The 126,079-nt window shown below is 37.8% G+C and overlaps 5 protein-coding genes across 11 annotated transcripts in view; 3 read left to right on the top strand and 2 right to left on the bottom strand.

Moving 5' to 3' along the window:
* Positions 1–3,290, bottom strand: part of LOC119785739 (cullin-5) — a 21,169-nt gene extending 17,879 nt beyond the window's left edge. The window contains exons 1-2 of one of the 2 annotated variants that reach the window (XM_038288503.1): positions 3,210–3,233; positions 533–678 (exon numbers count right to left, since the gene is read on the bottom strand). In XM_038288503.1, coding sequence (XP_038144431.1) covers positions 533–678; positions 3,210–3,233 — 170 coding nt within the window. Of the gene's footprint in view, positions 1–532; positions 679–3,209 lie in introns of both variants that reach the window. The other variant, XM_038288504.1, reaches the window with a different exon arrangement.
* A 5,509-nt stretch (positions 3,291–8,799) lies between these two features.
* Positions 8,800–18,422, top strand: LOC119785744 (solute carrier family 35 member F2-like). Of its 2 annotated transcripts, XM_038288516.1 has the most exons (9): positions 8,800–8,961; positions 10,642–10,817; positions 11,262–11,389; positions 12,751–12,910; positions 13,618–13,774; positions 13,857–13,909; positions 14,587–14,741; positions 17,268–17,582; positions 17,645–18,422. In XM_038288516.1, exons 1-8 carry the CDS (start codon positions 8,852–8,854, stop codon positions 17,568–17,570), a joined length of 1,242 nt encoding a protein of 413 aa, XP_038144444.1. In that variant the 5' UTR covers positions 8,800–8,851; the 3' UTR covers positions 17,571–17,582; positions 17,645–18,422. The 2 variants fall into 2 exon arrangements, with proteins under 2 accessions (XP_038144444.1, XP_038144443.1); XM_038288515.1 differs by lacking the exon at positions 17,645–18,422 and having other exon boundaries at positions 17,268–17,607.
* A 5,807-nt stretch (positions 18,423–24,229) lies between these two features.
* clns1a (chloride channel, nucleotide-sensitive, 1A) lies at positions 24,230–35,569 on the top strand. Of its 2 annotated transcripts, XM_038288517.1 has the most exons (8): positions 24,231–24,650; positions 27,587–27,723; positions 27,925–28,065; positions 31,174–31,284; positions 31,932–31,937; positions 33,571–33,744; positions 34,903–34,969; positions 35,198–35,569. In XM_038288517.1, coding segments are annotated over exons 1-8 (756 nt in total). In that variant the 5' UTR covers positions 24,231–24,531; the 3' UTR covers positions 35,199–35,569. The 2 variants fall into 2 exon arrangements, with proteins under 2 accessions (XP_038144447.1, XP_038144445.1); XM_038288519.1 differs by lacking the exon at positions 35,198–35,569 and having other exon boundaries at positions 24,230–24,650; positions 34,903–34,970.
* Positions 35,570–38,974: 3,405 nt separating this feature from the next.
* Positions 38,975–43,832, bottom strand: aqp11 (aquaporin 11). Its single transcript, XM_038288489.1, has 3 exons — positions 43,042–43,832; positions 41,188–41,304; positions 38,975–39,897 (listed from the first exon to the last, which is right to left on the bottom strand). The coding sequence occupies exons 1-3, from the start codon at positions 43,637–43,639 to the stop codon at positions 39,797–39,799; spliced, it is 816 nt and encodes a 271-aa protein (XP_038144417.1). The 5' UTR covers positions 43,640–43,832; the 3' UTR covers positions 38,975–39,796.
* Positions 43,833–46,498: 2,666 nt separating this feature from the next.
* pak1 (p21 protein (Cdc42/Rac)-activated kinase 1) lies at positions 46,499–120,812 on the top strand. 4 transcript variants are annotated; one of them, XM_038288484.1, is made up of 16 exons: positions 46,499–46,668; positions 63,753–63,804; positions 87,948–88,167; positions 93,144–93,238; positions 96,613–96,760; positions 96,992–97,029; positions 99,479–99,592; positions 106,405–106,642; positions 110,957–111,020; positions 115,168–115,216; positions 115,696–115,808; positions 117,178–117,295; positions 117,988–118,087; positions 118,721–118,917; positions 119,368–119,505; positions 120,328–120,812. In XM_038288484.1, exons 3-16 carry the CDS (start codon positions 87,975–87,977, stop codon positions 120,412–120,414), a joined length of 1,692 nt encoding a protein of 563 aa, XP_038144412.1. In that variant the 5' UTR covers positions 46,499–46,668; positions 63,753–63,804; positions 87,948–87,974; the 3' UTR covers positions 120,415–120,812. The 4 variants fall into 4 exon arrangements, with proteins under 4 accessions (XP_038144412.1, XP_038144413.1, XP_038144415.1 ...); XM_038288485.1 differs by lacking the exon at positions 63,753–63,804; XM_038288487.1 differs by lacking the exons at positions 46,499–46,668; positions 63,753–63,804 and adding an exon at positions 75,196–75,371.
* The last annotated feature ends 5,267 nt before the right edge of the window (positions 120,813–126,079 follow it).

A 126,079-nucleotide genomic window follows, 5' to 3' on the forward strand; every position in this document is an offset into this window, starting at 1 on the left:
TTCAATCGACTCCACCTGAAGGCACTTCCTCTATTTTACATAGCACCCCAGAGAAAGCTAACACAAAGCTTTTCCATTATTGCATGCACCTCCTTACTATTTACCCCAAACTCCAGCACACCAGCCTCCAAACACTTCCTCTGAAAACTGGTTGTGCTTTCCAGACCTCTCAGAAGAGATAACAGATCCTACCCAATATTTTTCTTCATCTCTTTCTCTTGAGAAACTTATTACACTGCCCAGGAATCTGAATCATAATACCATCATCAAGAAAATCTGAAAGATACTAGAGGAAATTCACACATTCTGAACAAAGATGGCAGACGGACTGAAACATGGAGGAAAACTCCTTCAGAACAGGTGGTGACTTCTGTCTTCACAGATTAGCCACCGTGGATGCATCCTTCTTATCTATCAGGACACAATCTAGTGGTTATTCAGGTCTTCAATGCAATGTCTCATCAGACCCCTCCCCCACCAGCTGTTTTTATTGAGAGAGTAGCTGTAATGCGACAGAGCAAACATTTCTTACGAGAATAAGTCGAACCACTGCTGCTTGGTGACGGCCTCTTGTCTTAGCAGCTTGAGAACGATGGGCCGCATCAGGTCCCACTTGTCCTCAAACTGCAGGGACCCCTTGTTCTGCCAGAAAGACATGTGGGAAGGGTGGAGGAAAATCTAATATTACAGCACAGAAATGAGAAAATACGGGCTGGGAGTGAGAAAAGGAGTTTGCAGAAGAGATGCACCGAACAGAGTTTTTTCTGGATGATATTGATTTAAAATCTTTAAGAGTCTGACCTGCAGATTTTTATTTTAATGCCTCTGCTGGCTTCTAACGACTACACAACAAAACAGAAGAAAAAAAGACTATAGATTAAGTACTAGAATAAAATAACATGATGAAATATTAATACATCAACAAAATTGTCCCTAAATTGGCCACCAGATTTTGTGAGTTGATGCATTTTTAGGCCAAAAATTAAGGAAACTCTTAGTTTTAATTGGAAAAATATCAGATCTTTCTGTATTTGACCCATTGTTGACCCTTGATCAGAGCCAATTGTGAAGTACTTATATTTCGGTTGGTGCATCTTTAGTTGGAACAAATGTCACACAGTAGAGAAATGCAGCAGAGCACTAAGCAGAAGTGGAACTAGGTCTTTAACATTAAATACTAAAGAAAAGCTTTTAAAACTCTGAAAATAACATTTTTCATTTAGATACTACCAATAGGCCTTTTGTGTACAAATCCTGAGCTTGACAGCTCACTGAGATAACTACTACTTAAAGATAAACTTAATAAAACACCACTAACATTTCTAGGGCATCAAACTCATCTGAAAACACAACAAAAAGCAAAAAATTCCTTTGTTTTTAGATGACAAAAAAAGGAAGCTCTACCACTTCCTTTAAATTTCTGAGTAATACTGGAAATCATGTTTCAACACTGCTTGATCATAAAATGCTGAAACTGTCAGGCATAAAATGTAAACATTTGCTAATATTGAAGGAACAGTAAGAGTAAAAGTAGGTGAAGTTAATTAATAAAACTATTTTTAGCACTAATTGCAGAAATGACCATTTCTTAATTCTAAGTGCAAAGAAATTATGGAGTAAGGTTATCTAAGCTGAGGATCATGTTGATATTTGAAATAAGTAAACAATACCTGTAAAAGGGGAAATTGTTTAGGCAGATTACAGCACATTACTCTAGCTTTTCAAGAGCAGTGTTTTTACAGTTTGAACTTTGAGAAAACATTTATAGTAGTGTCAGTATATGGAGGTTTTCAGATCATGAATTCTGCAGAAATCACAACATTAAATCAGGTAGCGCTCCATACATTGGCTGGGTCTTTTCAGCACCTTTACTTTCCCGTTTTACGGCCATTCTGTTGTGAAGTTGTTGCTGTATATGTGATCATCGTCCTGCTGAAGACCCAGAATGGCTGATCAGCATGTATTCATCAGGAAGACCGAATAACTACATAATGTACCCAGATGTGGAGATTGTGACTTCATACTGAGGATTTCAGCCTGCCGTGTAGAAAGTTTTGGGATTCCAGCTATCGAGGACTGAAGCTTAATGACTCTGCTGAGGGGATAAACTACTGATGCAGTTATAGTTTGTTTGTTTTTTTCTCCAAAAAGTAATTAGTAGCAAATAATTGAAGGGAAATTACCAATTGGTGTAAGTTCAGGGTGAGAGGGGGTCTGTGGAAATGTTAGTTTATTTCAGGACCCCAGACCTGTACATAAATGGAAGGAGGGAAAGAGGGATCTGCAAGTATATTAGCCACTTTAAAATTGTGACATTTTTATAACATTATAATGACAGACATCCAATCGTTTGGGTGCAGCCTTTTTAACATTTCCCAGACTGATGAAGAGCAAAGTTCATTGCATCCTCTTGTCCAGCAAACTGCCTTAATAGTTCTACATGTATTAAAATGCAGTTTTAAACTAGTTTATATTGGCATGAAGTTTTCAGTCACATCTAAGGATAACCAAGTTTAACTGGAAATGTTAAGATAATACCACAGTAGGGTCTAGATTGGGTTTGCTTCATCTCTACCTTGCATGTCAGCAGATATTTTGGGGGTTTAAAGTCCAGCTAGATGTGATCTGCGTAGCTTTCTCTGCAGATTAAAGTTTTGGATGAGGTGAGTAGTGTTTAGGAAGGCCTTTCAGGAAAAAGACGCTAAGTTTAGCAGCTCAGCCTTGAAAGATAAAGTCTAAACATCAGCCGTGGCTTCAGGGTTCTTCTGTGGGTGTGTTGGGTTTGTTGTGTTGGGATCTGGGTTCCTCTCTAACCGTGTTTCTCTCAGAGCTTCGGCTGAGAGCTGCTTCTGGTTCACCCCTCGGGCAGCCGGGTCCAAATAACTAACGGACATGGTTCCTTTTGCCGGTTCACAATATCAAGAAGAAGGCAAGGTTCATAATTTTAGAACAGGTTTGGTTAAATTTGAGCTAAAAGGGGACGAACGTGATCCGGGAAACAAACCCCGGTATAACACAAGACTTCACAAACGGTAGCGGCCACTTCACCCGCTCCTTTAGGAGCTTTTATTACATAAATGCTAACATTAGCGGAGATGCATGCAGGCGGAAGCCCCGAGAACATTAATCGGCAGTTAACCTATAAATATATCACAGCAAATGACCTAAATATGCACTGAAACAGTGAATGTAATTCAGCGGCTTCTTACCTTTAACAAATTAGGCGTCGCCATGTTTCTCCAACTTATCACCTCGCGGATTCTCGCGAGACAGGTATTCAGGATTAGGTAATGGTAACCCAGTTCACAGAAATAAACCCCTGCTTCTAAAAACAGATTTGTTACAAAATGTGTTAATCTCATCTCAACATGTAATGAAATATTCTTATTATACCAAAAATAAAAAAACACTTCTGTTTATTTATGGATGAAAAAAATACACTCAAAACACACCAAAGATCTTGCCATGGTTTTAAAACACATTTGATAATAAATGTCTGAATCCTTAAAATAATATATTCATGATCATTTCACCTAACCTCAACAGTTTCAGATTGTGTAGTAAAAGTGAATAAAGTCATACTTCATTTAATGAACGATAACAGGTTTACAAAGAATCCATAATGTGTTTTAGAACAAGCTGAGCAGTAGATTGTTCTTGATGCACCAGAGTCAGAAAGGTAAACTTATTTTGCCTCCAGGATAAACTGCTTTTAAACAAACTTAGTGTTTCTTAAAATATATACTTTAATGTCAAGAAATGTAGAAATATAGTTAAATGTTACATGCAAGGCTAGGTCAAAGATAAACTGAATAAAGATCCAAAGCAGAATTTAAATTGCAGGCCCATTAAAAGTACTCCATTAAAAAATGGATTTATGTATGATAATTTTGGATTCAACACAACATTTGCTTACAGCTGACATTTACTAAAAAAATATTGGGTTTTGCTTGACAATCATCAGTAGAGTTTATGCAAGTTATTAGAGTTAAAGTAACCTTTTGACTTATTTTATTCATTCTTTTACATTTAATTTATCCATGGTAATATCTTAAAGTTTAATAAACTCATTAGAAAGAATAAATCACTTATTTAAATGTAAAAATGATCAGACAGGGCAGATAACCTGAATTCTGAGAGCAACATACAATAACAATTATTCATCCCTTTCACATTATTTACTTCATGTGACAAAAATGGAACAATGTGGGTTCAAAAAAATGTGCTAACTAAAGCAAACTAAAGGGAAAAACTCACTTATTCAGGGGTTTCAATCGCTTCTATGTTGTTCACAGATGTATAATATCCAAACCTATTCTCTTCAACCTGTGGTTGTGAAGCTACAAGTGGCCCTTTGATTGTATTTTAAATACTTTAGATAAAAAATACAGAGGTAATTAGTGTTTTTTTAAATGTATAAATATCATAGGATTTCCTTTAATAACTGCTGAATCTTTGCATGAGAATAACACTTAAGGTACCAGTAACGTAGGTGTTGTAGTTTTAATAGGGGCATACTGATTACAGTTTCCTGCCTGATCACCGATCTTTAAAAACCCCGACATGCTGATTCTGATTTTGGTCAACACTGATTTTTTTTTATAAAGGCTTTTATGGGATCACAATACATCTTCAATGTTTTCGTCTTATTTTATTGAGGAAAACTGAACAATATCCATGATGTAATATACTTGTTTAACCTGCACAAGATAATGATCTGAAGTATAACTGAAACGTTTGGAGCAGGGGGGGGGGGGGGGGGGGGGGGGGGGGGGGGGGGGGGGGGTTAAATCTTTCAGAGCTTTGAAGAGGATAAGATCAGTTTCACATCTAAGTATCAGCTGATCTCCAATCTCCTAAATCAATGAAACCCAGAGCTGATCATTGGCTGGGTGATCGGTGCGTCTGTTTTTTTTTTTTTTCAGATCTATTGCTGCTGTCATTAGGTTGTAATGATAATAATAGTAATAATTGAACTTTATTAATCGCACACTAGAGGAATTCTTCCCTGCATTTGACCTATCCACTTAGGGAACAGTGAGTTGCCATTGTGCGGCACCCAGGGCACAGTGTGGGGTTAAGGGTCTTGCTCTGGGACCCAGAGCGGCAGTACGTGGGATAGGAGCTTGAAATCAGAACCTCTGGATTCCAAGCGTAATGCCCTAACCACTAGGCCACCTCTTCCCCATAAACGTAAACAATGTCCTTTGCTACACTATTTACAGAAGAATCAGCACGCTATAGAGAAAAAGTAATCCCTTCTGTACATTTTTTAAAAATAATTTTTTTTAACCTTTAAAAGTCAATGAAAATAAAGACAAATTGTCTTGTGTAGATATTTACCAACAATTATGTACATTCTCAGCAAACTTAATATTTGCAACTCAAAGTAAATTTGATTTTGCTGGACTGAGAGGAAAAATAGCTCTTTGGCTTGTGAAGGTTAAAACCCCTCTCTTAGACATACAAACTGCTTTTATAAATATTTATTTAAGAAGGAATCTCAGTAAATTTCTTGGGCTGTGCTATGACGCATTCCCCTTATGAGATAAGTCCTGTTGTGAAATGTCCTTTCTATTAAATAATACTCCAGCAACCTATTACAACAATGTCGAGGCTATTGCGAAAGTCAGCCTTCTATGGAGTTATTTCTTTGCTTTTATTAAACTCAAGGAAAAAAACTAACTGAGAGGGGGAAAATCATTTTGAAAATAAAATAATTATATTAGAGAAAAAAAATTCACACTGATAGCAAAAACAAATGTTATTTGAGACTGAAGAAAAAGTTTTGAGGATAAGGATTCAATCAGTGATAACAATCTACTCAGCCTATTGAAACAATCTCAGGCCTTTCTATGGGACTGATCATCCCTAATAACGACCATGTATTGCGATGATAACATCTGATACAGCTGCAAACAGCTGCTTAGTATTTCCTGTGTAATAGTAGACACAATCAACATGAGGATAATCTCCATGAGATGATGCACAGGTCCTATTAGAACAATGTTTTTAGACTTTATCTCCATCTGCTGCCAGATGATTTCTCCCAAACGGATACATTGATCCACTAGCATTCAAGAAGTAAAACCTTGATGTTATCGTGGTCACAACAGACTATGGCAAGCCGTTTTGATATGTATTAATTTTATTGAATATGTATTCCTGATATCTGAAGAAACATTTTTTCCTTGTCAAAATGACCATTTCAAACATAAGGATGCTCTTTGCATTTAGAATAAACATTCTGATGGTCTAGAAATGAACCATAGATCTCCATATTACTATTGTTACTGGTAGGCATTTGTATTGTTTTGAGTATGGAGAAAAGTATTTCAGATACCATAAATACATATTCAGACATGCTAATAAATGTTAAAAAAGGTTGCTTAAAATTTGTAAATATTTCTAGATATATAAAACTTAAATCTTAATAGTAAAATATTGCAGTTTTTTTTCAGTTTCTGCTGCAAAAAGAAAAGATGGGATTATGCTTCAGTTTAGGAATGTGATTTTGATCAGGAACAATCTTATTTTAGTTATCTAGCCTCCAGGGAAGTCCTATGCCAAGACATTGGAGAGGAGAGGCGATGGTCAAACCTTGACTGCAAGGGGGGTAGTGTGGATTTTGTCCTTGCCATGGAACAGTGGACTAGCTCTACACCCTTCACAGGGTGTTCAGCCAGTCCACACATGCTTTGTGGACCTGAAGGCATTCGACCAGGTCCCTCGTAGTGCCTTGTAGAGGTGTTTCAGGACTGAGGAATCTGGGGCCCTTTACTAGGGGCTGTCTGGGTTCTGTACAAGTGGAGCAGAAGCCTGGTCTGTGTTGCCAACGTTAAGTCGGACCTGTTCCCAGTGCATGTTGGATTCCGCCATAGCTGCCCTATGGGGCAGTTCGCAGCCGAGTGTGAAGCGGGAATTAGGTCCTCCAAGTCAGAGGCCATGGTTCTTGACCTCAAAAAGGTGGCTTGACCCCTTCAGGTGAGAAGTTGGAAGGTTGGAGTTTAGGTATCTTCGGGTCCTGTTCACCCGTGAGGGTAGGATGGAGCAGGAGATCAATACACGGATTGTTGCAGCTGCTGCTATAATGTGGATGCTGCATGAGTGAACTTAGTGAAAAGGAAAAGCTCTCGATTTACTGTTCAGTTTACGTTTCTACCCTCCCCTATGGTCATTAAATCTGGATCATGACCAAAAGAATTAAATCCCGGATACAAGCGGCCAAAACAAGCTTTCTCTGCATGGTCACTACAGGTGTCTATAGAGAGGGAAGTCTGTAAGCCTCTACTAAGACTGCTGGCTCCGTAACCCGGTCCGGGATAAAGCAGGAGATGAAAGCCACCCCTTCTTCTTAACCTGACAAATACAATCTTGAAATGTTTATTCTATTTATCATTGTTTGAGCTACTATCGATTTTCTGCTGTGAAATAATGAATAATATAAAAGGTACTAAATTGTTAAAACCACCTTTCAGTTCACTCAAGGAATCTCTATAATAAAAACGTACCAAACAACTCAAGACCATTAAGATAGTTTAAAACACTATTTAAGATATAAAGACAAAAATGCATTTTAGTTGCATCTGTATTTAAATAAAAGTACATAATCATGCACAGCTTGTCATGATCGGTACACTAATGTGACCCAATTATGCAGAACACCACGACACAGGAAACAGATGAAAAGTTAACAGAGTTTATTGAAGACAATCCAACGATAGTATGTTCTGGTTATGGTCCTGGGCAAACGGGTTCACCGGAGTCTGTGAGGAAGACAGTTAGTTAGCTGGGCTCTTAGCGGTTTGTCCTTTGATAGTCTCTGATTTGTACCTTGTGGGTCCTTGAATGGATCTTGGAGAGGAAGGTTGTTGGAACTGGAGAGAGTCTGATTAGCTGAGTCCGTTAGCTGCTTCAGCGTCTTGCTTCTGAAAGGTAGCTGACCTTGACTTAGGATCTCCAGCTCTTGGTCCAGAGCTGCAAGAGAATCCAGGGGAAGTCTTCAGGTTTGGCTCTGAGGGCAGGCTCGGTGGGTTAAGTTCTTCCAGAGTTTCACGAAGGAGGATCAGATTTTCCTGGAAAAACAGAGACAAGATTAGGATCCTGTCAGGATCTCAGAGCAAGCAAAGTTCTCAGAGGTTCAGGGCTTAGGTGCTAACCAACTGGCTCAACACTGCGGCGTTGAGGCAAGGTCTGAAGACAGCTTAAGTAGAGGGTCCTCCTGATGATGGTAACGAGCAGCAGCTGTGCAGAGGGCTCTGCTCAGGAGGATCCACGGCGGACTCTGCTGGAGAAGAGAGGTACTTCTCCAGCTTCCAACACAGCTAGGGAAATTAAAAAAGTTTTTTTAGTATCTTCATTCGTTCAGTTTACATCACTAAAAACAATTATAAATAATGTTACTATTAATATGTTTGTTAATGGTTTTTGTTGTTTCTGGTGCTTTTAACAGATGTGTTTATATACTTGTTAAAAAGTTGTGTGGCACATGTGAGATTGACCCATTTTATCTGAAATAAAGTTAAATAGATACCCCCTCCTGATCTCATCAGCAATTTTAACAAGAGGAAAACGTGATTAATTATGCAGATGGTTTTACATTTAGAAAAGTGAAAGTATATTACAATTACAATAGTTAAAGCCAAATCTTTCATCATGTATCTCTTATAAGCTCTTATCTTCCATGCTGCAGTGCTGATTGTCTTCTAACTGCATTTTAAAAATATAGATAAGTAAGGGAATGACCTTTGACCACTGAGATAGTTAATCATTCAGCTCCAAAACAATGAAAGGAAAGGATTTTAAAGAGCCTGAAACTCAGAGGACTCTTCAGCTGCGGTAGTGAGAGAGCATGGCTGCTAAACAATCCGAGGAGCCCGGCGAGGGAAATAACTCTGAGGGCCAATGTAATGGATTTCTGATGAAGCTCAGAGCGTTCAAACCATCGGAGGTTCTCACTTGGTGAGTGGATAAAATAACTTCTTCATTGGGGAAGTTTGTGGAAACCTCTGAGAAAAACAACTGAGAAATTGCTATTTAATTCAAACTTTGTATAGATATTAAATTTAAAGGACTTAAGCAACCGTATCTGTAATGGATAGATGATAACAGATATTTTGTAATTTTCCGCTTCCCGAATTGGACAAAGACAAATCCTCAGGTAATAAAAAAGAGTCCTGCAATTTATATATATATAAAAAAAACTTAAGCAAGAAGCTATCACTGACAAAAAAAAAAAGATCTTCTTTGTAACGCAATGGAATTTTATAAAATAAATTTAACATATGTTTTGTAACTTATACATACATGTACTGTCCTGTGCTGTAAGGTGCAGTGCATGTTGCCTAATGGATCCATATAAATTCCCTACATGCCTTTAAGTGACTGTTTTATTTTTTTATTTTTGTGTTGTTGAATTTAAACATGAATATTTTAAAGATCAGGGGCAGCTTAGACCTACATAAAATGAACAAATGGTTTACCTTATATATTTTATGTTTAGTCAGCTCATTTGGGTCCTTACAAGAGCAACAGTTTGTCCTCCAAAGCTACGTGTCTGAAGATAATCTTTTGTTTCAAAGTGATATCAAATGTTGGCTTATGTGTTACCAACAAGTGTCATGTTTTCAAATTAATCCAGTTTTATTTGGTTTATATTTAAAGCACCAATTAACAACAAAAGTTTCAAAGCACTTAAAAGAAAAGTTATATATATATATATATATATATATATATATATATATATATATTGTTTCCAATGATATGCATACCGGTGTTATGCTCAAAGTGGATGGTACCGAGCTGAGGTCTTCAACAGGGGGTCCATGACCTCTAGGGGGTCCATGGAGGTAGTGCATGGGGGTCGCGAACATTTTGGTTGATTAGACTTTTTTTTTATATTCCTCCCTGCAATTTTTCTACTAATTGAAATGTCTTTAAATCCACATAAACATGAATTCAACACACTGTAGTAAACAGATAAATGGAGGCAGAAGATGTCTTTCAGTCATCAATTCAAACATTCAGCGACATACAGGAGCTCTTTCAAGCCGGGCACCATTTCATTCACAACACCTGTCCCATCAATGAGGAATCCGAATCAGAAATACTTTAACAATCCCAGGGCCAAATTACTTTCGTTACATGACTCCATCTGTAATAGAGTGACTATAGGACCAGTTTGATAGAACACGATATATAAATATAATATATATAATAAGGGGTCCCTGCTCCATCTCGCAATCAGTTTGGGGGTCCTTGACCTGGAAAACTGAACACCATTGGTATTGAATAATTCAGAGGTGGGACCAAGTCATTACCATCCAAGTTAGAAGTTAGTCTAAATGTGTTACAGTCGAGTCTTAAGTCCTTTGGTTTAGATTTCACGTCATTGACAAGTCATATAGTTTAAACTACCTCAGTTATATACAATAAGGTAAAAAATTCGGATACATGACAAAAATGCGTTGCTTGCAGGTCTTGTAAGATGTATCAGTGTTGCCACCTACCCCTATTGTGAGCAAATTGTGAGCTTTCTCACCACTTTTATATTTCAAATTATTTTGTTTTATCTTTAAGATTTTAATATCCTCTAGGAAATGGACACATATTCATGTCTCTAACTGATATATACTTTTGCAGGCAGCTTGCTAAGACACTGGCCATGGGTCAGGGTCTGGCGGGTCTCATCTGTGGCACCGCCGTATCCTCTCAGTACCTGGCCACAGAGTTCCAGGTGAACACACCTATGCTGCAGAGCTTCCTGAACTACACACTGCTGTGTGCCACCTATACCACCATGCTGATCTGCAGGAGAGGTAGGACTACTAGCAGCAGGAAGGCCAACTTTATCTAAACGTTTATATTTAGTGGTACAGCTGATTGCTGTTTTCTTTTTCTTTTTTATCTGGAATGGCCTCAAAAATTCTGCTGGTAAACAACCTTTCAGACTTGATGAATAGCTCTCCATGAGTTTGAAGTTTAAGTTTTTCTGAAAAAAAACAAAAAACAACATAACAAAACAACGCTTTTTATTTTTATTTTTTTCACAAATTCCAGACAATTCTACACCTGGAAGCTTCACTGTTCTTCAGTTTTTCAGTTTAATAGATTTTCAGTGATGAGACGGATCATTTGCGTCATCATCTGCAGTATCATAAACTAATCAGATCAACTTATAGTCTGATTAACTGTCCTCATACTTGCTGGAAAAAAACACTTTTCATTACTGAAACTCAGGGGTGATCCCCTTTAAAATGCAGGGGATGGAAATATTTTACAGATTCTTAAGAGAAGATGGTGGAAGTACCTACTGCTGGGTCTGGTGGACGTGGAGGCCAACTACACCGTGGTTAAAGCCTATCAGTACACCACTCTCACCAGCGTGCAGGTGAGTACTGGATGTTTTCCTTCAGCTTACATGTCTTAATCTCAGACATCCCACCTGTTTGATCATGTGTGATGGTTTCATGTTAAGTTGCATTTGTCATTTCAGAGACTTTGTTTAGCCAATTAATAATCAGGTCATAGTTCAATGTTTTGGATTTGCTCTTCCTTCACTATAATTTAATTCTGCAGTAAAGTATAAAAAAGAAGCTACATTAATATCCTAGCTTTCATTTTTTCAGTACATTGCATGTAATACAAACAACCAAAATCAATGTATTATTTCTGCTTTCAATGGTTTTAAGGCAAGGCAAATTAATTTATATATTGTACTATAGTATTATACAGAGACAATTCAAAGTGTTTTACATGAAATAAACAATATAAAAGAAAAATAAAAGCAGAATAAAAGCCAGTAAAGATTAAAAACTATAAAAGCAGGTAGCTAATGAAACAGTTGAACCACAGCCCTAAACTAATAGTACATCAGTTAACAGTCTAACTTCAACTTAAAAGAACTCAGGCTTTCAGCACTTTTCAGTCATCTGGAGGTTTTTTCCACATAATTTGATCATAGAAATTAAGCCTATCTGTTTGGTTCAAACTATCTTTAACAGAACTATAATCCCAAACAGACGAAATCTATTAAAATGTCTGAAAAACGAAAGGACCAAGGTGTTGCATTGGCCCAGTTAAAGTCCAGCTCAAAGTGTGAAATTTAGAGCGGTGCAGAAGGAAAGATGACAAAACGGTGCATAATGTTGTGGGAGATGGTCTGCAGCACGGCACAGCTGGTGTCACTGTTACTTTGCAGGTTTTTCTCATTAGTCCAAACCCAGGACTCGTTCTCCAAGGGGTTTGATCTCATCCCCATGCATGAGTGGTTTGTCTCCAGGTGCTAAGGCTTCCTTCTGCTGCCTGAAAACAAAAACATGAATGTTAGGTTTACTGGTCCCCTTAGATTGGCCTAGTGAGTGTGAGCATGGCTGTAGCTCTGTTTTTATTGCTGTCCTGTGAGGGACTGGCGACCTGTCCAGGTTGTACCCCGCCTCTCGCCCTTGACCCCTCAGTAACAGTGCAAGGACAAGCAGGCGTAGAGATTGGACAGATGGGCGTGAGAGACTGATAAAATCAGAGAGAAAGTTATTGGTGCTGAAGGTTGTTCTACAGGTTGATGGACCATGGGGTGTACTTAGTTTTTTTATACACAGCTTTTTCATTTAATGTTTACTGTTTAATACATGCAAAATGTTTTTACCTAATATTTGATTTAAATAAATTTGTCAAGATTATTTCCATCATTTCCCATAAGCTGTGCTTTGTTTTTATTATGATTGAGTCAGGTTTGCTTGTTTTCTACTCCAGTTGCTGGACTGCTTTGTGATCCCGGTCCTGATGCTTCTGTCCTGGTGGATTCTGAAGACCCGCTATAAGCTGATCCATTATGTGGCCGTCTGCCTCTGTCTGCTGGGGGTGGGGGCCATGGTGGGGGCTGACCTGCTGGCTGGAAGAGACCAGGGCTCCTGTAAGAGAGAGAGGTTTCTAAATCAGAGTTATGGATTTACCTAACCCTTCTTTTTCTTTTTTAGACTCTTTTTTCCCCCCAGCATTTTGTTTTTGCTTCAATTCTGAAAAAAGTATTTTTTTAGGAGTGGGAGGATTTTCATCTTAGTTTATCCATTTGTGTCAGTAGTTTACTAGTACTGTTGCTCCTCTCTGTTCCCAGTTTAAACTCTTCATGTTCAAGTTCATCCATCATTAGATCTTCTCTCCTCATCCTAATCTGTACCCTCCTGAGTTATTACACCTCAAAAACTATCTGGAAATAAGTTAAAAACATTCTTAAATTAAGTGTATTTACCCATTTTTGAAAAGGTAAATAAGATGATTTGCCAATGCAATGAGTATTTTTACTCTTAAAATAAGACAATTAGTTAATATGAACTTGAAATAAGACAATTCAATTGTTTTTTTCTTATTTCAAATGTAAATTCCCTTGTTCCATTGGCAAAGTGTCTCACTTACCTCCCCAATTTAAAAAAGAAAACACTTATTTTAAGAAAAAATAGATAATTTTTTTGCTGTGTAAGGATTAGGAGCTCACTATGCTCCTACTGTCCCCACATCTGTATCTTGTCCCTTTAAAACCTGACAGTAAATTGTTTTATTAGGCCATAAGCTCTAATTGAAAGAAAGGTCTCCTACCTGAAGTTGCATCTACTCTCTGTGCAGCCTCCAACATCTTACTAGGCGACGGTTTGGTGCTGCTCAGTGCAGCTCTGTATGCTGTGTCTAATGTGTCTCAGGAGTACACAGTGAAGAATCTGAGTAGAGTGGAGTTCCTAGGAATGATTGGCCTGTTTGGGACCATCATCAGCACCGTCCAGATGTGAGCCGTCATCAGCGACCTGAATCGATTTTACATAGTTTTTTACCTGGAGTTAATTTTTTCCCCATTATCTTATATGCAGGGTGATCCTAGAGCGCAATGAGATTCCCGGCATCATCTGGAGCTGGCAAGTTGGTCAGTAATCAGCTTTGCTGTCATCTAATGGTGCAGCTTATTGAAACTGAAAGGTGTTTTATATGAAACCTTATTCTAAGAATTAAAACAGGAAATATGTTTGTTTTGTAATACCAGACACGTTCATTCTTTGTTTAATCAGAATTTTTTTACGCTTCTTAATTTTACCTACTGGGGTTAAAAATGGCAATTTGAAAAATGCCCCCAGTAGGAGAGCTTTTGTCTATTCTTCCAGGAATATTTGATCTTGACCTGCCAATACCTGCTTAATGATTAGTGCACATTTAATACTTGGTTTATCAAATGTTTCTCCGGTATTTCGAGGGTTTTCTTTAATCTGTTTTGATTCTGGGGTAGAAAGTGAATAAATTAGACAAAGTCAGGATCCAAAACTATTTCAGAAATTCTGAAGGATTTGTTTTTATATCAGCATCTCTTTGAAAGATTGCAAGAAAGTTTTCTTTAAGAAAATTATTAAATAAATGAGATTTGTTTGTGCAGTGATGTATCTCTTATTTTTTTTCAATTTTTATGGAAATTTTGCCCACACACACACCCACCTTTTTTGATAATAATAACGGGCTGCTTGCGTAGAAACAGCTACAGTCCTTAAATCACTTTATATACAGAAAAGATTCATTTTGTCTGATTTAAACACACTTCTTCTCTCTTCTCAGGGCTCCTGTTCTCTGCTTATGCTTTGTGCATGTATGCTTTGTACAGCTTCATGCCCATAGTGATGAAACTGAGCAGCGCCACCTCCGTCAACCTCTCCCTCCTAACCGCAGATCTCTTCAGCCTCTTCTTTGGGATCTTCCTCTTCCAGTACAATGTGAGCAACGTTATTTTAGCTGAAAAAAAAATATACAAAAATTATGTTTCGTAAAAAGGCGAAAAAATCTACATAGGTTCTCCTTCTGAACTCAACATAGAGTGAGGCGAGACCCACAAACTATACTTTTTGAGAGTTTTTTAGAGACTCACACAACCTATGAAAATATGTGGTTTATAAATATTTTCTTTAATTGAAAATCTAATTTCAAATGGATTTTTAAGTTCTCAGGATGTCACCTAGTGCCAAGTTAATGAACCATTAATTTGATTTAGATGTGTTGAGTCAGGAGAACATCTAAAATATGGGAGCAAATTCTCCAAGGACCAACTTTAGGTTGGAATCCACACTACTGGAACTAAGGTTGTATGTTTAGGGTTAACATCCCTCCTGCAGAAGGACATCTGTCGCAGGAGTTTTTATATTTAGCTCAACTCTGGCGAGCTTCCCTAATGCACAAAATAATCCAACAGCATTATGCTGCCACCACTTTGTTTTAAAGCTGGGACAGTTTATATTTGTCTGAGGGAGTTTAAATACTATGTGTAAAAATAGCTCAAAGGCTATGTATTATCTAAAGTTTAAGGAAACTTCAAGGCTTCCTTAAAAACTTCTGTAGGACCTTTCAACCCAACCATGTTTTAACTCTTTGCTCAATTCCCAGGTAAAAAATCCTAACGAGCCATAAAGATGATTCAGATGCATGCTCCTGCAGATGAATCTGAATGAATTACAAAAAACACAAAGAAAGATTTCATATAAAAATGACCTTGATATTTTAGAAATGTTCTGCTATATTAGAAGATGATGAGTAGTAACAGACATCCGTTTTTTTATCTATGTTCTTATGTTGTCTTATTCTGATCCAGATACGTTATCTTCAAGATTGTTATCACTGGAAACAAGCAAAAAACGTGACGCACAGCTTTAACCCTGAAGGCTGTACTGCTGTAAACTGACAGCGTGAGCCAGAGAACAGCAGGAGTTGGCGCCTTTTTCTGTGTTTTATTTTAAATTTTAATATTTACTAGAAGCAGATCCATCCAAAGTCAGTTTATGTTGCTTTAAGTGAGGTACTGTGCTCCACACTCCTCCCTGGGTCACAGTAACCTGGAGATTGTTATAAAGATTCTGGAGTGTTAATGAATAAATGTCTAAAGTTAACCTGCAGTCTCACTATCATCTGGATTCAGAAAGTACACTATCTAATCACGATGTTAGTAAAGGTGTGTGATGATCCCAATCAATAAAAGAGATATAACATTAAGAAAAGCTTTTCAGAAGTGGAGACAACATTAAATATTCCTGTGACAGCAGTTTCCCCCTATATAAATAGGCAACAGAATAAAGGAGAACAGCATAACTTTGACAGCATTGTATTTGGTTAAAAAGACTCCTGGAAAATTTTTATTTGGACAAATGAGAGATATTAAGATATTTGACCAAAGTGCACAGCATTAAAGAAGAGGAAGCCCAGCAGATCAGCACCTACACAATTATAATGCACGGTGGAGGAGGTGTGATTGCTTGGGTTTGTTTTGTTGCACAGGGTATGGGTTTCTTCAATTCATGAGTCAGAAATTATTAAAAATATATTATAACAAATTTAACTGAATTAAATTGAAATCAAGTCAATTCAGTTCAATTCAATTTAATTTACGTTGATTCATTAATTTAATTCAAAACAACTTTATTAATCACATAGGGAAGTTAAATAAAGTTCTCTGTATAACAAAGTATTTTAGATTCACAAAGAAGTCTTTTTAAAGGTTCAGTGATGCAAGCAGAAAATAATGGTCCAGTCAAAGTCCATAGATGGCCTGTAGGGGTGTTATAGGGGCGACAGTGGCGTCCGATGTGGGAGTTTGCCCTGAAATCGAAGGGTTGACGTTCAAGCTTCGGCTCTGGCTTTCAGTACTGTTGTGTTTTTGTGACACACGCAGCAGTTAGAGGGCCCAGTGTACTGCTGCCTTCTTTCTGTCAGTGAGCCCCAGGGAAGCTTTGGCTACCGTGTAACTTACCACCAGCAGTGTGTGAGTGAAAGGGTAAATGACTGAATGTAATGTGAGGCGCTTTGGTCAAGACTCCTGACTTATAAAAGCGCTAAACAAGTACAGGCGATTTTACCAAAGTGCATAGACTCTATTAAAAAGCTCTGCTGGGATCACCTGAGCAGAAACAAATGTCTGGAAACCTCAAAAGATTTAAGCAACACTAGAAAATGAGATAAGCTTCATAACCAAACAGAGAACAACAAGCTGTTGCTGCCAGAGGAAAGACAAGACAGTAAAGCAAAGGATTTACTTCTTTATTTGTTGTTCTGATGAGTAAAACATTAGAAAGAAAACAGGTTGTACTTCCTTTAACAATGAATGTTACTGTGTGACAATGGAAGCATTGCATTTTAGTGTCTGATCTTCACATTTTGTTCACCAATATGTTTCAGAATCAGCGTTTCCTTTCTACGTCTCCCCCTTTATTTATCAGTTTGTAGATTAAAACTCTTTACTCTCTGCATCACCTCAGTTCTCTGGACTCTACCTGGTCTCCCTCGTGGTCATCCTTGTTGGCTTCATCACCTTCAACGCTGTGCCAACACCCACCGTCTCCACAGACGCCAACACCTCTTCGTCTCCCTCTTCTATCTACGAGGAAAGCGTTTATGAGAATCCTGGGGCGACAGGGAATGAATTCGCCACTGAGGAAGCGGCTGTTAGCATCCCTGCAGAGCTTGAAGAGGAGGAGGATGTGAATAAGACGAGGGCTTCAGATTTATCAATGAGCCTTGGACAGGAAACATTTCAAGTTGGATTCAGCACTAAACTGTGAACAACTAAAGAGTGGAAAATAGAATGTGACTTTTTATTTTTTAATCCAATAGGACGGTGAATATAGAAATATTACAGAAAATCTGTGCAAATAGAAAATGTTTTCTTTGTTTTTCTTCTTCTTTTTGTAGCTTATAATGAGAGTTTATTTTCTGGTGTCAAAATCCTTCATTCCTGAGGAATGTTTGGCACCGTATCTTAAAGTTTTTGCTCCATGGGAGGTTAAATAATAGGAAATAAAGCATGAATGTACAGGCTTTGAGGGCAGCAGTGTAGACTCGTCCTTAGTCCTTACGGTCAGAAGGTGCTGGGTTTAAATCTCAGGGAGGTTGAGGCCTTTTTTAAGAAATGTATTCTTTGTCATATATATATAGTTTCTCACACAATTCAACAACATGCCAGCTGGTAGCTCGAAAATGCTCTTAAATACTGATATCCCAGAACCCTGAAAAGAATTGAGGTGCTACAGAAAAATCGAGTAGAAATAGATTTTATATTTAGATAGGAAATTCAGATTTGTCAGCAACAAAACAAAAAGGCAAATAATAGCATGAAGGTATAAAAACTAAGAAGAGACTATACAGCAAAGGAGAACGCTTAATGTGTGAAAAGAAACTATGCGCAGCTATAAGGTGCCATACATCAGATCAAATAGAAAAATAAACAGCAGCCCATGTAGAAAAGAGGGAGTAATCTGTGACCTGCAGCTCAGGAGTCTCATTTGTCGCTTTATTCAACCCAGAGTTACTGTCTTCTCCAACAGAGTGACCCTGATGGCAGTTATAAAACTTCATGGCTTTTAACTCATTTTACATAAACATGGAATTAAAGAAAATGTTTTCATCACGGTTTTGTGAAGGGTAGATTGTTTACCCTTTTTTATTGTTCTCAAATTTTATGGATTTCCTGCAGTAAGAAAAAATACACATACACATAGACATACACAGATCCAATGTAGAAAAATAAAGAACTTGTCAGATCCAGTGCACATGTGATGGTGATGATTTAGACTTCCACTCCACAAAATAAGGCGCCAAGCCAGTTAACAAGCAAAGGCTTCAAAAGTTTCCTCCAAAGAAGACAAACGGACATCGGGGGGTGATACACCTAATAAAGCAATGATAGCATAGGGTTCAATTCATTTCCTGGTCGTTTTAGATAAAGAATTAAGATGTGTCCCCAGTAAGAACTCAAGACAAGACATGACCAAAACACATGCGTTTGACTTGCATTAGCCAGACCACAGCGATCACAGACAGGATCCACATCCCTAAACATTATTGAGAGCCTAATCTTTGTCAGGTGGGCACAACAATGCAACACTTTGCACTGAATGAATGAATCTTTGGAGCAAATAGATAATTCATGAACTTTCAAAGGCATCCTCTTCCACATCCGTAAATTGTTCAGCCAACTCGTCTTGCCCGAGCATCTCATGAGACTTTAAGGGAGTTAGCCTTAAGGAATAAATCTGGACATAAATAAATGAGATCATTCCTTTCAGATCAGAGAAAGCGTTGAGAAACATGTCAAGGGGAGATGCAGGGGGTTGAGCAGGGAACTGAGAAAATCTACCAACAAACCCACAAATCTGTAGATATCTAAAAAAGAAATGTTGCCTAGGAAGAGAGAATTTTTTAGTTAGCTGCTCAAAAGAGGAAAAAACATGATCTATATACAAATTTTAAATTGGACAAAATATTAAAAGCACTATCTACATGGTTTTTTTGTAACTGGAGCGCACAGCGAATATGTCTGGAGTCCAAAGAAACATCTGAATTATTTCCATATCCTCAAGGATGTCTTAAAGCTACAGTGTGTAATTTTCAGCGACATCTAGCGGTCAGACTGCAGACTGCAGCAACATGAACGTCTCCCCCCCACCGCTTCTCCCCCCCAACAGTACGGCGAGCGTTACGGGACAAAATGTCTTCCACGACGTCCGCATCACCTACCTTCTCAAGTGATGAGGTTTGTTTACATAGATAATTTTACAGATAGTATTTCATTAGTCTGTGTAGGGTATAGATTTCATGTAGACTTAAGATAATAAATATACCCGTTATTTTTTCTACGTCGTTGTGACGTTTTGGTGAGCTGCTTTGCATGGTGATATAAACAGACGAAGTAATTGTAGTCATTAGTTTAACAGCGAGATTGTGTTCGCTGGAAGAATATATATTCCCCGTTTACAGAGTCCAAGTCTTGTTTGTGGCACGAGGGGTTACAAGGCAAGGAAGAGGGAAAGGAAGAGGGCAGAGAGGCCGGGGTGAGCGTGCAGCTGGGGCCAGGCGAGAGAGGGGAGCCAGCGGGGTGACTAGAGCAGAGGAGGAAAGGCTTGAAGATCTCCAAAGGAGCCGGAGAGAAGTAACCGAGGTATATATCCAGAAAATTATTTTACAGAAAATTACTGAATCATTACCTGTGAAACGTCAGGGACGTTGCTGAATAAGTATACTGGAGAGGAACAGCAACATCACTCCGCAGCATGTTATTGTTTTAGACAGGTCTGAGCATCCTGTACTCCAAAAACTGCAGTGATATTAGACAATTGTGTGTGTAGGATTAATTACCTGTCCAAGAGAAAACTGGCAACTTGAGCGTCACTTTGAAAACCTTTTTCCTCCATCAGTGACTTCCATCGTGTAAATGCCGTGCCAATGTTGATCCGTGTTTTTTGTCGTTTCTTGTCACTCTTGCGTTTATTCTCGTCGTGTTTCCGCTTCTTAGATGACGGGGGTTCGGTGTCCGCCGCTTTTCGTTGTGATACAGAGTAGGCATGATCCTCCATTCGTCTGATGTTTGGCCACACAGTGCCAAACAGTTTGCAAAGTCACTCACGCCTGCCGCCTTGTTTACCTTTCTTGTTACCGAGGCGCAGTATACCTGCTTCTTCTTCTTCTTTGGTTTCAGGCAGACTAAACGCTTCTCAGGCATAATACTGCCATCTACTGTTCAGTACCGTCTCAGTTCATCTCTCTCAACTTGCCGTAGTTATTTTCGAGCGTCATGGGAGATCTCGCAATCGCTAGTTTGTTGCCTCTGCGCTGCCGTAGCGCAAAGATGTCAGCCTCCATGGCTGCGAGACCCGCTCCTATGTAATTATAAATAACGAATTCTAAGGCAACGCAAATGTTATGGTTAAAAGGCTGAGCTCATAGGTGATGATAAATAACATAGTTATGTATAATATATTAAATTTCTGAATTTATATGCCTGTAATTATTACACACTGTAGCTTTACATTTTTTTCCTTTTTTTTTTTTTTAACCTGTACAGGTGCTGGTCATAAAATTAGAATATCATGAAAAAGTTGATTGATTTCAGTAATTCCATTTAAAAAGTGAAACTTGTATATTATATTCATACATTACATACAAACTCATATATTTCAGATGTTTATTTTGTTTAATTTTGATGATTACAAATGACAACAAATGAAAATCTCAAATTCATCATATCAGAAAATTAGAATATTACTGAAGACCAATAAAAACAAAGGATTTATAGAAATGTTGGCCAACTGAAAAGTATGAACATGAAAAGTATGAGCATGTACAGCACTCAGTATTTAGTTGGGCCTCCTTTGGCCTGTATTACTGCAGCAATGCGGCGTGGCATGGAGTCGATCAGTCTGTGGCACTGCTCAGGTGTTATGATAGCCCAGGTTGCTCTAATAGTGGCTTTTAGCTCTTCTGAATTGTTGGGTCTGGTGTATTGCATCTTCTTCTTCACAATACCCCATAGATTTTCTATGGGGTTAAGGTCAGGAGAGTTTGCTGGCCAATTAAGAACAGGGATACCATGGTCCTTCAACCAGGTACTGGTAGCTTTGGCACTGTGTGCAGGTGCCAAGTCCTGTTGGAAAATGAAATCTGCATCTCCAAAAAGTTGGTCAGCAGCAGGAAGCATGAAGTGCTCTAAAACTTCCTGGTATGTGGCTGCGTTGACCCTGGACCTCAGAAAACACAATGGACCAACACCAGCAGATGACATGGCACCCCAAACCATCACTGACTGTGGAAACTTTACACTGGACTTCAAGCAACGTGGATGAAGTGCCTCTCTTCTTTTCCTCCAGACTCTGGGACCTTGATTTCCAAAGGAAATGCAAAATTTACTTTCATCAGAGAACATGACTTTGGACCACTCACCAGCAGTCCAGTCCTGTTTCTCTTTAGACGCTTCTGACGCTGTCTGTGGTTCAAGAGTGGCTTGACACAAGGAATGGGACAGCAGAAACCCATGTCTTTCATACGTCTGTGTGTGGTGGTTCTTGAAGCACTCACTCCAGCTGCAGTCCACTCTTTGTGAATCTCCCACACATTTTTGAAGGGGTTTTGTTTCACAATCCTCTCCAGGGTGCGGTTATCTCTCTTGCTTGTACACTTTTTTCGACCACATCTTTTCCTTCCCTTCGCCTCTCTATTAATGTGCTTGGACACTGAGCTCTGTGAACAGCCAGCCTCTTTAGCGATGACCTTTTGTGTCTTGCCCTCCTTGTGCAAGGTGTCGATGGTCGTCTTTTGGACAACTGTCAAGTCAGCAGTCTTCCCCATGATTGTGTAGCCTATAGAACTAGACTGAAAGACCATTTAAAGGCTTTTGCAGGTGGTTTGAGTTAATTAGCTGATTAGAGTGTGGCACCAGGGGCCATCAATTTTGAACCTTTTCACAATATTCTAATTTTCTGATATGATGAATTTGAGATTTTCATTTGTTGTCATTTGTAATCATCAAAATTAAACAAAATAAACATCTGAAATATATGAGTTTGTATGTAATGTATGAATATAATATACAAGTTTCACTTTTTAAATGGAATTACTGAAATCAATCAACTTTTTCATGATATTCTAATTTTATGACCAGCACCTGTATAATCATAAAACAAATTACCTGGGTAGGGTATGTATCTATAAAAACTGCCATATAATAGCTACCTTTTTGGAAGTGCACTGGACAATTTGAACTAGTAGAACACAACATAAAAGTCTTTAGCAGTTTCACCTCCATCCAACTTCCACAGATGGTCTCTTCATTATTATAAGATGAGCTCCTGGTGTCTGAGTTCCAGTGAGACTCATTAACCATGGGAGTTTATACTCCCTAAAAGTGGTTATATATGGCAGAATGAAATCTTTGTAATTTTGATATACTAATTATTTTTCTGTTGTAGAATTTTCAATGTGTAGACCTAAAGTTTGCCTTTTTTTTTATGGGAATCACTCTTCAGACAGAAGGATTGTCTCTAAAGCCTTCAGATTTAACGCACATGTTATCTGACTTGTTTTGTTATCTGAACCTTTCAATGACAAAAAAGATTTTTACTCTCTGGTTACTTTTGCAGGGCATAAAAACAACCTGACCTCCAAAGATATGATGGATTTCACTACTTCACATCAGAGAGTTTGCTCAAAAACAATATTTGAGTAAATAAACAGCTGAGCCAACACTTCTGATGTTTCCTGTCTAATAAGGAAAAATTTAAGAAGTTCTTTAAGGAAACCCTAAACTTGGATGACCATCTAAATCCCTACTAAGCTTCAATAGTTAGATCTCTGGGGAAACTAGTTCTTGAACTCTGGCGCCCCCTAGGGCTACCCAAATATAATGACATACAGTTTGTAAAAGATCTTTTAAAATAAAACTGAGGAACTCTTTTTAAATTGGATATGTTTATAAGTAGAAAAAATGACTACTGTAATGTAAACATTATTTCCACCTTCATAGCCAATTGAAGGCTATCAATGTACAAAAATATAAATTTCTAAAACATCTTTTTTTTATTTATAAAAAAGAAACATCATCACATCTACATTATCGTATTGCAACTAACTTATCAAAGCACACACACATCTAAATAGAGCAGTTTTCAATGTATTCAGATGTGTGGACCTTTAAATTAATTATTTAATAATATTTAATTATGTATCCATTAATTAAAACTGACCCTCTAGTTGTACTTGAAATTCCAATAACAAGAAAGTTTTCCAAATTTTTCAACACTTTAGATGTTAACATTACTTAGTAGTAACGAGTTACTTTCACTGAGCAGTATCTATAACTAGTTACTTTATTTTTATAGATATGTTTATTAATTTTTGTTTAATAATAACAACATAACATAGAACACAAGCTAAGATAGGGAGCATACATATTTCCATCATTATAGAGTCCAAAATGTCACAAAGCTCGAACTCAACGCTATTTCTGACATTTTGAATTGAAAAAGCTTCTTGGATGGGAAGCGAAACGTCTGCAAACTTTGAAACAAAATCCAGCGGATTGTTTTTAATTTTCTTTTTTTTTTTTTTGGAATGTAATTTTCTAATTCTGTTTTTAGGAAGTATAAATCTTTATATAATCATAGAAATGCTTGTTATATATTGATCACAATAAACAGAATACGATATACTCTTTATCTAATGGGTTTTTATTACATATAAAAACATTTTATTAGGCTTATTTTTTAAATTATTTTTAATTTGATAGTTTAGTTTCACAGAATTCACCACTAGAGGGCACTGGAACTCTATTAAAATAAAATTGCCCAACTACGTAGAAACGTGTACGTGATTTCCAAAGTAACGTAGGGACGTTTTCGGCTCCAACCAATCATCTAGCTGGCGTTGGACACGTGACGTATTTTTGACGTACGGACCAAGCCGCGTTAATTCAGCTTGACGTTGACCGACGTCGTGGTGCAACAGGGATATCAGTTAGCTCACTACCAGCACAAGTTAGAAGATTTTATGCCAGTTCTCTAAACGCCGTGTTTACCCGAAAGGAAAAGCAAAGTGCGACTACGGCTTATCTTTCTTCCACTGTACACCAAGGGACCTACTTAGCAAGACGTTATCCCGGGATAAATTAGCCAGATTTGCTAGCAGAAGTAGGTCACTGAGCTCCTGGTTTGGCCTAGATTCGCTTTCGAGGAAAACTTCGCTGTTTTGCGGACCATGGTTGTTCTGAAAAACATCCATCCTCCCACTGAAGGGGTGCGACATGAGCAAGCCGACACCACGGCGGTGCTGGACGGCCAGAGGCTGGGCTGCGGCACGCTCTACGTCGCTGAAACGTGAGTGATGCACGTGGCGCTTGTTTTCATCCGGATGCAGCAGGTTGGGTTTTAACAAGCTATTCTATGGTGGGAAAGAGGTTCATATGATTGGATATACTTTTATAAGCAACAGGCTTTAGGTAAACCTTACCAAACCTTACCTTCCTATTGATAGATGTCCTTAAAAAAAACAGTAACTGTGTATTTACAAATATCTGCACCAGGATAAAAACAAACAAACCTCAAAATGATCTTTATTCTTAAGTTACTGTCCTTGTGGCTAATGGTCTCTTATAGATTATAAAAACGTTCCTCCTGGATTAATGGCATCAGGATCTCTTCATCTGAATAATCCAGTTTCTTCCTGTCTCCAACTGTCTGAAGCAAGGCTGTAACTTTGTGATGAAAGGTGGTGGGGGCACTCTAAGGGAGGGGGGCTGATGGACCTACACTTTCATTAGGTTTTTGTATTTTCCATAAATGAGCTCAAACATATTTATTGAACGCTTTCCCAAAAACATCAATGTATATAAAAAAAATGATGAATAACAACGGATTCCGATGCCAAAATCGATAAATCGTGCATCCCTAGCAGTACAATTTCAATTTCATACGCTGCATTTTAAATGTAGCATAATTTTTTGTAGACTTTCTGGTAAATTTGGAGATATATTTTATTGCATGTTGCGTATCACAGTAAATTTGTTTGACCTTTAAATCTGCAGCTCTCCCTACTTCTCTCTGAGCTCTGTTTAAAAATGATTTGTGAACCTATTTACTAATATGATGATGCCAGAAACAAAATTTCAATATGTGTAGAAGCTGAGCAGTCTGATTCTGTCTGCACTATAAGAAAACATGGGTTAATTTTAACCTGTAATTGACTCAAAATGCTCTGAACACAGATGGCTGCACCGAACTCTGTTAACTTTGGCTAAAGTACATAAGCAGAAAAGGGGGCGGGAAAGTGGAAAGTATTGGTGGGGACATGTCCACACCAGTCCTTCAGAAAGTTACGCCTGTGGTCTGAAGGTGGATTCTCACAAAACAATAACTTTGCCTCAGCTCCTGCTTCCTGCAGAAAGCTGATCCATCAGGTTTCAAATTGAGAATTCTTGGAGATGTTTGGCTTATGTGCTAAACTTCTTGATACCAGGCCAAAAGGCTCTGGTTTAGAGCTTCCACTTCCTCTGGTAGATGAGGAGAGCCCACCTGCCCCCACCCATCCTCACCACCTTCTTCAGAAGCACCATAGAGAGCGTTCTGACCAGCTGTTTCACTGTGTGGTGTGGAGGCTGCAGTGCCTCAGACTGGAAGAAGGTGAGAAGAACAGCATAGAGGATCATCGGGGCTCCTCTTCCCTCCTTAAATGACATTTCATCCCAGCGCTGCGTGTCCCGAGCCCATAACATCATAAATGACCCCGCACACCCCCACCATGGACTGTTCTCCGTGCTGCCCTCTGGGAAGAGGCTTTGCAGCATTCAATGCAGGTCCAACAGATTCTGCAACAGTTTCTTCCCCTTAGACAGTTGAACTGTGTGTGGGGGGGAAACATCTCTAAATCATGTCACAGACTGCATCACACTGATAACACCAAACCAAAAATACTGCATATTTGCACCAAATGTATATTAATGCTCTGAACTTCCATATCAGTACTTTTTTTGCACAATGGTTTTTCTCCCACACATTTACATTTGATTACTGCTGCATTTTATGGTAAGGAAATGTTCATTTACTTCCTGAAAAGTAGCTAAGGAAATTTCATTTTGTATATACTCTGTATACAAAATGACTTCAAAAGTTGTCTAAATTTAGTCTTCTCACTGATACACTCACAACTGCTAGATGCCAATTTATAGGAAGCTCCAAAATGTTCTTGATCCTACCAGAACATATCTCCCCTTTAGGTTCTGTATGTGTCCCTAAATGCCAGGCCTCTAAGGATCTGAGAATTCAGATCAGTTTGAGCAGGGATTAGGGTTGCATCTAACAACTCAATTTAATTGATTAATCTTTTGATTATTGTTTCTATTAATAATCTGATGAAGAAGATTTTATGCAGAATTTAAACCAGGGGAAGCTTAAAATGCTACTTCAGGGTTTCTGGATAGAACGCATTTTCCAGCGGAAAAGATTTTCTGTCTTAAGTGCTACATTTTTATGTAACTTTTAGTACAATTTTGGCGTAATTACTCCTCTGAATGGGATCCTCTTTAACCTAATGGCGAGTCTGTTTACTCTTATTAACATTGCTAAATTAGTTGACCATTTTATAAATAATCAGTTAATCCAATTATGTTTCAGCACCTGCAGGGATACATCTAATAGGGATACCGCTGCACAAAATTGCTATTGGCTTTTCATAAAAGGGAGAATTTTAAGGTAGCAAGAATTATACTTCCTGTTTTCTGCTGAAAGCATCCATCCCTCTCATTCTCGTACAGCCTAGTCCATTAGCTGGACCCAGCATCTGGGAAAACCTTCTTGCAACGTTTTGGCTTCTAATTCATTTTCAAACTGTTCTCGTGTTCTACAAAAATGTTGAGTTTTATTAATGAACATTTTCCTCACTAGACTGTTTCAAATTGTTTGCTTATGGTATGACGCATTCAATGTTTAGGGGGAAAAAAGGATTTCTGAATCCTTGACTGGTTAAGGCTGTTTATGCAGAAAATTAGATGTTTTGTTTTGTTTTTTTTTGTTTCCTTTTTAGGGACTTTCTTCATAGGACATAATTGCGTTGAGTAATAGTGCTCTTAGCGAAAGAGGGAAACAGATTTAAATACCGTAAACGTTTACATAAACTGAAAGAGCTTCCTCCAAAAGCAAATCTTCTCTTTTCATGCTCTTTCTTTCAACACAGTGTAAATATATGTTAGTGTTTGTTAACGTTCCTCCAAGTCTCAGGAGTCCTGCACCTCTAAGTCGTGGGTTTTTGTTTCTCTCAGGCGTTTGTCGTGGTTTGATGGATCGGGGTTGGGTTTCTCCCTGGAGTATCCCTCCATAGGCCTGCATGCCATCTCCAGGGATGTGAGTGCGTACCCCCAGGAACACCTGTATGTCATGGTGAACGGAAAGCTCAACGGTAAGACAGGAATCCTGCCTTCATTTTGATTAAGCAGTAAAGATCAACAGTCTGTTACAGTGTTCTGTTTGTAACTCCTCTTTTTATGGGAAGCTTCAGCTCTGCTCTCTCTGTTCATAATGCTTCCTAGCTGGTCTTTTAGCAGAGAGCTGTTTCTGTAGCCTGCTATGAAATGCATCAATGGCTTGATGTTTTTTGCAGAAGAGAATGAGGCAGAAATGGCTGAGAAAGCAGCTGGAGACGAGGAGGAGGACGACGGTGGCAGCAGCAGCGGAGGGGAAGATGACGATGATGAAGGGGTGATCTCAGAGATTCGGTTTGTGCCGACCGACAAGACGTCATGTGAGTGACCTCTTGTTAGCTGGTCTGAAACATACAGGTGTGTGGTAAAGCAGAGAAACAGACGCCTCAGAGAAGCAGCTGTTTCTGTCCCCCAGTCTGAGGAAGGATGAGGGGCAGTTCACTGTCTACAGTTAGAAACGGGAGCTTTAAAGGCTGCTACTGATTTTTGCTGGTGTGAACGTTTCATGGTCCGACTGCAGTTATCAGAGACATTTTTAGAAAATCCAGAAAGCTGGAAAGTCAAACTCCACAGCCCCCCTCCGCCTAAATCAGTTAGCGGAAACAGAATGAGCAAGCGTGGGTAGTTTAGGAGAAGATTACTTTAAAATAAATATTTAGTTCAAAAATAATTTATTTAGCCGACAATAAAGTTAAACAAATATATTGGGGGTATTTCACTCGTATTGGCATCATCTCATAAATGCATATTTTCTCTTTTATTAAGAGACGAGCATGTGTTGCCCCTCGCTCCTTTAGCTGCTTATTGGTCATGTTTGTCAATTTTATTTTATTTTATTTTTTCGTGTAACTTCTCTTATCTTTTTGTCATTCTTTTCATGTAAATTGAAGAAAAAGTAATATGGCTAAGATCTGGTCCTACAAAAGTCTGCAGCACATAGTTGCACATAGTTGCAAAAAAAAAAATCGTTATTGGTCTTAAAAAAATGTATTGGCTGGTTCAAATAAAAAATACTTTATTAAAGCTACAGTGTGTAATAATTACAGGGATATACAGTCAGAAATGTAATATATTACACATAACTATGTTATTTATCATCATCTACGAGCTCAGCCTCTTAACCTTAAAGGAATAGTACACCCAAAACATGATTAGCCTTCATTTTCTACTCACCCCCATGCTGAACAACACTCTGGAGTACTTTTTTGATATCTCAAATGCATCTGGAGATCTGGGAGGCTTCTTGCTGTCTGCTGACATTCAAATAATGGAGGTCCATGGCGCCCGAGACAGAAAGGTCCATAAAAGTCCACAAAAACGTGTCAATATTCCTCCATACTGCTCGTCCAATGTAATCCAAGTGTCCTGAGTGGGTAGCATCCAGAATTTACTCGAAACGAAGTCATTTAGAACGTTTTAGATTCTAAACAGTAGTGTATAGGATTTCCTAATAGCGCCCCCATGCGCGCTCACGATTCTACGGAAGCCGGCAGACCAAACCGGAAGAAAGTGCGCATTCAGCGTCTGCTCTGCCGATAATGCAAGCGTAGAAGAAGAAATGTGCTGTTTACCTGTGCAAAGAAAGAAACAACGAAAGAAAAATGTCTGAGGACTTCAGTGATGAGGAAGAGCATGAGTTCTTTGCCGAGCTGAATGCGCTGGTTTGGTCTGCCGGCTTCCGTAGAATCGTGAGCGCGCATGGGGGCGCTATTAGGAAATCCTATACACTACTGTTTAGGCTCTAAAACGTTCTAAATGACTTCGTTTCGAGTAAATTCTGGATGCTACCCACTCAGGACACTTGGATTACATTGGACGAGCAGTATGGAGAAATATTGACACGTTTTTTGTGGACTTTTATGGACCTTTCTGCCTCGGGCACCATAGACCTCCATTATTTGAATGTCAGCAGACAGCAAGAAGCCTCCCAGATCTCCAGATGCATTTGAGATATCAAAAAAGTACTCCAGAGTGTTGTTCAGCATGGGGGTGAGTAGAAAATGAAGGCTAATCATGTTTTGGGTGTACTATTCCTTTAATATTTGCGTTGCCTTAGAATTCGTTATTTATAATTACATAGGAGCGGGTCTTGCAGCCATGGAGGCAGACATCTTTGCGCTACGGCAGCGCAGAGCTAACAAACTAGCGATTGCGAGATCTCCCATTACGCTCGAAAGTAACTACGGCAAGTTGAGAGAGATGAACTTAGACGGTACTGAAATCTATACCCTACACAGACTAATGAAATACTATCTGTAAAATTATCTATGTAAACAAACCTCATCACTTGAGAAGGTAGGTGATGCGGACGTCGTGGAAGACATTTTGTCCCGTAACGCTCGCCGTACTGTTGGTGGGGAGATGCGGTGGGGGGGAGATGTTCATGTTGCTGCGGTCTGCAGTCTGGACGTTAGATGTCACTGAAAATTACACACTGTAGCTTTAATACCAAAGGGAAATAAATATTGCAGTAACTCAGGAGCACTTTTTCAATCAGGATGTTGTAAACAGAGATGCACGGATCCGATGCTTGGATTGGATATCGGCTCAGATTTTGACTAATTAGCCAGATCAGATATTGGTGATTTGATATTGGAGATACACTGCAATGCTTTTAACATGGTACCGTTATTTCTTTCATTTTGCTGCTTATTTGTTAATAATATAAAGTACATTTATATCTTTTTTTCATTTGTTACATATTTTTAATGATGTTTATGTTGAGGCTAGAATATATGGCGTGATTATATGGGTAAAGCAGTCAACAGATGAATCAGATCAGCCCAGGTATCGGATAGGAAACATTTGGATCGGTGCATCTCAGGTTATAGATGCTGATGGCTACAGGCAGGGAGGATCTTTTGTAGAGGCCTGTCTTGCATCAGATCTGGAGAAGCCTCTGACTGAAGCGACTCTGTATTTAGTATGGAGTTTGAAAGATAAAATATGTTGGTTAAACTCAAAGTTGGATCCCTTTAAAAGCAAAACTTAAAGAAAAATGGCTAAATGGACCAAATTCAATGAATGAATTTTTTAAGTAAAATTCTCTTTTGTTACTGAGAATAGACTCAGTAAATACTTTTAACCAACAAAACAGAAACTTTTGACTCAAATGGTTTTGAAGCTCTATGCTTTCCTTTTTTAATGGCAAAAATTAGGTAAAAGGACGATATAAATACACCAGACAAAGAAAAAAAACAGATGTGACAAAAAGCAAGAAGATCATCCATAATATGTACAGCATTTAAATAAAACTGCTACAGGATGTCATTTTATGAAGCGATACAAAGTTTATTTATGCTTTTTTTTTTTTTTCTCAGCTGATTTTGAAACATTTTTCTATATAAGTAAATGGCAGTATGTGGGGGCTGTGGTCACTCTGCCACACATAAAGCATCAGGTTTCTCTGTATTTGCTTTTACATGCAGTGGAGTCCATGTTCTCAGCCATGTGTGAATGCCAGGCCCTTCATCCCGACCCCGATGACTCCGACTCCGACAACGACTTTGAGGGAGAGGAATACGACGTGGAAGAAGCTGGTGAGGAGAAATCTATTGAGAGTTGATTTACAGAGCACAAAGCTGATGTCTTAAACGTGTTAGAAATCTCTACGTTTTCTACTTTCTCAATGTCTCTCAAAGTTAATATTTCGCCACTCATTTTGGTTTTCATTTGAATGCTTTACGAACAGAACTGCCGATACTATGTGGAAAAAAATCATAGATTAGCAATAGATGAAACCATAAGTAATAAATGCTACTACAGCTTCCTCCTCATCAGTTTCTAAGCTGCTGCTTTTTCTTTGACGTTTTCTTCGACTTCCGCCTGTAAAACCTTCATGATATGATGTCACATTGAAGCTGCGGTCATTGCTTTCTTCTTGAGTTGCTAACTTTCAACATTATCTCAGTACCTGGGAGCAAGAATGAAAAGATCAAGAACCTCTGAACTATCTAGAAAATAACTGATGGTTAAATTACATTTTCAGTGTTTTAGAAATTTGGTAATGTGTTTTTAATTAAAAATGTGCAGAAGAGCTTCTCTAAAGCTTCAAAGCTTATTTATTTATTGTTTCTAATGACTTGAACTGCTGTTTTCCTGTGTAATTCACTATATTTAGTGTTTCTAATAACTTCTCTTCCTTGTTTCTCTCCATTGACCTGCTGTCCAAACCTGACATTTGCAGAAGCAGGTGAGTTGTGCAAAACGCATCACTACAACGACGACTTTAAACCTTACAAATGACAGACACTACCTTCAAAAACTAGCTTTTATTCCAATCATCTCCTGTGGGAGGGGACAATGAAATTCCAGCTGTGAAAGATTTTTGCAAAACAATGTTATACAAGAAACAATGGAAATATATTAAAACTAAAGGTGATGAACTGATGTCACTCTGAGCTATGGAAGCGAACAAACCGCTTCATCAATGAATCGTCCAGCCTTAAATAAAGGCCTTGATAATGAGATGAATGGAAGCTTCAAGGTGAACAAGAACTTTAAGGTTAAGCTGCTCTACTAACAAAGGTTGCCTCCCAATCCTGTCAGCTTCCTTATGATCAACTCAGATGCTTTCACTCACAAGTTGATGATGGTACTATCTGAGCATTCAGCTAAAATTTTTCACCTTTAGTAATTAGTTGAAACTTGTGAAATCCTGGATTTAGTTTTTATAGTTTGATCAGCCCATCAGAAGCTCAATAATCATCTCTTTTCTACTCTGCAAACTCTTGTCCTTTTTTAAGAGCTTTATTTTCTGACCAACAGCTCTGAAGTTCAGGCTGCAGGATGGTGAGAGAGAGAAAGTTGTTCTATTTGATGGGCTGTCAACTTCTCTCCATCGTGGCTCATGTTTGGTCTGTAAACTTTGGCGGCCATGTAGAAATGTTCAAGTTAATGTAAGATATTTGAACATGCTCATGCTAGTTTTGCTATCCGTGATAATCACTAATAAATAGACGGTTTGAAATGTCAACTCTATTTATAAAAAAAAAATCAAAGATATGTGGAAAACACATCAGACGTCCATCAATTCATGGATCTGGAGAAAGTTCACATGGAAAAATCTGACACGATTTTTCATCACGCCTAAAGTCAAGAATAAATGTAAGTGTACAAACACGAGGTGTTGGCGGAATTGTAGATCAGTGAACGCCGACCACTCTCGCATGTTTTGGAACGGTCTTAAAATTGTTCAGTTTTGGAAAAATTTACATGAAACTGCGAAGAAGATTCTGGGATGTGATATTCCTATGAGTGTTGTGGTACTATATCTTTGCAATTTGAACAATATCAAAGCAAGGGTAAAGGACAGGTATCTGATTATGATGCCACAAAAAAAGCAATTACAAGGGGGCAGACCCCCCTTGTCAAGAACGATGAACTGGAATAATAGAAGAAATAAACATGGAAAAACTGACACATCGTCTAAGACTTCAACAAACTCAAATGGAAGAAAAATGGAGGAAATGGACAATATTCAGGACAAAAGACAGCGACAAACATAAAGAACTAGATAAACTAGACGGGTCAAATAGAGGAATAGCTTATGTTATATTAAGTTGAATGTGAATTGTTCATTTGCACTGTATATGTTAAAAAAAAGTGAAAAATACCAATAAAAAGTTAAAATATAAAAAAAAATATATATCTAAATCAGTGTGACGTCAACTCAGCTACATATATTATTCTTGAAGCTAAAATTATAGAGGCTGTTCATAGCTTTATTTAAAAAAACTAAAAATCAGAAATGCTCTTAAAACCCTTGATTGGTTCATCAGGACCCAGAGATGAACCTCTTTCTCCATGTTTCTCCATGCACTCAGAGCACGGCCACGCCGACATCCCAACCTTCTACACGTGTGACGAGGGTTTGTCGGCGCTGACGCAGGAGGGCCAGGCCACGCTGGAGAGGCTGGAAGGGATGCTGGCCCAGTCCGTCGCTCAGCAGTACAACATGGCTGGAGTGAGAACCGAAGAAACTAAACCAGAGTTTGATGGTATGAGTGAAGCCAATGGCACCTTTTGCTGTTCCTGACAGGCTGCCTGCATAACTTTGGTGTGAAGAAATTAAATGGATCTGAAACCTGTTTTAATTTGCAGCCGACTGTTAAAAATGTTCCATCGCATTTTTTATTGTTTCACGTTTCTAATCTTGTAGAAAGCAATAAATAAAAAAGGCTGCTATTTGCAAACTAACATTATCTGGCAGGGAGCGATTTTGCAGGACTTAAAAGGATTATTAAACCAGATAAATAATAAAATATGTTCTTTAAAGTTTACTTGGATCTAAATAACGGGGGTTATTATGAATAAAACCATCCAGGTGGGAGAGAAACAGGACCCTAACCGGTTTAAACAAGAGTTTTAAATTGTGAGCAAACAGAAATAGATCAGCTAAAGGAAAGTAAGCATGACTAGAAATAAAAAAATTAAATAAAAATTTGCATAAAAGCAAGCTTCTGGTCAGCAGCATTAGGAATTTAAAAAGTATTTAAACAACTGAGTTCAGGATTTTATTGTTGTTGTTTTTTTCCATTATAAAGATGCATCATTATGATTTGTATAAAGCCAGAGTGACTAGCCAGTGAATCCAGTAGATCTGTGTCATAACTTACATTTTTGTTGAAACTTCTAAATATTTGTCTGAGAAATTGTCAAATTTCAGGCTTTAATAGGAAACGTGCAGCAACTCCTCAATGTGTCAAAGGTTCGTCATGCTAGAATGAAATGTCTCAATCAGGTTCTGCTAATGACCCGGTCTAAAAGCTGAAAGAATCCTCCAAGACTGAGTTTGAAACTCCTGCTCTTTGAGGATTGATTTCATATTTCTCTTTAGTATTGTTTGAAAATTAGTGGCCTGTCTTAATGTTAATGTGATGGATTAAAAATATGACAGTTGGAACATTTGATTAATTTTTAAATATAAAGGAAAATCTTTTTCTACTTTTGATATTTCTTGATGATAAAGCAAAATTCTACAATTTACAGATAAAGTTTAGGAAGTCCTTTACTAATAAATTAAAAGCTCTTCTTCAAGACTTTGCTCTTTTAAAACTTGTTGGACCAAATTTCTTTTAGATGGAATCTTGGCTTCATTTTTAATATTTATATAAAACAGGATGGTATATGAAGATGATTTAAATGTGCTCTTACAGATGGGATGGAGGTGGATGCTGCAGCGATGGAGGCCGGTCAGTTTGAAGACGCGGACGTTGAACACTAGTAAGGACAGACCTTTGAATTAGTAGATGTATTTAGACAATTTAGTATTTGATTTTAGTATTTGTGATATATATTTATTCAGATTCCAGTTTGTTTAAAATAATTTTGTGCTAAACTCATACTCTAAACTGATTATTAAAAATCCTGCTGATTTTATTTTGTTTGGAAAATCTAAATCCAAACAAATGTTACAGGCCTTCTCATGCACATGTTTGGCTCCCCCTGCAGGAGGAAATCGTGTCTACATCCACACAAAGCACCAGTGGGATCAGAGAAGGAGACGGCAGCACTTATTTACGGCTTCCTGCTCTGACCCACACCCTCTTCCTGTTCTGGGAATTTTCTGTTCTCTCCTCTTGTGCTGAACCTCTTCCTAGTCTCCCCATATTTCTTGCGCTAAAGCTCACGTGTTGCAGTAGGACGATGTTTTTTTCGGTCAAATCTTGAAGATGCAGCGAGCTACCGATGAACTGGAAGGCTGCTGGAACATAAACAAACCCTGTTGACTGTATTAAAACATTTTGGGTTGTACATAATTTAACTGTTTCCCCTCCTTTGTCTTTGTAAGAAATGATCAATAAAATAATTTTGTAACTTTTACATTGTTTCTTTTTTCTCATATGATTTATTTGTAAATAAAAACAATCTCGTTCCTTCAGCATGATGCTGAAGTTGGGCATTAATATCAGCATCTACAGTACAGACCAAAAGTTTGGACACGTCTTCTCATTCAGAGAGTTTTCTTGAAAGAAAATTGTAGATTTACACTGAAGGCATCAAGACTATGAATCAACACGTGGAATTATATAGTTACCGGTAACAAAAAAGTGTGACAAAAACTGAAAATATGTCTCATATTCTAGGTTCTTTAAAGTAGCCACCTTTTGCTTTAATTACTGCTTTGCACAATCTTGGCATTCTCTTGATGAGCTTCCATAGGCAGTCACCTGAAATGGTCTTCCAACAGTCTTGGAGTTCCAGAGTTGCTTTGCACTTGTTAGTCCTTTTGCCTTCATTCTGTGGTCCAGTTCACCCCAAACCATCTGGATTGGGTTAACGTCCGGTGATTGTGGAGGCCAAGTCATCAGGCGCAGCACCCTATCACTCTCCTCCTTGGTCAATTAGTCCTTACACAGCCTGGAGTTATATTTGGGGTAATTGTCCTGTTAAAAAATAAATGCTGGTCCAACTAAATGCAAACCAATAGAATAGCATGCCTCTGCAAGATGCTGTGGTAGTCATTTTGGTTCAGTTTGCCTTCAATTTTGAATAAATCCCCGACAGTGTCACCAGCAAACCTCCCTTCGCACCATCACACCACCTCCTCCATGCTTCACGGTGGGAACCAGGCATGTAAATCTATCCGTTCACCTTTTCAAGACACGATGGTTAGAACCAAAGATCTCAAAGTTGGACTCATCAGACCAAAGCACAGATTTCCAATGGTCTAATGTCCATTCCTTTGTTTTTTTAGCCCAAGTAAGTATCTTCTGCTTGTTGCCTGTCCTTAGAAGTGGTTTCCTAGCAGATATTTTATCATTAAGTGTGGCATTGACCTGGTCTCTAATCTGAGCTGCTGTTAACCTGTGATTTCTGAGGATGGTGACTTGGATGAAGTTATCCTCAGCAGCAGAGGTGACTTGGTCTTCCTTTCCTGGGGCGATCCTTATGTTCGCCAGTTTCTTTGTAGCCCTTGATGGTTTTTGGGACTGCACTTGGGGACACTAAAAGTTTTGACAATTTTTCTTACTGACCTTCATTTCTTAAAGCATTGATGGCCGCTCGTTTTTCTTTACTTAACTGCTATTTTTTTCTTGCCATAATAACAATTCTAACAGTCTATTCAGCAGGACTATCAGCTGTGCATCCATCTGACTTCTGCAAAACACAAGTGATGGTCCCAACCCCATTTATAAAGCAAGAAATCACACTTTTTAAACCTGACAGTAGACTCCTGTGAATTGAAAACCATTTCAGCTATCCAAACTTTTGGTCTGTACTGTATGTTGACAAATTTTTTTCTTAAGTTTGATATAAATTATTTAGTTGACAAATGTTGTCGATCTTTTTATCTATATGAACATTGATTTATTTGATTTGCTAAAACCCTGATTTAGTTGTAATAGTTTGCCGTCGCGTCAGACCAACTATGGGTCTTCCTGTTGCTTCTCTTCATTAATTCTCTGCATTGTTTTCTAAGCTAGTCATCTTGAGTCCTATAGAAAACAGCTGGATATATAGTAGATATGGATTATCTGCTAATTACACTGGAAAAAAACAGCACTCTGCTGAATAAATTGATTAATTTTATCAGTCAAGTTTATCTAATTTCACTAGCTATGAAAAACCAAGATAAATCAGGTAAAGTTGGGATAAAACCCATGATCACCGTTCTACAAGGCTGCATTGTTTTAAATTCGGCCACCATCTTGGTTTCCCTTCTAGATTTTTCAACAGGCTAAATACCACACTGCTCTCTAACCACTAACACTTAACTATTAAGTCTTAATTGCAATAAAGTCACACTTGCAGCCGTGGAAGGCGCCTTAATTAAAGGTGGGGGGTATAAACAAGAAGGGCGCGTCCTCTTCCCTCCAATGGAAAAAGAAGGCAGTGTGTCTTTGTGTGTCTAGCCATGTCTCGCAGAGGGACATAAAATATAACATTTGCCCCGTCTTAAAACAAATATATATATTCAAATAAAACTATTTCAAAGAGTAACTTCGATTTTTGAATTAATTACGTCTTCTTATACCTATCTTGTGATTTTTCGTCAGTGTGACAAAGATGCAATAGATTTCAGATGCAGATGCATGCATTTCCTCTGCCATCAAACCGCTGTTACACCTGCTGCCAGCGAACCTGCCCTTAATGCAGACTATTTGGACTGATCGGTCCACTCGCCCTCTCCACTAAGTGGTTTGGGATGGCACTTAATGTGGCTGACCCTCCACGGGAACACACATACTGAAGGTTAGTGCTTAGGGCCTGGTTTGGGATTAGGCCTTAGTAACACTGCAAACCCAGAACTGCATGAATAGTCCAAATTGTACTTGCTGTTTAGAACAGATAAAACATATTATGTTAAAACATAACATAAAAGTATCGCAATATTTCATTAGATGATATTGATTAGAAATGTGCCTGAATGGATTGTAAATATTTAAAGATATTTATAGTCCAACATGTTTAATTTTCTTTTATATAACATTTAAACCTCCAGCCGGCAGTGCAGCCCCCAAGAGCAACAGCAAATCCTTTGTCATGGTAAAATCGCAATGTATTCACTGAAAAAAAAAAAAAAGCAACCACTTTTAGCATTTACTTAATCAGATTTAGTTACTTTAACACAACTACTTCATGTTAGAAGGGTAGGACATAAAACAGTGTATATTATCTGTTAATATATTGAGATACTCATTGTATAGGTAAATCACTGCGATTCATGCTCCTAATAATTATGAGGTCCATATAAGGAGCTTATTTTAAACATTGCACTGTTTTGTTTATTGCAAGGTTCTCTCATTCTAATAGGCTGAGCCCAGTAGGTACTTCTTGGCACATGGGCACATCGCGATAGTCAAAACCATTGGGTAGATTTGAATATGTTGCTACTTTTAACTAAAATGTAAGACATACAGCTTATGAACTATTAATGGATGGTATTTAACATCCATCAAAATCAGTTCTTAGAGTGTAGGTGAAAGATTTTGATAGCACTGGGTTTCTTAAAGAGCACATAGTGCGACAGGCTAAGTTATTTTAATGATCAGATAAAATATTTAGATGTTTTTGGCAGCAAAATAAAATAAAAAACAGACATTTAAAAGTTTTTGCTATGATTCCAGGGTGGCACTGCGGCCAGAGCTTATCAGGGGGCATTTTAAAGAGGCCTTCATGGTGGGGAAAAGTTAGTCCATCCAGGTTCTGTGCATCGTGAGAAAACAGCAGCTACGTTTACTATTGGGTTATGTAATTATTTCCAAGTGAAACAACAGTAAACGGAACAATTGAATCTGTTTTTATTTCACTGGAATCTGAAGGCACCAGTGAACAGCTGTGCAAAAAGTAAAGGACATGTTGTGCTGAATGTTAAGTTGCAGTACATTTCTGTTTCAGAATAACACATTAAACAATAACACTTGTTACACTTCAATGTTTGGAAATCTGTTAGAAATATTTCACATAAAAATATGTTTTTGTATATTATCCAAGAATTATTCTATCCACATATAAGTTGCATATATATATATATATATATACCCTCAAGTGTAGCCTGTTGTTGAGTGGCTCTTTAACTTAAAGGTTGGTGGTGTGACTCCACCAAATGGCTGGATTATATCATAATACTTTGGGGCTTGTTGGTTTAGTTAGAGCCAAACTCTTCTGTCCTTGGAAGGCTGCAGGTTTCCTGGTTGGAATCCTACAGAATGCTATTCTGGATTCCTAAGGGATGCTCTTTTTTTGGCATAAGACTTTTCCTTGTGTTGTAGTTGAATTTGTTTAGAAAATGAGATAAATGTTTAAACTGTCTCAGGTGTTAAAGATTATTTCTTCTTATAAAGTCAGAAAACTTCCTTAGAGAAATAATCTTATAGTATTAAGAAGTTACCTCTCCTGAATTTTAAACAAAGCCATCTATAGATAGATTACTTAAAGATTAAATTACATTTCTTTTTTACTTGTGCTTCTGATCCAAATTCTATTAAGTCTCTCAGCACTAATAGTTTTTTTTTTTCAGGCAAAGCAGCTTAGTAGTAACTCTATTTGTTAGGATTTCCATCTAATAGGCTCTGGGGTCAGCATGCCGGCCGGCCCCCTGTATGCTCATGTCTGCTTCTTGGCCCGCAGCGGGAGGTGAAGAGACGGAGACTTGGGTGAAAATGCAGGCTTGAGTTTATCTGAGAGAAGCACTGAGCTCATCATACCTGAAATGACAAGAGAATTATGAGAAATTATTTTAAAACAATTTCAGAAGAAAAATCAGTTCAAAAGTTGCAAGATGGTGATCTTATAATTTTATGAATATGTATATTAATATTAAATCAGCATGTGGCAAACTTTATATCCTGTTTTTTAAGCTTCTAATAGTGCGCCGTCTGTATTTATAAAATGAGAAGCACTTAACCTGAGAAAGAGTTTAACAGAAATATGGGAAACTGACAAGAGAAACTATAGTCAGTAACATCTAAGGTGTATCCTTCTCAAATCAACACCTTTGTTTATAGATGTTCAAGATCTGCCTGTTTTTCAGTGTAGTCCTGTTTCTCTGACTGTGACTGGCTGGATATGCTCCCTTCATCCTCTGACATGGAAGCTGGCTCAGAGCTCATCTGCCTGGCTGTGTGTTTCCTGGACAGGGCCGCCAGTGGATCTGGTTTACATTTAACTTTTTTTTTTATATATCTGCTTCTGTCTCCTTGAACCCCAGTCGGCCTCGGCAGATGACCGCTCAATCAGTCTGGTTCTGCTGCATGGTCGTTCGTGTCAAAGGGGAGTTTTTCCTCTCCACTGTCGCTACAAGCATGCTTAGTGTGAGGGATTACCTTAGAGTCAATGAGTCACTGCAATCAACTGGTTTTCCTTAGATAGAAAACGTTGAATCAATTTGACTCTATGATCTGGTTGAATTGTCTCTGTAAAGTGTCTTGAGATGTGTGTGTTGTTAATTGGCGCTATATAAATAAACTGAATTGAATTACTTTTCAGTGGATTTAAATGCAATAATAATAATAATAAAATGCAATAAACTACTCTCTTTTAAAATTAATTTAGACAAAGTGAGAGAAATGTTAAAATCAGAACTTGTGATCAAAACCTCTTACATCATAACATAGAAAGTAAAAACAAAAAACAAAAAAAAAACTATCACACTAAGTTGCAACTTTTCTAGTAGAATATAAGAGTCAGATCTGTTAACAGAAAGTCTTTTAAAAGTGTGCCGGGAAAAAAACGAGTTATGAGATTACAGCACCTAAGCAGCTTATCAGGTTTATGGTGACACTCTGAGTATAAGCATCCTGCTGAGAACTAGAAGCAGGCAGTCACACAAGACAATGATAAAAAATATAATCTGAGGTTTTTTAAGTTAGAGATGATAATCGCTCTGCTTGAGGTACTTCTAACAAAATATTCAACATTATTAAACACAATCTGACTGCTTATGAAGTGGGAGCAGCTGAAGGATTTCTTATTACTTTCTTTTTCATGGATCTTACCCAAAAGTGGACCCAACCAATACACGAAGCAGTAATCAAGGAATGAGTTTCCACTGCAGGGGAACTGTGTGGAGAAGGCCAACGCTGGGTTAAACACAGCTCCGGTCACCCTGCCACCTTAAGGACAAACAATAACACAACCAGTTAGACAGCTTCAACAGTGTTTCATCTAAAGCCTGAGGTATAAGCAGTACTGTGTTCTTCCTCGTTCACCAGCCCCCTCCCCATAGCGCTGATCACAGAGGGTCACCTTTGTCACTAATCTCCTCTCTGCATCAATTAAGGTTCTCTGAGGAGTTTCTCTGTTTCTTCTCCCCATCAGTGAATTCAACACAGGTTTCCATAATTGCTGCAAGTTTACATTTTCAGCGCTGTAGAGACCAGACATCAACCAGCAGTAGAAAAAATATTATATTTATTGCCCTTCAGTGGAGAAATCAGCTGCATCAGCAGCAAAAGGAAGCACGAAATTACACATAAAGATAAAACAAAAATATTATGATCCTCTACTTTTTTCATTTTGGTTTTCATTTTTGTGCATCTCTGCTGTTTAAGTTCCTGCCTTTGAGTTAATTTTTTTTCCCAGAACGGTCCATATTAGCTCGTTCAGGTAGTTTCTTAAAGGTATAGTGGAGGAATTTTTTTTTCTCCAGGTGGATCATCTAAATAAGTGGTTCTCCTAATTGTCAATCATTCTTGGGATTGTTTACGCAATGCCGTCCTATGTCCTCGTCCCCATTTTCATTTACTGGTGGTGAGTCTGATATAGTGGCAAAATTGCAAATCTTCTTTTGGAAAATGAGCTTGTATGAGTGATGCAAACAGCAACTGTTAAAGTTTGCATGAGGAGAAATGAGCTCATGCATGCGTTTAATAGACGTTCCCTCTCGGGAGTGGGTACAGGGTTTTGTCCTTTTTTTTAAAGTAGAGAGGTCTTTTCCAAAATTCGCAAAAATCCTCCACTATACCTTTAAGTTTTCTGTTCTTTCTAGTTTATTCCCTTAGGCCAGTATTAGTTTCTTCCCTCTGTTAATAATGCTCTGTATTTTAGCTTGAATTGAGTCAGACACAAAACAGACAAATGTTGGAAAAGTCTCTTCCCTTGGCTTTAGAAAAATACTAATTTAGAATATGGCAGTAATCTACATCTGATAAAGGTCAAAGCCAGAAAAACCCAAAGAAAACAAGCAAATAGACCAAGGGCGTATCATTTAGTACATTAAGTGAGCCTAAAAAGCCAAGGTTACAGGTTGCTGATCTAACAGATGCAAACTATGATCCTATTGTAGCACTATTGAGGCATAAGTCTGCAACGTTTAAATAATTGTTGATGTAAATTGTAAAGGCAAATTTTCATTTGCTGTAAGGGACAAATCGGTTTCAGTCTCTTCTGTCATTGTGAAAAATTCATTAAAAAATTACAAATTATCTAAAACAGGTTAAAACATCCTAAAATAAGTGTATTTTCATTTAAATAGAGGAGTTAATTATGGTGATCTGTCAAAAAAGATAAATATTAAAATAAGATAGTTAGATATTATGAATGTGAAAAAAGCGAATGAGATTTCTTTTTTATTTTAAACATAAATTATCTTAGTCTGTTGGAGAAGAGTGTACCGGCTCATATCAAAGAAAATATACATTTCTTTTGAGAAAAAAACCCTGTACATTTTACAGTGTGTTTTCAGTTAAGGAGCGATAATTATAACAGCAGCTATGGGGGCACTGGCCCCTGGTGGCCCCCTGTCTCATCGTCTGTGTAATCTTGAGGTATGGGTTTAATTCAGCTCAAATGAGGCCATAGTTTATATTAATTACATTGAGGCAGTAAAAAAAGAAAGCAACTCGGCCTACCCGCATAAACCGCTGTTGTTATGGCAGCAGCCACTGCGTGCACGCGGTATCTCTCCTCCACAGACTGTGTGTGCGTGATGACGGTCTGAACAGCGAAGGCGCACACCAGCTCCACGGCAGCAGCTTCAGGCAGAGAGGCGTGGATCGCGCTGACACACGGGAACCCGAGCAGCTTATGCCGGCTGTGCAGTCCCGACAGTCCCATACCCCAGATCACCGGCACGGCCACGCGCGCAGCCACAGCCGCGGCGAACTGGCACGCGATCCGTCCTAACGCGCACCCGGCGGAGAACCTTGCGCGGTACGCGTGCTCTAGCGCACCGCAGGGGTTTCCCACGGCTCCTCTGAAGGTGAGCCCGTGAGCCACAGACGTCACATACGTCAAGGTGAGCGCGAGCTGAGGCGGGATGCCGCCGACCTCAGAGAGCAGCTTGAGCTCGTGCGTGCAGCAGCAGAGCTGGAAGGTAGACACCAGCTCCACGGCGTAGGAGGAGAGCCCGGGGTCCGCCAGGGCCCGCACCAACATCCTGCGGGTCACATCGCTCAGCAGGACGACCACCGCAAGCACAGACAGAGATACGGCCACGTCCCCAGTCATGGCTCCGGTCTCTGGGCGGGGCTGAGCGGGTTTTCAGCCTCGGATCTGGCCGGTGGATGTTTGTATGGAGGCAGGTTAGCGCTCCTCTACCCCAGAGGATGCAGGGTCCATCCGGGACCAAATAACGCTCCTATCCCGGTGCTGCTCACATGGTGCGGAAGTAACTGAGCCTCAATGTTTTTCTCCTCCTCTCCTGCATCAGCTGCAGAGATTTCCCTTCACTGTCCTCTCTCTATCATATGTTAATAAAACCAGACTGATTCTTCATTCTATGCAAATGGATCCATTTGTTTCTGCGGGAGATAAGTCGATTATTCAGCAATTCCTGTTTATAAAAAGGAAGTTTTCCCTCTAATTACTCAAAATAAACAACCTTAAACACATGTGTTGTAAACAGGGTTAGTCTTTAATTAAAAGGTCTCACAAATTTAGAAAAACTTGCTAAGCAGGGCCTTTTTTAATTAAAATTTTATTCAAGGAACTGGAGAGCTCCTTCAGTTATCGTTATCACAGATCCTAGTTCCTCCATAAGACTCTCTACCCACCACTGTTCCCAACAACCTCAATAAATTGTTACATTCAAGCTGATTTTTGCACAGTCTGTCATTTTGCACATCTCAGATATTGCTGCTATTTTCAAATAGCCATTACTGTAAAAATGTCCATAGATATTGGTTATTTATTCTCCAGGTTCACAGTTTTCTATTATTAAAACAATTTACAGTACAGTATTTTATTTGTCTATTTTTTTAGCTCTTCACTATTATGTTATTCTTATACACCTTTCTAAGGTCCACATTTGTGTGGCCATTTTTTCTGCAACCTTTTTGCAGCTGTAAACACCAGAATTTCCCCATTGTGGGACAATAAAGGGATTTTCTATTCTATTCTATTCTGTTCTATTCTATTTAACCAGAAAAATCACAGTGAGATGACTAATCTCTTATTCCATGGAGTTAAGACAGCAGGACAGATCACAACAGTTCAGTACATTACAGACAGCTGAACCATTTTAAAAACATTTATAAACCATGGATTCATTTTCCAAACCTTTGAGCAGGAGTTAAATCTGGTCTATTGGAACCAGTTCCTTTAATTTCCAGTCTTTTTGTAAATAGTTCCATGTTATTGGGGCAGAATACCAAAATTTTATTTACTGCTATGCAGATATTTACCACAGACAGTAGCTGTGATTCTTTTGAGCTTCAATGACATTGGAAGGCATCTTGAAAGCCCATTTACTATAAAACCATTACTGCTTTAATTTATATGATATAAAGGTTAATCTTAGTCAGCTCAGATGTTGAAAGAATTTCAGAATTTGACCCTTTTTAAGGTGTTGATACAAAAATGAGATAAGGATTTTGCCAAATTGATTAAAACATAAAACTAAATTATTCTTTTCTTAAACAACCACTAAGCCGTATTCTTTGTGATTGTATCCTGAACAGCTTTTTTACATTTTGAAAAATCAATAATTAATCAAAGGGATTAAAAGATAGTTGAAATTTTCATAAATTGGCACTCAGTTATTAAAATCTTGTAATATACTAAGTTAGAGTCTGTTTATTGTACTTTTTTTCAGATGCCTTTTCCAAATAGCAACACATTTTACTTAAGACATTAACTGCTGATAGATGCACATGCTTATTTTATAGAATTTCCCTCTATATTTTAGAGCATTTTGATTTAACACAGTCAAACGACCAGAGCAAGTTACTTCATATAAAAAAGAACAGAAACTTTGAATATGAACAAGTAATTTTGATTTCTTAAAGTTCTACTTGCATATAAAATACTTATTAATGGAGAATTGAGTCTATTCGTTTACAAAATCAATTAACTAACATTCTGTACATTTTTTCTAATATATTTTTCATTCATTTTGTTTTTATCCACAAAAATAATCTAAGAAATTGTGTACCGGTATTTGAAATGTTTGGCCCATGCCATTTTGTGGACATCTAACTCTCTCACCACTAGATGTCACTGTCTCATCACTTCTCAATCTACATCGCTTCAACGTTTGCAGCAATGGTTGGCACTGCGTCTCCACCCTGGGTTTTAATATTTTCTTTGTCTATTGTAAGTGTAAGTTCTAATTTACATTTTCCTTCAAAAGTCTAAAATTCTTAAAAGTCTATTATGTTACTACGAAACATAAATTCAGCATTTCAGGTACACGGTACAATTACAAATAACAATTTGTGGTAAGAAATGTCTAAACTGTGACATATTCAAATTAGAATAGCGCTCCAATGAGGCCCAATAATAAAATCAAATGTACCTTTTAAAAACAACATTTTAGAAAGAGTTACTAGTAGGCTACTTATCAACAATCCTAATTCCTATATTAAAATGTCTGTTCTTTATGTATAACCGTGTAATATAAATTGTTACACTTTCTTAAGCTGTATAAGCGATAACTCAGCATCATTATGAATAAAACAGTCTCTGTACTCTATGTTTTGGCTTGCTTAGTGAATTGAGAACTGATATAAATGAAGCTTTTATAAATTTAAATGTACTTTCCCTTGTGATTTTTTAAGGAAAAAAACCCTTTTGTAGCTAATTAAAGTCAAAGATATTTATAAAGTCTAAAATATTTCAAGATCCACAGGTAAGGTAAAAGGTTGCACCTGAACGCAACGCAACATTTTGGAGATATCGTCATTGTCTTTGAACGTACCATCGCTGAATCTTTACCGGCAAATTTGGACCCGCCTCGATTTTTGAAATGACGTTTCTCTCAGCCAATGATAAGCGTGGAAGACCCCCGGATGACCAATTATATTCTTGGAATCACGTCACCGAAGGCGGGCCTTTCTTTGCAGCAGGCTCCGCTAACAATAGCCTGGGCTCGTCAAGTTCTCTGGTTAAAAAGGAGCAGCCAGGAGGGCGGCGGAGCGGAGCAAGTCTGAGCCGACAGGGAGAGACAGAGTTTGGTGGATATATGAGACGGTGTGACACACTGACGGAAAATTACCACAAAATAATTTCGGGATTTACATTTGCTGACAGACCAAGTGGTGAGTATTTTTTTACTATTTTTCCAGCCGTTGGTGCGGATTCAGCAGGCGCGGCGGTGCGCTTTGATCTAAGAGGCTAATTTCCCTGATAATCAGAGGGTTAGTGCTTACTGTAGTGGACTAGGAGCACAACATTGCCTTTGTGTTCATTTTCTACACGCACAGTCCCATGCTGGGTGATGGACATGCACTTAGTGTGGACTTTTAGTCTGGAACGGTGAGGTTTTAGCAGGAGGCGTGGGTGGTGTGATTATTTATTTTATTTTACCGGCTACCTCCCAGATCTCCACTTGGCTGAGTGAGTTTAACTGTGCAGCTGAAAGCATGAATGAATGAATGAATGAACTCTTCACTTTCTCACTGCATAGCTGTCTTCTGTTTGACCCTAACAACACAAATTAGACCCTGGGATTGTGTTAATGTAATCCTGAAATCAAATACAAAAAGGAAACATGTTTAATTACATTTTTGGGGGGTTGAAATTACTCATAAGTATGCAGTGTGTGTTTAAAAAATAAGATATGAATTTACCTATACATTGCAAGTGCAATGCAGGTTACATTACGGGCTGTTTTATGCGGATGATTATGAAAAGGCAGTGATAAAGTATATAGTTGTTTTTTTTTTTCAGAAAAAAAGGAAAATCTGAATTATGTGACATGCATTAGTAGTTAGTCCTGAGTCATTATGTTGCAGCTTTTACTGTGACAACAGCTCTAAGTGTTTTGAGGCATGTCTGTACCTGCTTTGCACATCTAGAAACTGGCATTGTTGTCCATTCTTCAAACTAACAATGGATGAGTCTGTAAAAAGCAACTTTAACATTTTGTCATAATTTAATTGTTCTGGACTATAGATTGATACAGTTTTTTATAAAAGTCTGATATCGATTAGTTTAACAAAAGTCATACCGATGCCAGATCTATACTGCTGATTTTTTTTTTGGTGTGTGTGTGTGAGTCTCCCTATGTTTACATGATCACAATGTTAACACATTTGCAGAGTGGTGGCCTAGTGGTCAGGGCATAGAGCTTGGAATCCTGAGGTTATGAGTTTGATCCCCACTCCCACAAACGGCCACTCTATGTCCTTGAGCAAAGACCATTAACCCCACACTGCACTGCATGATGGCAGCCCACTGCTGCTCAAGGGGATGGGTTGAATGCAGAGGAAAAATCTCCAATCTGCGATCAATAAAGTTAAATTATTATTTACTGCTTTACTCCAATCCGTTCTGTTAAAGATCCAGTGTTAGACCATTTGTCCTGCTTCAAGGTGAAAAAAAAAAACTAAAAGAAAACTAACCAGCTTCCCTGTCACATCTGAACAAAACTATTCCCATATCATGATACTGCCACCCCTGAGGAGCTTTACAATAGTTTGTTTTATGAAGGCAAAACATTCAGTTTTTGGCCTCATCTCAGCATCTTTGTTGGGTTCCTTCCTCTTTTCTATTTGTAGAGAGCATGACAGATTTTCTTAGTAAACCGTGGATTTCAGCAGAGTTACCTTGAGCCTCCTAACTGCCTCTCTGGTTAATTCCCTCTTTGCCTTGCCTGTCTAAATATGCAGACTGTCATGTTTTCTATTTCTGCAATTTTTCCTTAAAATTTCTGTGTTCCATTGGTTTATAGTGTTCCATGGCATTTTACAAGCTCATGACATTGTTTCCCTGGGTTTTCATGATGCTGATTTTTTAAATTATGTCTAATGTAGGGATGATCTGATCCTGTAAATATCTGAAATGGGTCTGAGATTAGCCAAAAACAAATTTTAGATCACATCTGCCTAAATATAAAAATTCCTGTATAAAAAAAGCTGATAGAAACACTGCGTCTGAATGATTCAGTTGTTCTCATACCAATTATTGTTGATGAATCTCCGTTTGAGTGGTGTCACTTGTTTGAGCCTTTTTCTAAAATTCCAGGTTACGAATGAGTTTTAAAATTATGCAGGCTTCATGCTTATATCGTGTCAGGTCAATATTGGTATCGTATTTGAAATGAAAAAGTTTCCCTAAGTTTAATGGAACAGATCCCACTAGAAATCAACCAATGATTTTGTTTTATGACCGATGCCAATAACGATTATTTTGGCATCAGTCTAACTGATCCCTGATATGTGCTGTCCGTTATTATGATTATTCCTTTTTTTAGACCAATGTTACTTTTTTCTTCCACCCTAACATAAAAAAGACAACGAAAAAAAATGCATTAGTCTCAAAGGGCAATTAAATAATGATAATAATTGTAATTAAAAACCTTTAAAGCCACCCATCTTTCACCTTTTCTGATCTTCCCTATTATGTGTCTCTCTATGATGTTAACTCACAGTAAAATGCATTAAAGATTGTAGGTATAAAATCTCAACAGACTGCAGGCCTTGGCAAAGTACTGTGTATCTGGTAAGATATCTGGTTAAAATGTAATCAAACATTCCTGTGAAGGCAGCGTGTTGACTTTACAGTGACCTCATTGTGCTTTGCACTGCCTGCTGTGTCTTTGACTGTAGAGAAGAAGCAGTTTCTGGTTGTCTAGGGTTCGTGCAGCACTGTGCTTTTTCCACATGGCTCAGCAGAAATCCCAGTACATCTTCGCATCCATGCAAGTTAATTTTGTGGGTTTGGCCACTCTGCTGCACAGACATCTGCTACATTGCATTGATTGGAAAGAAACCAGGACACGTTTGGCATTCTTTAAATTAGATTCACAAGCTAGATCTGCCCTTAGTGCTGCTTCTTGACTCTTTAGAGTCAGCACCAGCTTCTAGTCAGCTGACACATTTTCTGTTAGGGTTTCTGAGTTAATGCTCGCTGAGGCAGACAATTCGTCTCAACTGTTCTGGATTAGGATTTGAGCAACTTCAAGGAATGGTGCCTTTGTCTTAAATTGGGTATTTACCTGGTAAAGCATCCATATAATTGACTGGTGTCTTTGATTGTACCAGCGTGCTCCTTAATATCAGTACGCATGCATCATAATTAGTCATTAGGTGTTTAGGCTTTGTTAATCCATCATTTCTTTGCATACATGATATTTTCTCTTAAAGGGTCCTGATGAAGAAGAGTCTGGACATTTACGAAAGTTTTCTTTTTGAAGCCTGTCCTTTAGATTTGACTCTTAAAAATTTAAATAAAGACCTCGCATAGGACCTAATACTTTATGCCATTGTCAGCTTGCATCTTTTGCTGATGCAAACATTGTATTTTCTGGTATTTTTTTCATAGATTAAACTAAGATAGAACAAGCTGTATCTCTATGAGAAGTTGTCTGTGTTTAAGAGTCTAAATATTCAGTTTAAAATTGTTTATTGCTAAAGGTCAACACTGGTTAATCCCTTGAATTTGCTAGCAAATGTGTGGTCGATGATTCAAAGAACAAAGACTGAACTGTGTTATTAAGTGCGTATATACAATCCAACATAAAAGGAGGGCAAACCAGAAGGAGCATTTGTATTGGTAATTGTAGCAGGAATAAGTAGTGGTAGCAGCATCTACACCTATTACAGAGAGACTTTTAGCTGCCAGACTGTTATGGCCCCATGTTAGTGGTTGGACGATTTAAGTGAACAAAAGTGACAGAAAAAGCAAGGAGCTCACCTGTGATTGATTCCCAGACTTGTTCGTAAGCGGAGCTACGCTACTCAGAACATTCTTGAAAGTCCAGTTCAAAATGGGGCTATATGTTTTGCAAAAAATAAACATTTATATTATATATGCGATAATGATTCTAATTTTCCTTTGCTCTGACCACAAGCATGTAGATGATTTACTCAACCCTGAAGACGTGTTTTCCTGACTACATTGTCACAGGACTCTTACTATTGTGTGGAAAATGCTAACATTTACTTGCATACATGGATCTGATTGCTGACTGAAACTCTCTTTCCTTTAGTGTGAAGGAAAACCCACCTTTAATGTATTACCGCCACTTAAAGGTCAGAAGGGAGAGTCTTACTGCTCTTAAATGTAGTGTGATCAAAACTGAGTTCCTCTGTGTGGGAAAGTTGAGTTTTGTTAAATTGTAATTATATTGCAGATACAATTAACTTTCCAACTTTCTAGTGCAAAGTAAGGTCATTGCAGATTACCCCATTATTATGTTCAGAGATTTTTTCTCTCTCAAGAGGAGTCGAAATAAACCTATAAAAAACAAAAAATTACATCTCAACTGTACCGAATTCAAAGTAGAAAGCAGTCCATTTTTTTCTGCTTAACATACCCGAGAAAATGATCCAACTTCTCATTTTAACAAAGTTCTTGTTTTGTATTTGATTGGTACTTGCTAGGGCTCCACAGTATATCAGTGGGTAGCACTGCTGCCTTGCAGCAAGAAGGTTCTGGGTTGTATTCCTGGCCCAGGGTTTGCATGTTCTCCCTTTGACTCGGTTTTCTCCGGGTACTCTGTCTTCATCCCCAAAACCATGACTGTTAGGTTAACTGGCTTCTTTAAATTCTCCTTAAGTGTGATTGTGTGCATGAATGTTTGTCCCTGTTGTCCTGTGATAGACTGGCGACCTGTCCAGGGTTTACCTGCCAGGGTTTACCTGCACCCCTTGCGCCCCCAGCAGGGATAAGCGTGGCAGAAAATGGATTGGACTTGCTATAGCCAAGTACTAGCCTGTCAATACTTGAACTCATACTTGGGTTGGAACATTCTAGGTATATTTCCATCCCAAATTGTCTTCTAATAGTAATGGAATAATTGTTAATTTGAGTTTTTAGACTTTAAAACATGCAAAGCGTCTTTACTTTTATCCTCAGTGGTTGTTGAATTTAGTTTTTGAAGTAAACAAATATGTTAGAACCCTTTAAAAAGGATCAGTTGGAAATTCAGACCTCAGAGAAACCTGCACATATGTACAGGCCAGTAGCAGACTGCATGTCAGGAGCATCCTATGTTGAACTGAGTAGGTTTAAGAGGCTATAAAGGAGTTAAATCCAAACTTGCACCATAACTCCTCAAGACAATGATAAAATCATAATATCTGCTTTGATAGATTATTGAATCATGGGACATACTTTTCCCCATGCAGCCTTTCTATGGTAGTTGATGGATGGATATCTGGGTGTGGTGAAAGGAGTGTTTTATTGTCCCATGTGAAGCATGAGGCCTCACAGTTGTCGCCCTGACACCTCAGCAGCATGAAGGAGGGTGAAAGAAGGCAGGGAGGGGTTAATGACCCATTTGGCTCCTGCTGCTGTGACTTGGTTTCTCCAGGAAACAGCAGACCGTTGTCAAAGCATGTATGTGTTATCACTCGGTATGTTTTGGCTCCGTCTCACCTGTCATTGAAGATATTTCAAACACCCAGACAGTTTGTTAGGACTGACTGACCATAAGGAGCTACTTATTACACGGGACAAGCCAACTAGAAGACTTTCGTTCAGCTCTTGTTATTTATAATCTCCTAATCTGTCAAGGTGCTGGAAGGCAGGTTTGTTACTGCTGATCGAAAGGAGACTGGTTGTTTTATCATCTGTTTCCAGTCTTGTGATTTCCCTCAAGAGCCAAGGAAGAGCCGGGAAAATGGTGAACAGGCACATATTTCACTGCATGTTCAGATGTTCATTTACGGACCGCTGCAGTATCTGTTTGATTTTATTATTGGCTTGTTTTCACATTTGCATCCAAGTTAAAGATTGTTAGTTTTTAAAGCGTTATTATTTCTAAGTGCAGACTCATTTATGAAACTGCTACTGACATAAAACTCTAATTATCATTGATAATTCCCTCTGCTCTGCTCACTCACAGACCAACATAAATAATAAGATTGGCTGCGGAGCAGCAAAAAGCAGCCAGCAGCTGAATAATGCATAGACTGTCTGCCTGGAAGGCTGCTGAGCAGCACGGCGTCTAGACCAACCCCAGCACCAAACTATATGCCTGCTTTATTTTTTTCCCCCACGAAACCACTGGAGTGGGTCGGTCCAGAGGAAAGCTTTGATCCTGGATTGATTTTTCCATCTTGAAGTATTAAATCCACCCCACGGATGTGAAAGCAGATAGAAAAGTAAGGGTGTAAGCTGGAAATAATTGGTATGATTCAGCTTTGAAGCGATGTTTCATTTCACTAAACCTGAATCGGGTACAATGACCAATTAGAGGCCCTACTACTGATTAAAGGGGGGAGAGGTGGAGCTTCTTTCTTTGTAAATAATGATTAAATGTATGTGTAATGTTGAGACATCCCAGTAGATCTTTTCTCAGCTTTTGATGTTTTTTTATGCTGCATGTGTTTTCTAAAATTACCATATAAATGACTTGACCTTCAGAAATATGCTAAAAATCAAAATTAATCTTACTGTATTTGGCCTTAGGCAGCCATAGCCGTACCAGGGATAGACTGTAACACTAGGCTATCCAATAAAATCGACATCAGAATGGGATACCCTGCTTCACATGTCGCTTGTACTGTACATGTGGATGAGCATCTTGGTCATGAGTGATTGCAAAATGTTTAAGGAAGTGGACTGGCTGTTGAGATTTATCTCTGGTGTGAGGAAAAAAAAAAAACAGTTTCTAAAAGCCTTGCTCTGAATTTGAAGCTCTCCGTCTAGACCCTGACTGATGGTTAATAAAGACGGAGGACGATTTTTGTGTCTGGAGCAGTCAAATCATGTTATTCTTGAGTAGAGTGCAGCCTAGGTGAAAGACATGAGTCTAGTAAGACCAAAAAACATTTATTTGGCGACTACAGAGGTTTGTAAGTGGTTTTTAAAAAGGTGCTTTCATTGATGGTCTCTCTCTCTTTGGTGTGCGTTTTGCTGATCTGACCCTGTCCTCCTTCAGTCTCCTGCTTTTGGGTCCATAATGGGACATGGCTGGCCATCCCTTTTCCAGGGTTCTTGACATAATCTCCCACTTCTCCTACCTAAACTCAAGAGAACCGGCTTGCCTTGCAATCCAGGCGTTTATTCCCCTAAATTGGGTAGTCTCTGTGGAGTAAGGGGTTGTGGTGTGGAGTCCACTGAGCTGGTTTGGTCATATCCCTTTGGAAGATAAGTAGCTACGCCACAGTGTGAGCAAAGAAATTTAGCTCAACCAAATTAGGCTAGAAGACGTTATCTTCCCTCTGACCAGGAACTTATTGGAATCCCCCATAACAATCCTGAGAATCCCTCTGAGAAAAGGATGACTAGGTTTCCCTCTGGATTACCTGACCTCATGACTTCACCTCAGATTAGAGGAACTAATTGGATGTAGATGAAAGATGGAGCTACTCCTCTTCTGTAGCTATTTTTCCTAAGTAGCAGTGAGATGTTTTTCAAACAGACACCTTTAACACGCCAGCCTCTCAAAACCAAACCGGGTCGCCATTTTAAAGCGTTTAAATATAATAACTCAGAATGCATGAAAATTACACTGGTAAAATGTTTACCAATATAGACATGTTAGACATCGTTGGAAAGCTTAGATTCTCCACAATTCAACCTCCTCGTTCATTTTATGGACACAGCGAGCACCAAAGCACAATTAACACAGACCTAGCAGCATGTAAAGATGTAAACATGACAAATCAGCCACAACAAGCAAGCATCTCTTTTATAACTGCTGTTCAAAAAAGACCTATTATTTTGAAAATAAAAAAAAGCCTTTGAGTGATGTTTAAACTGATGCAGCTTTGGTGTTTTACTCACCCAATTTTCATGTATATATTCAGAAACTAAAAGGTGTTAGCTTTCAAATAATGTATCACTCATGTAATTTGGGCTTCCAGTTCCTAAGTTGTTTGCTTTTCCATTTGGGTATGCAAAATAGGTGAGAATTCCCCAAAATGAGCTGGGGATAAAGAGGTTAAGAGTGCAATTGGGTAAATGGTAAATTAGCCACATTTAAACTACAAACTTTATCTCTTATTGAAATGATTTTAAAAAAATATGTGAGCCGAATCTTATCTAAACAAGAATTTATCGACTAGATTATCTAAACTTGTAAACAGCGTTTAAGCTGTTAGTCACTGAGGTGAAGAGCAGATTAGTGCGAGCTGAAGTAAAAAGTCGATGTGATGTAGGTGCTAATCAATGACGGACTGTACTTGATGATCTTGGGGGAGGTATTCAATTAGTCCGCTTTGAACGGATCAGAGCTTTTTTCTCCCTTTTTTCTACTCCTTTTGTACAAGTATGAATAAAGACCAGCTAACTCTTCTCCGAACAAAACAAGGCCCATTTTGTGAGGTGGTCTCATCCTCTTCCAAATGGACTTTGGTGCTCCAGGTATAAATACACAGGTATCAGACCCATTAGCAGAAACAATACGAATCTTTGGACTTAGCCTGTGTAGTGGTAAACATAATGTTCAAATTATACATGTTTTGCTGTCTGTTGCTTAGCAACATGACTACCAGCAAGCCATGGATCTCCCTTGGCTTAAACAACGCATTCTCCGAAATGTCTCAAAATTTAAACTCTACATAGCCTGAGCTGCTATAGACACTCGCAGTGCTTTTGCAGCTGTAATAACATAATTGCTAAGCAGAGGTGATGCATGCAGGAATCCCATTAATTTTCCTCCATTTCAGAGTCTGTTCTCTGTCCTCTGTAGTCATTTCTGACCAATTGGAGAAATAATTGCTACATGTGTGGCTTTGCTGAGAGTTTAGTCCACTTAAAAAAATGTACATTTTGAATACAAACTGGGCCAAAAACATAACAAAAGTCAGCTTTTGGCCCGGAACAAACAAATGGACCAAAGGACTTATTTGATGTAAATACACCCTTAGCGTGCTTAATTCGAATCTGTGATCAGGTTTACAGCTGGAAAGGTTGCAGCCATCCTAACAGGAGGATTATGTTATATGAAAAAAGCCATGTCCAGATATTTTTATTAAGCCTATTAAGTTTTAAGGGACCTATGCTTAGGTGGGAGGAGAGGAAAGACGGGGCAGATTTTAATTCTGGAGATTGTAGAAGAACAAAATGCATTTTCCCAGTTCTTTAAATAATCTATTGGCTGATGACTTCCTATGGAAAGTTAGCAGCTTGCTGCACACCTGCTCCTATCCAAGGAGGTTTGATCCAGTTTCAATCTGTGTCTTCTCTTGAGATCATTCTGTTTCAGAAAAACAGTAGTTATTTGTGATATTGGCCATCCCATGTTTAACTATGAAATATAACAGATATTAGACATGACAGATGACTGTAGATAAGATAACCTTGTAGAAATGCAGAGCTTGGGCATAAAGATGGCTAAATATTTGGTTGGGGCTTTTTTTCTCTGTCATGCCTCAGCTTTACAGCCTCCGAGGATCAGCCAGCTGTTTGAAGCTGAATATTTCAGTGCTGAAGTATTGCGATCACACCCTGCTGCCTTGGAGAGATGTGATGTATTTATTTTCTTTGGTCTGATTGTGTTGGATCATCACATGATTTCATACTCTGAATCAGTTATGCGGGTTTTTGCATTTCTGCAAGGATGAGAGAAGGCTATATCCAGAGAATAACACAGTTCAGTCAATTAAAAAGCACGAGGTGAATCAGTTCATTCTGGATCTCTAAGCATATTGATGTAAATACATGACTTCCATTATTGTAAAAAACAAGATTTGTTTCAAATATGAAAATATGGCTCATGTTCTAAAACTAAACTAAGAGCTGACCTGATTCTGTTATTTATAGGGTCCATTTAGTTATTTTCAGCCTGTGTAATAATTATTAATAAAGTGTTCAGAGAAGATCCTGTGGTTAGAAAGCACACTTGCACTTAAACTAATAAAGATTGTATACGTCTTTACCCATTAGGCTGGTCAGAGTAAAATAAGTGAAACTCATTTTTTTTTATTATAGAGGTGCTATCAGGTGATCCTTTTTAGATGTTTGTAAAAATAAAGCTCATCTGTTGTAGTTAAGCTTATTTAAGTCTCATAAATACAATGAATTATCATAAGCTGTCTCCGTGTTGCGAAATGTGACTCCTTGAGAGGGGTCTGGTTGCAGACCTGCACTGTCAGGACCTGAAGTTTATTGTGGGTGTTTTATTCTAAGCATTCTCCATAAGTGCTGCTTGATTTTATTAGAAAATTAAGAGGACATATTTTATTCTGTGAGGTGAGTGCCAACTTAAATGTGCCTTTTTCCCATTTAAAGACCAAGAAAAAAGTGTTTCATATAATATTTTGGTGATTTTCTTTTCCTTATTGCAAGATTATCTTTCCCTTACAGACGTACGTTTCAAATGTGACTCCCACTGTCACTTCCTCTGAAGTTAAATGCTGCACATCATGCTGTGAAATCTGCTGTTTCGACCATAAAAACACTTCCAAGAAAATTAAATAGATAGACATTTGAAAGTTTGTTCTGTGTCTACTGTTTTTTCCAGTGTTGTGGCGAAAAAACAGAAGTTTTTGGCTATGTTGGTGATGTACCTAGGTATTCAGTAATTCACAGTGAGAACACAAAGACAAGTTCATTTAAAATCAAACTCTTATTGGCAAATCTATGTGGTCCAACAGCCAATGTAAGAACATAGCACAAACAATACTAAAAGGATAAAGTTCATGTAATATACTTGAAAACACACATAAAATATGTCTTCATAAAAGTTAATTTTGATATTTTAATGCATTTTTTAACCTTATCCAGTTGAAATGGAAAGAGGTTTTATTTCTGTCTGAGTACCATCAAAAGCCAGCATATGTCATGACAACATGTGCTCTGCATTCAGATTGCTAGGAAAATCTAGAATGCCTTGGCATCATTGGTGAATATTTTGAAGGGGACCTATTATGCCTCCTTCGAAACTTTTAAGGATAGATCTATGACCTATACAGAACATGTTTATTAAATCATTTTTTTGGCGCAGAATCCTTCTTAAAGAATATCTAGCTCCTCTAGCTATCTATGTTGGGTTATTTTCAAAATGAGCTTATATAGGCTGTAGCTGATTTAGGCAACTACACTTTTTACTTGTACTTTATACACTTTGAATTGGCTGTAAATGCCCAACGTGTAACCACACCCACAAACTGAAGAAGTGGAACCAACTGGACAACCAGCTGGGAAGCAGCAGACGTTTCTGAATGCTGAGTAAGTAGCCTGTTGTTTGTGGCAGCTTGTGCTAAGTGACTAATTATGTACATGTGTACAACCAATCATTAAGAACATGTCTGTCATTTGGAGATTCAAAACAAACAGTAGGGGCAGCACTGTCCTTCAGTCAAGGTCTTTTGGTAAATCCTCTCATTTGATGTCGGCATTTTTAAGAGTCCCTCGTGAAGTGATTCTCATCAACTACAATTGTCTTTGGCAACATGGCATAAATGGCCATTGAAAATAAAATAAAGTCCTGCGACCCTGTTCTCCATGATTAGGAAAATGTACATGGATGTTGTTTATTGCAGCCAGCAAGAAAACTTTGGCTTTTCAGGCACTGATTATGCAGCTGTAACTCTGTTCTTGTCTGCTTCATTTTTCTTGCTTCCTAATGCAGCTCCTGCTAAACCCAAAATAATCATGTGCCTGAAACCAAATCCTGCTTCTCTGTTATGCTAGGTTCACGCCTAAAGCAGCAGAGGCAGAGGTTGATGCGCATCAAGGTGCAGCAAAACGTCCCGCAGTGCGTTTTGAGCAGCTGAAGCAGTGTGTCATGAGCTTCTGACGCGCGGAGCGTGCTGAAAACACAGCAACATGGCTGGAGTTGCTGCTCGACACGCCACATAAACCAATCAGAGAAGTCTATCTGGGAGCTGGCAGGGATAGAGAGACACAGCACTGATGATACAGATCTCTATGATCACTCCTATGAAACAGTTTATCAACACCTACATTAACTTAAGATGCTGAAATCTGCCGGCAAAACATGTTCATGATTATTATCTTGGTGCCTGCAGTTTAGATTACGTACATGAAAAACGCCTTCCAGCCGCCACGGCAAGCCGCCAACAGGCAACCAGGCCATAGGCTGCTGTTGAATGGGATTCCTAGTAACAGCGCACCGCCGGTATGTAGGGGTCTGAGCGGCTCTGACAGCGAAATATTTGAAGGCAGGATGGTAACCTGGAAGAACTAACTGCAAAGATGAAGTTTTCAGAAGGACTTCCTCACTTAAAAACATATTAAAACTAACTGATCACAGCAAATATAGCTGCCGTGGTTACAGGCAAAGAAAGTATAGGGTAGCTCCATCCAACGTGCATTAAACCCACTTTCCCACTGCGCAGCCAGAGCCCCAAAGATGCTTCAGCTCCCTGTCAGAACTAAATCTGAACAAGTTTCAAAAATGAAGCGGCACGTGCATTTTTGCTGCTTGCGGTCTGAGCGTAGCGTTAGACATTATACCTGCCAGGAAGTCAGAAAAACCCTGGAAAGGCAGAAACTGATGGTGAAACCTTCCCATTAAAGGAAATGCCACAGATAAACATCAAGTTGCTCAGGTTTGGTATCTGTTCTAGTGTGATGGGGGTGTAGAGGATGGTGGGAGATCCTCTTTGGGACTTGCATTCTTTCCAACAGTGTTTTTGCTTTCACACTTCAGTGTGGCCATAACCCTGGCATGTTCTGTTGCGCTGTTTGGGTCACAGTTTGTGTAACACAGCCTTAATCCTGTCTGAGGGAACACGTTAAAGCTTCTGAATTTATGACCATCTCTCTTGTCCTCGTTTACTAGAGTCTCAGCTCACTTGTCCAGAACGACAGTTCTTCAACACTTTCCTCCCAGTAAATCTGATTTTAATCCGCTGTTTTTCTTTTTTTTTACACACTGTGGAAAATCAGTCTGTGTCTGTGGTCTGATTCCCACACTTGTTTGTGGCAGTTTTCCAATCAAAAGTCTTCGTAGATCAAAAAACCGGCTGCTGTCTGTCTGTAAAACTTACATTACATTCACATAATTTGAACCGGTTTTTAGAGAGCAGCCTTTGTTATACAATACTGCTGGACATCCAAATGAACTGATCAGGGTTGAGAGTTATTGAAGCCCTGAGACGCTGGTGTTGCTGGTGCTGATATGATCCAACCTTTGGTCATTCCAATCCCACTGCTTTCTGAGGCGTGGCAGTACTGGGAATGGAGCGCCATGTTTTACCTCATCAGCTGTCCCATATACTCATGCACAAACACACGGCTCTGCATATCAATGCAGATCACCTATCTGTGTATTTACTCAACTGAATCAGTTAAAGGTAAAGTTTAACATAACGATGTGCCCAGTGCTACAAATGACTCTTAACATCAATGCAATTGGTTTTCCCCCTGCAATGATAATGGATGATTAATCTGATCTAACAATTCTTTCTTTAAGTACACTTTCTTAAAACACATGGTTGCCTGTCTTTTTTTTTGTTTTAATCAGTTTTGCTGTACTTGGCCGCTCTAGTAAACTGATGTAAGATTTTCACTTCAATTACCAACAGTGAGACAATCATTGGCAGCAGCCCTGAACTTAGATTCAGGCTGTAACCCAGCAGAATGATGCTGCGTGTCTGTGATTCAGTCGGTCTGTATGTTTTTCTGGGTTTTAGAGAAGGGGAGTTCCGGCACTGTATCCTGATATTTTCAGATTCCAGCATGATGATATAATTCATACCGATACCACCCAGCTGAAACCTTTCCAAGTATCCTAACACTGCAAGGCAGATGGTCTTATTTGCTCAGTCCTTCTCTTTTCCCATTTTTCTCCTCATCTATTATTCTTTTATTTCTCACATCCTCTTCTCTTTCCTCTGTCAGTTCTCTGCTCTTTCTTTTCCTACATTTCCTCTAATCACATCTTCTGACTCGGGTTATTCTGTCTGCTTTTCAACAATAATTTAGTTGTTTCTTTGTTCTTATATTATGCCTCATACTTATATATATATTTCTCCCAGTTGGCTATTTTTTCACCCATAATCTTTAGCCGTAATAATTTTTTTTTTTTTAGGTTTTTAAAAAATTTTTTTTTTTTTTATAGATTTTACGATCTTAGCTTTAATTCACCATACCAGTGTTTACTTAAGATTTGTATAAATGGTTTATAATAAGTTCTTATACTGTTATCTAGTTTCCTTCAGTGAATACCAATGCAAACTAGCAAAAATGTTGAAAGAGGTAAAATTTTTCTACTGTTCTATGAGACATTGTTGAATGTTTAAACTTGAATGGGTACAAGACTTTAATATGTAATTGAAAGTAATATGTAATGGGATTTATTCAATAAATTATAAATAGATCAGTTGCATTTCCTGCACATGCCTTTATTTCTGATAGAGGAGCCGAAGTATTTATCGTGCATTTATCGTTATCGAGGTTGAGATTGATTTGAGGTCATATCACCCAGCCCTAGCTCAGATACTAGCTGCATTTCCATTACAAAAGAGTGCAAAACATTGTCGATATTCTGCTAAATTTAAAAATGCAGTTTCGCAAATGCTGTATTACCAATAAATAAGAAGCACCATCATCCTCAACTGTTTCCCGTCTGTCTTTTTACAAGGCTGTAAGGTCCAGCTGCAGATCATATGACTTGTGTGATGCTAAAGTGTGAACATTGCAGTTTTGCAAAATATAAAAATTTCAGTACGACTGAAAAACCACCTTTTCAAAGCGTGAAAACCTCTTATCAAGTTTTTTTTTTTTTTTTTTATCGCAGTTTTTCCATTTAGCAAATTTATTTTCACAACTACAATTTGCACAATTTGATGGTTAATGGAAACTTATCTAATAAAGGTTAATGGCCGGTGAAACTGAGCCAGGTAATATGGTTAATAATATTGAATTAATATGCAAAGAGGCAGCTAATATATTTTCAAACAAAGCCAGATTGATCTGAATAGTATTTTTTTTTTCTCCTAAAAGATAAAATATTCTTTAATAGAGTATATTTTAGTTCCAATGAGATAATTGTAGTTTTTTTAAAGTCTGGTTGATCTAAAAACTAGGGCTGTAACATTTAATCACATTGCAATAATATTGCAATATTATTGCAATTATCATCAACTAATTAAGTAATAGATGAATCTTTAACTGGAGTTTAGAGACTGTAACATATGCCTTTAGATGACAGATCAACCAACCCTTTAGCAGCAATTATACCAAAATTGTAATATATATAAATATGATAATATAAATGAATGTATAAACATTTGGCATTTAAGATAAAAAAAAAATGTTTCCGTCTGTCAATATGCTCTATCCAGAACTCCTCAAGTGGAAAAGTTTTAGTTTCACTTGGTTTTATTTCGTAAAAGTTTTTTTTTTTTAAGGAACCTTTAGCTATACGATAATTAATCGATTAATCGAAAAAAATAATTTACAGATTAATCAATTTGCAAAATAATAGTTAGTTGAAGTCCTACTAAAAAGCCTTTAGAAAAGAAAGGAAAAAGAGAAATCTTTCAGGGGTTAGCATACTTATAGATCAGGGAATATAGAGCTGGAAACCCACTTTGGACAAAGAGATATGAATACCGGTAATATTAAACCAGAAAGTTTGGTGTTTGTTTCTGAACAGTAATCTTTTGTAGTAAAAAGCTAGATGCAACAGAAACATCTTCATATACCTGGGTTGCCCTTTTGAACACCCTGGAACAGTCAGAATGTATGTATATTTAATCCTATTCTGTTTAAAAATCTGCAATTATTTATTTATTTTTTTTTTTTAGAATTTTCAGTCTTTAAAACCTTTTGGAAATTTGCATTAAAAATATTTCTGTAGGTGTATTTTATTATCTGCAATTTCCAAAGGTGTTCAATAAAAATGAAATTGAAGTTATGATTCCAAAGTCTCAAGTCAAAATATTCTGTGGGCTGTTTATGCAAAAGCTGAGTATTCCTGAAGCTCTATGCACGTCCCGTTAGTTGTAACCCTAATTTCCAGTGATCTTTGTAGATAACCAGCAATAACCATTTATGAAATTTACAAAAAAAAATGTAATTTAGCTCCCCTTATTAACAAACAGAAAATAAAATGATACTTTTAGAAAAGCTAAATTTGTATTTATGTGGGTTGTCTTGCCTAATATGCCAATAAAATTAGTTGGATAATATCACAATTGTTGTTGTGGAATGAAAAGAAAATGGAAGAAGTCTGTAAGGATGTGAATACTTTTTTGATGCCAGTTTGCCTCTGAGCTTTTTCTTAACCTGTTCTGACACTCTCAGACCAACAGTCCTCATCCTTCTGGTCTGTCTTCCCTAGGGGGATGTTTCATGCTGAGTTCTCACCTCAACTTACTAAACCTCATCAACACCTTTCTTCCTCTAGGCAGTTTTTAAATATGGCCAGTCGATTTAAAGGCTTAACCTCTGTCTAACCATTTGTCAGAAAAATATATAATTAATTTGTTCTTCCAGTTTTTTTTTTTTTTTACTGCCATGAAGGAAACGATAATATAGATGCAGGATACTACTGCACCTTTGTATTTATCTCAGCTAAGTGCTATTTTTCCAAAGTGTATTAATATTCAGGAATTGCTGTTTCTGTCTGCAGTTTGGTCCTTTGCAGAAACTCCAAATTCAACAGAGGAAGGTTTAAGCGTTTGATAAAAAGGAACCGCCATTATATCTGGCACCAATCTGCTTCTTTAGCTGTGGAAAAAAACACTAAACTATTGTTTGTTTTTCATATAGAGCCAGTTAAAAACCAGCTTTGGCACCAGTTTTTCCTCAGATTCTGTTGCAAAAGCCAAAATAGCAACACAGCTTACAGGTGGCAACATATTGTCTGAACCAGTGGTGATTAGACTTTAAAAACAGCTTAATAAGCTATAATCTAAAGCTGCTAAAGCAACCCCCTGTCTGTCTGTCTGTCTGTGCTACAGTCCTCTGTGTGTATTTCTCGCAGTAAGGTGTGAATGCTTGGGCAGCTGCAGCTCACCTTCTGCCCTACTGTTTGCCATCTTGAACACACCCTGGCCTCTACACACAAATGGTCTTATACGACAGCAGCTGTTTGATCAAGAAAAATAGGAAAGAAGCCTTAATTTTTGTCTATATAAAGACATTTATTGTATTTTATTAACCTTTGACAAAGGAGCAGCTACTGACCTAAGAACATTGTAATATGATGTCACTGCTCGTGTGGAAATCAGGCCGATTTTATTCATGTTCAGTGTGTTGGAGCCGTACCTCAAAGGTCAGTGCATTAAATTATGTTAACTTTTCTGTGCAGGCTGCAGGTTGAATCTGTCTGCTGAGGAGTAAGCCAGACTCAACGTTATCAGGTAAGCTTAACTGGCACACAGCTCAGTTCTGTGTTGTGAATGTAATGCCTTAAGCCTTTCTGGGGGATTTTAGCGCCTGGGCTGTGCGGCAGTAAAAGATGGCTGTCCGTATAGTTTGATGCTGTTTAAATTGAACGATTCAGCAAATGGAACAGATAACTGTGGGCGGATGTGATTTATCATCGTCCAAATAAAGGAAAAGTCTCATTACGATACTCATACTGAAATGCACTGATCCAACAATGGTCCTACAAAGATTTATGGATTTTTGTTTTAGAAGAAGAATGTCTATAATCACACCATGAAGAAGAAGGAAGGTGTACATTTTTTTCGGTGGCAATAATTCAAATTATTGCCACCAAATTAGATTCAGGTGGAAAGGACAATTATCCAATTAGATAAGACACAGTTATTTTTAGACTCGGTACGCCCAACAATTTTAGCCTGCAAACCTTTCATTCCAATAAGCGATAGACCGACATATTAGCCGGTTAATATTTTAGGCAAATATTTATGTTTGTTTGTTTTTTTCATGTATCATCAGTGGTGTCAAAAGTACACTCATTTGTTACTTAAGTGGAAGTATAGATACTGCAGTTTAAAAGTTGAAGTATCAACTTGACCTGTTTACTTAAGTAAAAATGAAAAAGCATGTGCCCCAAAAACTACCTGAAGTATAAATGTATAAAGTTAGCTTTAAAAAAAAACCAGCCAGATGCCACTATATGATTTAAAAGCTCAATTTTACGACTATTTCGAAAAATTCTTTCAGATAGTGCCAAGGATAAGGGAGGTCTTGTTGGGCTCCGTCTCCATCTCCTGATTTCTGCATGTTTTGCTCCTGCGAATTTAATGATAGTATCGTGCATGCTCTCCTAAAGCTCCGAGGATAAGTCAGAGCGCAGCAATACGGGAGGAACAGCGGAGGCTGTAGGCTTTGCTTTGAGCAGGAGGTCTGGAGCGCTGCAGGGTGGAGCGGAGGATGTGGGATTTCGGGGAGAAGAGGCGCAAGTGACGTTTGGATTGTTGTCGGACGACAGTCTGTTAATAATTGTTAATACAAGTTTTAAATGAAGTTAGGTCTAGATTAGCCAGCAGGTGGGTCTGGATCCGGACCGTGGTTTCAGCAGCTGTCTTAATATCAGGTGTACAGAGTTATCATTAGTTGACCTTCCCTCACGTACTTGGCAATAAATTCTTAAAATCATTAATTCATAAAATCCAATATATTTACACAAGATGTGTTTCAGTATATTTTATTTTGTTGAAGTAAATATATTATGTGTCATTCCTATAATTTCACATATACTTTCTTCCAACACTTTGTGACAATGATTATTTTTCTTTATGTATCCTTAACAGTTTTCAGTCATTTTATGCAGCATAGGTTATCGTATCGTCTTCTACATGAACATTTAATGAGAGCAAAACTATTGTTCACTTAATAGTAGCGAACTGTAATGCAGCTCTACATATCTGGCTACATTGTTCCCAGCATGCAGTGCAGCTTTCATTATTCTTGGCTGCGCAAAGGAGGGGTGCAGTTTGACAGCTGGTAGGTCGGTGATGAAGCCATACCCTTCAGCACACCTGTGTGTGTGTGGGGGTAGGTTTGGGTGTGTTAGAGAGAAGGTTTGAGGGGGATGGGGCGGAGTTACTGGGCTCAGAAGATTTGCTATGCATTTTTTATGTATCTTACTAGAGTCATTCAAGCATGTGTTTGAGCAATCTCTATATATATGTATGAAAATGTTGACCTACATTTGTTATCATTCATATCAGTGAATTTTTTGTCTGTTTTTTTTCTGTGACCCTTATTTAACTTAGTAGTTTATCCCACAGCCGGCTTCTGCATTATTTTTTTTTAACAGAGGGCCGATTTATTGTTCCTTTAGTCCAGGATGCCCTATAGCCATAAAAAAAAAGCCCAGCCAATTATAGTACCATCACTGTTTGACACTCAGTACAAAGTTTCTTTCTTTCTTTTTTTTTTTTCTCTTGAAATGCTGGTAGTTTTGCATCAGATGTTAAATGAAGGCACTTGCCAAAAATTCTCTCCTTTGTCTCTTCAGTCCTCAAAATGTTTTACCCAAAAAAACACTTAAATCATCAGAATCTGTTTTGGGAAATCTGAGAAAACATTTTCTCTTCAGTTTTGTCCCAACTCTCCCATCAGAGGCCTGGTTTCCTAGCTTTTTTATTTATTTATTTTTTATATTACCATCCTATTATTATTTATTATATAGTGGTCTTAACTGAAACAAGCTCAGTCTGTAACACTAAAATGAGTCATTGATAAAATTTTGATGTGATTTTGTTGTTCTGCCTCTGCTGAGAAGGTTCATTACTCTTTGATTTTTTTTTTCTATAGTGGATTTCTGTGTAAACCTTCAAAACTGCTGTATAATTCTAGATAACTGAAGTCAAAGACATTATTTCTCACCTGACCTTGAAATGCTTCATAATGAGGTATAATGTGTTTGTTGTTTTCCTTTAGTTTTTGTTAGAGCCTGCTTCATATTGTCAAACCGCTTTTGTTTAAATACGACATCATTTCTACAAGTCAGTGATTAAAATCATCTTTAGAAAATAGCTTTATGTCCGAAGTTCAACTATCCTTAAATAATGAAGTGAAAAAATAGGAATCCACTTAATGAATAGGGTTTGTTTTAGGAATGCAACGTTTTTCTTGCAAATTGATTAATCTTTCAACAATTTTTTTCAATTAATAATCGGATAGCCAAAGGTTCTTTAAGATTTTTTTTACTAAATTAAACCAGGTGAAACTAAAACTTTTCCACTTGAGGAGTTCTGGATATTGACAGATGGCAGATATTTTTTTATCCTAAATGCAAAATGTTAATATATGTATTTTTTTTTTTTTTTTAACAATACTGGTCTAATTTCAGCTCCAAGTGTGTCCCTCTGTCACCAGAAGGCATGTTTTAGAGTCTCTATACTCCAATTAACGATTAATCATTAATTGATTAATAAATAAGTTGATGATTATTTCAATAATTGATTCATCACAATTAATCCAATTAATTGTTTCAGCCCTAGTTTGTTTAACAGCGATTCTAATAAGATGCCAACTCTTACCTCATGATAACAGCCTCGCAAATATTGCATCACAGCAATAGAATTTGATATTTTCTGCTATCCTTATTTGCGGCTAACTTATTTCTTCTATTTCTACTCTCCCTACATTGTGTTCGATGCAATGTTTTTTTTTATTCTCTGACCTCCTCTCTCCCCATTCCTACTGTATTTCCCTGCTGTTCCGTCTCTCATCATTATTTCACTCTTTATACCCTCTCCGTGTCTCCTGTCTTCTCACTTTCTCTTGAATTACTTAGATTCCTGCTTTAATCATTTTTAATTATGTTTAAAATAAATCCCTTTTAGAGATAAAGCTTTCTTCCTTATGAATCCGAGAAAACTTCTCATACAGATGATTAAATTGACTTAAAGTTGATGGGAACCAAATGTACGAAATCAAGTTTGAAAAAGATACTGACAGATGAGTTGGACACCTTGGAAGTTCTTCTTTTCTCTGATAACTTTTAACTTAAACTCCCCAGAATGATGAAGAAGAAAACACAAACCAAAATATGATTGTCAGATGCCTTTATTCACACATATAGGTTTAAAAAGACCTTCTTCCTTGTTGGAGCCCATGATTGATTTATCTTGTTTAGAATGTGTTTCTATCCTAAGTGCCTCTGTGCCATAAACTCTGTAAATCATCCATCATGTTTATGACCCTCTTCATGTGTTCTGATTGCTTTCTGCATGTTCCTCCCAGTTATGACGGAACATAAGGAGGAATTTGCATCCATGCTATTGATTTCATTTCTGCTGCAAGCGTACTTAAAGTCCATAAACATCATCAGACCATGGTTCTGCTACTAAGTACTCCAGTGCATTATGGGAATGCATCAGACATTGCAAACTACTATTCTTAGATCTGTTTTACTCCTAGTTTTCACAAAGATGTTTTCAGGCTGATTTTGATATGATTAGTATAAGTAAATACACAGGTAGAAGATTGTTTCTGTTCAGGTCGTTTCCTCTAATTCCTCTGCTTTTTGCTCCACTGAGGTGTGAAGCCAAGAAGCAGACACCGATCACATAAAAAAAAAAAAAAAAAAACACTGATAAACCCAGAAGTGAGATTAAAACAACTCATTCTAAGGATTTACTTCCTTCTTTTATTTTTCAGTGTCTCTATAGTAGATTTGCTGATGCGGATGATATTCCTGTTTTTGGGATCGCTTGCATTTAGCTTCAGCTGCTCTGCGGAGGCCCAGGTGGGACTCTAAAACACTTTGGTATACAGAGAACTCCCATTTTTGTGTTTGACTCAGAACCATTTATTTCCCCAGATTTAGAAGCTGGGAACTGGCACAAACCACCACCCTCCACCATCCTGTTTAACAGTTTATATTGGGTGCATGTGCTGATTTCATATTTGTTTTTGGTTTTTTTTTATGTTTTTTGCTACATTCATTCTAAACAAACCTTATTGTTAAACCTCTGTAATTCTCCCCCTAGGGGGTCCACTACATGGGGGTCGCAAAAGTTTTGGTTGATTAGCCTTTTTTTTTTTTTTTATATTCCCCCCTGCAATTTTTTCCACTAGTTGAAATCCACATTAACATGAATTCAACAGACTGTAGTAAACAGATAAATGGAGGCAGAAGATGTCTTTCAGTCATCAATTGAAACATTCAGCGACTCACTAGAGCTCTTTCAAGCTGGGCACCGTTTTATTCACAACACCTGTCCCATCAGCGAGGAATTAGAATCAGAAATACTTTAATAATCCCATGGAAAAAATATTTTTCCATATATATATATATATATATATATATATATATAGATATAGATATAGATATATATATATATAGATATAGATATATATATATATATAGATATATATATAGATATATATATACAGTATATATATATAGATAGATAGATAGATAGATAGATAGATAGATATTTAGGAGGTCCCTGCTCCATCCCGCTGGTCCTTGGTCTCGAAACCATTGAAGACCCCTGCTATATAGCATGCTAACTGAAGCCTGTAGAGTCTGAGCTCTAAACTGGTTCTCATAATGTCTCTGAGTGCTGTTTGGTCTGATCTTGGTTGAATTTGCAGAAACACACCCTGGTGATGACTCGTGACCCTTAAATATTTTAGCCTCTTTCATAAAATATTTGAAGCTTGGATTTGGAGTTATTTTTCTTTTCACTGTCTATGTTATCGTGAAATAACTGAGAGGGTGTGGGGTTGATTTGAAGTCATGGCTGGTTGGTAGATTTGTAGCAAAATCCCACCAGGACCGAGGCGGATCAATGATCATGTCGTAGCATTCCTTGCCATGTGCTTGTAAAGGATGGGTTGCACTGAAGTGTGCTGACAAGGATCAGATCACTGGGTGTCTTGGGTTCTTGTGTGTCGGATATTTCAGGCTTGATTTGTGATTAATGAACGGTGAAGGCAGCTCAGGGAGGGGGTTATCAGTGTGGGTTTATGGTTGGATCTAAGGTTGGAGTTATTCCTCGGCTTGGGGTTAATTCATACCGTATATATTTGTTTTCTTTTCTGATGGTAGCTTACTGTAAATTTGTGACAAGTACATTTGATTTGCCATAATCTGGATGTCATTTTAATATCAAATCTTGTAGAACTAGCATTGACGCACACAGCTTTTGCATTTTACTTTATTTTTTCTTGAGTTAATGTATGACTGATTAGAATATACCAGTTGTGCCTGTACAATTGAATTGTGAAATCCAGGTTAAGACCAGGCTGGAACCAAATGCATGGAATTGTGGATTGTGTGGATTGAAAGAAAGATGTACTTTTTTTTTTTTTACAGTGAGGATGAAATTATAATTTTTCTTATAGGAGCAATTATGTTGCTCTTCTTGAGTCACACTAATTATAAGATATTATCCTTTTTAATAATATTTTACTTCTCTTCTTGAAGTGTGTTTTTTAACCAAACCACGACTATTAACCATTAATGTAAATCTATGATTCTATTTCTATTGTAAGTTTACTCTTATTTACTTCTTCTCTACATTATTTTGCCTTTTTTTTTTTTTTTTTTGTTACGGATTACTCCTTATTTTTCCTGTAAATCCAACTCGGTGGTTCATGACCACAGACCATGACTCAGCAATGAGCAGAGAGTTCTACTTTTACGTCAGGGGAACAGTCAGAGATGATGTTGCTCCTTCAGACATCATCCTCTTTATCTCCATTGCCTCTTGTTCCAGATAGAGAAGAAATGCATTAAAGAGACTCTTAGGTCGTGGTTAACATTGTTTTTAATACATTCTGGAATTGGTCGTTTTTTTCAGGGTTTTGCCTCAGTGGTTGAAAAGGTGACTTAAAGATTCATGTTTAGGATGAAATACTTAAGGCCTTTCTGTATTTTAATCCATGGATTATGAAGCGTTTTAATGCACATTTTGTTCTATTGTACCATTTCCTTCCCATCCAGGACTGTTTTATTCAGACAGCAGATCAAACTCAGAAACAGTTCCCCAGTCACAGGCGTCCCACATCCTCTGAAGAAAGACCAGGAGTTGCCTTCTAATCAAAAGAATTAACATACAAATAGGGCTGCAACCATTAATTATTTTGCAAATCAATGAATCTGTTGATTTTTTTTCTTTCTTTTTTATTCTTTTTTGAATAATCGGTTCATAATCAGATAGCCAAAGGTTCTTTAAAGAAGATTTTTTTTTTTAAATTAAACCACAAGAAACTCAAACTTTTCCATTTGAGGAGTTCTGGATAGAGCATATTGACTGAAATACATTTTTTTTATCTTAAATGTAAATAGTTAATATACATGCATTTTTTTTTTTTTTTTTTTACAATTTTGATAGAGCGACCCACTTAGAGCAGTAATTCTGTTAGCTAAAAGCATATTTTACAACTTTTATACTCCAGTTAACGATTAATCGATGACTAAATTAGTTGATGATTATTTCAATAATCGATTAAACACGACTAATCCGATTATTGTTTTAGCCCTACATGCAAACCTTGTTTTTTATCATTTCTGTCACATAGAGGTCAAAACCTTTAACACTATCAAGTGGTGACAAATCAGACGGCTCTGCATTCTGCTGCATGATAGATCTCAGAGGATCTACAGACCTGAGACACCAGGTGGCTGGGGGTCCATGTCAGTATTGATTATGTGAAGCTGTGTCTGTGTTGTGGCTTTATTGGATTTGGTTGCGTTTTACGGTTTAGTGCACTCTATCTGTTACAGATTAGTACGTTTCTGCTGCTTAGTGACCTCTAGTTCACATTTTATCCTATTTATTTCATGTTGTAAAATATTGCGCCTGCCCTTTGGTTTTCTATATGGCGAGATTATTTCTGTTTAAGCTGAGCGTGCCGCTCTGCATTCTGTGGAAAATCTGATTTTCATCTGCTGATATAAGCTAATTAAAAAATAAAGGTCTGGCGTCAGAGCCTGACTGTTTCACAGACTAACAGAAAGAATGAGGTTCAGTTTGCAGGAGTGTTGATTTGAATATTTATTAATTTGCAGATAGCAAAAGCATGATTTAGAAAACAGGTTCCTAAAATGGGTGTCGCCAGATGGTTTTCACAATCATTGTAATTACATCACAGTGATTGTGGACACCATTTATTTCAGTGATTACATCAATGAAATAAATTAAATGGGGTCAAAATATATAATAAAACACACAATTGTGATTGAGAAATTTAGAAGATGCTTTGTAAGTTGAGCTTATTGTAATAAAAGATTCATTTTTTGGTAAAAAACTCAACAAAAAAAAGATTTTTGTGTCTCAATTTCTTTCTTCACGTCTGAACATGAGACACAAGGACTTCATAGAGACGAACCAACCTGTTTTCAAACATTGGTTTGTCTTTGATTAAATATAGCATTCATGAATGCCTCAGGGGGCAGTAAAGGCCTGGTCTGTCATCTCTCTGCTCAGAACAAAAGAAGAATGTAAGGAGTCAAAGAATAAATACACTTTTAGCAAGTGTTAAATTATTTAAATTAAGTAAACCCTAAACTTTTCCCTATGAGTGTTTCTGAAAAACCAGCATCATCGTTTTCTTCTTCTGCATCTGAGATGAGTCTGTTTTCTCCAAGTTGCTTGGCTCCACCCTTTGACTGGGAGTATTACTATCTGTGTTTTCATTTGGGTCTGTCCCAACACCCTGTGCTCCATGCTGACGTTTGCAGAGAGCCATAGCAGACCTGAGAGTGCAGAGATTGATGATATCTGTGGGACACAGGCCTCTCTTTATAGAGGACACTAAAATATCCTGCAAGATATAAATGGTTGGTTACAGAGAGAGCAGGGACGACTGTTCTCAAGTCATTTAGTAGACAGCAGAATCTCTGATGAGTAATTGAATTGACCTTTTTTTCCCATTTGTTTATTTCTCATGCTGACAACCAGTGCATACAGTGAAATGAGACAGTGATGCCAGTGAGCTACAACGCAGTCATACTGCTGAGAAGATGAAGCCAAAAGGATTCATCCGGCTGTGATTTGTGAACGACCTGTTTAACATCCTGAGCAGCTGTGAATCATTTACTGAAATGTTCAAAGATCTAAACTGAGCGAGAGGAGATCCTTTAAATGAGCTCAGGAGGAAGTGAACCAAATTGATTTAGCTCTTTTTAATAATCTGCACAGATTCCTTAGAACGTGTGCGCGCTGTGGCTGCCATTGTCCCCTGAAGGCAGTGTGTCGAGGCGGGGCTGTACAGATGGCTGCATGGAGCAGGATGTCTGTGTGTGTGTTTTTGGGGTGGGGTTTTGGGATGGGCTCCATCTCTTATAATAACCCGTATAATCAATGTGTTCCACACACACACAGACATCCAGATAATAATCACATTGTTTGCATTATCTTGTGAGTCTGCAGAAGGTAATCTGATCTTTGTGACCCCCCACCAAATCTGGATTATCAGAATAAATTATAATATGGATGAATATTCAGATCGACTTTTATTAATTAGGCTAGAAGTCCAACCTACTTCGATGTTTTTGGCTAACATGACTTGCTCTTATAAAGCTGTCCTTTAATATCTTAAAAATTACATTTTGAAACCAAAATTATGTTTTTGTTCTATTGTTTAATTCTTTTTTTTTATACTATGTAGGGGTGTCGACATAAAACTATTGAATCAATATTGCAGCTTTGAGAATTGGCAGATATACCAGCATCATAACAGGGTTCATTACTTATTTTACAGTGTGGAATTTTAGAAAAGGCTTAATTAAATAATATAAATAAATAAAAAACAGCAACCAAAAGTCAACAACAAAAGGTATAAAAACAGCTGACCCAAGCAAAATGACCAATGAGTTACAGAAACTGTTAACAGGAATAGAGAGATTTTAGATGCCGGTCGATAAAATCCGCTGTTTAGTTTTTTTGGGCTTATATCCGACTAATATCCAACATTAATATCTGATCTGGACACCCCTAATTCTATAATGATCGTATCAGTCTTGTAGTACTAAATGCAACTAAATGCTTTTTTTTCTGTTTTCAATAGAATCCTCATGTCAACATTTTTTTTATTTAACTCTTATCCTTTTAATATTTTCATAATGACTTTTTTTATAATTTTTTTTCACATGCCTGTTTCTCAATCAGTGTTTCTCAGTCAGTTTTGTTTTAACAAATCTGCACATCCAGAAACCACAGCTTTGACTGTTGCTACGTCACTCAGGTTTCGCCTCGCACTGCTTTCCTGCAGACTCAGTCGTAATCTTTGATAAACGATTGGAAAAATGACTTAGTCACTGCAGGCCCTCAGGTTCACTGCGTCCATCCCAGCTAAAATCAAATATCCGCCGAAACTTTAACTGAATTAGTTTGGATTAATTGAGGGGTCAGATTTTTTTATTTTTTTATTTATCAGCATTGAAGTAAAATACTTACTATATATATTTTTTTGTTTATGCAGGATTACAAGCATGTGATGTGTAATTTTTTTTAAAACATGATCATAAAAACATGATAATAAACATATAATAGAAATAAATAATGGAGATAATCTAAAACTGGTTGAATAATTACAGTAAACCTTGGAGTTCCCGTGGCGGCCACGATTGCTCAGTCTCTTTCTGCTTGTGAATAATGAACACTGAGATCAACTCAAACAAGTGAGGCTTTCTTTGAAGCCCTCAGCATGTTCAGTTGTTGGTGTGTTTTTGTTGGAGCAGATACTTAAAGGACGGTCCTGCATTATTTGATGTTTAATCAATTAATCTTATTCTGCTAAATACTTATGAGATACAGTTTTTCCCCCTCTCTGAATAAAAAAATGTAAATAATTGAAATGAGATCAAGTGAAATAAATTGAATGAAAGGAAGGTTAGGGTTAGAAATCAGAGGAGGCTGGGATCGAAGTAGATAGAGTTCAGCTTCCTGTCAGCCTCATGGATGAAGCTGCTCTGGTGTCTTAACGATGTTTGATCCGTTTGTATATTATATCTCTCACTGGGATTCCCTGCAGTTCAATTCCTTCCTAAATCCTTTCCAGGTTGGTAAATATCAATCACCTGTATCTCATCTCATGTAGGGTTTCTCTAAATCTGATTCTGATCTGTTTCTTTTTCAGAAACTAATTATTCACAGTTAATCTGATATATTTAGAACGATGACCAGGTAGTTTGATTAGGGTTTTCATTATTTTTAAACTGTTCATTTATTACTATTAAGTTATCTTTGGATGATACTGTCATTAATCTATTCTCCGAACTTTAATTGATACATAAAAAAAAGCCCTGGTGGAAATTTGTCCCTGTCTAACTGAATCTCACATAACTAGGAGTCAACCAGGAAACGGATTTATTGCTGTTAAAATGAGAAGGATTTATACTGTGACAGATTTCCCTTTGTTTTTATCTGAGCTGTAACTTCACACTCACGACACCTGAACTATTGAATTGTATGGGCTTTTTGTCCTGTTGTGAGAACAGGAATGTGTGTGTGTTTGTGTGGACATGCCCCCTGCCATCACACAGTCTGTCCTCAGTCACGCACCCTGTCTCTCCTTGCTCTTTTCTTCCTTTAACTTTGTTGCAGTTCTCTTCTTTAATTCTCTTATTTGTCTTTTGTCATCTCACTGAGTCTTCCTTTTATGCAAAATAATAACACCATCCCCCTTTCTTCCATCTTTCCTGTTTTCTTTCTTTCTTTTATATTCTTTATCTTCTGTTTGGCCACATTCTCCTCTTCAAAATCACCATCTGCCACCCCCCCAAACACCAACACACACACACTTTAGAAACATGACAAAAGACTCATTTTTCCTGAACAGCTTTTCTGATGTGGTCTTTCTAAAGAGCTGCATGTGTTGGCTGGTGATGGAGGCACGTGGGGATCTGCTGAAACTCCTCAAGCTATAAACGGCTCACAAAGTTTAATCGCTTATGGTTCATCTGGGATCATGTTGGGACTGTGGATTAATTCATTTTATGCGCTCATATGAGTTTCTGCAGCATTGAGACGGCACCGGATGACTGAAGGTGATTATTTCAGCTTGTCTTCTTTCATGGTTGCTAATGAACCTGCCATCCATTGCTGGGCAACGCTTTCACTGTACAACAAAACCAATATTTTTTTAGAATAGGATGATGAACAAAGCTGTTTTAAATACTGATAAACTGTACCAACAAAGCAAATTATTTTGATAAATGTGTTGTTATGGAAACTCACTTATTTCTCTGTGGATATATGTTTATGCGTGCTTTCCAACCTGGTCTGAAAATTATTGTAAAATATACGTTTGAAGTCTGTGCCCTCGGGTTTGAGACTTTACCTCTGCAGCATGATGTTGGAGACAAACGAGGCAGAATTTGATTTCTCATCCCTCTGTCCTGAATTCAGGGCTGTCATTGGAGCTTCAATCATAGACAGAAATGAGATGCAGTGAGATGGTTCAGTCGCCTGCTTTCTTTGATTCTATTCTTATGTATCTGTTTAAAAAGCTGCAGAAAAACCTCCACTTGTCTTCTTCTCTTTCCCCTTTGTCAGATACATAAATAACAGACATAAACAGGACAGACAAACTGATGCTATTAGCACCAGCTAGGGGCTCTGTTGGATGCCCTTACCTGGAGATGCAGTGCTCCCCTGAACTAGATCCTCTGCTGTGTCAGAAGGCGGGGTGTAAAGCCTTTTCTAAACTTCTAATATTTGGAAGCAGCAAGGTGTTTACCTCTTAAAGTCGTAGGGAGGTGGCTGTTCCAACCGTTGCATTTCCGAGTTCTCCCGAGTGGTGCACAACTTAACACGAGTGAACAAAGTGAATGCGATTGATCGTTTATCAAGAGATTGTTGTGGCGGAAGGTTTGCAAGCAAGTTTGATTGAGCCCGTTGTCTTGGAAGCATCTTGCTAACCAGTTAGCAACTTAGTGCTAGTAAGTTCCCAATGTTAAATTCCATTGGGACCAAGTAGCACTAAATTGGTGACTTAGAAACGACGCTCTCAAGGAACGCTATGGACAGCGGAAAAATACAAGAGGAGGAGAGTTTTGTGTCAGAGGTTGTGGATGGGTCTCCTCCGTCATACATTGTTTTTATTTAGAGGAAAGTGGGGACAAAGTTGTTGTGGAAGAGGACGCCAGGGCGGCAGAAGCTTGGTTTGGTGTAGAAGGATTACAGCCGTTTGAGCCGTTCATCAAACATTCATTTCCGTGAACACTGGGATGTAACTCAGTGGTAAAGTAAATGATTCTTATTTCTTATTTCCACCATTGCGTATATTCACTGCGACATATGAATCAAGATGCTATGACTGAAAAAATTTGATTGACAGATGATCGTTGTTATATGATTGGTCGGATTTAGGTGTACAGGCTAACATATAACAAACTGGCCTGCATAAGATAACGAAAAACCCCCCACAGATTTTAAGACAGGATTTTTTTTTATATAGAAATCTGACAGAGTAAATTTATAAACATGTTTAAGCTAGAATGATTTGAGATTTAAATACGATTTCCCAATGACTTTAAAGACTTTAAAGGCTTTTCGCCCTTATACCAAAAATAAATATGTGAAACCTGTTTACTGAACTAAAACGATGGACATAGTTGAACATGAGAGACCATCCTTTTAGGTCCTTTTCCCAAAACATTCAGAGTTGGTGCACAGCTACCTTTGGTACAAAACATACACCACCTACATTACCTTATAGAGGGATTCATACTCTGGAGCTTTTACATTTTTTTTTTATTTTGAATTACAAAACTAAAGTAAATTATTCTGGGGGGAATCTATGATAGACCAAAACACAGTACGGCACATATTGAGAATTGCAATATATTCTTAATGGTCTTAAGAATTCTAGAAAGAATTTGCATTTGGTCTCCCTGAATCAGTCCTTGGTGAAACCAAGTCTTTTGGGAGCTGGACTCACAGTGCCGTGTTTGTTCCCTCGTCTGCTTGGCTTATGGCAAACTAAACCTGACTCAGCAGTGCCGTTTTTGTTGCAACTTTTTGCTTAAGGAGCAGATTTTTCAAAGAGTACAACCACTAGTTGTTCTGCCACAATTATGGGACAGAAGCCAACCTCATTGGCAGCATGAGATATTTTACCTAAATTTGTTTTCTTCCTCTTTCTATTTGACCATTTTTGTATTTTCTCTAGCCATTTGTTTTTAAATGTAATTTTATAAATATAAGTATGGGTTTCTAACATGAAGCATCAAAATTCATTGAGATTCATGGAAGAATTTTTTCATGAGACAATATGTGAATCAAATTATTGAATGAGTGGAGCACTGTGTAACCATTTTAATAAACAGAGCAGAACGTTCAGCTTAGGTAAAAGACTCTAATTTTATAGTGTTAGTTTTGATAATTTGACCAATCTGCAAAGAAATGAACAAAAACTTAATAGTTAAATATGTAAAAGCAAAAGAGGAAATTTGGACTTCGTTTTTGCTTATTTTAAGAATCTGTCTTGTTCCTCAGAACAGGTGAAGCATTCCACATTCATCGTTTCTTAGGGTTTCTGTCCATCTGTGTCCATCTTAAACTTGTTTTATGCAGGGAGTTATGTAGCTATTTTAACACATTCTTACTTTATTAGGTTTCAGCTGTAGATTGTTGTTGAATGTGTTTTGTGTGTCGGAAGTCCTTTTCCAGTAAATGTGGCTGCAGCTGCTGATTTGGCATTCCCAGGAAGTGCTGACACATTACAGCGTTCGTCTCTTTAGATGTGCCTGTGTGTATAATTAATGCCTCTGGACGTACTAGACATGTACATTTGGGATGGAACAGTAAGGCTGTCTGTGGGAAACCTAGAACATCACATGATTCAACAGGTTGCTGGAACCAAATTAGTTGGTTTTGGTGAAACGTTGGTCTCCATCTATCTTCCCATCTATGCTTCTTTACTTGTATGAACCAGTTTGGGCCAAATTTAAACGGCCTCACATGTGTGTCGTGAAAATTTTCCTGCTGAGTGTTTCTTTGCGGGTGTTATGTATTAAGGTCAAACGTGTTTACTTTGGTCTTATCTATCCAACAACATTCATTTGAATTTGAAAACCTCTACTAGGTGACCATTGAATATTTTCAGTAGTATCAATGCTAATATGGTGTTTGGATTGCAGTAATTAACAGCTAATATATTTACAGTGTGATGTGTTTACACTAGGGATGGAACGGTTTATGAAAACCATCCGAACCGTTCGGTTCGACTGTCTCGGTTCGGTTCGCATGTGTTGCGTTCGGTTGATGCGCTGCTCCTTTTTCTCAAAGGCGAAGCGTGTACACTCCAGAGCAGAAGGTGGCGGTACTGCAACCAAAGCCAACCACCAGTAGTAAACAAGAAGAAGAAGAAGCGAAGCAGCTTAGCCGGGTGTAGCAGAAAAAAATCAGTTGTTGTGGAGAATTGTGTGGGTATGGCGAGTGGGAAAGAACAGGAGTTGGAACACGCGCCAGCAGCACTTTATAAGTCTGCTGTATGGGACCACTTTGCATTTAGAGTGACCTACGATGACAGCGGAAAGAAAGTTGTGGATAAAAGTGCAACAGGGTGCAACCATTGTGCAACACGTTTTGTTTATGCTAACAGCAACATGACCAACATGTCATGCTAACCCCGAAATCCCACATACTGCGTCAACGCTCCAGACCGCCTGTACAAAGCAAAGCCTACAGCCTCCACTGTGGCTCCCGTCCGGTCCGCTCTGAGTTCCTTGGAGATCGTAGAGGGCATGCGCGAGATGATTAAATTCAAAGCAGCAAAACATGCAGAAATAATCCATGGTTTCCGCAGATCATTAAAAGTAATTACAATTCATTAATTGTTTTGGGATTTTTTTCATTAATTTCATTAATTTTTATGGGATTTCGGGGTAACAATCAACATATACCGAACCGATCCGAAAACCGTTCCACCCCTAGTTTACACCTTGTGCCTCAATCTAACCTCAGCCTGTTGTATGGAGTTTCGATGTAGAAGATGCTCATACCTGACGTAGATTATTGTAAAGTTAACAGCACTTTGTGTAGTTTAACATGATGAATACGATATGTAAATACACCTAGTGTTTCTTACCACTGGGTTCTCTGGGGTCCGTTTCATTAATCAGGTTTAACAAACTGATTAGAATCTGCAACTCTAAATTGATCTAGCCTAAGGTCGGGAACTCTGAGTTTTCAGTTTCACAACGGTTGCTATGAATTAGTTCAATCAACTCTATGTAGGTCTACTTAGAGTTGAACACGTGTGTAACAAGTATGAAAAGCCATTATCAGTGGAACCCCAATTATCAAGTCACCTTGAAGAAAGACCACTGGAAGTGCCTGTTTCACCCCACTGGAACCAGAGATTTTAATGAAGAAATAAAATAAAAATAAAAAATGGAGAATATGTTCAAAAGACAGAAAAACAGCACTACAGCTGCAAAGTAGAGGAAGATGATTGTCAAGTTAATGTTTAGTTTAATTTGTGGGCTACAGCAGGCCGTTTAACAATTATTAGAAGCACTCTCCTCTCTGTTGTTCCATTTGTAGATCACTAAAATAAGATTCCTCTTGATCAAAATCCAATTTCTTGACTGAAGTGTAATAATAGAAGAAGCTCAAAATGACATTTTTGCAGCAGAAACTGAATTTCAGAAAGTAAAAAAAAAAATTTGATTATATATACTATATATTTTTTTACCTCAAACCTTAAAAACTCATTATATTCACTTCCAGCTGCCAAGAACAGCAGCGTGAAATGGCCCACAGGGTACCCGCAGCAGAGCTTTCAGTGGGGATTCCCAGCGCTTTGTATCTACAGAACAAAGCAGTTTAACAAGCAGTGAGTTGAAGCGTCACAGCAACTTAACCAGTGTTTGACCCAGCGTCCAAATTTCGGCCTTCAGATCATGTCCAGTGTGAACCAACTGTAAAATAATTCTGTCCCTGACAAATTTCAGTCCCTTGCTCAGTGAACCAACATGCCTGTCAACAGGAGCACAGGTCTGAACACTTGTTGAGCATCACAGAAACACTTGATTTTATAGATTTCCTCAAATTGTTGCTAAAAATAAATGATAGGTCAGCAGCTCCATCAGGCTTGTTTTTATTTCTATTTATTTTTCTGGCAGCTGATATTTTTCTGTGTTTAATGGAAGGGTATATACATTTTTAAGCACAACTGTAAGTGCTTTAATTTGTACCTCATGGTCACTTCTTATGGATTCAGAAATTGTGTGCTTTTTTTATGTGTAATTATATACTTTTCTAATCTAGGTTCACAATTTTTTTTTTTTAAATAATGACCATCTAGATTCATTGTTCTTGTACACTAGAAGTGAGATTTAAATAATCTTTGAAGCCTTAAGGTTATACAACTGTTTTACGGTTAGACTAAAATGATACAGTGGTTTTCTAGTCCTAATGACCCTTCTGAGAGCTGGAATAGAACCTTCAACCTTCCAATGGGAAGCAGACTTTTCCACCCAGTCATCCACTGTCTCACTGTTTTGTTGCTTTGCCTCTGAGGCTGAACGGTGACTGTGTAGCTTTATCGTCTGCCTCTCTAGTTACGGGGGTTTATCAATGTTGTCGTATTTAGCTCGTCAGAAAGTAGCAATGTTTGGGTTTCACTCATTATGATTAAATGGGCAGCATGTAGCTAAAGCCAATGCTGATCAAAAAAACTTTTGTTTTTTTTTCCATCCTAGCTCTCATTGCAGATATCATAGTTTTGAGTCAGACTCCTCAGAGTCCAGATGAAGTAATCTAAAGAGGGAGTAATGGGTTTCAAGGCCTATAACACTTCTGTAACAGAAAACGATGTCTGCTGGAGGAATGAATGGGTCAGGTTTGACAGCTCGGGTGATTTGTGACTCACAGAGAGGCTCTGTAATCATCTCCACAAGGTTCCCTCTCCTAACTCAGGATATCATCTAAGGTCCCTGACAGCCTGGTATCTTCTCATCACTCAGACTAGCTAAACAAACATAAATGGGACTTTGCTGGGTGAGGAGTCTGTACATCAGAAACTATATTACCCTGCTTCAGATGAGTTTCTTCTAATGTAAAACCTTAAGATGTTGTACTGCCTCAACAAAAAATGTAAAATCAAGTTTTTTTTTTGTTTTTTTTTTTTAACTTTAGATGTAGAAGGATACAGTTGTTAAATGGTAAGACAAACTTGGTAACCAAAAAGTTCTGAAAGCTAAAACATTCTTCTCTAGTTAAGGGATTTGTTTCTACATCTGTGGGGAAACAAATCAAAGACGATGTTTAATAATGTTTTTTATGACTTCGTTTAACTTTTTGTGACTTGTTTATAGATGTATTTATTCCATACATTTCTGTACTCTTTTGTAAGTCTTAATGTACCTTTTTACCATAACTACAGTAAACCAGATGTTTAAAATACTTCCATTTTTTATATTAAACATATTCTGATCATAAATTTGTTCTCTTTCAGTATAGATGAAAAGTCAACAGAATAAACTCAAATTAAAATCATGTGTGTCTAAAAATGTTCAGATTTCTTGAATATGACTGTAATGGAAATAGTTTTTAAGCCTTAATACCGATGACATTTATATTCATTTTGACTGTGGGTTGTTAAATATTTTTCAAGAACAGTTGTGTGTAAAATACATTTTAGTGCTTTCTGGTTTCAAAAACAATTGAAACAGCAATTAAATGCTTCAATCTGCATAATAAAATATGGGTATTTCTAATCTTTAATTTTAAGATAAAAAATAAATATTGATAGAAAATATTTGTGTTTCAAAAGATATTCTAGTGAAATCTTTATTTCACAGTACAAAACATTTTTGTGTTAACCTAGACAGAGATAAAACATGTTTCCCAAAATTTTAACTGATCAAAAGCTAATGAAACAGGAGAATTTATATATTTTTTATATACATACCCGTCTGAATCCATCCATCAGGTCTTATCCAGAGAGGACCGTTTTTTGTTGGTTAAGGTTTATACCTCCTGTTTTGGAGGAAAAACGGCAAGTAAATTTTTACTCAAAAATATTTTGTAATATAAAATGAAGTATTATTAATAAGACATTTTCAGAAAGTGTAAATTGTCCTTTGTGGATGCAAAGGGAAAAAAAGTAGAACTGCTTCAGCCAGCTGACTGGCAGTGTATCGGATAAATGGGAAGAGCAGCTGAGTGTTTACCCTGCGCTGGATCTCATTAGGACTATAAACCATATCAGCAGTGTGATGGAAAGTTCTAGCGGTTTTGAACAGGAAGTAAAACCTTCTAAAGTGTGTAAAACTAGATTTTTATTTAACTTAAGGTGCATTAAAGCCGTAACTGGATGTTGATGTGTTAAGCGATTAATTTAAAATCAAAGATTAGGTCCTTTTGATTATATTTTTGGTAAAACATGATCTGCTGTTCACAGACCAGTTGAACTGGGCTGATTCCAGTTTGTTGGTAAATCATTAATCATCACTAATGGTATATTTCATTCCTACATAGAATGTTTCAGACAATTAGAGCGCTATCTGTTCTCACCCGTGCAAACATGTAATCAGATCATTGAACACTTGCTGGTTATGGATGGATTATAACTAGTCTTCAGTCATTTGCCCAGGAATGTATTGTTCAATATTTTATAATTTGTCAGAAGTCTACGTTAAAGTTGCTGGGTTCGGGTTAGGTTGTAGGACCTGATATACTAAATCAGACAGGGTCTGCTGCCGGTTAGGGAAGCCTCGTTAGCAGATCCAGACCAGAAAGGTAACTGTATGCTTTTGTTTGTGGTCTAGCAGACAGTATGTGGGTTTGTTTGGAAACGGGGATCTGCTGAAACTGACAGCACTCTTTGAAATTTGAGAAATCTGCTGTCTCCTTCTGTGTGTGTGTGTGTGTGTGCAAAGGCAGACAACAAAGACTCCATCACTTCCTTCTAAACAATGACTGTTTGTATGTGTGATGGCTGCTAAGCCAAACACACTGCGTCTGTATCTGCACTTCATGTTTGAGTGGCTGCTCTCGTGTGTGTCTGTTGTGTCAAACAAAAAGGCCAAAACTCTGCTGGGGCAATTAGTTGCCTTTCTGTCTGTCTCTGAACTTTTACTACATCTCCCACTTCCACGTGTGACTCACCTCCTGACATCAGGCCTATGTCACCATCTGTTGGAGGCTGGACCGGGTGAAAGTCCACATGGCTTCATGGTTTCAGTCTCGGTCTCTTTTCTCATTCAGAGCTGAAGAACATCTGCTTTTGCTGAGGTTTGGTTTTATTTCATTAGTCAAATTCAAGCTTTAATCTAATGTAAGTTTTAGAAGTGTTTTGTTGATGCTGATGGGATTGATTTTTATGAGCTTGGGAGTTTTTTTTTTTTTTTTGCATGTACAGTTTATGACAACCAGATATTTTAGATCCAGATTTCATTCAACTTCTAACACACTGAAATATTACATTACTGATACAGAGAGGGTAGTTTGGGATGACTGCTGTTGTTCTGCTAGGTTTTATTCTACAGGTGTTGGTTTGTTTTTATCTAATATATAAGAAAACTTTTAGATTAGGATAGGAACAGCTGCATAAAGCACAGCTTTACGACTGTAGTGACATTCCCATGTAGGAAGGGGATTTGCTATAAATTCTGTGAATCCATGCAGTCGGCTGAGTTTCAGATTTACTACCACATGGCTCAAACCAAACTTGGCCGCAGTTTTTTTATGACTACGATCAGATTCGGTTGTTTGTAATGGATTTAATAGACCAGACTTTGCAGGATATAAACTGGATCTGTCATTGTGCTAAATGCCATGATGGGACGTTTGTTGTAAATTGGCGCTATGATTTGAATGAAATGTTTTTCAGTTTTAGTGTTCGTGCTGATTTGCTCTTCGATTCCTCATGAAGGACTTCAAGTAGACTCTAAGTTTCCAATAGGCCTCAATGGGATCTGGCAATGCGCCAATCTTTAATTGGTCAATATGATTGTGTTTTTTCTTTGAGGTCTGACCTGCCCACTCCTACTTTTAATTTTCTATTGAAAGATTATGACTCATACCAACAAATCTATGTTCATTTTGTTTAAAACTAACATTTATATGGAGCAAACCTTGATAGTCCTCATTTATGCATCAAAGCGTGTACTTTACTCTGCTGATTGGTGTTTTTATTGATTAGAAAATTGTACATTTCCACCTGTGATGCAGGTGTCATAACAATGCAGAAAAATCAGATGCTCCACTTAATCTGCTCATTTAAATTAAACGCACATTGGTCACAGATGCCATCAGATTATCTTTGCTCGGTTATCAAATTTTAAAACTAATACATACAAGTTTTAATGGTCGGTATTATGTAAAGAATAGGGTTGAAACCAATGGGGAAAAATGTGACCAATATTACAGCAGCAGTAGATCATTTACAGAGGCTAACACCACTGAAGATGTATTTATCTGGAATAAATTTAGGTCTTTGATGTAACTTCTAATTTTTTTTTTGTTGACATAAATTCAGACTTTAATAATCTGGCAAATGTTCTAAAAAATGCTATTTTTGGATAATACTGTCAAATTTAACTTAGTTTCAACCCCATGAATAGAAGGTACTCCTGTTCAATTACCTTGTTACCCTTAAAATTATATGGTAGAGTTGGATACACTGAGGAGATTTGATTATTATTCAAGCTCAACATCCAAGCTATAAACTATTTAAATGATATACAGGTGTCAGTGCCTTGTTCTTTTCACAGGTTGGAGTATTTTCATATGCCCCTCTGGTATATCTTATTATAACAGACTCTTGGTAAACATCACAATGGGTGTGATGGAACCAGACTGGAGAGCGGATCAGATCTCTGAGCATAGACCGAACATCATAAGAGGCTCTCTGTTTCAGAGTTCTTTCTAATTTAGTATCCATCAGAAGTTTCTATTTTAGACAAAGTGAATAACTTTGTTGGATCTGATTGAATTTAGTGCGTCAGGAGCACATCAAATGCTGACATGTTGAGGTGGAGGGACAGTAACAGGAAGCGGCGGGGGAGTGGTGGCCTAGTGGTTAGGGCATTGCGCTTGGAACCCAGAGGTTCAGCGTTCAAGCCCCACTCCTACAGAGTGCCACTCTCAGTCCCTGAGCAAGACCCTTAACCCCACACTGCTCCCCAGGCGCCGCACAATGGCAGCCCACTGCTCCCCAAGGGAGGGGTTAAATAAATGTAGAGAGTGAATTTCGTTGCTTTCTGCTTGTGACAAAATTTAATTACATTAATGTATTAATGTCTATTCTATTCTTGTGCAGGAAAAGGCGTTAATAGCGTTCCCTCTCTTTACGTTTCAAGTTTCTATAGATTCCTGATTTTTGTGTCTGTCTGTGTTGATTTGCTCGCGTAGCTCCGACCTACATAGATCCTTCTAGCGGCTCTCAGTGTTCAGTGGAGTGTTTAACAGATCAGGTTAGCCCATAGTTTCTGTGTTTGTGTGTTGCTAGAACCAGTCATTAAATGTGATGTTTTTGCCTCTCAGCTGTGTGTGCACACTGCAGGTTACACTTATACATCAAAGTCCATAAATGTGGTGTTATCTTTCGACCAAGACTCGTTAAGCTGTGAGTCAGCACACCCATGTTAACCCAACAAACAGGCACTGTGATTCAGTCAGCTTAGTGTTTTTAGATCAAACTGACCGCTCTGAGCGAATGGAAACTCTCTGCTTGTTTCTTTGATTTTATTTTTAGAAGCTTCTCCTCCAAATGTAGCCCATCAGGGTAAGTTTATGTTCCACTAAAACACCGGCAACTCACATCCACAGAAATATGTTGAATCCCATTTCCTGCTTCATAATGATAAGGTAAAGTAATCGTTGTTCATCTTCAACCAGAAATGTATGCAAAACTGGTATCATTCTGGTCCTATATAGTTATGAAAAATACCCCAGCTTTTATTCTAAATTTAATTCACTTAATCTGTAGTGATATAACACCTATTCATAAGAACTGTTGGCCCCCTACAACACAGGCAATTTCTCAAAATCTGTTTCATTCAAAAAGTTTGTGCTTGAAAACCAGGAATTAGACTTTGGTTACATTTTGCTCTCAATGTAAAGACATTTTAATGATGAATGTTTAAATAAATGGTGGGAAATGAAGTCTATCCATCCCTCCCTGTGATCTGCCAGGGTGAGTGAGGTTTGTACCTCGAGCAGGGTAACACAGAGACACACAACCATTCACTCACACTTAAGGACATTTAAGAGTCATCTTTTAACCTAGTAGTCAGTAGGGGTGGAACGGTTCACAAAATCCACGGTTCGGTTCACGGTTTCATGGTCACGGTTTTAGGTTCGGTTCGGTATATGTTGATTGTTACCCCGAAAACCCATAAAAATTAATTAAATTAATGAAAAAATCACAAAAAATTTATGAATTGCAATTATTTGTAATGATCCGTGGAAACCCGGGATCATTTCCGCATGTTTTGCTGCTTTGAATTTAATCATCTCACGCATGCCCTCTACGATCTCCAAGGAACTCAGAGCGGAGCGGACGGGAGCCACAGCGGAGGCTGTAGGCTTTGCTTTGCGCAGGCGGTCTGGAGCACAGCGGAGCGCTGACGAAGTATGTGGGATTTTGGGTTTAGCCTGACATGTTAGTCATGTTGCTGTTAGCATAATTAAAACGTGTTGCACAATGCTTGCACACTGTTGCACTTTTATCCACAACTTTCTTTCCGCCGTAACGTAGGTCACTCTAAATGCAAAGTGGTCCCATACAGTAGACCTATAAAGTGCTGCTGGTGCGTCTTCCAACTCCTGTTCTTTCCCACTCGCCATACCCACACAATTCTCCACAGCAGGCTACGCTGCTTCGCTTCTTCTTCTTGTTTATTACTGGTGGTTGGCTTTGGTCACAGTACCGCCACCTTCTGCTCTGGAGTGTAAACGCTTCGCATGAACCGCATGAACCGAACGAAACACACGCGAATCTAACCGAGACAGTCGAACCGAACGGTTCGGACGGTTTTCATAAACTGTTGTATCCCTAGTAGTCAGCTATTCAAACTGTGAAAGGAATCTGTACGACCCTGAGAAATCCCATGCATGCATAGGGAGAACATGCAAACTCCATGCAGAAACTCCTTAGGCTGGATATATAACCCAGGACGTTCTTACTTTTAGGCAACAGCACTACAATCTGCAACACTGTGCAGCCCATAAATTATTTTGTTCTTATAAATATGCATAACCCATACACAAAATAAAGAAGCTAAAGCTGAAATGGTGCACATTTGGTGTCCATATGTTCTCTCAGACCACAAGATGTTCAGCAGAAAGACAGCCAGGAGCAACCAGAGCGGTTTGTGTCCAGGATGTGCGTGGTCTGCGGAGTTAGTAGCACTCTGCCTGATTCTAGACCTGCACAAGACCTGGATGAGGGGAAGTCAGCCCAGATTACCTCCTCTGCAGAGCTGATTGTTTGTTGCAGTCTGGACCTGTTGTGTTATGTGGTTTAGCCAAACCAAAGTTAAAAATTTAAAATGTAAATAAGAGAAAGCTGTTATTTTTTTATTTTTTTTAATACTTGTTTGTATGTTCTTGTGTTAGATTGACTCATGTTCCATCCATGCTGTGATTGGTGTGCTTCTGTGCAGGAGCAGCCAGCTGCAGCCTAACTGAAGATGTCTGATAATGGGGAGGTTGAGGACAAGCCCCCAGCTCCTCCAATGAGGAACACCAGCACCATGATCGGTTCCTGCAACAAAGATCCCATCCCCCTCAACCATGGCTCCAAGCCGCTTCCACCGAACCCAGAGGACAAGAAGAAGAAAGACCGCTCCATTCGGTTTATTCTGACTGGAGGAAGTGATAAGAGTGAGTTCCTCGACTTATCACTCAATTAACCTGTTTTTATCTTAAACAACCAACTTTCTTGCTGCCACTTATTAAGTTGTCCTGAAAAGGGAGAGCTGAATTATAGTTACCCTAGGATGGAAATATGTCACCAATCTGACGGAAAATGGAATGACGCTTTGCTCATCATTAAAGTTTAAATATTTAACCTGCACGTCTAAAAGATATATATTAATATATTTTTGAAATATTTTCATTTAAAATTGTTTAAAAAGCACCCTCTATTGGCCAGGCGCCACTGATAGATGGTTCATGGGGGATAATAAGTGTTTCATGTATTTTATTATTTTGATCCTTTTTTTCATATTCAGTCCATTCAAGTTGATTTGTAAGAAAAGCCATAATTTAATTTTTAAACTCAGCTTTTTAAAAGATGGCTGTTTATAAATCTGTCATTAGGTGATAGTGGTCAGAGCTGTTTTTCTTGTCAAACTCTGTAGAGATACTTTAGCCTTCTTTAGCTTGCTTTCTGCTTTGCATCAGAGCCTTGTAGTACAGAGCGTACCTGTCTGAACTCATTATGTCTCACTCTGCAGCTTAGTTAAACTCACTGTCCCCTCTTTTTTTTTCTCAGTCTGCTTACAAAGATCCTGCTTAAAATGTGCTCTAGTCCTGATTTGAAGTTGGCATAATATAAAAATGTTTTCATCCCATTATTTGCACCAAATATTTTTGCATGTGTCAAACTTAAAACATGGATTTATCAGTTGGTGTTATAACAGACACTTCCTGTTAGCTGATGGCTGGTGTATCAGTTCATTTGACAGCTCAGAGTAATTTATAGATTGATGCTAATCTTTAATGCTGTTTTTTTAAGCTAAATAAACAAGGTCACAGCATAGTCCTGCAAGTGTTCTGTAAGCGAATAAAAGTTAGTTCTGGGGACGTCTTTTAAAATCTGGCAGTGAAGGAGCCTCCCTAATGTGCAGTGGGAGGTTATTCTATAAAAGTGGAGCTGCGTAAGGTGAAAAAAGCAAAAAACAAACAAAAACGCGCTAGTTACAAGAATGAGCAGAAGAGTTCTGCAGTTCTGTGTTTTGGCCACAGGTGGCAGTATCATCTCCCTCTTTACGCAAAACCTTAGGTGAAAAAAAAGAAAATTGGCACTTCTATGTGAATTTCTTTAGCAATAATAATTTTTTTTTTTTTTTTTTAGGTCCACTTCATGTTGTCAGTTAGGTTCTGTTACTGTTTTGTGAATTTTAAGCTTTAAGGAAAATTAATGTAATTTCAGTTAATTTGTGGTTTAATGAGAGGGTTGTGATAGATTACTTAATGGAGGCCTGCTTTGGTTGTTATGGCTGATTGATTACATGAAATCATCATTTAACAACTTCTTTTTGTAATTTTTAGATTATGACTTGCCTGATATTAAAACTTGTTTGGATATAGGGGGCAAATACTTTCTATAGCACTGTGTATGCATCCATGTATACACAGTTACTGCTGTAACTGCTTTTGTTTGCAGTAAAAACATCTTGTTAGCCAAAAGGCTATTTAAGCTTAGTAATAACAAATTAGTCCCTCGGCTGTCAGCTTTCATTAAAAACACGAATCAGTGGTTAACCTGTGGATGAACCCATTAGGGTGGTAGGTTCCAGGGCAGTTTCCTACTATTTTTACTCTCTGTGGATATAGAAAACGTATTACACTGAAGTCAAGTTGAGGTAATGTGTATAGTTGCAGATACAAGCTATTCTTTAGTTTGCATCAAATAAGAGAGCAATGCTGCAGAATAAGTGGAATCTCCTGATCCTCCTTCTCTTCCACATAACTGACCCATGAAAGCGTGGAGCTGGCATGAATATCGGGTCGTTGATTTTAGGGAATTTCAGGTCAGTTAACCTTTGTTGTCTCCATAGGGCAGTTTGTTGTAGTGTCAGCAGTTCCAGAACTGACATAAAATCTGCAGGTTTTCTTTCTTAACTAGTGACTCCTCTTGAGTGCTGAAGCTCAGTTTAGCATCAATAATTGATTGCTGATTGTTCATCACTGCTGGATGAATTACGGTGGGGGGTTTCTACAGGGTTCCTGCGGGTCCTTAAAAAGTCTTAAAAGGCATTGAATTCTTCAAAATAAAATAAAGGCCTTAATTGGAATTAAAATGTCTTAAATCAGTCTTTCGTTGGTCTTAATTTTTAAAACATCATAAATAGGATTATTTTTGTTACGATTTATTTTTGTAATCTAAATAAAACGTTAGAATTGACCATTATTTTTTTTATTAAAAATAATGGCTCGTCATTATTGGTTCCGTCCCGACAGCGGAACCAATAAAGCATTGTTGTGGCCGGGACATTTGGGAGACGCGCAATGTACTTTTTGTCTGGAAAATATGAGCAAGTGTACATGTAATGAAAAGAATTTTCTCCATGGCTAAAACCAGGGAACATATATGAGGCACAGTGGATTTTGTGCAAGAAGTCATTCAAGCTCAGAACGATGGGAATTAAGGCAGTTGAGTCGCACATGCGAAGCACGAAACACAAAGCGTCAAAATCGAGTAACCGAGAAACAGCCGGTATTTCTCAGTTTTGTTCCACCCTTGTCTCTGCAACGCCTCCACTTATCACCAAATCAAACATAGAAAACGATACAAAGAAAAATAGCTACAAAAAAGACTTAGCCCTGGTTATGTTGTGGCTTTAAAACTGATTAGTTTTGTTCCCTGCTAAAACAAAGTTTGTGAATTCAGTTAAATAATTGTTAAAATATATCTGTCATTTGTGTGTTTTTAGCTTTCTTCCTGTATGGGAAAGTTTTCAAAATTTGAAACTTAAGTGCATTGGTTTATGTTATAATAAACCTTTAGGTTAAGTCGTCGCAAGCGGGTTTTTCTTGTGTTTCTTGTGAATTTGGTCTTAAATTTTTATTTCAAGTGGCATTAAAAAGTCTTAAAAGTCTTGAATTTAACTTGCCTTATGCTGTAGGAACCCTGTTCTAAAGTCAAATTTTTTTTTTTTTTTCCGGTCATATCCACATACATTTTTTACGGTGAAGTATTAGGGCCAGGTTAGAGATTTTTTTTTTTTTGAGAATAAAGTCATAACATTACGCGAATAAAGTTGTAATATTACAAGAATGAAGTCATCATATCACAACCCGTTTCAGGACAAAAGCTTCGGCCTCCGACCAGCATATGGCGGCCAACCATCATCACCAAACAGCAACCTGACATCCTGCTTTGACATCCTGCCCCATTTGATGCTGGTGCTAAAAAAATTCGTTATTTGTCAAACCAGAGCCAAAGTATAACTTCACATGATGCTCCACATTCCTCATTTTAGTGAAGAAATAGCTTTTTGTAGGAGTTGTAATAAAATACAACTTGTTTCTTGTAATTTTATGACTTTAGTCCCTTAATATTACGACTTTATTCTCTTAATTTTACGACTTTATTCTCGTAATTTTTTTGACTATTCTTGTTGTTACTTTATTCTCGTAATTTTACAACTTTATTCTCGTAATACAAAAAAAAAAAAAAAAAAAATCCCCAATAATACTCTGTCGTAATTTTTAATATGGGAGCTTCATGCCTTTTTAAATCCAAGTAACCACCAGGTGACCTTTTTACTGCTTAGACTCGTCATAATGACAGAATTATAAAACATACATAAATTCAAGCATAATTTAAACATTTATCTAAAATAAACTCTTTGGTTTATGCTTATTAATTGTTTTAGCTAGAAATACATAATGTTGAAAAACAACCATAGTGAATTATTATTTAGTTTTACCATCTAGTTGAACCATTTAGGTGGAGATAATCAAACTGTTTATATATGTTAAAGGTAAGCTCTGTGTTTACACCTTAAAGCTTTTCTCTCTCCGGTTCTTTTTCCCTGAAAAGAGATCACTCGGGACAAATTCTTTTAAATAACACTTCATAACTTATATGTATTAAATAACCATGAGACATGACAACAGATTTTGATAGAAATTGTAATCTTACTCAGATCAGAGAAGTTGCTTAGAGTTTACAGAAGGCAGCTGCTTACCAACCGGGCCCACCTCTCAGAAGTGGCCATGATTAACAGTTAAACAAGCGTTTTATACATCTCCAGTCTGCCACATCCTCAAATTTTACATCATACACGTTAGCAGATGAGGAGGCATCCATGGCTCCAGCCTTATTAAATTATTACAATTTGTTCTTAGCTGAAGGACACCGCTCTCATTCCATTTCCAAATCTTTGCCAAGTACAAAATGAAGATTATAACTGTATATAGGCGGACCGAGGAACTGGCCTAATCAGATACTCTACTGGGGAAAACATCAGTTCTGACACACAATAGGCAGCTAATATTAAGGTGTAATAAACGCAAACATCATCAATGATAATTATCTTAACATCTATTAATTGCATCAAATTATTTTTTTGTAATTAAAATGTTCATTTAAATCATAATAGCCATGAAGTCAGAACTTTAACTAACTGAAATTTTCACCCAGACATGCAAGTGTGCTTCTCCCACCATTGGCAGGCTACCTCTCCCCTCATGTCCATTTCCAGACTTGGATTACCCATAATACCTTGCAGCCGGCTGGTGTTGCCTGTGTCATTAGTCATCCCATTGGGACATGCTGTGGAGTTGTTATTTCCCTCAGGAGAATATTACAACTCACCCCAACATATGGTTTCTCCTTTGTCATCTTTCTCCCTCAGATTTCTTATACAGTTGTGCTTGAAAGTTTACATACCCTCCCATTAAGAAAAGGATGAATTCACACCAGTAATTCAAATATCAAAAAGTGGAGAAAAAAAGTAAAAATAAATAGTAAAAGTAATTCTAAATTAGTAAAATAAAATATGTATTTTTTAAATAATAAAAAAATATATATATACTTAATAAATATTGGATTCTCGTTCATTCAATCAAAAATGTAAATATGTTGAAAAGTTTCTCAGTTATTAATTTATTTTTCCCTTTTTCAGCCTATAAGAAGAAGGAACGTCCTGAGATTTCTCTGCCGTCTGACTTTGAACACACAATCCACGTTGGCTTTGATGCTGTTACCGGCGAGTTTACTGTAAGTCTTTGTTACTGTCCCCATCTAAAAACACTGTGTGTGTGTGGTTACTAATTAAAGACTGTGAGAAGCTTTGTGTGTTTGCCTGTTAGTTTGATGGACAGACATCACATACTTTGCCAAATAAAGCCTTTCAATGATCACATTAGACAAAGGCGCCTTGTTGAGCTGAGTCACTAGATCCGCCTGACCAAGCCCTTCTAGCTGCCAGTTAAACAGTGTGTACTGTTAAACTCCCATTTGATCTAAGTGTGTGCTTGTTGGTTCCTGGTTTGTTATCTGGGTCACAGTTTATTTAATTATCTGTATAAAAAGAAGACATTTTCTTAGTGTCTGGGTTAACAATGTTGCCTAAAAAAAGTAACTGATTAGCAAATCATGGATGGATGGAAAATGAAGGAAAGGTCAGACCTGAGCAGAGGAGGGAGGGAGTGATGAAGCAGAAACTGAGCGACGTTATGATGGACTGATTCCGACAGAAGAGAGGAGAGAAAGAGCAGGAAAACGAGGAGATGTGACCCAGTTGCGTAACAAAAATACAAATACAACACGACTCCTTCCTGTGTAGGACGGCGCAGAGCAAAAGTCTTCATCCATTTTGCTGTTTCTATTCCCTCTGTCATTTTTTAGTGTTGGGGACAAAAAGATGTGTTAAACCTTAAGAAAAACCCACTGTGGGTAAAAAACACGTAGGAAGTTATGTTTTCAGGAAACTGGATTGAAAAAAATCCACTCGAGGCTCCGGCAGAATGTGAAGCCCAGAGTTTTTAGTCAGCAGTTCTTTAGAAATTATCTTGCTGCACACAGACAAACTGTTGTTATATCACAGGGGTCTATCTACCTGGAGCTGATTTAAAAATATAAATGCAAAAGAAATCTCTCAAGGTTTACATCGAAATTGTCTCAATAAAATATAGTTCATTAGAAAATTGTCAGAATTTAATCCGAGGATGACTTTAAAATCAGGAGCTTTGGAGAACCTTTGATTTGGATCATTGTTATTTTTTTTAGATTTTATCTCTAAATTGATTAATTAATAAATAAATCACTGTCACTTGGAACAAAGAACCTCTCTAAGTGACATTTTAATCCCGCTTATAGCTTTTTGCTATTTGTTATGTTCTGCTGTTAAAAACACAAAACTAAACCATTGTTCACCATTAACACCTTTTAGTCATAAACTTTAAATACTGTGAGATTTCTAGCCAACCCTTAATTTAAAAATCCAATATGGCTGCCTTATGTATAAGACATGTTCCTGCTTTTTTAGAAGCTTTTTACCTCGATAAATCTTTCATACCCACAGGTCTACTCAATGTTGAAGCATGAAAACACACTGATCTCTAAATAGAATAGAATAGAATAGAATAGAATAGAATAGAATAGAATAGAATAGAATAGAATAGGGTAGAAATCCTTTATTGTCCCACAATAGGGAAATTCTGGTGTTTACAGCAGCAAAAAGATTTTACTGAACTGACTGAGGTAGAAACTGTGCAAAATCAACATGAATTTAACAACTTATTGAAGTTGTTGGGAGCAGTGATGGTTATAGAGTCTTACAGCTGCTGGGAGGAAGGATCTGTGATAACGCTCCCTGGTGCATTTAGTGTGCAGCAGTCTGTCACTGAAGGAACGTATCACTTAATAGACCACACTCTTGGTTAGAGCACAGATAAGATGGTTTCATATTTCTAATACTAAATTTCCCCCTATAGGTAAATAGAATAGAGGTCAAGTAGCGATCAGCTCTTGGTTCTGGTTCCTGGTTTTTCAGTAGGTTAGTTTTTACTTTGCTAAAACTTATATACCTCATAGAACCAATAAAGGCTGCTAAATAACCATCACTGGTTATAGTATCACTGTTTCAGAGCTTTAGGTCCACAGATAAGCTACAAATTATCCATGACCCTGACAGAGTTGGGTGTTGACTTTTTTTTTTTTTTTTGAAAGCTTTTTACCAGCATGCTTGATCCTGTAGAGTAGCCCTGACAGTCCTGACTCGAATCATAAGCCCCATTTAAACTACCCTCTGAAAACCGATCCCTGCCGAGCTTGGATCAGTTAACCTTGCCGAGCTTGGTTCCTTACGACCATTTACACACCACGCTGGCACGGTTCCTCTCCTCCTAGTGGCGATCCATGGTACTACTGCTCTCTAGATGTAAACAAGCAAACCAACATGGCGGCGCCTGTAACATTCAGGAAGTTAGGTTTTGTTATCATTGTGATATTTCTTTGTTTGTGGAGAGTCGGGTGAAAAAGGCAGCCTTTGGTGAATTTACTTGAGTCGGCTTTTGGGAAGTGGATACAATAAGCAATAGTCTGATCAGGGCTTACAGACGCAGGAAACAACGACAGATGTTAAGGTTCATCACACTGCTAAGCAGAATCATCACTGGAAATCATGTGGCACAGTAAGGAAGCTTATATATTTTATGAATGTCTGAAGTTTCATGATTACGGAGGCTGACTGTAAGGAGATGACGTGGTCTGCTCATGCACTTTTTATCTGAGAACTGAGCCAAAACTGAACCACGCCAAGCCCTACTGATGAACTAGTACCAGTTTAGCGCGGTTTGGTTGTGTCTGGCGTGGTCCGGTTCAGTTGTGCGTGCCACTCAACAGTTATCTCAGTTTCCATGCTCAGACCGATCTCGCACGGCTTCTCAAAGGTTGTGTAAATGGGGCTATAGAGAATCTTTTGAGGGAGCTAATGCTAAAGAGTGCTTCCAACCTAACCATCAGTAAATAATGTAGAAATAATTAAAACACCTGTGGAGACATGTGGAAAACTGGTCAGCATAAAAGAAAGGTTGGATTTCTCTAATACTCATCAAGATTTTTCAGTTTATTGTCAGATTGTAAAAAGAAATGAATAAATAACGTTTTAACTGTTAACCTCTTAATATCCACCTCATTTCTGGGAAATTCGTCTATTTTGCATACCCAAATGGAAAAGCAAAGAGCCGAGGAACTGTAAGCCCAAATTACATGTGTGATACATTATTTGAAAGCTAACACCTTCTAGTTTTTGAATATATAAATGAACACTGGGTGAGTAAAACACCCAAGCTCCATCAGTTTAAACAAGACTCAAAGTTGTTGTTTTTATTCTCGAAAATAATAATAAGCCTGCATGCTACATTTTGAAATGCTGCTATAATTGTTCTTCGGTGCTCGCTATGTCCATGAAATGAACTAGGTGGTTGAATTGTGGAGAATCTAAGCTTCCCAACGATGTCTAACATGTCTATATTGGTAAACATTTTACCAGTGTAATTTTCATGCATTCTGAGTTATTATATGTAAACGCTTTAAACGGGTCCCCCGGTGGGTTTTGAGAGGTTAAATTATGCTGGTTGTCTGTGTAGGGCATGCCAGAGCAATGGGCCCGGCTTCTCCAGACCTCCAACATCACGAAGCTGGAGCAGAAGAAGAATCCACAGGCCGTCCTCGATGTCCTAAAGTTCTACGACTCGAAGGAAACGGCCAACAGCCAGAAATACATGAGCTTCACAGGTATCTACAGTATATAAGAACACAATCTTTATTTGTTTTTGTAAAGAAATATCACATTTTACAGAAATAATGTCTGATAGCACTGTTGTTAATAGCGGATGACAACTTGCACATGAGGGAAGTTTAATTATTTGCGATTAATATAATTACATTTTTTAGCGTGAAACATGATCTTCATCTCTTGAACTCTGACAAAAGTAAGAAAGATTTTCTTTTTTTATCGTCCTGCAGATAAAACTGCAGATGCCTTCAACTCCTCCATCATAACGGTAAGGCCCTTTTCTGTTTACTCATTACTTATTCCACCAACCGGCACATTATGAAAACCAACACAATAGTTAATAAGGTTTAGCGTATTTGCCGGAATATAGAGCGCACCTCACTATAAGCTTAACTGGGATATAAGCCGCGATATCAACTGAACTGCCCCCCACCAAACCTGCAGGGGACGAAGATAAATGATAACTCTTTTTGGCTCGCTGTAAGAGCATTTAAAGAAAGACTATGCTTCGTCAGCTCTATATTTTAGCTTTGCAGATGTTGCCCACTGGTTTGGCAGCTTTAATGAGGCAAATAAATGTCAAAATGTGTGAATCCGGGACATTTGTTCTCCGTCGTGGCTGCCAATAGCATGTGCTTGTGCTAAATGAGAATTCGCTCTATTTCTTATTTGATTTCTGCCCCCTGGGGGTTGAAGCAAAATCCACAGAAAAGCTGCATCTTTGCATTAGGTGGTTCAAAGCGCGGGAAAAAAAGAGCTGTTTATTGTCCGCAAGATACGGTACTTGTTCTCAAGCTTTAAAACCTGCATGAATGGTATACATTTGTTTTGCTATAAAAAAAAAAAAAAAAAAAACACAATCTAAAAAATGTTTCATGTGGAAAAGGTCAAATCTGATGCTGTCCTAAATAAAGCAGTTGAAGCTGGTTCAAAGATAATAATTGTGTTTATACTGTAGCTGTTTCACATTAATTTCCTTTGCCAGACTTCTCTTTGATCTGTTTCTATGGAAACACATTGTAACTTGGCATCCTGAAAATATTTTAGAAAATTTTTTCACTTTTAATCCTGATGCACTAAATAAAATTAGGCGATTTTAATTTTCGATTGTGTGCAAAACTAGCAATCAGACATCTGTAAAGTTACTCTATTTTTAAAACCCTTAAACAGCAGTGTTTGTATGGAGTTAGTTTTGTGTTTTTGTTAAATTAAAGAGAAAAATAAATCTGAAAGGGGAAAATATCTTTTAAGTAAAACAAATATATTAGAGAAGACAAATTTTTACACTGATAGCAAAAACTGATGTTATGTGAGACTGAAAAAAAACTTTTGAGAGAAGATATTTTGTCATAGAATAAATAAAAGACTATCATTTGAAGAAAGATTTCCAGGAGAAAAAAGCTCTCAAAAATATATTTTTAGTCTCAAATACTTTTTTTTTTTGCAATCAGTGTGAAAACATTTCTCTGAAAAATTGACTTTTTCTTTTTCTCAAAACCTTCTTTGCTCTCGATTCAGGATTTTTCTGAAAACGTTTTTCTCAAGTTTTTCTTCAGTCTCAACTTCAGGTTTTTTTTGTCTCCAATATATTAATTTTACTCTTTAAATTGTCATTTCAGATTAATTTTTTCCTTGAATTTGATAAAAACACAAAAATAACTCCATGTTTGCCTTTTGTTTATTTATAAAACATGTATTTCACCTTTTGAAATTATTCGCACTTTTAGTAAAGATGTTTTCAAAAGCCTTAAATACAACCTTAATGAAGGAGCATAGTTTCACCTAGAAACATTTGCTTCAGTGTATTTTGGTTAAGATGGTTTGTTTTTATTTACTGCATCTTTTGTTCATGTTGCTCAAAGTGGTGGAAACCAAAGAAGACGTTTGTTGGCGAACTTCAAAAAGTATAGTGAAATTGTATCATATAAAACAACTAACCGTCTGGTTTTATAGTGTATTTAGAAAAGGACTTTTTAGGGTTCTATTTAGAGGGTATATATCTGTACTCAGTTTAGACTGTTATTTTTCCTCTTTATTCTGTTTCCACACTCAAAAGCTTTATGACAACATAAATTTCAGTAGAATCCTCTAAAAGTCTATGGTCCGTCTGATTTGTGGGCAAAGAGTACAATATTTCAAAGTGTGGGGGGAGAGTTGTTTGATTGAATGAAAGTTTTGCTCATTAATCCTCAAATAGACGCATTCTGTTCTCCAAAGTAAATGTCGTCTGGCCTGACAGATGCCCTCAAACCAAACTAAACGGCTAAATAGAGAGAGGGAGGGAGGTGCTCTACAAGATGCACTTTTCCTCCCTTCCTCTCTGCATTGTGAATCAGCATCTTTCCCTCCTTTCACCATTTGCTTGTCTCTGCAGCTTGGCCACCAGCCGAGCATCTGAATATCACACAGACATAGAGAGAGAACAGGGACCAGCTACATGAGCCCAACCTGAGCAGAGGCTTTAGACACCACCTACGATGAGGAAGGAAGGAGAGAAAGTAGGAAAGACAGACACAAAGGCAAAGTTAAAAAAAACAGGCAAAGAAGGGAAGTTGAGCTTAAGAAAGGCAGCAGGAGATCAGCGTGATGAGATGAAGAAGTAGCAGAGGAAGCCGTGGTGACAACAGGAAGGAACGATGGGTCTGGTGTCGATGATAGTTCATGTAACCATAAAGTCACTGAGGCTCCGCCCATTCTTTTCCTGTGACATCACGCAGAGCTCCAAGGCCGTGTCGGAGACGCCCGTCATTGCGACCGTGTCTGAGGATGAAGACGAAGATGAGGCCGAGCCCCCGCCGGTGGTCGCTCCCCGCCCTGAACACACCAAATCAGTAAGATGCTAATCAATGTTTTCCTCTCAAAGAAAACTGCAAACCGCTTTTTTAATTCATGCATCATTTAAACATTTATCAAAAATATAATATTTATGTTAAACATTGGAAAATAATTAACACTTGGTAGGTTTTCCTCACATAAAAAAAAAACACTGATGCAAATTTCTCTGTATCTGAGTAAACAAAGAGAAGAAGCTTGAAAGGATACTTTGAATACATTTCTAAACCTTCTGACAGTAATGATCTTATTAGCGTAATCCGCACATCCCGATTGTTTGCTATTAGGACAACAAATAACTTCTCACTTTAACTATTCAGTTTTGTTTTAGACTAGACCTGTAATCTCATCGACACTGAGGCATCATTTATCAGAGGGACCTGTTGTTTTCTAAATTTTTCCTAAAAACTTAATCACAAATGTGAGAGGAAATCTTTCTTTGAGCTGCATTTTTAAACCATAATTACAAAACCCAAAACCAGAAAAGTTGGCACGTTGTGTAAATCGTAAATAAAAACAGAATACAATGACTTGCAAATCATTTTCAACCTATATTCAACTGAATACACTGCAAAGACAACATACTTAACGTTCGAACTGGTAAACTTTGTTATTTTTTGCAAATATTAGCTCATTTGGAATTTGATGCCTGCAACATGTTTCAAAAAAGCTGACACAAGTGACAAAGAAGACTGAGAAATTTGAGGAATGCTCGTCAAACACTTATTTGTAATATCCCACAGGTGAGCATGCTAATTGGGAACAGGTGGGTGCCATGATTGGGTATAAAAGCAGCTTCCTTGAAATGCTCAGTCATTCACAAACAAGGATGGGGTGAGGGTCACCACTTTGTGAACAAATGCATGGGAAAATTGTCGAACAGTTCAAGAACAACATTTCTCAACGAGCTATTGCAAGGAATTAAGGTATTTCACCATCTACGGTCCGTAATATCATCAAAAGGTTCAGAGAATCTGGAGAAATCACTACACGTAAGGGGCAAGGCCGAAAACCAACACTGAATGCCTGTGACCTTTGATCCCTCAGGCGGTACTGCATCAACAACCGACATCAGTGTGTAAAGGATATCACCACATGGGCTCAGGAATACTTTAGAAAACCAATGTCAGTAACTACAGTTCGTCGCTACATCTGTAAGTGCAAGTTAAAGCTCTACTATGCAAAGCAAAAGCCATTTATCAACAAGATCCAGAAACGCCGCCGGCTTTGCTGGGCCCGAGCTCATCTAAGAGGGACTGATGCAAAGTGGAAAAGTGTTCTGTGGACTGATGAGTCCACATTTCAAATTGTTTTTGGAAAATGTGGACGTTGTGTCCTCCGAACCAAAGAGGACAAGAACCATCCGGACTGTTATAGGCGCAAAGTTCAAAAGCCAGCATCTGTGATGGTATGAGGCACACCGGACTAAAAGGCGCAGTCTCAGTTATGTGTGCTATTTCTGTATTTAACACACACATAAGGCGCACCGGACTATAGGGCGCGTTTTTTATATACAGGTACATGTCCTCTCAGGTGGATTTTCCCACTTAAAAACATATTAAAACTACTTTATTCCCACTGATCACAGCAAATAAAGCTGCAAGGTGTATTTATTACAAAGTATTATTCAAACCTGGGAACCGGCCGTGAGAGACACATCGCTGATGACACAGGGCTGTGATTACTCCTCTGATACAGTTTATTGACGCATAAATTAACTTAAAACATAGGCAGGATAATAATCTGGATGAACTGACTGCAATGATTAAATTTTCAGGTGGACTTTCTCACTCAAAAAGATTTAGATTATTTGGATGAAAAAACACCTGCCGAGGTGAGCCCGGATGCGCCGCGGCCCAGAGGCTGGTGTTGAATTAAGTTTTCAGGTAGAAAAATAGAGCGGGAGCAAAACTGAGTATGATTGTGCTTTATTCAAGTATTTATTACAAAGTATTAATCAAACCCCTCAAAGTCCTCATCCTCTGTTTCTGAATTAAACAGCTGCGCTAAATCCGACATGCCAGTTTCCCCTTCTTCTTCGTTTATTGACGCATAAATTAACTTAAAACATAGGCAGGATAATAATCTGGATGAACTGACTGCAATGATTAAATTTTCAGGTGGACTTTCTCACTTAAAAAGATTTAGATGAAAAAACACCTGCCGAGGTGTTCCCGGATGCGCCGCGGCCCAGAGGCTGCTGTTGAATTAAGTTTTCAGGTAGAAAAATAGAGCGGGAGCAAAACTGAGTATGATTGTGCTTTATTCAAATATTTATTACAGAGTATTAATCAAACCCCTCAAAGTCCTCATCCTCTGTTTCTGAATTAAACAGCTGCGCTAAATCCGACATGCCAGTTTCCCCTTCTTCTTTGCTGTCAGAGTCACTTTCCATGCCGGGCGGCTCCTTGGAAATGATGCCGGCTTTTGCGAAAGCCTCTTTAGGCAAAGTCTTTCTTTTAAAAATCACCATAGGCGGCAGTTTCTGTCCATTTGCGTGGCAGCCAAGCACAACAGTAAACGACGCCTTTTCATACCCCGTTGTGTGTATCGCTACAGTGCTGGTCCCCTTCTTCTCCACGGTGTGATTCACCGGGATGTCGAAAGTGAGCGGCACCTCGTCCATGTTGGTGATGTGGCTTGGCTGGATGACTTTGTCAGCGATGTGTTTGCTGCAGAAGGAGTGGAAGCTCGCCAGCTTTTCATCATAATCCGCCGGACGTCGCTGAGCAACTGTAGTCCTGGTCCGGATGGAAAAATTGCACCGTTTCATAAAACGGAAGCACCACGATGGACCTCCTTGAAAATTTTCAATTTTCATTTCTTCCGCCAGCTTTACTGCTTTTAGTCGAACAGTGACCGTTGAAACGCTGGCCCCACTCGTTCTTTGCTCCACGATCCACCGCTCGAGTCTTTCCTCCAACTCGGGCCACCTCGCCTTATGTCCGCGGAAACTCAGCTGCGTCTTCTTCACCAGTCGGAGTTCGTTTTCCAGCTTCCTCCACTTGCGAACCATCGATTCATTTATATTGAATTCTCTCGCAGCTGCTCGATTTCCATGTTCCTCTGCGTAGCTGATAGCCTTCAGTTTAAACTGGGCTTCATAGGCGTGTCTCTTTGCCAATTTCAGGATGTGTTAAGACAACAATTTTCTGCATAAAGCACATACCTGTTCTTTTATACACAAGCCACGCCCACACTTCCCCCTTGTAACTAGAGCGTGTAACAAAAGTAATTTCCCTCTGGGATTATTAAAGTATTTCTGATTCTGATTCTGATTAAGGTTCTCACATACTCATGGTGGTCTCAACAACGTCCGCAGATAGGGCGCACCGCACCATAGGGCGCACCCCACATTTTGAGGGAAAAAAAAGACGTTTAGGTGCGCCTTATAGTCGTGAAAATACGGTACACATCTGTGAATGCACCATTAATGCTGAAAGGTACAGGTTTTGGAGCAACATATGCTGCCATCCAAGCAACGACTTTTTCATGGACGTCCCTGCTTATTTCAGCAAGACAATGCCAAGCCACATTCTGCACGTGTTACAACAGCGTGGCTTTGTAGCAAAAGAGTGCGGGTACTCCCCTGGCCTGCCTGCAGTCCAGACTTGTCTCCCATTGAAAATGTGTGGCGCATTATGAAACGTAACCTACAACAACTTAAGCTGTACACCAAGCAAGAATGGGGAAGAATTCCACCTGAAAAGCTTCCCAAATTGGTCTCCTCAGTTCCCAAACGTTTACTGAGTGTTGCTAAAAGGAAAGGCGATGTAACACAGTGTTAAAAAGGCCCCTGTGGCAACTTTTTTGCAATGTTTTGCTGTCATTAAATTCTGAGTTAATGGTTATTTGCAAACAAAATTAGGTTTCTCAGTTCGGACTTTAAATATATTGTCTTTGCATTGTATTCAGCTGAATATGGGTTGAAAAAGATTAGCAAGTCATTGTATTCTGTTTTTATTTTTGATTTACATAACATGCCAACTTTTCTGGTTTTGGGTTTTTATTTCGTCCCCCTAAGACAATTCAAACTGTCCATTAGAGCAGGTCCAGACAGCAGAACGCCCTGCTGGTGCGTTGGGGCATTCGTTTGGACCCACAAGCCTCTTCCTCTGTTGACATTCATTAGCGACCTCATGCTCCAACCAGTCACACCAGGCAGCCCTTTCAAAAAGGAAGAAAACGATCCTTTCTAAACCTTCTCAGATGGAGGGAAAGGTGAAGCACAGATCTGTTTTTCTGTTTGTGTTAAGCAAACATAACTGCGACCAAATAAAATGGCACATTAGATATTATTTTTTATAACTTAAAGCTACCTGGCAACTTTAAAGTTTTAATTTTTCTTTAAAAATGTCTCCAACATCTTTTCACTTTAGTTCAATAACAATATTTACAGCCAAAGTTCCCAGTTTTTAAAAAAATATCTCATGAATTTTAATGGCGCAGCTGTGATTCATTTCAGATTCGTAGAGGAAAAGGTAGGAAATCAGAAGCAGGTTTTGTGTCGCGTCTGGGTCAGTTTTTGCTCTGACTAAGAAAAGTGACTCTATTTGTTCCAGATGAGATGACAAATGTTCAGTTTCTAGATCTGTTAGAGGGGAAGCTCAGGGTTTGTTGTTTGGAGAACCTATAGTGATTCTAGGCTTGTTTTTTCCAATAATTTAGAGTTTATCTAAGTTGAGATTTTACCCTTTTATTTCCATGATAGTTAGTAGTTCATTCCAGTCCTCAAATCCACATTCAGTAAATTGAGCATATCAAAGTGAGCTGCAACAGACTGGATTTAATATATATATATATACCGTATTAGTGCTGTCAATCGATTAAATTTTTTTAATCGCAATTAATCGCATCAATGCCTGAGTTAACTCGCGATTAATCGCATTTTAATCGCACATTTTTTTCCTGATTGAAAATCATTTAAATACTCTCGATGACATACAAAAAAATACATACAGGCTAGGTTTGTGCCAATGTTCTTTTTTTAAAATGAAAACAGGTCACAGATACTGATTTATGCCAAAAATAACAAATATGTAGCCAAAAAAAAGGCCCTGAAAACAGGCTGATGTAAAAGACAGTCTTTACAGTTAATACAGTATTTTGAACAAAGACAAGCATTTTACCCTACTGCTATAAAATTTAGTAGAGTTAACATTAGATGTTAATTAACCAAGGTAATAATGAACAATTTTCAATCAATACATCAAAATCAATAGACCGACATCACTAGATGGAGGTAGTATATGCTCTAGAAAGTTACTTTTCAGCCTCTTAACAAAAATGAGAACACACACCCACCCACCCACACACAGACACACCCACCCACCCACACACACACACACACACACACACACACACACACACACACACACACGATACTGACCTGTGGCGTACACAGACAGCAAGAGTGCCGTAGCAGATTCCATTTCACCTCAGTAATCTGTTTTCTCAGCGTATTTCAGGTTGCTACTAGGCACCAGACACTCAACTTGTTTGTTGGTGGTGGGGCTTAAAGAAAAGGCACTAGCGTCACCCAGTGTATGAGCGTCTTTTTCCCTTGAGGAGGTCCGCTCTCGAAGCCTATGAGAAATGCATAGACTGGGGGAAAATAGCCCCGCCTTCCCGCAGGCTGCAGCGGGATGTACTTGGAAAATTGTACCATAAAACCACATAGCGTTAATCTCACGTTAAAAAAATTATCGCCGTTAAAATGGCCTCACGTTAACGCGATAATAACGCGATAATTTTGACAGCACTAATATATATATATGAAATATAATATTTTATTGAAATATAAATATTTTTATACAATTAATTAAATGTTAAAATGTCAAGAAAATGCCTCAGGTGACAGAAAATTAACTACAGTTCAGTGTGTGTGATTTTTTGACCTTGTAAAATCTACAAACTGCAAACAAATTAGTGCAATCAGAGGTGTGATTTTGGCTTGGAAAAATCCCAGCTGTCCGTTCTAGAGCTAGATTTCTATTTTTTAACTTCGCAGATCCTTTGGTTACAGAACAGAGAAAAGAAAAATACTCTCAGCTGGGTTGTGTTTTAATTAGAAGAATTATCTGATGAAAGTCGAGTTGAGATAAATGTCTTGGTTCTAAAAAAGAAAAAAAAAAAAGCATATAAAAATACACATTTTACAATTAATCACGTTAGTATCAGAATGAAAAACTTTCTTACAGGCATAAATCTGTAATAGACACAAACATCCTTTGTTGCTCCTTTCTCAGACCGGGTGGCGGTGGAGAGGCTGCCTCTCTTAGTGTTACCACGGCGATGACTTTAATGCAACGACTCCCAGCATCACAAACATGCTCAGACCAGCACACACACTGCACTCCTATTATTGGCTGACTTTTTATGCTTGTTGATCTGAAAGACTAAAATATCTCACAACTACAATTTATTCTAAGCTCCTTCTTCACAGGATGGTTTTTAATCATCTGGGTTAATGACCTAATTAAATGTTTTAAAATTTACTTCTGATATGTTTTTAAGTTATTTAGAGATTATTGTAGAATTTGTATATCAAAGTTTTCTAAAAAATTAAAGATAGTTAGAAACATTATTACTTTATTTCATTGTTAAACAAATGAAATATTGACCTTGCTCTAAATTTCCATTTATCTTTTTTTTTTTTATCATTGGTAAACTTTGTGTTTATGTAATATTCAGAATGCATAACAATATTCCACAGCTGTGTAAACTCTTCTGCAATTAAGACTACAGGTATTTTACAGCATGATTTCGTTTAATTGTGTTAATTCACCCAGTTGAACCTCTGTTTCATTAGATATACACCCGATCGGTGATCGAGCCCCTCCCTCCTCCTTCAACCAAAGATGCAGCCACCTCCCCCATCATCCCACCAACAACCGCAGCCACAGCTGCCGTCACCCCCTCCCCACCTGCAGAGGCGGCTCCCAGCAGCCCCCCCAGTGCAAGCCCCGCCCCCGGCCCATCTCTGCCTCGCACGCAAGATAAAAGTAAGAAGAAGAAGATGTCTGATGAGGAGATCCTGGAAAAACTACGTAAGTCTGACAGCAGCACACCCTGTGCACTCATGGGTGGACAGGGGCTGATCTTTAGCGTTCTGATTTTTACTCTGCTGCAGAGTACAGATACAGACCAAAGGATGAAACTATTTATACCTGCTGCAGAATGAGAGCAGAGGCTCCACCTGCTTATTTTAGTCTCTTGACAGGGTGTTAGCGTTTTGTTTCTTTCTAAGAATGGATTGGCTTATATTAAGGGTCAACACAAGCTGATGATGACTTTTGCAAGTTATTTAAAAAGCATAAAAATATATTTGTATCTGGGATAAAATGTATTACCTGCTAAAGAAAAGCAAACTTTATAATTTTTGTTTGTTTGCTCACTTTAGACTCTGTACATTCCTCATATAACTTCAGGTTAAAGTTATTTTATACTGAAAATCCAATTCCAGCTTTTTTCTTTATTAACATAAAAGTAGATAATTTTTCTAGAAATACACAAACAAGATTTTATTTGACAGCATTTTAACAGTTTCTAGTTAATCCAATGTTTACAAACCACATGCCTAACACCTCTAAATTTAAATCAGTGGAGGAAACAGCATTAAGAGGTGTGAAGTGAGAGATGGAGGATGAGGAAACATTGTTTAGAAGAAAAATACTGCAGAAGTCCAGATTGTCCGTGCAGAACTCTGTTGAAGTTCTTTCCTACTTATTTCAAGAAAATTCTGGAAAAGGAAAATTTTTAAAATTCTTCAATTCCCATCCATCAAGCCATCCATCGCTTTTGCAGATATTTTGGTGCTTTATTTAAATCCTGGTTGCATACATGTCAGCATTAAATTTCATATGAACTTTGATATTTATGGCTTACAATGAGCCAAAAATTTACCAAGAACCTGTGGATTTCACTGGACCTTAAAATATTAGTGTGACCCCTTACAGGTCTTTCATTTTTTTTCAATTTTTTTTTTCATTTTTTTTCTCCACACCTTAAACGTCTCATATCGTGCTGCATTTGGAAGAAAAAAAATTATAATTTACAAAGAGCCCTCCACGGCATTATTCTGTCATTTGTGCAGGGAAATTCTTCTAAGATTAGGCAGACCGCATTTACCAAAAATCTCCTTATTCAGCCCTCCTCTGGATGAGCTGTTTTAGCTTTTTATGCCCTTTCCTGCGCCCCCACAACAAGCAACCATGACAACCAGTTAGTTTGTAGAGACGGCCACTTGGAGCGTGGAATAAGACATTAGATGAAGGCCCTACCTTCACCGATGGGCCGCTGCAGACTGCTCTGGACATTTTTATTTCCCCTTATGACATCATAAAGGGAATGCTTTTCAAACAGAGCATTTTGAGCACACATTAGATAAGAGGTGGAAAACTGTAGTGAGAGAGGTTCAGGGTTTATTTCATTTGTGAATTGCATACAGCAGCTTCAGGACACATGAGCGTTACAAAATGTCTATTATGTGAATTTTGCATAATATGGGACTTTTAATATTATAGATCTTCAAACAAGCATTAGTACCAAACAGATAAAACAAAGTATAAATGCGGTTTGAAAAGATGATTTCACCTATGAAGGGGGGGAATGCTGACCAATCTACCAGACCTAAGCAAGTGAGTACTTATATTTCAAGCCAACTCATGGATTAACTGTGATTAACCAGATGTTTAGGACAGAAGAGGTTCTTCCACCTAACCTGAAGAATCAAGAATACACTTAAACAATACCTCTCTGACAACATGTAGGTGGCTAAAAGATCTCACATGGCAATAAATAACCCCCAGATAAAGTAATACAGGTAGATACACTATATTGCCAAAAGTATTTGCTCACCCATCCAAATTATTGGAATCAGGTGTTCCAATCACTTCCATGGCCACAGGTGTATAAATTCAAGCACCTAGGCATGCAGACTGTTTTTACAAACATTTGTGAAAGAATGGGTCGCTCTCAGGAGCTCAGTGAATTCCAGCGTGGAACTGTGATAGGATGCCACCTGTGCAACAAATCCAGTCGTGAAATTTCCTCGCTCCTAAATATTCCACAGTCAACTGTCAGCTGTATTATAAGAAAATGGAAGTGTTTGGGAACGACAGCAACTCAGCCACGAAGTGGTAGGCCACGTAAACTGACGGAGCGGGGTCAGCGGATGCTGACGCGCATAGTGCGAAGAGGTCGCCAACTTTCTGCAGAGTCAATCACTACAGACCTCCAAACTTCATGTGGCCTTCAGATTAGCTCAAGAACAGTGCGCAGAGAGCTTCATGGAATGGGTTTCCATGGTCGAGCAGCTGCATCCAAGCCATACATCACCAAGTGCAATGCAAAGCGTCGGATGCGGTGGTGTAAAGCACGCCGCCACTGGACTCTAGAGCAGTGGAGACGCGTTCTCTGGAGTGACGAATCGCGCTTCTCCATCTGGCAATCTGATGGACGGGTCTGGGTTTGGCGGTTGCCAGGAGAACGGTACTTGTCTGACTGCATTGTGCCAAGTGTAAAGTTTGGTGGAGGGGGGATTATGGTGTGGGGTTGTTTTTCAGGAGCTGGGCTTGGCCCCTTAGTTCCAGTGAAAGGAACTCTGAATGCTTCAGCATACCAAGACATTTTGGACAATTCCATGCTCCCAACTTTGTGGGAACAGTTTGGAGCTGGCCCCTTCCTCTTCCAACATGACTGTGCACCAGTGCACAAAGCAAGGTCCATAAAGACATGGATGACAGAGTCTGGTGTGGATGAACTTGACTGGCCTGCACAGAGTCCTGACCTCAACCCGATAGAACACCTTTGGGATGAATTAGAGCGGAGACTGAGAGCCAGGCCTTCTCGTCCAACATCAGTGTGCGACCTCACAAATGCGCTTCTGGAAGAATGGTCAAAAATTCCCATAAACACACTCCTAAACCTTGTGGACAGCCTTCCCAGAAGAGTTGAAGCTGTTCTAGCTGCAAAGGGTGGATCGACGTCATATTGAACCCTATGGATTAGGAACGGGATGTCACTTAAGCTCATATGTGAGTCAAGGCAGGTGAGCAAATACTTTTGGCAATATAGTGTATCTGACACAAAGTCGTTCCCATATGTCTTTTAGACTCCATCGAACTATGCAGAAATGAAGAAAACGTGGAGCGATACAGAACCCACTCATCAGTAACTGGCATTTCTAAATTCGACCAATAACAGAGCATTTCAGAAAAAGAATATTGCAAATATAATCAAATGAACTTTGATTATATTTTGCTGCTTTGCTACTTTAGCACTTAGACAACTTGCTGTAATTGATGGAACCATAAACTCTACTCAATAAACCCCGAAGGAGAATGCTTTAGTTATTTTTTTCCCCCTCTTAGAAATTAAAATAATTAATTACAAAGTGTATATAGGTCTTAATGGAGTTAAGGTTATATTTAACAGCGACAAAGAAAGAAAATCTAAGGGGAAAGTTGCCATGGGTTATATAACAGCATTGTATCCATCCCTTTCAACATGGCGCTTCAGGCCCGTTACTGAACGGGGTTTCCCAGCAGCAGGAGATTGTTTGGCTCTTAGGAATCTGACAAATGATTTTTAAAATAGCTGTCCTCATTGTTTCCTGCTGAGCGAGTTTCACCAACTCGTTAATAAGCTGCAGCACTTTGTTTTAGCTGAAATGTCTCCTCACAGCAATCTGCAGCCCTTTTTAACAAGTAGCCTGAAAATAGCAGTTCTTTCTTCTTGTCCGTCATAGCTCCAAATCAGTTACTAAAACTTCCACACATTAGGCAATAAGTCTTTACCCCCTTGATGATGAGATGTTTTGGTGTATATATACTGTATGGATAAAACTGTATATTTTCACCATGCCTGTTCAGATGTGCTCAGGTCTCCCTCTGCTGGTAAGAGCAGGACACTGCTTGTCTGTCTGCCTCTTATTGACAGACCTGATATCCACTTTCAGCTGACTCCTCTGTGCAATCCTTCTGTCTGATTAATTGTTCTTTCTCTCAATCTCCTGTGGTTGCTTTTTTCCCCCTAAATTAATCCTCTAATTCTTTTCCTTTGGCCATTTATCACAATTAACAGCTGACTATTCACTGATTCTGTGTTGAGACTTTTCTCTTAGGAAATTAGTTTCCTTAAAGTTACCTTTGGTTTCAGATTTTGTGTTCCTTGGTTTTTAACGCTGCATTAAGTTTACTAAGTTTGACAGAGAAGATGTAGAGAAGAATAAAAATGGATAGAAACTCACTTTTCTACCAATGAAATGATTATAAATGTTGTTTTGGATGACTTTTTGCTGCTTTGTTTTCTTGGTCAATAAATAAATTTGTTCTGTTCTTTCTCTTTTTTATTCTCCTCAGGGACAATTGTTAGCGTTGGAGACCCCAAGAAGAAATATACACGATTTGAAAAGATAGGACAGGGGTGAGTGCTTTTTTAATTATAATGTAAAAAGTCTAAAATCTGGTAGTGACACATATTACAGTGTACACTTTTCATACCGTTTTTTTTTTTTTTTTTTTTATCTCCAAAACTAAAAAAATAAATAAAAAAAAAACCTTTCCAGGACTGATTTATTTTTCCAGAAAATTTCCATCTATTTTTCAGCTATTTTCCTTTACAAGAAACTTTAACGTACAGGGTTGTGTTGATGTCATTAGTAGTTTGCAGGGATTACAGGTTATTTTAAGAAATTTTATTAACATTCCAAAAATTAAAGGTAAATTTCACAGCATTGAAAGAAAATGAAAAGGCCCCTGAAAATAAGCTGTAAGAGTTTTAAGATAACACACTTCTAGTCATTGTATCCCATAGGATTAACCTTCAAATTCATGGAAAGTAATGTGTAACATAAGTTCCACAAAGTATTTACATCAAAATCAATACATGATACACCCCAGTCATTTAAAGGACTTAGTTGTTGATGTTTTTTACGTGTAAGTTCATAAAATTAGGCCTGTAAGACTTAAAGGGATAGTTAGGGATTTTTGACATCAATCTGTATGGCATCCCCATCACCAGTGTCATGCAATCAAACTGACTTACCCCTGGCAGCATCCTGTGAGCAGAGTTCTCGTCCAGCTTTGGTCAAGCCGAAAGTAGTCCGGCAGGTTTGCTAGACCCAGCGAAATAAAACGTTTCTCTTCCCAAAACATTATGTGTTCAAAAGAGCGATATTTTTGCATCCCAAAAACATTGTAGTGGAAAAAGTCACACGTCGTTATCACTTGGTCCTATTTTCTCTCTGTTCGTATCAGTGCGCGCGACACCATGACCTGACAGCTAGGGCCTACTAACCTGACAACAGCCAGATGCATGTCTCGCTAGGCGGAGCGAGACATGCATCTGGCTGTTGTTGAGCTCGCTGTCAGAATGACGGCGCGCACTGATACGAACAGAGAGAAAATAGGACCAAGTGATAACGACGTGTGACTTTTTCCACTACAATGTTTTTGGGATGCAAAAATATCGCTCTTTTGAACACATAATGTTTTGGGAAGAGAAACGTTTTATTTCGCTGGGTCTAGCAAACCTGCCGGACTACTTTCGGCTTGACCAAAACTGGACGAGAACTCTGCTCACAGGATGCTGCCAGGGGTAAGTCAGTGTGATTGCATGACACTGGTGATGGGGATGCCATACAGATTCATGTCAAAAATCCCGAACTATCCCTTTAAGTTTAAGTTTGCCCATCATGCGCTCTAGTTGACCTGTAGAACAAAAAGTTTACTTTTAAGTCAAAAGTAACTCCATTATACAGGTGCTGGTCATAAAATTAGAATATCATGAAAAAGTAGATTGATTTCAGTAATTCCATTTAAAAAGTGAAACTTGTATATTATATTCATACATTACATACAAACTCATATATTTCAGATGTTTATTTTGTTTAATTTTGATGATTACAAATGACAACAAATGAAAATCTCAAATTCATCATATCAGAAAATTAGAATATTGTGAAAAGGTTCAAAATTGATGGCCCCTGGTGCCACACTCTAATCAGCTAATTAACTAAAACCACCTGCAAAAGCCTTTAAATGGTCTTTCAGTCTAGTTCTATAGGCTACACAATCATGGGGAAGACTGCTGACTTGACAGTTGTCCAAAAGACGACCATCGACACCTTGCACAAGGAGGGCAAGACACAAAAGGTCATCGCTAAAGAGGCTGGCTGTTCACAGAGCTCAGTGTCCAAGCACATTAATAGAGAGGCGAAGGGAAGGAAAAGATGTGGTCGAAAAAAGTGTACAAGCAAGAGAGATAACCGCACCCTGGAGAGGATTGTGAAACAAAACCCCTTCAAAAATGTGGGGGAGATTCACAAAGAGTGGACTGCAGCTGGAGTGAGTGCTTCAAGAACCACCACACACAGACGTATGAAAGACATGGGTTTCTGCTGTCGCATTCCTTGTGTCAAGCCACTCTTGAACCACAGACAGCGTCAGAAGCGTCTTGCCTGGGCTAAAGAGAAACAGGACTGGACTGCTGGTGAGTGGTCCAAAGTCATGTTCTCTGATGAAAGTAAATTTTGCATTTCCTTTGGAAATCAAGGTCCCAGAGTCTGGAGGAAAAGAAGAGAGGCACTTCATCCACGTTGCTTGAAGTCCAGTGTAAAGTTTCCACAGTCAGTGATGGTTCGGGGTGCCATGTCATCTGCTGGTGTTGGTCCATTGTGTTTTCTGAGGTCCAGGGTCAACGCAGCCACATACCAGGAAGTTTTAGAGCACTTCATGCTTCCTGCAGCTGACCAACTTTTTGGAGATGCAGATTTCATTTTCCAACAGGACTTGGCACCTGCACACAGTGCCAAAGCTACCAGTACCTGGTTGAAGGACCATGGTATCCCTGTTCTTAATTGGCCAGCAAACTCTCCTGACCTTAACCCCATAGAAAATCTATGGGGTATTGTGAAGAAGAAGATGCAATACACCAGACCCAACAATTCAGAAGAGCTAAAAGCCACTATTAGAGCAACCTGGGCTATCATAACACCTGAGCAGTGCCACAGACTGATCGACTCCATGCCACGCCGCATTGCTGCAGTAATACAGGCCAAAGAAGGCCCAACTAAATACTGAGTGCTGTACATGCTCATACTTTTCATGTTCATACTTTTCAGTTGGCCAACATTTCTATAAATCCTTTGTTTTTATTGGTCTTCAGTAATATTCTAATTTTCTGATATGATGAATTTGAGATTTTCATTTGTTGTCATTTGTAATCATCAAAATTAAACAAAATAAACATCTGAAATATATGAGTTTGTATGTAATGTATGAATATAATATACAAGTTTCACTTTTTAAATGGAATTACTGAAATCAATCTACTTTTTCATGATATTCTAATTTTATGACCAGCACCTGTACTAGAGCCCATTGGACTGCTCCAGGAAAGGCTGGGGGAACGAGTCAATTTGTGACACACTCCAGTGCATGAAATATAAGTTCTTATAAGTATTTATTGACTTAGATTAAGGTTGGGCAATATATTGTGATTTTGAAAATATCTTTTTTTTTTTTTTTTCAAAAGAGATAAAAGATAAGTCTATATCAGATGGTCTACATTGCAATTTAATAACACTATTATGAATTCTATTGGCTTATTTTTATTGATGATCTGATGTTTATCCACATCTATTTGTTGAAGAAGGTACAGGCCTGACATTTGGGGCAGAGCTTTTATTCACAGCGGCCTTTTTTTTGATTATTTTATGAAAAGACAAACATGTTGAAGAATTTCTGATATTTTCATTCATTTAAAAATATTGAAACATAATTTTTTGTCCATATAATCTAGCCTAACTTGCAGTAAAGTTTATTGTAAATTCTGGAAATTCCCAAATTAAAAGTTAAATCAGTAATTCCCTCCCCCAAAGTAACCCTTAAGTTATTCTTAAAATACAGTGGAGAATTGTAGTATAATAGTTATTAAGGGTAAGTTCTGGAAAGTCCTGGGTTCCAAGTTGCCTCATAATAAAACATCCTGTACATGTGATGTATGATGCATTTTATTTATACCCATTTCCTCCCAGTTTTGTTTATTACAGGCCCTTTTTTTAACTTAAATTGTTGTTTTTAAGTAAACTATAATCAAGGGTTGTTTATTAGTCAGCCTTTACTTACTACTTTTTTCTCTGTAAACATTTTGCAGAAAGCATTTGGAGGGAAATATAGAGGCTTGTGAACAAGTCGTCTTTTAGTTAAACCTGGAGCCACATGAAGTGTTTATTGTGAAGCAAAACACCCAACATTTCATGATGATTTAGATCAGTTTATCTTTCCAAGTAGTTGATTTATGAGCTTTATATAGAATTTTATTTAAAGCATTTAAATTTCTCTTTTTTTATGTACAGTATATGGCATTTTAAATGTGTTTTATTTTTGTTTCCTAAACTTAGCCACTCTAACAGTATCCTTGAGGAGTTGTTGTTGTATTGTATACATGTTGAAGTATATATATGTTCTAAAAAGATATAAAACCAACAAAAATGTTTTCTTTAAATAGTATAAATTCAGCCTACCACCTGCTCAAACTTGTCTAACTGGACTTTCTTGCTTTTTCTTAGAGCTTCTGGCACGGTGTACACAGCTATCGACATTGCTACAGGACAGGAGGTTGGTTCTTCAAAAACTGATGAGACCTTAAACTTGTTATATTTTAATGTTAATCTATAAAACATTTGCCACAAAACTGGGAAAAACTACATCCTACTAATTATAAGCTTGAAACTTCTATAAAACCAAAGAAATAAGGAGCGTCTAACTCCTGCAAACATAAAGTCATTTCTGATTTGAATATTTGTTTTAAAATATGTCTCTGAAATATCAATTCAGTAACTAAAGTAAGTTTAAATGAAATTTCAAACCAAAGCCTAATTGAAATATTCATAAGATATGTGCAACAGACATTTATTTAACCTTTTTTAAGCCTTTATTTGAAGCAAAACAACCCAGCTGATTACATTATACAGCTGATTCCTTCTGTCAAACTCACACTCATTACGTCTACTCTCAGATCGTAAACTCTTTACTCCCTGTAGGTGTATGCATCCTGTTCATGTCATCCTTTACTTCATTGCGGTCTTTCCCCTCAGGTCGCCATCAAACAGATGAACTTGCAGCAGCAGCCGAAAAAAGAGCTGATCATCAACGAGATTCTGGTGATGAGGGAAAACAAAAACCCAAACATTGTCAACTACCTGGACAGGTTAGCTCTCACAGCACACTTCTAGTCCTTGGAGAAGATAAATCACTGGAACGAGAGGAAGGAGGTGGTGGGGAAAGCTTTTGGACTGAGAAAAGTCTTTTTAAAAATATAAAGGAATTTTTAGTTCTTAGTTAAACAAAAGTATTTACAGTTTATTGGAACTTTCTAATAATGTGAATATTTTGAGACATAGATTCAGATGTTATATTGTTGTTAAGTGTTTTATCAAACCACCTTCAGGATATCCCAGCATGCTCTCTGTTATCTTTAGGATCTGTTAAACTGTAGCTTCAGGTATATTATGAACATACAGAGAGTGAATGCGTGACACTTAAATATTGCAGCTAAACAACTGCAGCCTCACACAGGATGATGAGTGATAACAACTGGGATTTACTAAGATGTGTTGTTAATAGTATTGACATATGGGTTTTTAACTGTTGCACACTCATGGGACTGAATTACTTTCTGTCTTTTTAGTGCTATTCTTTCATTTTATAAGATTTCCTCATAATATAACTTTAGTGTCATCTTGTTGTTCAGCTTTGAATTTAAAGCATTTATTACAAACATTCTATTTTAAGAACAGATCTACATTAGTTTATCTTTTCCTTCTTAAAGTTAACCTTTTATATGTTTAATTTAAAAAGTAGAGATTTAATCGATTATTTTGAGCCCTCCAGATTGTTAGTGTTCAAAAGTCGCTGAACTATGTAATGAAGTTAGTGATCCGAACACAAGAACTGCTCTGGGAGTTTTCAGGTCTGTCAGTTAAAGCAAAACATCCAAAGAGCTGGTTTTGGTCAGACTTTGACGGGTGCATTCAGTTCATAGAAACCCAGCGTCTGTGGTATGTCTGGTTACCACGGTAACTCATCTGATGCGGAGGTATCAAGGAGGCTGGTGCCAGCGCTGTCATCTCCATGGAAACACCATTTTGCTGTTACTGATATACTGGCTGTGTGTTTAATGTGTTTTTTTTTTTTTTCTGGACTGTTAAATCATTCAGGAACATGTAATGTGTGTTGGCTCCCGTTTTATGAGCACTCTGTTGCCCATGGGTCACTGGTTTCTGATTGGTTTAAACTGGTACGGCAAACAGATGTTCACAGGTGCACAAAAAAAAAAAATTATCAAAATAAGTTTACTAATATATTAAGATGATTTTTTTTTCTTCCAGAGCTAATGGTTAGCATCCTACATTGGTTTTAATCTTATAAGTTTGGTTAACATGTTGTTAGTTCATTTATCGTTGTTTAAAAACAAAACATTATTTAAATTTTTTTTATCTAGATTTTTCTATTTTTTGCCCACAGTTGTAAACACTGATTGTGTAAATAATCTAAATTGTACCTGTTGCCTGGTCTAGTTATCTGGTTGGAGACGAGCTCTGGGTGGTGATGGAGTACCTGGCTGGAGGTTCTCTGACCGACGTCGTCACGGAAACCTGTATGGATGAAGCTCAGATTGCTGCTGTGTGCAGAGAGGTAAGAAACAGGTTAAACCATTTTTAGGGCTTTATTTGTCAAAAAATTGTTCTCATCAAGAAAATGTATGTGATATGTTTCATTGAAATAAGAAAACTCCCAAAGCACATGCTTAGAAAAAATAAAACCCAACAGAAACCCCACACTTTAAATGAGAAAACAAACACATTTCCACTTCACTATAGTGAACCTTTTTTGGAGTTTTTCATTATTTCTATTCAACGTTTACTGTGGAAAGAGTGAAAGGACTTATTTTGTTTTAATTGGCAAACAACATGATTTTATTTATCATTTCATGCTAAAAAGTTGAAAACACTTGACCTAAAGAAAGTTTACAAATTACAGTATTTAATTTTGTAAAAATAGTCTGATAGACAGGATACAGTGTTAATTACTTTCCCATCAGAATAACATCTGTAAACCAGATAAAGCTTTTAATGGCCGACATTCTGGCTGCCAAAAGTAACAAACATCGGGCTTAACTAGAGGAGCTTTAGCGCTACTTTTATTTATAATGTTCACAAAGCCAGAACTTTGTCTAAATGGACTGCAGCCATCAGAATGCAACTTCTTCATGTAATATTCTAACTGCTTTAGCATGAGGTATGTTTTAACACCAGCAGTATTATTCTTGTTAATTTGTTGTGATGTATCTTTGATAACTGTATTCAAGCTCCATTGTTTTTCTTCAGTGTCTTCAGGCCTTAGAGTTTCTCCACTCGAACCAGGTCATCCATCGAGACATCAAGAGCGACAACATTCTGCTGGGCATGGACGGCTCCGTCAAACTCAGTCAGTCTTAATTTGTTTCCTGTTTCTTTTGCCTTTCTCACGAAATGCTTCCTCCATGCTCTGAGAAAATCAGAAAATTTATTTCACTTGGAATGAGAACTGTGGAAAAATAGGTTAAGAAAGGTGTGCGATTTCTCTCTTTTTTTTCTTCCCATCATGGATGCTTCATGGCCCTTCTCTTGGCTGCCTTTGCCCCCATAAATGATGGCAACCTTTCATTAAGAAAAGGAAGTGTAGAGTGAAACATCTCACACGTTTAGTCTGTTTTCTTGGCAGCTCAGATGTGTGCTGGGTTTACTTTTAACCCTCCATCCTTTCAGAAAACACAGACTTGATGGGAGCTGTCCCAGTTTGTGCCTGTAGTGAATTAGTAATCTATCTACTTTACGTCTAAAAGCATTTTTCTGCTAAACAATTTTTCAGTTATCAGCTCTCAATAAACTACTTTTTTATTTGTGTCTCTATCATGAAAATGGCGCAAATATTCAATCAAAAATACCAATGTAACAGTCTGATAAAAGAAAATGAAGTGATTTGGCCCAAAGTGACTCTCATCCAAAAAAGATGAAAATGGTTAAAGTTTATTGAGGTCTTTTAATCTCCAAATGTGCTTTCTCTCTCTCCTCCTTCCAGCCGACTTTGGATTCTGCGCCCAGATCACACCGGAGCAGAGTAAGCGCAGCACCATGGTCGGCACGCCGTACTGGATGGCTCCAGAGGTGGTGACCCGAAAGGCTTATGGACCCAAAGTGGACATCTGGTCCCTGGGCATCATGGCCATTGAGATGGTGGAGGGGGAGCCGCCATATCTGAATGAGAATCCCCTCAGGGTGAGAGCGGCAGCTTCAGATTTAACTTTAAATGCATCAAGTTGATTTGAACGTTTAACAGTTTTTATGTTTAGTTTTTCCAAAAAAAAAATGAAGAAAGGGTTTCTTCATTTGTGATCAATTTTAGCAGACAAAATAAGGGTTTTCAGCATTAAATTGAACTGAAATAGCTTAATAAGGAAGAACTTAACAATATTATGAGGAAGTGGATTTCATTAAAAGTAAAATCGCATTCCAACACTGACATGAATATTATACTCCTGTTGGATGACGCAATGAGGCGGAGCGACAACAAAGTCAAATGTTCAGATTCAATTTCAGTCTTTATTAAATCAGCCACTAGATGGCAGTAAAACATTTAGGTTATGTTATGACTGAAAGCCTTTCTTTGCCTTTTTAATGCTATAAAAAAATGTTGTTTTGGGTTTTTTTTGTTTCTGCATCGTTTAGGCGCTGTATCTCATAGCAACTAACGGGACGCCAGAGCTGCAGAACCCAGAGAAGCTGTCAACAATATTCAGAGACTTCCTGAACCGGTGTTTGGAGATGGACGTGGAGAAACGGGGCTCTGCTAAAGAACTCCTGCAGGTACAGCAGGGCTGGCTTTCTCTCATCAGCAATAACAAAATGTGCAGACGGAGGGAGAGGTTCATCGTTTTTCTTTTACTAACAGCTTTAGCTATTATTTTCTTTACCTTGTTAAGTAAGTAAATGATAATAATAAAAGGGAAAACTGGGGTCCTCCTTCCTGTGTTTTAGAACATCTGAGTTGAAAAATAATCATGTCTGTTTGGCTTTTGACCTTTTATCTGAATAAAAAAAAACTGTTGGTTATATTAACTTCAAGTCATGGAAAACAAAACAATTAATAGGGCTTAATTTAAATGAATTAAATCAAAGTGCTTCACCGGAAAAAATAGTTTTTGGTTGTTTTTAGGGAAAATGGTTACTTAAAACAACTGACCTCCTAAGATGGGATGAGACTAGTCTGTACCTTATAGATCAATAATGAGCTTTTAAAGTATTATCAAATGAGGACATTCTAAAAATAAACAGATTGGACTGTGTTTTGCTGTGTCTTGTTTTAACAACTACATTTACATGAACGCCTCTAGTTACCTAATTATCCTGGCCGCTTGTTTTGGGCTCATTTAATCGCCACAGCCTGATGGAAAACAAGCCAAGTTAAATAAGGGTAATTACCATCTGAAAACAAAACAAAGCAGTAAAAGTGGTTGGCTAGATAACACTGATTCAAAGTGTGATTTAAAAACAACTTTTTCTCATTTGTTGCACTAAACAGAAAACATGAGGACATGAACTGTAACTGGGAGTTTTCAATCTCTGCTTTGAATAAATATGTTCCTTCTGTTCCTCCCTCCCGGCCTCCTCTCCCCCGTCCTCTTCCAGCACCAGTTTCTGAAGATGGCGAAGCCTCTTTCCAGTCTGACTCCTCTCATCCTGGCAGCGAAAGAGGCAGCAAAGAACAACCGTTAGCTGGCTTTGAATTCCCCCCTCCTGTACGTCTGTGAACACTCCTCAGAAGGTGGTGACAGCTGCCTGCCGGGGTATGAGACGCTCAGAAGGACTGTGGTCATTCTTTCTGAGTGTCTTTTCTCTCACAGCGACAGCTTCTTTCTTTAATCTGGCTCTTTTGCCGTTGACCACGAGGGGCGACGCTTCCACAGCCCCCCACCTCACCACCTGACAGAGAAAGCTTCTTCAACACTCCATCAGACCTGGACGAAAGGATCTAGGGATGCCTTTATTGACATTGCTGTCCTCATAGCCAACATGTTGACTTTACTGAGTTTACTGTCAGAGCCCAAAGATGCATGGTAGTTATTTGTTTTTAGTTGGTACTTCTTTTCAGGACCACGTCATCCAGTCTCACGTCTCTCTGTTAGCTCCTCGTCTTTTGGACGATTCGGGAGTAATTTCTTTTAAACTGTTTTCCTTGTTTTTTTTGTGTGTTCCAATCCCCTTCCAGTGGACCATCGGGGTTTTAATTAAGTTGATTGTAGTGTGATCTTCTGTAGGTTTTGGAATTCAGTGCTTTGTTGTGTCTTTGTGAATGTTGTTCGTTTTGAGGAAACACTGGTTTGCCCAGAGCCATTGATGGACGAGCTTCAGTGATGAACCCATGAAGTTTTCTGTTCACAACCCACAGATTTTTCATCTTAGAGCTTAAACTTGTAATGGTTTAAGAAATAAGTTTATCCAGTCAGCCCAGCCTCATCAGGAGATGCCTACCAAGTAAATCCCATGTATTATAAAAGCTGCACTGGTTTATCTGACTCGGTACTTTTATAAACAGATTTAGCTGTTTATTGTATTAGGTATACAGGTGCTGTTTATACTGTAGCTTCTCTTCTCCTAACAGATTCCTTCTGTTTTTGCTCTATTCTCACATTTCAGTGTCTCAGAATCTCAAACCAATTTCAATATTATAGCCTGAAGCCCAAAGTGCATACATAAAGTGGTTTTTAATTGATTAATTCAGATATTAAGGAATAAAAACTGTCCAAACTAACCTGACCAGCTGTAAAAACTGCCATCAGGTGTTTGTGATGTTCTATCCTCTACATTGGACCAGCGCTCTTTACAGAAATATTTCAGTTTGGCCTCTTTGAGATCATGCCTCAGCTTCTTTTTCAGATTTAAGTACTGAATTTAACAATGCTGTTTAGAAGTGGTTTTGTTATTGTTTGTTGGATCATTGACCGGCTGCAAAACTAACTGTACTTAAAATGATTGGATGTTTTCCTTCAGAATATACGGAATGGTATTTGTTATAGTTTATTTAAAACCAGTTGGTTCATTATCATTTTCAGCCTTTAATAAGAGTCATTGTAGAAGCTCCAAAGAGCCACTTGCTGCTCTGGAGCCACATGTTGCAGAGCCCTGAGTTATTGCCAAACAGTGAGAGGAAATTCTGTGTTTTCAAAAGAAAAAGAAAAGGAAAAATACTGTAGTTCTCAAAAATGCTGTTTTTAGTATAATTTACAACTTGCTATATTTTAGGGCAGTGATGGTTATAAAGTCTAATGGTCACTAGGAAGAAAGATATGCGACAACGCTCCATAGACTCAATGCGAAAAAATGTAAAAGTCAGTAAAATGTCTTAAAATACGTGAACTTATCCTTAGTTTGAGTAGACAAATAAAATGATCTGCCAATGAATGAGTATTTTTAACCTTAAAATATGATTATTTTATATTATGCTCTTGAAAAGAGACTGCTTGCTTGTTTTTTCTTATTTGTAATATAAATTGCCTCATTCAATTGGCAAAGTGTCTCACTTTACCTACCTGCTCAATTCAGGAAAAAAAATGACTTATTTTAAGGAAAGTTGACTGACTTAGATTTCACTTTTTTGCAGTCTATTGTCCAACAATCAGACTAATAATTTCTTTAATTTTACTGTATTCAGGCCTGGATATATAAACCAAAACTTGTTGAACCAAAACATTTATCAGAAAAAGGATAGATCCATGTTCTCTTGGAGACAAATTTATTTTTTCCCCATTTAATTAAGGAAATTATGATTGGAAAAATATTTTTTTCTCTGAATAATAAAAATATAACAAAAACCAGAAGGAATTTGTATGGAGGCAAATAAGAAGTCACAGAACCGCTCCCACAGCTGTAGAACTCAAGATGGATGTTCTTAGTTTTTAACCATGATTGTATGTTGATTTCAAACACAGGAAGGAAAGTTCATCCGTGACTCTGAGGCGTGGCTGTCTGTGGGCCTGTGAGGGAGAATGTGCATGAATAAAACCTTTTCTTTGTTTTTATACGGTACGTTTATCATAGAGAAAAAAGAACAAGCGATCAACGAGCGTAGGGATGATTAATGAAGGATGTTTGTGTACGATAGAGATCATATCTTGAATCCTATTTTTTAAAGGACATATGAAAGGCACAAAGGTACCATGTTGTTTTTGAAGCCCAGAGGAGCCCTGTGGACATAAGTTGTATATTTTACATGTAAGAAGAAAAACAGCCTACTTTAGCTTTTGTTTACCAGTTTTTTTTTCTATATATCTATCAATGATAGAAAACAAGCTCATTACATGTTAAGGATTTTTTAACCAGTTGAGTTATTTACATGTCGCAGGTAAAATAAAAAAGGTTCACCCAGAATGAGATAAACTCTGCAAACTTCTAAACATTTACTCCCAACTGTCACAGATGATGTGCTCTCTTCTGTTTTTTAAATTATTATTTTTGTAGCTTTTTAAGTGCTTCTGCCTTAAACAGTTTTAAAGGCTTAAGACTTTTAGTTTGAAGTAATGAGCTGCAGGATTTTCAGCCAAAACTACTTTTATTTTGAACTCTTTAAAAAAAACATTAAAAAACAAAGCATTTTAATCAGGTCTAATTGATTTTGTCAAATGAAGTATCTTCTACGTTTTCTATGCCGCAGTGCAGTTGCATCAGAACAACAGATTGAAGGTTTTTGTTAGTTTTGGTTGAAAATGTTGCAGTTTTGTTTTGGCTCTTTTGACCAAGTCTGAATCCTCACGAATCTCAGCTCATAATAAAGGGCTATTCTGTAGCTTTCCATTGGATGTTAGCTCTCCAGATTATACCACAAATCAGGTGAATCATTCTTAAATTACTAATTTATCATAATGGGGAAAATCACAAACTCTACCTGAAAACATTTACTGTACAACTAGCTCAAAAATAAAACCTCTCACCACACTGTAGTCCGTACTGTTTGCAAATATCTGATCAAGATTCTTTTCATGATTCATTTCATTTAATTTTCATTATTTATTAAATTATATCGTTTACATTTCTTTAATGTAAACGATATCGTTATATCGTTTATCGTTATATCGTTATATCGTTTACATTTCTTTAATGTAAACGATATAACTTTCATCTCTTTACAACTTATACTTCTTTCCATGCAACCAGCTGCAGACCGTTAGAGTGGATCAGTCTTCACTAAACAATCATAAATGTTTTTGGTAGATAACGGTCCTATGTAGATGTGAGTAGAAACATTTAGTATTTATGAAATAACATTCCATTAAATTGCTTTAAAAATTATTTAAGATGGTGGAAATCTACTTTGTGCTTAAATCCAATAAGATCAACAGATAACATCTGCATCTGGAGTTTGGACTTTATGAGTTTTAATCTGCTCTGTGTAAGATGCTGACTGCTAACGATGCTCATCATAACCCTACTTTTAAAAAACAATCTGAACTGTCCTCCAGGCACAGCATTCATTCACTGTTACCTGATATGCAGAGAATAAAGGCACTGTCCAGACAATAGCGCCACCTATTCTTCGGAGGAATATCAGTTTTGCACAAAGGGCAGCAGCTTGGATGGGGATTCAGACTTGGCCCATATCACCTTTGTTAGAACGGCAATAAGATCAAATGAGGTCTCCAATCTTTCCTGTAACAGAGCCATAATTTATCTGTTTGTACAATTTATTTTGATTTTTCAAAACGACTGAAAAGGAACAAATAAAAATGTGCTAAAACTGAACATGGTGGCTTGTTTTCTATCCTGAAAGTTTCTCTGTGGATGAATGTTTTGTGTGGGGTTTGAAAACAGATTGCGATTGTTTACAGGTGATATTCTGGTTCCTAAATCCAGATTAGTGGGAAAGACTCTTGCAGAAACTTCCAGGCATAGAGTAGAACCAGTTCTCTGTTTAATACCGTAATAAGGATTTGTTATTTTATTTTTAACACCGTTTCCTGAGCCTCTTAACCCATTAAGTAAGTTACGTAAAGTGCTGTGCTTTAAATCAGGGAGAAAAATAATCTGAAATAATCTCTCTTGCTCTCACTGAACCTGTTTCTCCTTCACTCCTGAGGATTTCCTTCTCCTTTCTCCGCACAGATAATTACCGTCCGCCTGCTTTCATCTTCGTACTAACAGATAATGAGGCAGTATGTGAGTCAGTTTTATGACCCCAAGTGGCGGAGCAGCTGATTCAGTTCAGGTTGTTGCATAATTCTGAACTTTGATTAACGTTTCTGCTGACTGAACGCGGGCCTGCTGGCTCTGAACGCAGCTTTCAGATCAGAAAAAACTGGCAGAACATCAGGAGGATGCAGCCGACCAGATGATTCCCTATGCTTCACATGAGCATTGGGCCAATTTTACATAAATTCAGCCATGAACAATTTGCAAATGTGAAGGTGATGATGGACTTTTGCAATCTTTTGATTGGTTAATCTAACTGTGTTTAAAGGAAAATGTTCACACTTTCTTCTGATATTTTAAGAGCAAAAATCAGAAGTATCGGAGAGCAATGCGCCTCCATAAAGCTGGTTCATCCTTTGGTTCTAATAACTGAAGACACCAGGATTATAAATAGCTATCAGATCGTACAGGAAGAGTACTAGTTCTGTTTCCCAAAGAATTACCTGTTTTGGTACAAAAGAGTTTTTATCCAAAGTCAATCAAGTCTTACACAGACAGGCACTCACTCAGTATAATCAAGAGGATTTTAAGAGCCTCAACTTTAAGTAAAATCTACTGATTCAATTAAATACATTTAAGTTTAAAGATTAAATAGCAAATTAAATCTTTTTTTAAATACTTTGAATTTACTTATAATGTTATAAATGCTGAATAATTCCAAGTCATTTTTTAATGAAAACTTATTGTTGCATATATGCATGCATATGTAATGCATCTGAAACAATATATGTTAAACTCTAGATAACTAAAATAAAAACTAATCAATGTTTTATATCCTATGGAGGTTGTTGTTTTTGATTAGAATCAATACTGTTTCCCCATTTATTGCCAAGAAATATAACTGGGATTCTATAGGGTTAAATTAGCATTTAAATCTAACAGCAACCTCAACCATGGCGTTGCAGCATTAGCCACACCCCTTCCCAACTATGGGATCCTATTGTCCAAATCTGCACCAGAACTTCCTCATTACAGTTTAGTTGTTCTTTAACTATCTAATTAAGTTATGCTTATTTTATACACAAATAGTTCAGTTTAATACAAAAGTTTGAGTTAAACCACGTTGAGTTAAACCTTCACACCAACTAAACATATTTCAGTGAGCAGAAATGTTAACAAAATACTGTTTCTTGACTACTTGGTCTACTTACTTTATCAACAGTGTTTGTCTAAACATTTTGGTTTACAGTGAATCTAG

Source organism: Cyprinodon tularosa, unplaced genomic scaffold, assembly GCF_016077235.1.
Source record: "Cyprinodon tularosa strain WSP-4 unplaced genomic scaffold, ASM1607723v1 ctg257, whole genome shotgun sequence".
Taxonomy (NCBI): Eukaryota; Metazoa; Chordata; class Actinopteri; order Cyprinodontiformes; family Cyprinodontidae; genus Cyprinodon; species Cyprinodon tularosa.

Coding starts and splice junctions, on each gene's coding strand:
- LOC119785744 (XM_038288516.1), top strand. CDS start 8,852: ATGGCTGCTAAACAATCCGAGGAGCCCGGCGAGGGAAATAACTCTGAG. Junction 8,962..10,641: donor CCATCGGAGGTTCTCACTTG/GTGAGTGGATAA, acceptor ATACTTTTGCAG/GCAGCTTGCTAAGACACTGG. Junction 14,742..17,267: donor TCTTCCTCTTCCAGTACAAT/GTGAGCAACGTT, acceptor GCATCACCTCAG/TTCTCTGGACTCTACCTGGT.
- clns1a (XM_038288519.1), top strand. CDS start 24,532: ATGGTTGTTCTGAAAAACATCCATCCTCCCACTGAAGGGGTGCGACAT. Junction 27,724..27,924: donor GGTGAACGGAAAGCTCAACG/GTAAGACAGGAA, acceptor TGTTTTTTGCAG/AAGAGAATGAGGCAGAAATG. Junction 28,066..31,173: donor GCCGACCGACAAGACGTCAT/GTGAGTGACCTC, acceptor TTTTACATGCAG/TGGAGTCCATGTTCTCAGCC.
- aqp11 (XM_038288489.1), bottom strand. CDS start 43,639: ATGACTGGGGACGTGGCCGTATCTCTGTCTGTGCTTGCGGTGGTCGTC. Junction 41,305..43,041: donor AACAACAGCGGTTTATGCGG/GTAGGCCGAGTT, acceptor TTTGTCCTTAAG/GTGGCAGGGTGACCGGAGCT. Junction 39,898..41,187: donor TTGGTTGGGTCCACTTTTGG/GTAAGATCCATG, acceptor TTGTCATTTCAG/GTATGATGAGCTCAGTGCTT.
- pak1 (XM_038288484.1), top strand. CDS start 87,975: ATGTCTGATAATGGGGAGGTTGAGGACAAGCCCCCAGCTCCTCCAATG. Junction 88,168..93,143: donor GACTGGAGGAAGTGATAAGA/GTGAGTTCCTCG, acceptor TCCCTTTTTCAG/CCTATAAGAAGAAGGAACGT. Junction 111,021..115,167: donor TTTGAAAAGATAGGACAGGG/GTGAGTGCTTTT, acceptor GCTTTTTCTTAG/AGCTTCTGGCACGGTGTACA.